General features: G+C 42.3%; 5 protein-coding genes and 1 long non-coding RNA gene across 16 annotated transcripts in view; 2 read left to right on the forward strand and 4 right to left on the reverse strand.

Moving 5' to 3' along the window:
- Positions 1–1,234, reverse strand: part of Lrp10 (LDL receptor related protein 10) — a 6,071-nt gene extending 4,837 nt beyond the window's left edge. The window contains exons 1-2 of the mRNA XM_005338788.5: positions 615–1,234; positions 171–215 (exon numbers count right to left, since the gene is read on the reverse strand). Of these exons, the coding sequence (XP_005338845.1) occupies positions 171–215; positions 615–648 (79 nt within the window). The 5' untranslated portion in view covers positions 649–1,234. The remainder of the gene's footprint in view (positions 1–170; positions 216–614) is intronic.
- Positions 1,235–14,322: 13,088 nt separating this feature from the next.
- LOC120886896 (uncharacterized) lies at positions 14,323–19,782 on the forward strand. The gene is made up of 2 exons (XR_005730046.2): positions 14,323–14,511; positions 17,427–19,782. It is a non-coding gene; the product is annotated as an uncharacterized LOC120886896 (long non-coding RNA).
- Positions 19,783–19,886: 104 nt separating this feature from the next.
- Positions 19,887–30,344, reverse strand: Mmp14 (matrix metallopeptidase 14). 2 transcript variants are annotated; one of them, XM_078050349.1, is made up of 10 exons: positions 29,929–30,344; positions 26,049–26,197; positions 25,627–25,749; positions 24,974–25,281; positions 24,090–24,255; positions 23,630–23,786; positions 23,291–23,429; positions 22,833–22,983; positions 22,247–22,362; positions 19,887–21,914 (listed from the first exon to the last, which is right to left on the reverse strand). In XM_078050349.1, exons 1-10 carry the CDS (start codon positions 30,034–30,036, stop codon positions 21,583–21,585), a joined length of 1,749 nt encoding a protein of 582 aa, XP_077906475.1. In that variant the 5' UTR covers positions 30,037–30,344; the 3' UTR covers positions 19,887–21,582. The 2 variants fall into 2 exon arrangements, with proteins under 2 accessions (XP_077906475.1, XP_005338846.1); XM_005338789.5 differs by having other exon boundaries at positions 23,630–23,790; positions 24,094–24,255; positions 29,929–30,342.
- Positions 30,345–31,972: 1,628 nt separating this feature from the next.
- On the reverse strand, positions 31,973–37,000 carry Mrpl52 (mitochondrial ribosomal protein L52). Of its 6 annotated transcripts, none has more exons than XM_040276324.2 (5): positions 36,843–36,927; positions 36,681–36,741; positions 36,537–36,600; positions 33,535–33,599; positions 31,973–32,506 (listed from the first exon to the last, which is right to left on the reverse strand). In XM_040276324.2, exons 4-5 carry the CDS (start codon positions 33,577–33,579, stop codon positions 32,357–32,359), a joined length of 195 nt encoding a protein of 64 aa, XP_040132258.2. In that variant the 5' UTR covers positions 33,580–33,599; positions 36,537–36,600; positions 36,681–36,741; positions 36,843–36,927; the 3' UTR covers positions 31,973–32,356. The 6 variants fall into 6 exon arrangements, with proteins under 6 accessions (XP_040132258.2, XP_005338848.3, XP_040132259.1 ...); XM_005338791.5 differs by having other exon boundaries at positions 36,537–36,604; XM_040276325.2 differs by having other exon boundaries at positions 36,681–36,738; positions 36,843–36,924.
- An 84-nt stretch (positions 37,001–37,084) lies between these two features.
- On the forward strand, positions 37,085–95,953 carry Slc7a7 (solute carrier family 7 member 7). 4 transcript variants are annotated; one of them, XM_021735595.3, is made up of 10 exons: positions 37,085–37,615; positions 55,183–55,725; positions 87,869–87,994; positions 88,887–89,031; positions 92,700–92,823; positions 93,054–93,157; positions 93,435–93,531; positions 94,332–94,481; positions 95,116–95,299; positions 95,490–95,953. In XM_021735595.3, the coding sequence occupies exons 2-10, from the start codon at positions 55,227–55,229 to the stop codon at positions 95,591–95,593; spliced, it is 1,533 nt and encodes a 510-aa protein (XP_021591270.2). In that variant the 5' UTR covers positions 37,085–37,615; positions 55,183–55,226; the 3' UTR covers positions 95,594–95,953. The 4 variants fall into 4 exon arrangements, with proteins under 4 accessions (XP_021591270.2, XP_077906476.1, XP_040132254.2 ...); XM_078050350.1 differs by lacking the exon at positions 37,085–37,615 and adding an exon at positions 50,858–51,034; XM_040276320.2 differs by lacking the exon at positions 37,085–37,615 and adding an exon at positions 53,954–54,108.
- A 429-nt stretch (positions 95,954–96,382) lies between these two features.
- Oxa1l (OXA1L mitochondrial inner membrane insertase) lies at positions 96,383–100,906 on the reverse strand. Of its 2 annotated transcripts, XM_013364502.4 has the most exons (10): positions 100,747–100,906; positions 100,141–100,302; positions 98,963–99,176; positions 98,230–98,373; positions 97,910–97,995; positions 97,575–97,739; positions 97,304–97,408; positions 97,046–97,208; positions 96,891–96,971; positions 96,383–96,808 (listed from the first exon to the last, which is right to left on the reverse strand). In XM_013364502.4, exons 1-10 carry the CDS (start codon positions 100,807–100,809, stop codon positions 96,642–96,644), a joined length of 1,350 nt encoding a protein of 449 aa, XP_013219956.2. In that variant the 5' UTR covers positions 100,810–100,906; the 3' UTR covers positions 96,383–96,641. The 2 variants fall into 2 exon arrangements, with proteins under 2 accessions (XP_013219956.2, XP_077906477.1); XM_078050351.1 differs by lacking the exon at positions 96,891–96,971.
- Between the last annotated feature and the right edge of the window lie 41,102 nt (positions 100,907–142,008).

Here is a 142,008-nt window from a genome sequence, read left to right on the forward strand (position 1 = left end):
GCTAGGTGAGGGCCCACACTGGGTGTCAGTTTTACCGTATGCAAAATAAAAGATTGATGAACTCCACTGTAAAACTACGGCAGTTCTCATGGAATTCAGAGAAGAGAGTCATTCTCTAGGGTTCCCTTTCATCGCCAAAACCCGCGGAGCCCGGGGCTCCATCTACTCACCAGGACTTGGGAAAATGTTCAGGTCTGGATGCGCCAGAGCGCCTCCTACAGGGAAAGCGAGAAAGGGCAGGGCTGTGAGTCGCTCAAAGTTTTTTTCACCTGAACAACTCAAGGAGGAAACGAAGCTGGTCTGGGACTTCTGGGCTTCCGGGGTTCAAGAGAAGGGGTAGTGGAGCTCAGGGGAGGCTGCCACGCGTGACCTCAAAGGCAGGTCGTCCAGCAGTGCCTGTGGGGTTGATAGGGTGATCTGGGGAAGCTAGAGAGAGGACGAAGGCTGAATGCAGCCTATAGGGACTTTCCAGAGGTTGGGGCCGGCAGCGCTGGCTGCGGTGGGGGCTGGTGGTATGGGCAGGAAGGTCCGGTTGAGTGATTGCATAGGAGGGAGTTACAGCCCAGTCCCAGCTCGGGCGGGGTGTCGCACGCTTAGCTCGTCTCGGTTCTTACCAAGAAGAAGGGGGAAGAGGACAGCCGGCAGCATCCTGGGCCGTCCCGAGGAGCAGGAAGAGTCCTGGAGCTTCTGTCGTCTACCCAGTGGAGAGGCGGCGGTGCTGCGGGCGTCCCGGCTCCCCAGTGCAGCAGCCCCGCGGGGGCTCCATGGCCCTGGCTCGACCTGTGCTCCGGATGCCAGGGCTGGGGGCGGGGAGGCGCCAGCCGCCCTGAAGTAGGGGCGGTGCCTCTCGCCAACTTTGGAGTTGTTTTCTCCGGCCGCCGCCGCGCGTCCTCGCTCGGGGCCGGCAATCGAAGGCTGGGACTCGGCTCTGCCGGTGTTGGCGCGCGCCCTCGCCTAGAGCCGGCCCGCAGGCCGCGAATGCCCCTCTCCAGGCCTGGCCGCCACCTGCCGGGGCTTGAGGCCACTTCCTCTTCGGTCCAAACTTTGGCGACTGTCAGACTCCAGGGCTGGCCGGGCGCGGCTCAACTTCCCCAGCGCGTCCAGCCCGCGGAACGCGACTGGGAAGCAGGGGAGGGGGAGAGGCGGCTGGGCCGGGATCCCTGGCCCTCACCCAGGCAGTACCCTAGGCTGCTGTGGAGTCCTAGCAGCAGGGGCGGAGGGAGGGCGGGTGGCGAGGCTGGTCCCACCCCTGCCAATCAACCCTCGGGCCCCGCCCACCTTCTTGCCTTAACCCCTTTCCGGCCCTGGCTGGTACTTGCCCAGCCGGCCCTTGACAAACAGCTTCAGCTTCCACTTTAACCCTGCTTTGGCTAGACTTTCTTTCTTTCTTTTTAAAATACTTTTGGTTGTAGATGGACACAATACCTTTATTTTGTTATTTAGTTTTTTTATGTGGTGCTGGGAGTCGAACCCAGTGCCTCACTCTCGCGCTAGGCGAGAGCTCTACCACTGAACTACAACCCCAGCCCTTGGCTAGACTTTTGAGTGTAACTTATTTTTTGTTACAGGATGCATTTATAACGTGTTTGTCAAAGATCATGCAATTCCATAGATACAATGGCTTTCCTTTGAATCCTTAAGTTTTCTTGTCCCAGTGCCTGAAATCTAGGAGCACTTTTGGTAGTGAGCCATTAGTGTAGCAATTACCACACGGTATTGGTATTGTAATCATTTGTTGTGGCATTTATCTATGCATCATTCCCGACCCTACCCGGCCCCTTCTCTGGAAACTGAAACTTCCCGTAGGCTGAGGCCTAGACTGTTTACCTTTGTACCCACAGAGATTCTCTCCTGCACACGGTAAGAGCTCAATAAATGATAGGTAAATATGTGAATAAATATGATTTACTACGTGCTGCCTATGTGATTTTAAGAAAATTACTTAACCTCTCTGTGTGTCTCTATTATAAAATGAGGTTTATAACAGTGTAATTCCCTCTTGTGAACATTTAGGAAGATAATGCAAGTTAAAGCACACTAGAGACAGTGCTCTATATCTGATGGCAACTATTATTAGCAATCACAGAACATATTTCTAGTTTATGTAGGGTTGGGGTTACTAATTTCCTATGACAGGAATAGATAATAAACAATAACTAATTGCAAACAAATGTATGTGCATCATATTTTCTTTATCTATTCATCTGGTGATTCATAAGCTGATTCTGTTCTTAGCTATGATGAAAAGTGGCACAATAAAGCACGGGCATGCATGTATCTCTTTTGTATGCTGACTTCACTTCCTTCAGATATTTACCCAGGAGGTGTGTACAGCCCGACCAATTGGTAGTTCTATTTTCAGTTTCTTGAGGAACTTCCATCCTGTTTTCCATAGTAGCCATACTAATTGACCTTCCTACCAGCAGTGTAAAAGTGTTTTTTTTTTTTTTCCATATCCTACCAACATTTGTTGTTGGGTCTTTTTTGTTTTTGTTTGGGGTTTTTCTTTCTTTCTGATAATAGCCATTCTAACTGGCGTTAATTGCAAACTTTTTTTAGCCTCCCTCCCCCAATATTTCAGCCAAAGACCTAAGTAAGCACTTAACTTCATACATAGTAAATATGTATTTGTTCATTTAATCTTATCAACAACCCTGTGAACTAGATACTATGGTGACTCCCATTTTGCATATAAGGAAATGCAAGCATGGATAAGTTAAGTATTTTGCCCAGGGTCTAGTATAGGTTGAGCATCCCTAATCCCTAATTCAAAATCCAAAATGCTTCCCAAATCCTAAATCTTTTGAGCATCAGAGTGACACCATAGTGGAAAATTCTGCGCCATGAAACTTTGGTTCAGGCACAAAATTATCAAAACTAGTGTATAAAATTACTCTCAGGCTGTGTGTATAAGTAGTTTATGAAACATGAATGAATTTCATGTTTAGATTTGGGTTCCATCCCCAATATTTCTCATTAGGTATCTGCAAATTTTTTTATATTTATTTATTTATTTTAGTTGTAACTGAACGCAATACCTTTATGTTATTTATTTATTTTTTATGTGGTGCTGAAGATTGAACCCAGGGCCTCAAACATGCTAGGCAAGCGCTCTATTGTTGAGCAACAACCCCAGCCCCTAGGTATATGCAAATATTTTTTAAAAATTCCAAAATGCTTCTGGTCCCATGAGTTTCAGTTGAGAGGTACTCAGCCTGTAAATGGTGAAGTTAAGGATTGAACCTGATTGATCTTGGCTCTGGATAGACAAATTCTGATCTGAGGATTAATTTTTTTTTAATAAAAAATTGGCATATAGGGCTGGGGTTGTGGCTCAAGCGGTAGTGTGATCACCTGACATGTGCAGGGTGATAGGTTCGATCCTCAGCACCACATAAAAATAAAATAAAGATGTTGTGTCCATCGAAAACTAAAAAATAAATATTAAAAAAAATATTCTCTCTCTCTCTCTCTCTCTAAAAAAAAAAAAAAAAAAAAAAAATTGGCCAGATAGGGTTTGGGCTGTAGCTTAGTGGCAGAGCACTTGCCTAGCATGTGTGAGGCACTGGTTTCAATCCTTAGCACCGCATAAAAATAAACAAAGGCATTCTGTCCATCTGCAACTACAAAAGAAAATTTTTTTTTTTTAAAGAGAGAGTGAGAGAGGAGAGAGAGAGAGAGAGAGAGAGAGAGAGAGAGAACTTTTAATATTTATTTTTCAGTTCTCGGCGGACACAACATCTTTGTTGGTATGTGGTGCTGAGGATCGAACCCGGGTCGCATGCATACCAGGCGAGCACGCTACCGCTTGAGCCACATCCCCAGCCCCAGAAAATTTTTTTTTTAAATTGGCCATATAGGGGCTGGAGTTGTGGCTCAGCGGTAGAGAGCTTGCCTTATACACTTGAGGCACTGCATTTGATTCCCAGCACCACATATAAATAAGCAAATAAAATAAAGGATCATCAACAACTAAAAAAAATTTAAAATAAAAAAATTTTGGCCATATAGGGCTGGGGTTGTGGCTCAGTGGTAGAGTACTTGCCTAGCATGTGTGAGGACCTGGGTTCGATCCTCAGCACCACATAAAAAATAAATAAATAAAGGTATTGTGTCCAACTACAACTAAAAAAAAAAAAAAAAAAAAGGCCATATGGCAAGGTGCAGTGGTGCACACCTGTAATCCCAGCTACTCTGGAGGCTGAGGTAGGAGCATCTAAAGTTTGAGTCCGCCTCAGCAATTTAGCAAGATTCTGACTCAAAATAAGAAAATAAAAGGACTAGGGAGGTAGATCAGTGACAAAGTGTCCCTGGGTTAAATCCACAGTACCAAAAGTTGGCCATGTCTCAAATTTGAAGGGTTAATTATTATTATTTTTTTCAGTGTTGAAAATGAATCCCAGTACCTTACACATGCTTGGCAAGTATTCTATACTGGGCTGCATCACCAACGCTTGAGGGGTTAATATTTAAGAGTAAATTCAAGAATCAGAGAAAGAGGAAGAGAAATAGGGAGAAGAAATAAAGAAAATATTAGGAGAAAATTAAAAAGTCTAGGTCCATATATTTTTGTTTTGTTTTTGTGTTAGTGGGGATTGAACCTAGGGGAACTCTAACTGAGCCACATCCCTTCCCCTTATTTTATTTTGAGTTGCCCAGGCTGGCCTTGAACTTGTGATCTTGCTGACTCAGCCTACCTAGTTGCTGAGCCTGCAGGTGTGCGCCACTGCGCCTGGCTTAGGTTCACATAAATCATATTTAGACCACAAGTATCTTTGGGAATGGGCCTGTAGAAACATTCTTGGAAATCTTTAGGGAATTATTGAAAATAGTGGAAGTAATGGAAAAGGGCAGATATTTAGTTTAGTTTTTTTTTTTTTTTTAATTGGTGATTGACTCAGGGCACTTTACCACTGAGCTACATCCCCAGTCCCCCTCTCCCATTTTTTTTTTTAAAGACAGGTTTTGCTTAAGTTGCTTAGGGCCTTGCTAAATTGCTAAGGCTGGCCTCAAACTTGCAAACTTCCTGCCTCACTCTCTGGAGTCACTGGTATTATAGCCATGTGCCTTTGTGCCCAACAGATATTTCATTTTTTAAAAAATATTTACTTTTTTAGTTGGACACATACACTTATTTTATTTATTTATTTTTATGTGGTGCTGAGGATCAAACCCAGGGACTCGCACATGCTAGGCGAGCGCTCTACCGCTGAGCCACAACCCTAGCCCCAGATATTTAGTTTTTAAAATATCTTTTTTATGCTAGGTACTGTTTAAAACACTTCACGTACATTATCTCATTCAATGCTTACCACATCTCAAGGAAGTAGGTATTATTTTTGTCCTTGTTTTAAAATTGAGGAAACTGAGTCACGGTCAGATAACTTGCTCAGATCTAAATACTAGCATGTACAAGAACCTAAACTTGAATCAAGCTGTCTGGATCAGAGTCCTTGCTATTAAACATGATAGATTCTAGAATATTCACAACAAGGACTTTCAAACCTGGCTAATTTCTAGAATAGATTTTAAAACAGATGGCTTGTGACTATGCAAAGAAGGAAGAGATAATCTGTCAATCATTCACCTGTCTGCTTTCAGATTCATTCTTCTATCTCTTCCTGTAAACTACATTTCCCAGGTTTCTTTGCAGAGTGATTTCGTCTAGGTTCTACTATTAGGAGGCTTGGTGGAAAGCTGGAGGGGAGAGGAAAGGAGGATCCAGGATGTACACTGTCTCACTGCTTCAGCTTTATTTTCAGTAGGAACTATGCATCTTCTATAGTACTAGATCTCTCTAGGAAGCCTGACCTCCTCTCTGTTCTTCCAGCTTCCTGCTGTTGCTAACCTATGGCCTATCTCAACATCTCCTTTTTGGCTTTTTAGCAATTTAATCATATTTATGACTATATTTCTGTTAAATTTCTTCTCTTGACTATCTGGCATGGGCTATTTTCCTGACTAGATCCTGATCCATAAGGATAATTGCCAAGGAAGTTGGCATAGTTTACCAAGAAATAGACACATTATTCTAAAATAATTCTTTTTGGGAGTATTACTTAGGCAGTACCATAAATGCAGACAATCTGGATTTAAGTGTGCTCGCCTGGCATGCGTGCGGCTCGGGTTCGATCCTCAGCACCACACACAAAGAAAGATGTTGTATCTGCTGAAAACTAAAATAAATAAATAAATAAATATTAAAAAATTCTCACTCACTCTCTCTTTAAAAAAAAAAAGGAATAAAAGATTTCAGATGGTTCTAAATGCATGTGAATAAATAACATAGTGCAATCGCATACATACTAGAGAAGCAGCATGGAGTCAGCCTTGCTGGGTTCAAATCCCAATTTTACCATTTATTTAAGTTGAATGACATTAGCAAACATTTTATTTCTGTATGTCTTAGTTTGTCCATGAATAAAATGGGGATGATGATAATGTTAATGTTTAGCTATCTACTTCTGTATAGCAAATTACTCTAAATTCAGTGGCTTAAATCCACTAACATGTATTTTCTCATTGATTTTCTGGATCAGCAATTCGGAAGCAGTGGATAATTCTGGCTTAATTGCAGTCATCTAAAGGTTTGGGGATGGAAAATCCATCTCCAAAATGACTCACCTGCTTGGCAAGTAAGTTATTAGCTGTTGGCAGGAAGATCCAGTCCCTTTCCATGTGCCGATCTCCACAGTATTTGAGTATCCTCATGATAAGGCAGCTGGCTTCCCCCGAAAGATTAATCCAAAATAAAGCAAAATGGAAATTACGATGTTTTTAATACCAAGTGTCAGAAATCATACTCCATCATTTCTGCAGTATCCCTTTAATTACATAGGTCACTCTTCTGCCTTATAGGAAAACACATAAGAAAACAGATATTAAGAGATAAGGATCTTTGGGATCCATCCTGCGGGATCCCGACCATGATCTGCCTTCTAGTCCCCAAAGATGCGTGTCCCTTACATATGCAAATTTGCTTAATTTTCCTGAGGCACCCAAAAGTCTCATCCCTTTATTATATCAGCTTGAAGTCCAGAATCTTCTTGTCTAAAATAGATCCCTGGTCCTTACCTAGTGTGTGTAAAGACCTGGATTCAATCCCAGTACCACAACAAAATAAAAAGAAATAACAGGGCCAGATACAGATGAGGCTCCCCAGGACTAATTTCTTAAGTACAGCTCCTTGAGTACAGTTCCTGTTGATCTGAAAGCCTATGAACTAAAGAGAGAATTTATATTCCCTGCTTTGGCCCATCATAGTGGTGGGATGTGGGATTAGCACAGGATAACTTCTATAGTTGTTCCTACTTGAAAAATGGGAAAATGGATATACAAAAGACTTACTTGTCCATAGAAATTCTAAAATCCAACAGAAGCTGGATGCAGTGGCACATACCTATAATCTCAAGGGCTGGGAAGGTGGAGGCAGGAGGATTGTGAGTTCAAAACCAGCCTCAGCTATGGTGAGGCACTAAACAACTTAGAAAGACCCTGTCTCAAAATAAAAAATAAAATGGGGGGTTGGGGCTGTAGCTCAGTGGTAGCATGCTTGCCTAGCACATGAGAGGCACTGGGTTTGATCCTCAGCACCCTATAAAAATAAATAAAGGGGCTAGGGATGTGGCTCAAGCAGTAGTGCACTCGCCTGGCATGCGTGGGGGGGCTGAATTCGATCCTCAGCACCACATACAAATAAAATAAAGATGTCATGTCCACCGAAAACTAAAAAATAAATATTAAAAATTCTCTCTCTCTCTTAAAAATAAATAAATAAATAAATAAACAAACAAACAAATAAATAAATAAATAAAGGTATCCTGTCCATCTGCAACTAAAAATAATAAATAAATAAAAAAAATAAAATGGGCTAGGGATGTGGCTCAGTGGTAAAGTGCCCCTGGGTTCTATCTCAAATACAACAAATCAAAACAAAAGAACAGCAACAAATCCAACAGAATACAGATTGGTCATTCCTTGATTAGAATTCAAAGCCTGAGCATAATTTTCCATAGCTCTTGGCTCCAAGTGTAGACTCCTTCTAAGAAAGCCTTCTAAGTTTTCCTTTTCCATAAAAGATAGCCCATGCTTGCAACTGTGTGGTTTTCTTAGCCTGATTTTTGCTGTAGAAGACTGAAGGTTAAAAGCCCTCTTCACATTTTTCATTGTCTCTGTCATTTTCTTTTTTTTAATATTTATTTTTTAGTTGTAGATGGACAATACCTTTATTCATTTATCTTTATGTGGGGCTGAGGCTTGAACCCAGCGCCCCACACATGCTAGGTGAGTGCTCTACCACTGAGCCACAGTCCCAGACTCTTATTTATTTATTTTTATGTGGTGCAGAGGATAGAACCCAGGGCCTCACACATGGTAGGTGAGCACTCTACCTCTAAGCCACAACCCCAGCCCTGTTCTTAGATATTTTTTTTAATTTTTTAATTTTTATTTTTTGGCAGTTGTAGATGGACAGCATGCCTTTATTTTATTTATTACTATATTTTTTTTACGTGGTGCTGAGGATCAAACCCAGTACCGCACACATGTGAGGCAAGTGCTCTGACACTGAGCTACAACCCCAGCTCCCCTTAGATTTTTTTTTTTTTTAAAGAGAGAGTGAGAGAGAATTTTTTAATATTTAATTTTTAGTTCTCGGCGGACACAACATCTTTGTTGGTATGTGGTGCTGAGGATCGAACACGGGCCACACGCATGCCAGGCGAGCGCGCTACCGCTTGAGCCACATCCCCAGCCCCCGCCTTAGATCTTAATAAAGGAAGTTATAGTCACTCTTAGCTGCATCTCTATTTTCTGAAAATACCCTAGATTTGATGTTTTCCTAGAAGCCATTTTAAACTTTCAGCATAATATGCTATCTAGAGAGACTGAGAATTTAAAAATCTAGCATGCCCATAATCCCAGTGGCTTGAGAGGGTGAGGCAGGGGGATGGAAAGTTTAAAGCCAGCCTCAGCAATTTATTGAGGCCCTAAGCAACTCAGTGAGACTCTGTTTTGAAATAAAGTACAAGAAAGGGCTGGGTATGTGGCTTAGTCGTTAAGTGGCCACAAGTTCAATTTCCAGCACCTAAATAAAAAAATAAATAAAATATAACAATTTCTCTCTCCTTTTTCTTTGTCTTTTTTCCCCCTTTCCTTTTCTATTAAACAGTATCCCCCCATCCCCAGCTTATCTCTCTCTTCTCATATTTTAAACAGCAAAAAAGAAACCAGGTGTCATCTTCAATACTTTGCCTGAAAGTCTTATTTATATTTCCCATTAAGTAGCTACATATTCTTTTTTCCACATTACTACAGGTTAACTACTGAAACTAAACTTGCTTCATAAAAATCCTCTTTTCTTTTTAGTTTCAAAAACACTTCTTTGTTTTCCTTTAAATCTTCCCTGGCTGTCTCTTTAAAGGCCCTCATGTTTCTACTGGTCACTTTAAGGCATTTGAGACTTTCATTAACATTCTTCTCAAAGTCTTCCAGTTTTTCTCCTTTTCCTGATTGCATAGTCAGTCTTACCTTTTATGTTCATCATAGCAGGCTATGTTCCAGTTCCCAAATCTATATTAGTTATCTATTGCTGGATGACAAATTTCCTCACAATATAAGCAGTTTTAAAATTTATTTTTGTAATACTGGCGATGGAGCCCAGGGATGCTCTAATTCTGAGCTACATCTTCACCTTTTTTATTTTATTTATTTTTTTGGTACTGGGGATTGAATTTAGGGGCACTCACCACTGAGCCGTATCCCCAGCCCTATTTTTTTTTTTTTTTTTTTTGTACCAGGGATTGAACTCAGGGGCATTGAACCACTGAGCCACATCCCCAGCCCAATTTTGTATTTTATATAGACACAGGGTCTCACTGAGTTGCTTAGTGCCTTGCTCTTGCTGAGGCTGACTTTGAACACGTGATCCTCCAGCCTCAGCCTCCTAACCCACTGGGATTACAGGCGTGTATTTTTGATTTTGAGACAGGGTCTTGCTAAGTTGCCAAGGCTGGCCTTAACACTTGCTATCCTCCTGCCTCAGTCTCCCACATCTCTTGGATTACAGTCATGTACCACTGTGCGTGATTGATTGTTTACTCTTGGAAGTCACATAGTGTCACTTTTCCCAGATTCTATAAGAAACAGATCACCAAAGGCCAGACCACATTCCAGGAGATGAATTAGTTTTTTCTTTTGAAGAAAGAAGTATCAAAGAATTAGTGACTTGGCACAAGGTAAGCATTATATAACAATTAGGGATGATTATTCCACTGATCAAATTACATTGAACAATTGTCTTAATAATAATGAGTATTTACAACTCTGCTAAAATGTTTTATCCTTCCTCTGTTCCACTCCAAACGCTTCCTATTTCAGAGTAAGAGCCATTTTCTGCAATAGCTTACAAGGCACTATAGGATCTTGTCTTGTTACGTGTGTCTGATCTCCTCTCTTGCTATTCTCTTCCTCGAGCATTCTGTTCCAGCCACACTAGCATATTCTGAGGTTGTAACCTGGCAGGCATGCTCTCACCTCAGGGTCTATGGTATATGCTATTATTTTTAATATTCTTATTACCAAGAACCATCTGGCTTGTTCCCTGGTAACCTCTGTTAGTGGGTCCTTCCCTGGCAACACTACCTGAGATTACGTCTCCAATTCTTTCTCTTCTTCAACTGACTCTTCTTAGCACTTATCACTCTCTAGTATTCTATATTTTACTCCTTTGTCACATTTACTGCCTGCTCCTCTCACGAGAATGTAAGTTTCATGAGGGCGAAGATCTTTTTGTTTACAGTTATTTCTGCAGTACCAAAAACAAAGTCTGGCACTGGTGGGTACTCAATAAATCCTTTCATATGTGTATGTGTGGTGCGGGGAGGTGCTGGGGATCAAACCAGGGCCTAGCACATGTTAGGCAGATGCTCTACCACTAGGTTACCTCCCAAGCTACTTTTAAAATTTTTAATTTTGAGACAGGGTCTCACCATGTTGCCAAGGATAGCAAGTTTAAAGCCATCAGCCTCCTGAGGAACTGGGATCACAGATGTGTGCCACCATGACCTGCAAGAAATGCTTGTTGAATGAATAGATGAAACAATGATTCATCAGGGACGTCTTTTAATCCACTCAACTGTCCTTCATATTATCATCTGTGCTTTAAAGATGAGGAAACTGAAGCTCAGGGAGGATAATTTATAGGAAGTGACTGAGTAGGAAGTAATAAAGATTGGATTGAGATCCAGATTGTGTAATTCCAGAATACTCACCACTAATCAAAAATATAATACTGCTTCTCCATGCACTGGAAAAAGCCACTCTTTAAAAGATTAATAAAATAAAATACCCCAGTTCAGAGGAAGGTAATAGGGTGTTGAGGGGTCTCTAAGCCATGTCATGTAAGAAGCTATTTATGGGACTAGAAAGGCTTTTCTTTTCTTTTTTTTAATTTATTTTTTAGTTGTAGATGGACACAATATCTTTATTTTTATGTAGTGCCGAGGATCGAACCCAGTGCCTCACATGTGTGAGGCAAGCACTCTATTGCTGAGCTATAGCACAAGCCCCCTAGAAAGGCTTTCAATAAAGAAAAGTTTAGTGAGCAACAGAATTCATGAAAACTATAGATTCAGATATTTGATGGGCTGAATGTAATATGAAATAAGAATTTGCATATTGTATTTAATTTGAAGGATAGAAACTGGAATTAACATAGCATATGAATAAGGCCAGGGCTACCAGTGGTAGGGTGTTCATGCACAAGGCCCTGAGTTCAATGAATATGAAGAAAAAGAGAAAGAGGAGGAAGAAGTTCAGTTGACTCTCAGCTTGAGGTATAGAGGTGAGGTCCTGGGTTGGTATAAAATGACACTTATTTGGCCCTTCAGTTTTCCTTGACAAGGTGACTTGGTTCATGAGAGACAAGGGGAATGGGAGCTTTAAATTGTGTTAGATGCTAAAATGAGGCCAAAGAAAGTACAGGCTGAGGGAAGAAAGGGGTCATGAAGGCCTCATAGGAAGAAGTTTCAGTAAATGCCTTGGTGGCTTTTTTTTTTTTTTTTAACTTCAGTTGCTAGAGATTGAATCCAAGGGTGCTCTACTCCTGAGCTAAAACCCAGTCCTTTAAAGTTTTTTTTTCAAAAATTTTCAAATTTCAGGGGGCTGGGGATGTGGCTCAAGTAGTAGCGCACTCACCTGGCATGCGTGCGGCCCAGGTTCGGTCCTCAGCACCACATACAAACAAGGATGTTGTGTCCGCCAAAAACAAAATAAATAAATAAATATTAAAATTCTCTCTTTCTCTCTCTCTCTCCCCCCGCCCCTTTAAAAATTTTTGTTTTTCAAATTTCAGGGCTGAGGTTGTGGCTTAGTGATAGAGTGCTCGCCTCACATGTGCAAGGCCCTGGGTTTGACCCTCAGCACCACATAAAAATAAATAAGTAAAATAAAGGTATTATGTACAACTACAACTAAAAAATAATTAAATTTTTTTTTCAAATTTCAAAATTAAATTTTGAAAAAAATGGAATATTACTTGTCTTTAAAGAAGAATATAATTATGGCATTTGCTAGTAAATGGATGAAGTTGGAGAATATCATGCTAAGTGAAATAAGCCAATCCCCCAAAACCAAAGACCAAATGTTTTCTCTGATATTCTGGTGCTAATTCACAATGGGGGCGGGGGGGGGGAAGGCCACTAGGGAAGAATAGAGTTATTTTATATTAGGTAGAGGGAAGTGAAGGAGGAGAGGTGATACAGGGACAGGAAACATAGTAGAATGAAACAGTTTTTATTACTTTATGTTTATATATGGCTGCATGACTGATGTAATTCTACAACATATACAATCACAAAAATGAGAAATTATATTCCATTTATGTATGATATATCAAAATGCATAAATGCATTATACTGTCAGGTATAACTAATTTGAACAGATAAAAAATTATAAAGTTTAAGAAAAAAACAGGTGTGGGAATGTCTGCTTCTAATTATCTTTGTCACTTTTTAAGTCTTTGTCAATCTGCTAATCTGACAGGTAAATAAAGATATATAATAGATATTTTAATTTAAAAAAGGTGAAATTGGGCTGGAATTGTGGCTCAGCGGTAGAGCGCTTGTCTAGTATGGGTGGGACCCGGGTTCAATCCTCAGCAACACATAAAAATAAAGGCATTGTGTTGTGTCCATCTACACCTAAAAAATAAATGTTAAATGTTAAATAAAAAATAAATAAAAAAGGTGAAATTGAGACTGGGTCTATATTGCCCATGCTGGCCTTGAACTTGTGATCTTTCTGGGATTACAAGGTGCTCCACTTAGAAAATGCATGGGTTGCAGATGTAGAGGTTGGGTTAAAAACAAATGACAAGTGAAAGAATGTAGACAACTCTAAAAAGCTTTGGCTTGAGAGAACAGGAAAAAATGGGGGAAAATTATGCAGTATCCAAGAGAGAGTTTTTCATGATGAGGAAACCTCTTTGTCTGAAAGGAGAGGTAAAGTTGAAGACACTACCATATGGTTACAAGAGCTAGTTTATGGTCTGGAAAAGAATGAAAAACAGTTTAACAACTCCTTCTCCTCCTCCTCCCCTCCCCCTCCCCCTCCCCTCCTCCTCTCTCTCCCCTCCTCCTTCTTTTCCTTCTCCTCCTTTTCCTTCTCCTTCTTTCTGGTGCCAGGAATTGAACTCAGGGGGCACTTAACAACTGAGCCACATCCCAGTCCTTTTTAATATTTTATTTATTTAGAGATGGGGTCTTCCTGAGTTGCTTAGGGCCTCACTGAAATGCTGAGGCTGGCATTGAACTTGTGATTGTCCTGCCTCAGCCTCCCGAGCCTCTGGGATTACAGGAGTGCCACTTCCCGGGGTTCGGTTTAACTTTTTATGTGGGCTGGGGGCACACCTCCCTGGTTTGGGAGTGACCTCAATCATATCCATTTTTTCAGCCTGTGATATATTATAAAATTAAGAAATATTAAAATGGTTTTTAAATGCTTGGTATATTTAAAATACTTATGAAAAAATTAGTACAAACAATGCAATAATATAATGCTGTTTGTAAGATATCTATAGGAATTTTTTTAAACTACAAAATTAGAAATGTAAGACCTTTAATAAATGTGAGATTGGGACACCAGGGATTCTCCTGGCCCTGGGCTGGGAAGAAGATAAGAGGATGCTGCAGGTTGTAAATCTCCCACAGAGGCATGGGTTTGACTTCCAAATGACTCAGGTAGGTGAAAAACAAAAGAAGTCCCATTTTTAGGTAAAGGGGACACGAGACTTTCTTACTCCACCCCTTAACCCCCTCTTCGGAGTTCCAGGATAGCACTCTGGTCCTGGAGTCAGGTCTCACCTGAATTCTGACCCTGGGATCCAGGAGACAGGCATCCTGGGGTGAGCCGTGTCTGAGGCATCCACTGGAGGGCAGTGTGGCAACTCGGAAGCGCTCTGAGAAGAGGTCGCAGAAGGGCTTCCCATCCTCTCTCCCGTTGGCCCTCTGTCCGGTAGGTACCCGCTCCACTCTTTTTCCAGAGTCGGTCAGGGCTGCCCGCCCACTCCCGCACTGGGACACCAGACGGAAACTCTGACTTTTTCCTCTCTGTAACTGGCAAGGCTAAGAACGTCTGGTCGGCCTCTCTCCCCCAGAGTCCCACCCCTTTAAGTACAGGTGTCCAGGGTGGAATCATAGGAAGTGGAAAGGGGGAAGGGATAGGTTGGTGGTTTCGGTAGTCCTGGGACGGTGGTGGTGTTGGGCGGGGTGGGGGGTTGCCATGCTGCTCTGAATTCTTCAGGTCAGGCATGCAGCTCCAACACTCAACACAAGGGGGCGCTACCATACTGCAAACCTGCCTAGACGGCCTCTGCTGGAGAGCAGGGTGGCCCCAGGCACAATGGAATGGGATCAGTGTTCCTCTAGATCCCTTCCCGGGCTTTCCTCCACTTGGAACTTATGCAAGGGTAGGGATGTAGGGCAGTAGTAGAGGGCTTGTGTAGCAAGGCTGTGAGTTTTATCTCTGAACACACACACACACACACACACTCCTACCTTGTGCAGGGTTAGTCTTGTGCAGGAATAGTTTGGGTGCATCCCTGGAGCACAGGCCAGTAAAGTAGAGGAAACAGTTTAGGAACATCTGGCCATGGGATGTTAGAAGAGTGTAGGTAAGAGACCCCACCCTGCTGGACACTCCAGGTAAGGGTACAGGCTGGGCTGGGGTGCAACCCGAAGGCTTGATATTTCTGGAAGAGTTGGGTCATCACAGCTGGAATTGATCACTCCCAGGTTAAGGACAGGCTGTAGGTGTAAGTGGTAGGCCCTGTAGGGACAAAGTAGGAGGTATGAATCTCTTTACATCAGTATATTCTTCCTTCCTTCCTTTTTTGCAGTGCCAGGGATTGAACCTAGGGCCTCACACATACTAGGTAAGTGCTCTTGCACTGAACATTTTTTATTTAATTTTTTATTCTACTTTAAGTTTTCCAGGCTACTCTTGAACTTTTTTTTTTTTTTTTTTTTGTACTGGTATTGAAACCAGAGGTGCTTAATCACTGAGCCACATCCCCAGTCCTTTTTTATATTTTATTTTGGGACAGGATTTCACTGAGTTGCTTAAGGTCTCACTAAATTGCTGAAAGTGACCTTGAACTCCTGATCCTCAGATCCTCTTGCCCCAGCCTCCCAAGTTGCTGGTATTATAGGTATGCCCTACAACACCTGGCTGTCCTAGAACTTTTGTTGATCTTTCTGCCTCAGCCTCTGGGGAAGCTGTGATTACCGGTGTATGCATCATGCCCAATCTTTTATTCCTTTTACAAATGTTTTAGGGGGCTGGGGTTGTGGCTCAGTGGTAGAGTGCTTGCCTAGCATGCATGAGGCACGGGGTTCAATCCCTAGCACCACATAAAAATAAAGATACTGTGTGTTCATCTACAACTAAATAAAAAAAAATTTTTAAAGATCAAGGTGAGATATACAGTTTACAAAGTCCATGAAGTATAAATATATATCTCTGATTTTTCAGCTTACATATTCAGTACTTGTATATACACAATACTTATGTAGGTATGTTTAAAATACTTACATAATTACAACTACTGCTGACAATTCAATTTAACAAACCTTTATCCAGTGCCTTCAGTGTGCCTAGCACTATCTTACTCTTTTGTAAGAAAAGTGAGGGCAGAACATGTTTATCAGTGGCTGTGATGGGGTCAGTATTATGAACAGTAGAAGTTCCTTGACAGAACTACACTATCAGTGTCTGGTAAAGGAAAGCAACAGCTGAATGATCTGATCCTAGGGGCCATCATTTTGGGATCTAAAGCAGATAGAATTGTCTGCTATGTCTGAATATACTCAACCACAGACCCTCAGATACATTATTGGATTCAGGAAATATTGTCAGGGCAGCCATATTTCTAGCCCAAAGTTAGGCACTGAACAGAGAAAGAGAACATTCTGAGAATTGATCTTGTTCTCTAGCCCAGTGATACATATCTCTGGGAGCTGGCTAAAGAAGGGTGACTCTGACCACAGAACAAATCAAAGTAACTAGAGCCTGTGGCAGATGTGAATCTGCTAGGCCTTCTAAGAGGCTGACTTCCTCTCCCTTTGTGGGCATCCTGGCCTTGCCCGACCCAAATCCCATGCTGCCCCAAGTCAGGGAAGTGCGCCTAAGTGAGAAATCAAGTGAGCAAGCAGGATGTGACCCACAGCGAGGTAGCTCCCAGGCCAGGCTGGCTCCTGAGTCAAGGAGCTACTTTAGGCACTCAAAGGAAGCTCTTCCGCCCATTCACTGCAGTGTCACCTCCTCTTCTGTCTGCTCTACTATCCTTCTCTACACAGGGGTGGTCTTTGGGGGCAGAGGACTGGTCTCTTTTTCCTCTAAACCATGAGGGCTACGTGGCTGAGGAGTGAGGGATTTTGAGGGGAGCTGGCTTCAGCATGGAGGCAGAGGAAGCTGCTTCCTGGGGATATGATGACAGCCCTGATCTGGGGTGTCCAGTGATCCCACTGTGGAACCCTTGGGGCCAGGACTGATGGCAGGGGAGGACACAGGGGGCTGGGCCTGGCTGGGGAAGGCTGGCCTGGAAGGAGCTGAGCCATCGGCGCTGGGCCAGAGTGGAAAGTATGTGTGTGAGCTCATTTGGAAGGTGGCTTCTGGCCAGTCAGCCTTCCAGGCCCTGGCTGCCTAGGCCCCTCACAGGCTGCCTCTAGGTCTCCCCAGTCTCCCAAGCCTGTCTGAGGGAGAAAGGCAGTAACCCCAGGAATGGGCTAATGTTGCAGAAAGTGAATGAACTCAGCCCCTGATGGCCTTGCTTCCCCCAGGCCCTTGAGCATAGTCATCTACCACCCCACCTTTCCCCAGCTGCTATCATGGTCTTCCTCAGAGTCTTGGTGCACCCTTCTTTCCCTCAGAGTGCCTGCTCCTGTTCCTGAGAAGGGAGGTGATGGAGTTCCTGAGGAAGAACCCTTCTACCCTGCATGCCTACCTTATATACGGAAGCTGCTACAGAACATAATAAGCAGAACCGCACATGCTGACAGATTCCCCGGAACGCACTGCCATGAAGACACCTATCTACCTAGGGTCTACACTGGAAGAGACACCAAAGAGACATTGTCAGAATTTGCTTGCACAGGAGAAAGAAGAAGAAAAGTCAGATAAGGTTTTAAAATTTGGATGAGTAAGCTGTGACCTTAGCAAGTGATTAATCTTTCTGAGCCTCAGTTTCTTTCTGCATCACTGCATGTTGTGAAGATCTCAGTGAATGCTAGCTTCCCCTTTGTTGGAAATGGAAGGCAGGGGGGATAGAGAGGACTGGCAGGCCTGTCAGATTGAAGAGGGAGGTCCTGGGAGAGAACAACAGAGGACCAGCAGGCTAACCAGATTGTAAGCGGGTGGGGACATCCCTTTGCCCAGTCCTCTCTTCTCCAGAGGGTGTGGCCCTCATAGATCTTTCCTTCCCAGCCCCGCTGACCCAGCGACTGGCTGGCAGTCTTGGAGGCATGGGCCCAGCTGGTGAGCAGGAGCCTTGGAGAAGGGGAGGTGGTGGCAAGGGAGTTCATGGCACCCTTCAAATGTGTGGGGCACAGCAGTAGGAAGAGTACTATCCTCCTTGACCCTCATCCCCAGTCCAGCATCTCCTTTAGACCTGTTTCCCTGGGTTCTTCCCAAACTCTTTGCAGATTCCCCTTGGCTCCCTCCTGGCTGCTCCAACTCACATGTGCTGCTTTCGAATAAAGGAACTTGGAACCACAGAAACTGGGTCAGGCCCAATGGACAGATCAGCCAGCGAAAGCAGAGTTTGCAGGTCCTTGGGAGCCACAGGGCCTTCTGCCTCCCCTCATTCCTGCCTAACCCAGCGGTTCACTCAATTGGGGCCTCGTGATCACTTAGACACCTCCCTGGGTCACTGGGCAGCCTCACAGGGGTGGGTCAAGCAGGCCCAAGCACGTCAGAGGCACGGGACCCTGCAGCCTCCACCCGTTATCTGCTCGTGAAGCCTTCCTCTTTGTCTGTGGTCCTCCATTCCCATCTTTCCCCCTTGGCTTCAGAGAGCATCTTGTGATTCCAGAATCACAGCCAAACAATTTCCTCGTGATGGGGAAACCACACTCCAGCCGCGGGAGCCCTAGGCTCCCCCTCTTCTTCCCTCTGGCAGTCTCCCTTCCCCCAGCTCCTTCACTGGCTCCAGCTGTTTTGCAGAACTCCCACTGGATAACATCTGTAATTACCTCCAGATGTGGACCACAAAAACAAAAAGGGCCATGAGCTCATCTTTGAGTTCCTTGCCACATGCACGAACCCCACCACCCCTAGATGCCCCTGACTTGCCCATGCTGCGTTCCTGTGGTCCCCATCCCCTCCAGTGAGGATGGTGGGGAGGAGATGTCCAGCACCACTGAGACATAGAGGACTGCCAAACAGCTGTTGGCAGGGGAGGAGCAGGAGGCCAGGCACAGGGTCAGGGTTCCTGACAGGAAGGTGGGGTACCCCTTCTGCCAAAGCAATCACACCAAGGAGCCTTGAATAGCAGCTGGATGAAGGAGTAGAGTAGGTGGGGCCAAGGTTCTTCGAGGCAGGGTGTGGAGGGGGCCTGGGCTGGAGCCCGATGGGCTGGGCTGAGGCAGGAAGGGAAGGCTGGTGAGGGAAGGGGGCTGCTCTCTTCCAGCTGAGCTGACTCAGCAACTGGACTGATTCCTCCCTTCAGGCTGGATTCGGAGGAAGGGCGGGTAGACAGCCTGGGAACCCAGTCTAGGGTAGCAGTTTCTAAGGAAAGAGGAAACAAAGCCTTGTTATTCTGCCCTTCCAACCTGACCATCCGGGCTCTCCCGGGCAATTGAGGGGAGGTCAGTTTTTCCAGAGGCAGGCTGCTCCCAATAGGTCTTGGGGCAACCTCTTTCTCTTTCCGTTCCTTCAGTCCCAGCAGCAGAGGCCCAGGCTCAGAAAAAAACTTTGGCTCCTGAGGGCCTTCACTGAGCCTGGGGCTGAATAGGATCATGGGAATACCCCCACTGCAGGCAGAGGCACGAGGAAACTGAGGTCTGTGGCCAGATCACACGACATGGTAATGCAACTTAGGAAGATTTTCCAAGTGGCCTCAGCTTGATCACTTCCTCTTATCTTTGGCAGCCTTCAGTCTCAAAACTAGTCTTTTAAGGCGGGTTGGGGGAGAGCAACCCTTCCCCAGTGGGGTGTGCCCTGCTCCCCAACTCTGGCCCTTGAATCCCATTAGTTTGCTAAGAATAAACATTCTTTTATGAAAAATTACCAGAACTCTATTTCAGGGAAAGTGCTGCTCAAGACACCTGCTCTCCTTTCCAGCCCGCCATCCACATCCCGCTCACCCCTAGACAGAACTGCAGTCACACAGAGAATGTGAAACACAGTTTATTCTTTGTGGAAAGGTTGAACAAGGTCAAAAATGTCCTTAGAGGGCACTGACCCAGCCCCGCCCTGCAGGTTCCTGGGGTCAGATGCCTCTGCCCCCCTCCCCCACCCTCCCCCCCCTGCCCCTTGTTAACAAAAAGGAACAATTTGAATGAAGTTCATATATAATAATTATAATAAAAATATACATTAAACAAAAAAAACAAACAAACAAGACAGAAATTTAGCCGAACTGCCAGCACCGTTCACCCCATTTCCCCTACCCCCATCCCTCACCTCCCTGACATCCCTCTCCTCTAGCTCCCTCCACAGGGTGTTTCTCTCCCAAGTCCCCAGTACCATGACTACCTTCAGTGGCTGAAGGAGACTTAAAATGGGTGGGCTGGGTGTGAGAAGGAGGACTGGACACCGATAAGATGGGCTGAGGATGCGGGCGTCAGGGAGGTGAGGGGCTAACCCCACTGAGCAGCACCCAGGCACCTGCTCTTCACTGAGGTGAAAGGCAGACTGAGTGTTGCCAGGCCTCGGGGAACCTCCTCTGGTCCCACAAACAGGTGGCCTCTCTCCATAAGTCCTCCAAGTCCCCAGTGCCCTTTTTGTTCCTTTCTCTGGGCTTCTTGCCCAGAGGAAGGGGACAAAGAGGAGCCAGTGTGCCTTCCTCAGGACTTTCCTGAGAGCTCCAATAAAATGTGCCTTTCCCTGGGTACCACCGCCCAACTTGTGGTGCCCCTGTGGCCACCCAGCCCCCAACCTCTACTGCTGCCACTCTTCATTTCCTGTCCCCTCTGACTCTGGCCCTTGGGTCCCAGCCCCAGCTGCCTGTATTTGAACAAGGTTCTTCTGTGGCCTTCAGGATCTTCAGGTCTGGAGCCCTGGGTGTCTCCCCTTGGCCCCATTCCAACTTGGGCTTTACCTCCTGGTTTCAGCTCTTCCAACCTTGAAATCCCCATTCAAGGCTAACATTCAAGAGGGGTTAGGGCTGCCAAGGGTTTCTTCAGCCCCAGTTTAGTCCTTAATGGCTCAGGCTATTTCTTTGGAAATTCTCCGGGGTAAGTGGGGCAGAGGCAGATCTTTGTGGGGAGGAACTCAACTGACCAAGCCACTAAGACCCTCTCTGAGTTCTCCTCCTGAGGTCTTAGGTGGCAGAGCAATCCCCACCCTCTCACACTTTCTCAGGGCCTCTGCCCCACAACACGATTAGATTCCTTTTTAGCCAAAGAGTGGTGGGAGGCTGCCAAATGGGTACACCTGGGGCTTGTGGGGCTGGAGTGCCCAGAGCCTCCTGAGGTCAGAGTTCAGAGGTTTAAGGTATGTCAGGGGATGGAAAAGGAGCAGATGACCTCATCTGACCTTTGCCAGTGAGGACTGAGGGTCCTGCCTTCAAGTGCAGAGCCCCCATGACATTCAAAAGGGGCCGAACACACACCAAGCTACAGGGTTCCCCTGAGGATCAGAGGCTAGAAGGGACACCACCTTCCTGCTCAGGCCTCAGGGGCCCCCATCTGGGGAAGAAGCAATGCCAGGGGTGAGGGTGGGAGAGGCCAGTCAGGGACAGAGAGAAGGTAGGCTGGAGGAAGGGGGCTCAGGACGGGTGGAAGCAGCCCACCCACCACCACCTGCTGCCACTGGCCATCAGAGGCGAAGTTCTTGTGGTAGGAGTGGGTGGGCCGGCAGTGGGGGTCAGACCTTGTCCAGCAGGGAGCGCTGGCAGTAAAGCAGTCTCTTGGGAGTCCCATGGCGTCTGAAGAAGAAGACGGCGAGGCCCACTGCCAGCACCAGGAGCAGCAGCAGCACAGGCAGCACTATGGCAGCTGCGCTCACAGCCCCGCTGCCCTCCTCATCCACCTCGATGATGATCACCTCTGTCTCTTCTTCAGTCCCCTCGTCAGGTCGGCCCCCTGATGGGCAGCCCATCCAGTCCCGTAGGGCCGACTTGGGATAGCCTGGCTCTACCTTCAGCTTCTGGTTGTTGAATTTCCAGTATTTGTTCCCTTTGTAGAAGTAAGTGAAGACTGCAGGGGTCAACAGGAAGGAGGACAAGAGACAGGGCAGGGTGAAAAGGTCCCAAAGGAGAAGAACAGAAGGAAGTTGTTAGTGTGACATCAGCTGAGCTCACCTGCACCTTTCCGAGCATCAGTTTCCTCAGCTATAAAATGGAGGCAATGATAGTACCAGGTTGGGAGAGGGGCAGGGCTCATGGGATACGACCATGAATGCACCTGGTCCAGTCCCTGGCACATGGTAAGGGACTTACCATCCACCTTGTTTTCCCTATGATGCTCTGTTTTCCTTATCTCTCTATTTCCACCCTCCTCTCATGGACACCTTTCTTTGTCCCACTCACCTTCATCACTGCCCATGAATGACCCTCTTGGAGACTCAGGGATTCCTTCCCAGACTTTGATATTTTTGGGATACTCGCTGTCCACTGCCCTGAACTCCTCGTTGAAACGGTAGTACCTGGGGGAGGGGAAGGGAAGTGGTTGGACACGGCATGTCCTTTGAGTGTACCAGGAACCAGGACAGAATGCAACAGTAGACAAAGAGTAGCTGTGGACAGGGTGGGGGGACGGGGGTTTTTGAGTAATGAGAGCCTGCAGCTGAAAGTGGCGGAAGGAGGAGGTAGAAGGGAGGGCCCAGGCTGTAAGAAGCCACCAGCAGCCCTTAATGACAGTGCCTGGCTGCTAGGGCAGAGGCACAGTGCCGGGGGCAGGAGGCGTCAAATGACCAGGTTTGAAATGGTGACCCGGTCACATCCCACTCACGAGGCACCCACAGAGGCTGCTCATTGCTAGGCAACAGTGGAGGCTCATTCAGCAACTTCATTAGGGAAAGAAACATCTTGGCAGAAGGTGGGTCCTTCCAGAATTTGAAGATGGGATTTGGGGGTGGCAGTAGTGACCCCTGGGGTTAAGGGGTAGAGGTCTTACTTGTTTCCCCTGAAGAAGTAGGTCTTTCCATTGGGCATCCAGAATAGAGCAGCATCGATTCTGTCAGTAGGCAGTCCTCGGCCCAACTCCTTAATGTGTTTGGGGTAGCCAGGTTCCAGGGAAGCCTCATCAAATACCCAATGCTTGTCTCCTGGGGAGGACCAAGAAGGGCAAAATCCAGGTTTAACTTGGGCTCTGGGGCATTTGGAGGAGTTAAGTGGAATCAGCTCCTCAAGACAGACTAAGGTAGAATCCTGGTTACTTTTTTTTTTTTTTGATACTAGATATTGAACCAGGGTCACTCTACCACTAAGATATATATATATATATCCCCAGTCCTTTTTATTTTTTTGAGACAAGATCTTACTAAGTTGCCTAGGCTGTCCTTGAACTTGTAATCCTCCTGTCTCAGCCTCCTGAGATTACGAGTGTGCTCCACTGCACCAGCACTTGGTTACCTTTGAAGAAGACAAATTTCCCATCTTTCCTCTCATAGGCAGTGTTAATTGATGCAGGCAGGCCCCTCCAGAATTGGCCAATGGGCATTGGGTATCCATCCATTACTTGGTTATTCCTCACCCGCCAGAACCAGCGCTCCTGGAACCAGACAAGGCACAAAGAACACATTATGTCTTGTAGCTTAATCCTCTTCCCCAGTCCCCAAATTTCTAAGCTCCCCCACTGCTCTCTTTGTCCCTTGATTTTAATTTCCATTTTTCCTGTTGCTGTTTCAACCCAGTCTCCCTGCCATAGAACCCTTTTGTCCCCAGAACCAGCCCATTTCTTCTTCTTCTCACCTTGAAGACAAACATCTCCCCTCGGAGCATGGCCACAGTGTCAAAGTTCCCATCACAGATGTTGGGCCCATAGTTTGGGTTTTTGGGCTTATCAGGGACAGAGGGCCGGGAGGTAGATCTAGGTTGAGGGGGCATCTTGGTGGGTGACCCTGACTCACTCCCTGGGGGAGAGAACAAGAGGGACACTTCAGACTTGGGAGTAGAAGGGATGGAAGAACAGACAAAGGGGTAGATGGATCCTTAGAAAGGTGTGGAGGGGCTCACACCCTCTAGTGGAGGCTGAAGCAATCAGCTGGGAGGCAAGAGAGGGTGTTCTCAAAAGTGAGAACTGACAGAGGCAAGATCAGGCGGGGTATGTGTGTGTGCAGATACCACTGGGCATAGGGAGGGAAATGCACAGAGCAGAAGCTAGGAGGGGACGAGGAGTTGAGAAGAGGGAGCAGTTGTGGGTGTGGATTACTTGCCATAAAGTTGCTGGATGCCCCGGCGATCATCATCAGGCAGCACAAAGTTCTCTGTGTCCATCCATTGGTAAAAGGGTGCCATGATGGCCGAGGGGTCATTGGAATGCTCGAGGCCTAGGGCATGGCCCAGTTCGTGCACAGCCACCAAGAAGACATCGTTCCCTGGAGGGGTGGGCATGGTAGAATGATAGCCTACCTTGCTTCCTCAGGCTCACTGCTTGCCTACCAGAGTTTCTCACACAAGCCTGCCATGCATATTTTCCACCCAAGATGACCAAATCCTGAGGTCCAATTTTCTGTTTGGTATTTAAGGCTCAAAGTTAGTAACCTCATCTGGGTGGAGTGAGAGTGCTCTGGGGCAAGATCCCAATTCTGGGAACACCTGGAAAGCTAAGGCCTTCTGCAGGCCTCAGATTCTCCGAGGAGCTAGACATGATGTTTGCCTGGAAAAAGTGGGTGAGAAGGATGCTTTGAATCCTTTGGAAAGTCAGGAGGTGACGAAGAACCAAATGTAAGTAACTCAAAACGGTATTCTTGCTTTTACTTTTTTTTGCTACAGGAGACTGAACCCACAGGTGCTTAATTACTGAGCCACATTCCCAGCCCTTTTTATTTTTTATTTTGAGACACAGTCTTGTTAAGTTGCCTAGGGCCTTGCTAAATTGTTGAGGCTGGCCTCAAACTCGCAATCCTCCTGTCTCAATCTCCCAGATTGCTGAGATTACAGGCAGTGCCACCATGACTGGCAGATTCCTGCTTTTGTTAGAAGTCAGACCAGATCTTTGTGGTCCCTTTTAGCCCTGAGATTTTGGTAGGAGGACAACTTCCCCTTAAGTGACTGGTGACTTCATGGAGTAGGACCCAAGGCTCCCTCACTCACCATTCAGATCCTCATTCCGCACAGTCCAGGGCTCAGCAGAATCAAAGTGGGTGTCTCCTCCAATGTTGGGGCCTGGGAAGTAGGCATGGGCTAGGAAGCCGCCCTCACCATCAAAGGGTGTGCTGTCACCATGGAAACCCTCCGCAAACAAGATCATGATGTCAGCCTGCTTCTCGTGGCCTTCTCGGATGTAGGCATATGGTACTTCTCGAAAGCGTAGTGGTGTGGCACTCTCCCAAACACGGAATGCCTTGCGAATGGCTTCGAATGTGGCATACTCACCCACCTTAGGGGTGTAATTCTGGATGCTGAGGTCCGTCCATGAAGGGAGAGAATGGGGGAGGTGTTAGGACAACAAGGGGCAAAATTCTCCTTCCCTGAACTGCCCAGCTAGTTTTATTTGCCCAACCTCCTCTTCCTACTGCTTCAGCATGATGCCTCAACCCTGAGAACTGAAGGCTTAGGGACCCCTTAGACTTTGGCTGTCTGGTATATCCCTTGATGGCTGCACCTCTCTCCAGGATCACAGCCATTTTCCTCCCTGCTCCCCAGAAAAAAAAAGGGAGAAGGGGGGGGTGTCTCTGAGTCTGTAGAACACAACTGACAGGGAAGGGTATTAGATGTGATAAAGGTTTCTGGCCAGTTGGACTCACCAGAAAGTGATCTCATTATGCTGCCATTTGAGGCCCTGGATGGCGTAGCGCTTCCTTCGAACATTGGCCTTGATCTCAGCTCCAAACTTGTCTGGAACACCACAGCGGGGGCGCCTCATGGCCCTGGAATGGGAGGATTGGGGTCAGTGCAGTGTATGAAAGACAAAGGTCTCCAGAGGGGAGGAGGGTGGAGTTCTCCAGCAGGTCCTGGATACTTGCCTCTGGCCCTAGCACCAGTGTTGGGTGAGGCTCTATGTCCGTGTGGGGATGTGTGGGGATAGGCCAACGTTATAGAGAGGGTCAGAATCCTTTATGCGGAGATGAAGTATGGGGTCAGGAGCTAGGCATTCAGGTAGCAACATCTCTGGTGCTCAATGTGTCAGTGGGTACGGGACAGAATTCCTGCCAGGGTAAGCACTTACTTCATGGTATCTGCATCAGCCTTGCCTGTCACTTGCAACCCATAGAACTTCTGCATGGCAGCAAAGGCAGCTGAGACTGTCTGGGGTGAGCGCTGTGTGTGGGTACGTAGGTCCCCAGGAGGCAGGTAGCCATACTGCTGCAGCCAGGCCTGTAGGGAGAGGGATGTGGCTTGGAACATTCCCACCTGGCCCAGGGGGCACATCTGCCTCCCAACATTATCTTGCATAGGTACTTGGCTTGGTCAGAAGAGGGGGATGGATTCCCAGCCTGGCTCTGGCAGCACATCTGCAGAAACTCATAGGCTGATCTAAACTCTGGTCTACACCCCAGTATAGCTTGTCCTCTTGGGGCTGTGAGCACAGACATGGCTAGAGAGCCATAGCTCTAGACTATCTGTAGTTCTCTTGAGAATGAGAGCTCTAAGATTTAGCAGAGAGTTCTAGGGTGTCTTCTCAGAGCTGTGATTCCTTATGGCACTATTCTCCTCTGTGTCAGTGTTCTTGCAAATTCAACATGTCACATCTAGGGGTGGGTTGTATCCACGATGGCAGGAGGGGTGGTGTCAGGCTGAGGGGGCTTTACTGTTGTGCTCCACATGATGCTCTCTTGGGACAGAGGTACCATGCCTCCAGGACCCTCACAGCTGAGATCTTTTTAGAAAGAAGGGCAGAAAAGGAGCCAGAGCTAAGGATGGCTGCTGAGAGGGGAAGCTGGGGTCTTTGGAAGTAGTAAAAGTCCAATCCCACCACTATCCCTATCTAAACACCATCTGCCCTAGGGCTTGGAACTAAGGGCCCATTTAAGGTTCTCAGTGGAGGAAGTGGGAGATGGGGGAGGGTAGCATCTAGTATTTTACAGTGGTGACTGTATTTTATTTCAGGTATGTTGTGAATTGTTCATAATATAAAGGCTGGAAAATTGCCTTGAATTAAAGTTAGGTTTTTGGTGTTGGATTGAAAGGTACACACACTATAAAGCCCCACTGAGAAAAAAAGTCAGCCTTTATTGTAAGAACAATGAAGTATTTTCCTAATGCCTGAAAAATAAAACAAGCCAAGTTATGTATAGAATATGAAAATGCCTGGATTCTTTTATGGGAGACAAGACCCAGACAGCTCTGGTCCCTGCTCTAGCTTTGCCTTTTTAAGGAGTCCAGAGAGGGCTGGAGGTTGCCTAGGATGGGGACTTAGAGGGGTGAGGGCTGCTGTTTGTGCTGCATCCCCTATCCATGGTCATCCGATGTATCTCCACATAACCCTTCCCTTCTAGGCCCAGGCCCTAGTGATGGATCAATGCTCTGGCAGGGGGACTGGGGGTGATTCAGGAGCAGCTGACTGGGGACCTAAGCCCACAGGGGCAAATATTGCAACATAGTTCCAGGAAGTGATCCCCAAGGCTGACAGGAGGTAGGGCCTGAGACAGAAACGACCCAGCTTTTCCCCAGCCAACAGGCCTGGCAGAACAACTCTAGTACCATGTGGCTCAGAGAGCCCCTCCTCAGGAGTACAGGAAGGAATGAAGTTTAACCTCTGGTATACCAGAGGGGAGCCAGGCAGGGTGCTACAGTCTGGAGCTGTTCTCTGGGAGCTGTAGGCTTGCCCTGACCTGTGCAGGCTAACCATTGCGCTGGCTGATGCCACAGCCAGTGCCCTCAGGAGGCCTGCTGTGGCCTGTGCCCAAGTATGCAGGAAACTCCCTTTGCCCCTAGCCTCACCTGTAATGGGATGTTCTAATCCTGGAGCTGTAAGTCAGTAGGAATGAGGCAGGTCCCCTCATTTCTCAGACAGCCAAGCTGAGAGGGATGCTCTTATGGGAAAGAGGAAGAGGTGGGGAGAATCCACACCCAAGACTCTAGGATAAATCCCTCTCCACTGTTTTTAAAGAGGTGGGTAGGTCTAACTATTCACACCCCACAGCTTCTACCCCAAGCCCTATGAAGGAAAATGGAGGCTTATTCAAGAAAGGGACTTCCCTTGACTCAAAGAGTCACAAGGCCCTGTCCCTTTCCTCCTCCCAGGCTTGGGCAATTTTCTTCCTTCCATCTCACAGGGGCAGGATCTGAGCAAAGCAAGAACCACAGAGACTATGAGGTCGGAACCACAGAAGAGAGGACTCTTGTGTCTGCGGCTGGATGGGGGGAAGGGCGGAGCGCCAGACAGGCCAAGGGGAGGAGAGGGCTGTCCTGGAGCTAGTGCAGGGCTTTGGAGGCCTGGTGGGAGGAACCCAGCTGCCTGAGGCCTGGGCCACCCCAGCTCTTCCTCCTGACTGGCCTGAAGGAGCAACAATGTTGGTTCACAGAACTCAACTTTGTTCTGATGAATGAGAGGAGCAAGGTATTGCCCTGGGGGGAAGTCAAGGGAACATCTCCTACGTAGGAGTTCTGGAGAGGGTTAGGGACCTCTGGCTCTTTAACAGGCCTGGGATCCCTATCTCTGGGACTGCCCCTCCTTTCCTCAGCCTCCCAGCCTTCCATGGCCCAGAAGCAAATGGTGGTTCTGGCACCGGGACACCTCATGACCCACTTAAAACAGAGCCAGGGCTGCTGCCCCTCCCCTAGGGGGCCTAGCAGGGCAGGGGAGGGAAAAAAAGGCAGGGCTATGAAGTTGGCAGTGGGCAGCCCCCAGATGCCCAGGCTCCTTTTAGCTCTCCCTTTCAGGCTCAGATGAAGGGTCCATGACCATAAGACTTCGCCTCCAATCCCAGGCAGATTTTTACTTTTTTCCGTCTGAAAGCACTATAGTCCCATTCCTAGGGCCGTGCTTTCCCCATTCACCTCACATCACTTCAGGGACAGAGGGACTGTGTTCTTCTTTCTGGAGAGGTTTCCTTCGGGGGTGGAACAAGGTCTGGGACCCGGGTGTAGGAAACCAAATCCAGATCCCATCCCCCTTCTTGGGCCCTTCCAGGCCCCTCCCGACCGCACCCAGGCCCTCGCCGGACTGAGTGGGTTGGGATGACCCAAAATAAGAAGCTGATTAAATCCATCTCCCACCTTCACCCCAAAATAAAAGAGAGAGGAAAAACTTCCTCAGACAACTCCCACGCGGCTTCCTCCAGGGCCCGGTGGGCCACTGGCAGGGTAGGGGTAAGGATGGGGGTGGGGGGCGCTGGAGTCAGTCGAGACGCCTGAGGGCGCCCAGGACCAGACCCTTTACCCCCCTCCCTGTGTGACGCCCCCAGTCTCCTTGCAATTGATGCAGAAACACAATTAACAATAAAAAAGGGCCTGAAGGCGCTGACGGGGATGGGGATGGTGGCTGTGCTGAGCCCCCCACCCCCGCACCCCCCACAAGGGACCTTTGTGTGTACGAAAAGCGGCCAGAGAGCTAGCGCTGCTAACCTCGACGCCAGGACTCGGGCGCGGACACAGAGGGGTCCACTTGGGGAGGCTGATGGGCAGGGGGGACACTCGGACGCCCACTCGCGACCACATCTGGCCGCAGATGTATTGGTGGAGAGCGCTCCTCCCCGCGAGCGCGACAGCGCTGGAAAGTTGAACAACAAATTCGCACATGACAAGGAACCCGGACAGCGCGGGGTTTGAGCGGAGTCCAAGTGTTTATCAGGCTCGCAACTGAGCTGAGCGCAGAGCTCAGAGGAATTGGGGAGGGGGGTTCGCTCCGCTGAAAAGTTCTTCCAAGAAAAAGAAGGAATGGGAAAGAGAGTCGGTGGCGGCGAAGGGGGGTTGGTTGGAGGCAGGCAAAAGTTGGATCGACTTGGAAGTTTGGATATGGGGAAGGAAAAAGCAGGGGGGAGGGATCCTGCAGGCCGGAGCTGCCGAGATCCCTCCTCTCCGAGTGGGGGCTGTCCCCTTGGAGACCCCCGGACTCGACTCCCTGGCGGGCGCGACTCCGGGAAGAACAGAAGGAGCTCACTTACTTCGGGGCTGAAGCTGCTGCTTTGAGCCGAGCCGAGGGAGGCGAGCGCGGTGCCGAGCGTGAGCAAGGGGAGCAGGAGGCTGCAGGAGGGTCGAGGGGCGGGAGACATGGTCCGAGACGTCGGGGCAGCCGGGCCGTGCAGGCTCCGCGGCTGGGCCCACGCCCTGGGGTCGCACCGCCGCTCCCTCCGGGCGCCTTTGTCTTCGGTAGGCACTGAATTTGGATTCCCAGAGCTCTCTCGGCTTGGAGAAGAGGGGATTGTTCTTGAAAGTGCCTGTTTGCTCTTCTCCTCTTCCCCGTTTTTTTGATCTTTCTTCTGCTTAGTAGGCGAACTGGGTCGGGAGCCCTCTCCGCTCTCTCCTTAGGTCCCTCCCTTCTCTCGCAGCCTCTCCTCCGCCCCCGCCCCAATGCCCTCCTTTCCTGGTGGGGACGTGGTTGTTTCAGCCTGAATCCAATTACAGTGAAGAGCTGGAGGAGGGCGGGAGGGGGTGAAACCAACCCAAAGTTGCCTTTCTGTGGTGCAGACTGCCATCTGCAGGGGTTGAGGCCACAGATGACATCCATGGGAGTTGTAGGGTACCCAGGGAACGGGATGTGGGAGACTTTCTCCCCCTAAGCATATTTTCGGTGGCTTGCTTTTTGTGATATTCAGCATTTGTCTCACCTCCGAGTGGGATATACTGGGAGGCTGAGTTGCTAGGGCCAACTAAGAGCTCAGGGAGTGATCTTCCATGTCAGTGAAAAAGGTTAGAAGGAGCATTTAGTAATAGAGGTTTGTTTGCTGTACCTGATAACGGCCTCCTCTGGTCCCCAGTCTCCCCCACCCCACCCCTGCCCCCAATGCAAACAACAACAAACTCCACAACTGCACAGGCTGGGAGAGGGTGTCCATCCTGTAAAAAATTAATGGGTTCCCTATATTATTGTCTTTCACAATCTGCTCCTTAAATTAGAGCTAAGTAGGAAAGGGGTGCAAAACAGGGAATCTGGCGAAAAGCAAGTCAAGTTTGGTGAAACTGTTGGGAAAAAAAAGGTGTTTGGATTTTGGGGTTTAGTTCTCCCTCTACCCTGGAAAAGGAGGGAATTCCTTAAAGAATAATATCTCTTAGGAGTGGGGCACCAGTGGTGCACACCTGTAATTCCAGCAACTCCAGAGTTTGAGGCAGGAGTATTCCAAGTTCAAGTCCAGCCTCAGCAATTTAGGGAGACTGTCTCAAAAAATAAAAGGCACTGGGGATATAGCTCCTCAGTGTTGAATTCCCTAATACCCCCCCCCCCCAAAAAATAACCTATCCTTTAGGGATTGACTGGACTCAACAAAATGTGAAGTGAGCAAGGAAGAGGGAGCACAGGCTAACGCCAAAGGTGAGAAAGGGATGGAAAAGAGGCCGAGAACTAGATCTGAAAAAGCAGCACAATGCAGTACAACAGAAGCAGGAAAAGTGTGGGAGACAGAAACTGGACCATCAGCGAAATCTAAGATCTGAGAATTGCATCTGGTCAGCGTGAGGAAGGAGGTAGTAGGGGGAGGGAGGGAGGGAAAGAAAGCAAAGGAAGAAATAACGGAGTAGGGGGACAGAAATTAGGTCAGGTAGGAAGTTCCAAATATCCAAGGGATGCAGCAACAATTTGGGCAGAAAGATGGGAAGCCCAGTGCACCATACTAGGAGAACAAAGACCCCCTTGGCCCCAGAATCCATAGATGGGTCATGATCAATAAGAAAGGATTCCCAGATCCTGGGCAGCTTGCAGTGTGTGAGAAGTCTGAGAGATACTGGATATCTATCCTATAGTGACTGGAGGTTGAGTCCTTGTATAGGGGTTGAGAGGTACAGGCCCCTCTTCAGCCAGCCTCTAGAATTCAGTCAGAACCATGGAGACCTCAGAACTCAATTCCTTTTGCAGAACACAAAAGACCACTTTTGGTTCTTCCTGTCACCCTTCCCCAGAGGGTGGGGATGGGGAATCCTCCTGTACCATGCATCTGAACCTTAGGAAAACTGACACCAGTTGCTTGCAAAGAAAGGGACCTCAGGTGGAAAGTCTTTCATCAAAACATTTATTAAATGCCAACTGCACTTGGCCAAGCTGTGTATGGGCTATTAAAAGACTGAAATGCCTGGTTAGAACCAGGAAAACTGTTGTCTTCTGTTCACATTCACAGAACAGCTACTGCTAAAAGGTTGGTACAGTCCTCTGGCCTGCAAATTTCCAGAACAAGATTCCGTTGAACTGGAATAAAAAGAGGGATAAGGGCACTGAGCCAAGCCTCCCAGGCAGTGACCTTATAGCATGTTCTTCTGGGTGTCCAAGCTCTTTTGCTCTGAAGACAAATAGGAAACAAAGGCTCTCTTCTGTCTGAGATGAGACATCCAGGTGATGGAAAAGAAAGCCAGAGAGAGGCTGAGGAAAGGGACAGGAATTGCTTTTTATGGACATGGAAGTGAGCTCTGCAATGAAGCCCCTTTGCGTTTAAGAGCATTTTTCTGTTTCCTTTCTTCTTCCTGCAACTTCTGCTGTCTGAGCTGCCATGCCTGTATTCCAGCATCCATTTCCTGTGACAGCAGTACAACTCGTCTCTGAAACAGACAGGAAAACAGTGTGGATAACATCTGGGGCTTGAGCACTACACCTTATATCCTTTTCTCACAAAGTTAGAGGTTTCAACTGGAAACCTGCTGACTAGGGAACAAGTGGCACCAAATGCTGGGTTGGGAAACGGAAGGGAGGTAGTGAATGGGACGCAGAATGCTTACTACTGGTTCCTGACCTAGGAACTCAATTCCTCCCTTCTTACAGTGCTATTAAAATGTTTGGCTTGGGCTGGGGTTGTGGCTCAGTGGTAGAGTGCTTGCCTAGCATGCATAAGGCACTGGGTTTGATCCTCAGTACCACATAAAAGTAAATAAATAAATAAAGATACTGTATCCACCTAAAGCTAAAAACAACAACAAAAAATTGTTTGGCTCAGCTGATCTGATGTGCACATCTATAAATCTTAGCTACCTGGGAGGCTGAGGCAGGAGGATCACAATTTTATGGCCAGCCTTAGCAATTTAGTAAGGCCCTCAGCAACTTAGTGAGACCCTGTTTCAAAATAAATAATAAGAAGGCTGGAATGAACTCAATAATACAGCATCCCTGGGTTCAATGCCCAATCTCCGAAAACAAAAACAAAAAACATAACTGTCAAAACTTTTGTATATGATGTACATGTTAGCTTAGGTGCAACACAACCCAAAACATATTACAATTAAAAACTTCTGAGCTGGGCGCAATGGTGCATACCTGTAATCCCAGCAATTCAGGAGGCTGAGGAATTTAGCAACTCAGCCAGACCCTGCCTCTAAATAAAATATAAAAAAGGGCTGGGGATGTGGCTCAGTGGTTAAGCACCCTGGGTTTGATCGCTGGTACCAAAAATTTCTGGGCTGGGGTTGTAGCTCAGTGGTAGAGTGCTTGCCTAGCATGTGTGAGGCACTGGGTTCAATCCTTAGCACCAAACTAAATAAAATAAAGGTATTGTATCCAAAAAGAACTAAAAAAATAATAATTTCTCCCCCCAATTACAAACAATGTAGCCCCGGTTGAAGCTCTATTCACTTACTGCAAACTCTTCCCTCTGGGTTTTTCTTCGAAGTTGGCCTTTCATTGGGGGAGCAGGGCGGCCATCTACAAATAGAAGAGATAAAAGGCAAGTGCTAGGGGTGGTCTGTAGCATCTTGGCCAAAGACTGTGGTAGGGATGACAAAGAGCCAATCTCTCTCTCTTCTCTTCTGTTTTACACCCAACGTAGCTTAATTCTTCTAAAATAAGTTCTTCGAACAGAGTGAGGTGCTGAGAGCCATTGCCAAGTAGGAATGACACATCGAAATTTCCTTGTCAGCGTACTCTATGTTGCTTAGAGGAAGGACTCGTGGAAATGGACTTGCCTTGGATTTGCAGTGACATTGCAAGTATGCTTGAGTAAGGTGACCTTGCTCAAGGACCAGGGCGGATCCGGGTTTAGGGCGGATCAGGTTTTAGGGAGTATCCCGCTCCTTGGGTTTAGGGCGGTTCCAGGTTTAAGGTGTACCCTGCCAGGAATAGGGCTATCCTGCTGATTAGAGCCTGGTGGAGTAGAGAATTTGGCGGATTTCCCCAGAACGTGTTTGTGGAGGGCCGGTGTGAGTTCGGGAATAAAGAATTGGTGTTTGAATCTACAAAGCTGTGAGTGGCTCGTGATTTTGTGCCCAGCCAGACTGCAGCAGTGAGGTACCACAGACCTACCAAAAATAAATTCTTAAGCTATGTTCCTACTCTTATTTCATGTACCACTAATTATCCTGGAATTCAAGGTAGTCTGCAATGTTTCATCTACTGTTTTATCTTCAGAAACCTTTCATTCAACGTCTTTGTTAAATTCTGTCCCACTCTACAATGAAATGCCCCCTTTCCCTTTCCTTCTAGCTAAGTACTTATCCTTATCCCTCTAAGACTTCTTCCCACCCCAAATCCTCTCTAACCTCCATCAACTTCATCAGCTCTTTCTGTGTAATACAAGGGATGGAACAGTCTCATGACCCTTCTTTCAGGGTTTCTTCTGAAAGAAGTACATGTCATTTAAGTACGTGTCATTCATTTATTTTCCTTGGAATATTTACTCTATTATAGCTTTTAGCATTATTTACCCATTTCAGATCCATTTGGAAAGAGACAAAGTACTAAAGTATTATTTAATTTTTAAAATGTCCATGCTTATTTTCCCAGCCAGACTTTAAGTTGCTTGAAATCAGGGACTATAAAATTATTTTTTGCCCTTCATAGCATAGTACATAAGCACATAAGCACTAATAAAGATTCCATAAAAATATTCAGTCTGAAGTTATAATAGAGATGAGAGGAAAGGATACCTACTTTCTACAAACAAAAAAGTGAAAATTCTGCCCAAAGTTTGAAGCTAAGACAGATAAATTGTAGTACAAAAAGGGAATAAGTAGCTGGGAATATAACTCAGTGGTAGAGTCTTGCTTAGCATGTGCAAGGCTGTGGGTTCAATCCCTAGTAACCCACTCCCTTCCACAAAAAGGAACCAATATTGTGCAATGTGTGTGTCAAGTGAATTACACTGGGTTTCATTTTTATCCTTTACAAGAAACATGAATGCGTGTCTCTGTGTAGCTGTATGTATATGTGTATACATATACTTTTTCTTTTTTTTTTTTAAAGGAGGGAAACTTAGATTGAGAAACAGCTTAAGGGTGTAGCATAGTGGAGCTGGGATTGTGGCTCAGTGGTAGAGCACTCATCTAGCACGTGCGAGGCCCTGGGTTTGATCCTCAGTACCACATAAAAATAAATAAACAAAATAAAGGTATTGTGTCCAACTACTTCTAAAAAATAAATATTAAAAAAAAAAGGGTGTAGCATAGTGACAAAGTGTGCACTTAGCCCTGGGATCAATCCCCTGTGTAAGCATGCTTTCGTGTGTGTACACAGAATTAGATACATATAATTCCAGTCTTTCAAATATTCCATATTACTACAAAGAGCCTAGGCTTCCTACTGTAAATGACTAGTGGAAACAAATTTCATCCTCCTCCTCTGAATAAGTATGTGAATAAGCAGGGTCATATTCCTAGAGAGACTAAAGAATCCAATGGGGTGGGGGTGGGGGGCTAGAGATATAGCTCATTGGGAGTGTTTGTCTTGCATGCAGAAAACCCTGGATTCACTCCCCAGCACCACAAAAACCAAAACAAAGCTCCAGAAGGGTATTAATACTCAGGTCTCCAAGTTGGGAAGAAGGCCTGGATCCTGCTCAGTTGTATTTCTGACTTTGATACTATATAGGCATTTCATTTCTGTAGGCCTCAATTTTCCTACTGTAAAGGTGAAGTACCATAAAAGAGGTAAGGAGTGGCTTTAACTTCTCTGAAGGTCCCATTCTTTTCTTCTGGTACTGGTGAGTGAACCTAGGGGCATTCTACCACTGAGCTACCTCCTTAGTCTTTTTTTTTTTTTTGAGATAGACTTTCTAAGTTGCTGAGTCTGGCCTGAAATTTGCAATCCTTCTGCTTCAGCCTCCCAAGTCAATGGGATTACAGGTTGTGTTTTGGGCCTGGCTAGGCTAAAGTTGCTCTATTTTGGAGCTTTTTAAGTAAAAAGATTCTTCTGAAGGAAGCCCGCCATCCTCAATCATCACCCTTCTACCCCTCTGAGATACTCCTTTCCACAGCTTTTCAAAGTTCTTCTTGCATTTGGTACCAAATTCTCAAAATGCATTCACCACACAGAAGGGTGGTTCTTCCTAACTACTTAAAAATCATGTTCCCTTTGAGAAAGGGGAACGATTTCTCAACCCCTTCAACCCCAGGGCGGTTTAAGTTAGAATTAACTTGTTTATCTTCACTAGCCAAGATCCTGTCTAGCTTTACCTTCCGTAGTAGTAGTAGTTTAACTGACAAAATAAAGGAGAGCTTTTTTACTCCAACTCCATTTTCCAAATAAAAAGTTCGATTAGTTTTCCACTCAGTCACGCCCCCGCCTGGACACCACTCCCCAACCCGCTCCAGGGGCGGTCCCTCTAAGTGAAATATCTCTGAAGAAAACTGTTGGACTGTCACTCACCTGCGTAAGACCAGTCTGGGAGCTCCGTGAGGGGCCCGTAGCCGGAAGGATTGGCAGCCAGGCCCTGTCTGGGCAAAAAGAAACAGTCGCGTGAGGTCTCGGACCAGCTTCTAGCCCCCCAGATTCCCCCATCCCAGCACTTACTGGAGTCTCCACTGGCTGCCAGCCAGAGCCGACACGCTGCAGTGTAGCCTCCGGACACCTACTAGGAAAACAAGACAGAGTCAGAGAGGACGCTGAGCCCGCCGTAGGGGTCCAGCGCACACCTCACCGGGTCCCGAGTCTACATAGCCTACGCCAACTCACCGGAGAGCAGGGTCCCCGAAGCAGCCATGTCTGTGGCGGAGGAGCCGGAAGTGGGCGTGGCCTCGGAGGCAGAGCGCGTTGCTGAGTGGGGGGAGCCGGAAGCCGCCATCTTGAATCTGGTTTTCAATCACGGGCTCCGCCATCTTGGGTCATCGTACGGAACTGAAGAGCAAATAGGGCCTGGGTCTTTGGGGCGAAAAGGAGCTGTCATCTTGAGCATGTGTCTTCAGTGGAAGTGGTGATATCCCCGACTGAACGGTTCTGCATTGTTCCCATGACCTTCCCACAGCGGACTCTAATATTTTGAAATTTACAGTAACTTTTATCTCAGAGTAACCTCCATTTACCTCATTCTACAGTTCTCCCGCCTCACTGCATTTTCTCCAGACTAAATGGCTAAGTCTAGAGTGAATGAGAAAATTTTAAGATCGCATGCATTTATCCAACAAAACTGAAGAAATTCTATGTGACAAGCGCTGTAGTAGGTGCAGAAAATTCTATGGAGAGCAAGAGCAGATATCATCACTATTCTGATAGACCTTTTGGTCCCTCAGAGAGGAGAGAAGACAATCATACATGTGACTAATGTTACAGCTAAGTCCTGGGAAGGGAAGTTTGTGTGTTTTTTTGCCAGCATATATAATGGGAATGTGATCTAGAATGCACTGTCAAAGACTCTTGAGAAAGCTGTGTTGGAGCTAAGAGTTGATGTCATTTTTATAAGAGCTACCACAACACATTCCCTAATATAACTCTTGCAAGAACTTTCTGAGGTAAGTACAGGTTGAGCATCCCTAAACTGAAAACCTTAAATCCAAAATGATCCACAATCAGAACTTTTTGAGCACTGACAGTGCTATAAGTGGAAAATGCAATACTAAACTCATGAGGTATTGCACTCAAAATACAGGCCAACTAAAAATATTGTACAAAATTACCTCCAGGGAAGCTGGAGGTGTAGCTCAGTAGTAGAGGAGGTGCTTAGCGTGCTCAGATCCTAGGTTCATCCACAGCACCAGAAAAAAAATAATTAATTTCAGGCTATGTGTTAAGGTCTAAAAGATTTTCATGTTTAGTTTTGGGTTGCTTTCCCAAGATATTATGTATGTGCAAGTGTTCCAAAATATGAAAAAGATAAAAAAAAAATTAGCTGGGCATGGTGGCACATGCCTGTAATCTCAGCAGCTGGGAAGGCTGAGGTAGGAGGATCACATGTATGATGCCAGTGTTTAGGATTCATAAGAAAGATGATGGACTCATACTGCTGTCTATACTATATAAAGGAATTGAACCAACAATAGTATTTTTTAGTAGTGTACATATGAGGAGGACACCATTAATTTCCAGAATCATTGGAAAGGCCACAAATGTTCAGATGAACAATAATTTGTATGATATGAATGTTACATGCAAAAGTGGACCTGTGCAGTCATGAAGCAATTCAGCAAGATTGTAAGCAACTTGAAAAAAAAAAAAGAGTGCTAGGGATGCTGCTCAGTGGGAAAACACTCCTAGGTTCAATCCCTGTAGAATAAAAATAATATAATAATATAAAATAAAAAATTTGAGACACTTCTGATACCACACATTTCCAATAAAGGAAAGTAAATGTAGATAGTAAAGCCAGATCTGTGACTCTTGCCTTGCTCTTTATTACTTGCTATTTAGTACTGTTGTGGAAAAAGTTGTTTACCCTTAATTTTTTTTTCCTTTCTTTTTCCCTTTTGTAGTACTGAGGATTGAACTTAGGGGTACTTTGTCTCTTCCACTCAGCTACACTCCCAGCCCTTTTTAAAATTTTGAGGCAGGGTCTCACCAAATTGCCAAAGCTGGCCTCGAATTTGGGATCCTCCTAATTAAGTCTCCCCATTAGCTGGAATTACAGTAGTGCATCACCATACCCAGATATTCTTAATTTCTTTTCTTTTTGGTACTGGGGATTGAATTTAAGAATGCTTAACAAGTGAGCCACATCCCCAGCCCTTTTTTATTTTTGAGACAGGGTCTTGTTAAGTTGTTTAGAATATTGCTAAATTGCTGAGATTGGCCTTGAACTTTTTATCCTCCTGCCTCAGCCTCTCAGGTCACTGAGATTATAGGTATGTGCCACCATGCCTGGCTATCCTTGATTTCTTAATTAGAAACATCACACTTTAAAAAAAATTTTTTAATAGTTTTTAGTTGTTGATGGACCTTTATTTTATTTACTTATTTATATGTGGTGCTGAGAATTGAACCCAGTGCTTCACACATGTGAGGAAGTGCTCTACTGCTGAGCTACAACTTCAGCCCCAAAACATATCACATTTTTGAAAACATTTTAAGATGATAACGTAAATGAAATACTTTCTGTTGAAGCTCCTACAAACATGCCCATTACTGTGTGCTGGGCTAGACACTTAAACACATGCTGACTAGGGGAACCTGAGGGAGTGGTATAATGGCCTATCTGGAAGTTTATCATTTCCTTTGCAAGACTGGGAAGTTTTTCCACAGGAGGTGGCTCTGAGTTGTGCTTTGAAAGAGGGGAAGGGTGGATCCTGGTTTAAGAGGTAAAAGCAACTATTTTGATAACAATAAGAATGGTATAGACTAGAGCTAAACAAGAAGAAGGGATGGAACAAAAGAAACTTGGCTAGAAGCCATCAGATGGATTCGCACCCCACCCCCATAAGTAAGAGAAATAAATGTAGAGTACCATAACTATCTTACATTCATATATTACTTTAAAAATTTTTTTCTTTTGCAATTCTGGGAATTAAATCTAGGGCCCTGCACATGCTAGCTAAGATCTACTACTGAACTATGCTGTATACTTTAGCCCCATTTACTTCATTTTTATTTAGCAAAACATTTCTGCACAAAACCAGGCACAGTGATGCATGCCTGTAATCCCAGGGTCTTGGGAGGCTGAGATAGGAGAATTGAGAGTTCAAAGCCAGCCTCAGCAATGGCAAGGTGCTTAGCAACTCAGTGAGACCCTGTCTCTAAATAAAATACAAAATAGGGCTGGGGATGTGGCTCAGTGGTTAAGTGCCCTCAGTTCTGACTTCAATCCCCAGTACCAAAAAAAAAAAAAATTATATATATATATATATATATATATATATATATATATGTATATATATACACACATACATAAATGATTTCAAAATAAAACTGTAAAGTAGTTAAGATAGTCCAGGAAACAGTTATTGTACAGATTTTACAGTTTTTAGGGATCAGTAAATTGAACCAAAATGTGACTATTGGACTGGGGATGTAGCTCAATGGTAGAGTGAGAGCCAGCCCTTCCAAAAAAGAAAGAAAGAAAGAAAAATGCTGTGGATTTATTGTTTGTTTTACAATTAGTGACAGAATAAAGACTGAGTGACACTGTTCCCTTACTTGGCTTTTTGAGCCTTTTACTGGTCCTAAGAGCACTGGAATCTCACAGTTGAGGGAATCAAGTAGAAGCCAAAGGCTTGAAGAATAACCTAAGAGTCAGTGTTTAGGATTCATAAGAAAGATGATGGACTCATACTGCTATCTATACATATAAAGGAATTGAACCAACAATATTATTTTTAGTAGTGCATGTATGAGGAGGACACCATTAATTTGCAAAATCATTGGAAAGGGCACAAATGTTCAGATGAACAATAATGTGTATGATTTGAATGTTACATGCAAAAGTGGACCTGTGCAGTCATTCAATAGCTGTAGAAGTCAAAGAGCAAGAGCTGGAGGGTAGGAATGGGGGTAAGAATGGGAAGTTTGAGCATAACTAGAAAATCTAGGAAGGAGGATATTTAGAAGGAAGACAACTTTAGCCTTTGACGTGGTTAGTATGATGTGGTAGGGGGACAATCCACTGGTTGTAAATGGCAGGAAACATGGGTTAGGATTTTGGGAGAGAGACAGAGGACATGGAACACTGACAGTTAACATCATCAGCATTCTCTGGACCTCATGGAATGCTATTGACGGAGGAGGTCTGGCACCTGGACAGCACTCTTCAGTGACTTCATCAACCTCATAAACCACAGGAAAGCAGCTTTGTCATCCCAAACTGGATATCCTTTATCCTCTGTACTTCATCTGACAAAGACTGGAGTTGAGTGATGTGAAGCACCCGGAGTCTGAGCTTTATGTTTTCCTCTCTTAAATTCCTTTGCTTTTCAAAGACATCATATTTGGCTTTAGCATTTTTGTAATCCACTTGTATTTGTGTCCAATATATTTATTCAGATATCCCTGTAGAGTTGTAAACAGTTACTTGTAGTCCCCCCAACCCCCAAACTAGCTCTTTTTATTTTTGAAATGATTTCTGTAGGTTGTTCAGAGCTTCACTAAGTTGCTGAGGCTGGCCTCAAGCTTGCAATCCTACTTCAGTCTCCTGAGTCGCTGGGATTACAAGTGTGTGCCTCTGCATCTGACAAAATAGGTGCTTTTTTAACAGTTGCGATGAGTTATAATGATACTGAGAAGGAACATAAATAAGTGAGCTGACTTTGGTAACCAATTCCACCTTATTGTGCAACAACTTCCCCATTTTGCATGTGTATGACAGAATTCTAAGATTGAAGAAGTTGTGGAGAGAAGGGGAAACTGGGGATTCTTTCAGTATTTTCCTTTTCAGGACAGCTCAAAGATCAAATCACTGTCATCTTGTGCAAAAAATGTGGGAACTGAAGGCTTTAAACAACACATCCTTACAATACACTGCTTTGCATAGTATTTCCTTATTACTTACAAAATTTATTGTAACATATTTCTCTTCTTTTACAGAGCTGTCAAATCAGTATTGGCTAGCCGGGTGTGGTGATGCACACCTGTAATCCCAATGGCTTGGGAGGCTGAGGCACGAGGATCCTAAGTTCAAAGCCGGCCTCAGCAACTCAACAACTTAGTGAGACCCTAAGCAACTCAGGGTCTCTAAATAAAATACAAAAAAAGAAAAAAAAAAAAGAAAAAAAAAAAAGGATGTGGCTCAGTGGTTAATTGCCCCTGGGTTCAATCCCCAGTACCAATAAATAAATAAATAATTACTGGCTAAATATTGCATGCAGGAGGCCCAGTAAAACACACACACACACAGACAGACACAGTCTGTATTAAAAGACCTAACTTCAAGAGGAGTCATTTATGACCTTCAGCTACATTCTCTTCTTCCTGACAACTGGGAAGTCCCTTTTAGAAAGGCCAAGCCTGGCAGGTATTGTGGCGCATGCCTGTAATCACAGCTATTTGGGAGGCTGAGGCAGGAGGATCACAAATTCCAGGCAGGCCTCAGCAATTTAGTGAGACCCTGTCTTAAAATAAAAAATAAAAGTAAAAAGGTGTAGGGATGCTGGGCATGGTGGTGCAATCTGTAATTCTAGCAACTCCGGAAGGTGAGGCAGGAGGATTCTAAGTTAAAGATCAACCTCATCAATTTAGCAAGGCCCTAAGGACTTAGCCAGCCCCTGTCTCAAAATAAAAATTAAAAAAGGGCTGGGAATGTTGTTCAGTGGTTAAGCACCCCTGGGTTCAATCCCAGGTACCAAAAAAAAAAAAAAAAAGGTAGGGATATGAACTCAGTGGTAGAGTGCCCCTGGTTTTAATTCCCAGTTCTGCAAACAACATAAAAGAAGAAATGTTAAACCACCATTTGACCCAGCTAGCCCTCTCCTTGCTCTATATCCAAAGAACTTAAAATCAGCATACTATAGTGATGCAGCCACGTCAATGTTTATAGCAGCTCAATTCACAATAGCTAAACTATGGAACCAATCTAGGTGCCCTTCAACAGATGCATGGATAAAGAAATGGACTATTACTCAGCAATAAAAGAGAATAAAATTATGGCATTTGCAGGTAAATGGAATCAGAGATTAGCCCGTTAAGTGAAGTAAGCCAATCCCAAAAAAACAAACGCTGAATGTTCTTCTTGATAAGTGGAAGCTGATCCATAATGGGGGTCTGGGGGAGAGAATGGAGGATCTTTGGGCAAAGTGGGGGGAGCGGGGGAGCACATGAGCGTAGGAAAGATGGTAGAATGAGATGGACATCATTACCCTAGGTACATGTATAATTGTATATATGGTGCAACTACATTGTATACTACCAGAGAAATGAAAAGCTGTGCTCCATTTGTACACAATGAACCGAAATTCATTCTGTTGTCATGTATAACTGACATGAGTGGCTCAGGAGGCTGAGACAGGAGGATTGCGAGCCAGCCTCAGCAATGGCGAGGTACTTAGCAACTCATTGAGAACCTTGTCTCGAAATAAAATACAAAATAGAGCTGGGGATGTGGTTCAGTGGTTGCGTGCCCCTGAGTTCAATCTCCAGTACCAATCAATCAATCAATCAATTTTTAAAATTATATAAAAAAATGCTAAAGCTGGATTGTGCAAAAGTACTATTTACAAATCACCTTTTAGCCTTAAACCATGTGAGGCATTTCCAGATTCCTTTTTTTTTTTTGGTACTGGGGATTGAACCCAAGAGCACTTAACCCAAGAGCCACATCCCCAGCCCTTTTGCTCCCCCCCCCTTTTTTTTTTTTTTGGAGACAGGGTCTCACTGATTTGCTGAGGACTTGGAACTTGTGATCTTCCTGACTCAGCTTCCCGAGCCACTGGAATTACAGGTGTGTGCCACCATACCCGAATTCCCATTTCTTGAACTAGCCCAGCAACTCCTGCTTTTATTAGGTACATGCTGCAGCTAAGGTTGTTCACACTAAAGGTGCTTTGGCAACTCTAGCCTCCCAGGCACCCTGGCTATGGAACATTTTTGGTTATATGCTGCCTCCTGGTGGCAGCTACTGCCCAGCACCTTTCCGCCTGGTGGAGACCACTTTCTTCAATTTAGAGTCTTGAAGCTGATGCAACAGCTTCCTTACAAGGGGTGAGGAATTGGGAACCAGAGGTGGAAGAGAACATTTTGGGGAGACCCCTCCCCCAGATCCAAGCAGGCATTGCCTCCTCTCCTCTACCTCCTGCAATGGGGCTTCCCAGTCCAGAGTCCCTTCTGAGTCTCATCTGAGTGTCTCTGGGGTGGAGATGGGGGTTGCCAGGGTTTGGGGCTTTTGTCCAGACCCCAGTTGCCAATTGAAATGCTTGGGTCAGAGTGTTAAGTTTTTTGCCTTTTGTGCTGAAGTTCCCTGAGGCAGAGGCTTTGCCTGAATGATATAGTCCAGAGTGACCACTACAAGACATATTCTGTTGTTTATGAAACTTTTTATCGGGGAAGTATTCCACGTCAGGGTCCTTGAGGGGCTGGTCTGTCTGGTCTACTGGAGAACATTTTTTTACCTTATTGCAGTTATGATCAGGTTGCCCAGTCCCAGTAGACAGCAGACTTACTGGGTTTAGAGTCTGGACAACTTCAATGTGGACATGTAGATATTTATATAACGTGCCCTGGTATCTGACCATCCTCTCATTAGTCAGCCAATATTGTCCTTTATATTCAAATAATGTCAAAACTGAATGAGGAACTTTGACAACAAATTTTGTCCGATAGCCAATTTATTAGTTTCCAACACCAGAAGGGCTGTGGCTGCAAGGGCCTGTAAACAAGGTGGCCAGCCTTGAACCATAGAGTCCAGCTATTTAGAAAGATAGACCACTGAATGGTGTCATGTCCCCAGCATTTGAGTCAGGACTCCTATAGCTCTTCCAGATGGCTCATGGACATATGGAAAGAAAGATTTTGTGGATCAGAGAGTCCTAGTGCACTAGTGAGTGCCTGCTTAGTGGCCTCAGAGGCCTTTTGTTGTGTTGGTCCCCACATCAGAGGATCCTGTTCTCCCCTATTTTTGGCCTCATAGAAGGCCACTAAACTGAAAAGTTAGGGATCCATATTTTGCAGAATTTGACAGCACTCAGGAACTCAGATCTTATGGCTGGTAGAAGGAACTGGAATTGAGCAGACTGTTTTCTATCAGGGCCCAGTTGCCATTGTCTCGAGTTACATAAAAACTGAAGTAGTTGACTTTTTCTTGATAGATGTGGGCTTTCTTCCTTTGAGACTTCCTAGCCAGTTTTACATAGGAGAGTGACAAGCAGTTGTGACCCCTTTATGCAGTCTTCTTAGGTTGTTCAGCCAGCAACAGATCATCTACATATTGGAGCAATGTGTATCTACATCAGAGGCCAATATTCATGTTGTTTTGCAGGAAAGGCTTTCAAATCAGAAGCTAGCGCCATTGTAAAGGTGGATGGTGAGTTTCTGAAGCCCTGTGGCCCTCTGGTCTAGGTCAATTGGTCTTCAGTTGGGGTCATTCTTTCTTCCAGTGACCCTCCAGATAGCAGTAGGTACATAGGCTTAGCTTCAGCCTTGTCTCTGGATAAGGTACTCCTTCCATTCAGACCTCATTGACCCTGCATTTAGCCTCATTTTTTTTTTGTGTGTGTTGGGGATTGAACCCAGGACTTTGTGCATGAGACGTAAGTACTCTACCAACTGAGCTACATCCCCAGCCTTGGCCCTGATTTTGATAACTTTTTTGGCCTTGTCCTGGTAGGATTCCCCCTTTGAGTGAACTCTGGGTTTGCAATGAGGGAAGCTGCAAGGAGAACCATCTCTTTATTCATTTTTTTAAAAAATATTTTTTTACTTGTAGATGGACACAATACTTTTATTTTTATGTGATGCTGAGGGTCAAACCTAGTGCCTCACACATTCAAGGCACGTGTTCTACCACTGAGCCACAAGCCAGCTCTCTTCATCTTTTGGTCTGCTTCTTATTGAGTCTCTGGGTCTTGGTTGATAAAAACTATGGTGGCCACTTTAATCAACTCCCTGACTTTTTTTTTTTTTTTTTTTTTGGTGTTGGGGATTGTACCCAGGGCCTTGTGCATGTGAGGCAAGCACTCTACAAACTGAGCTATATCCCTAGCCCTTACTGGCATTTTTTAAAGCAAAGCCAAGCAAAGTTTTGGTGAATGTCTCTCTGGCCTTGTTTTACCTCCTGGTTGTCTGGTGCCTTGGAATCAAAGGGAGTGAAGAGTTGGAAGGTCTCACATAGTTGTTCATAGATCTGGCTGGGACTTTCATCAGGCTTTTGGAGTACTTCTGATATCTTGTTCATGTTTAGCCTCTTTCCCCCCTTCTTGTAGGGGCTGCCTATGAGGGCCTCTGGATAGCTCTTTATCTTTAGGATAAAGAGCTTTATTGGGGCCCCTCCTAGGTCTGTGTCAGAGAACCAGGCCTGGGCATAGGCTTGGATGTTGCCTTGTGTGTCAGGAGCATGATCCTCTAGCAATTTTAAAGCTCTCAGGTCACCTGTTTGCATTCCTCTGTCAACCAAGGAGGGCTGGTGGGTCTGGATAATGGACTGCATTAGATCATCATGGCCCAGGACTTCTCTGTGTAGGAGGGAGTATGATTTTTCCAATTTAAGAGATCAATGGTGGTGAAAGGCTGGCACTCAAAACTGCATTGTCCCCCTTGGATGTTTCCCTCCTGGTCAATACAGACAACTATGCCCCTTTTAGTGTCTCATAGGGGCATCTGGAGAACTCTTATCTGGGTTGTGGCTCTGGTCTTGGGACAAGTATCCTGCCTTGGTCTCTGTGGGGGTGGGGTGGGGTGGAGGAGTCTTTGGCTCTGGCACTGAGGCATCAAGGAGGAAAGAGTAGCTGGTGCTGAGGGGCCACCATCTGTTGCCTCTGGGGCTGAGGGGGCTGAGGGGACAGCCTGTTGCCTCAGTGATCTTGGCAAAGTCGGGTAGAATGGCATATAAGGTGATGGCCTCTCTTCTGGCTTATGGAGAAAACTGGTTTCCTTTCTGTATTTTATTTGTCAGGTTTTTGTCTGTTTAGTTCCCTTTTGTTAGGTCTTAGAGGCTACTATAGTCTGAACTAATGTCAACTTGAACTGTTCTTCCAGATAGGCTCTCAACCAACGGCTGTTTCTATACTATTTCTTGCCAGCAATCAATATAAGGGAATGATCTGGGTGTCCAGGTTTGGTTTTTTTTTTTTTTTTTTTTTTTTAATAGAAAGGACATCATCAGTGACACTTTTTCTCGTGGTCATCCCACATCAAAGCCTGGCCTCTAATTTGCAGAGAGTATATAACATTTGTGGAGTGAGTTTCAAACCAGAGTAACCATTAAATACCTTTCTTAAAGTTTTCTAATATACATTTCAAAAGATTTAATTTACTCTGCATGCCCCCCATGTTCTACACTGCATAGTGTTGCACACTCTAAGACTTACTTCGTCTATCTCTGGCCGTTCCCCTCTCAGAGACTTAGGGTTATCTTAGCCTTGTGGGTTGGTATCAATCCCTGACTCGGAGCTTCCAGCTAGATGTTGGTTGGTAGAATTCCACCTCAGACTGTATGAGCTACCATGGAACTGCAGATTGGGACTCCACACTTGCTTGGGTCCTTGGATCAGGTCCGAACACTTCTGCTCTCCATCTCATTCACACATTTTTACATACTTTCACATAGATATGATAAGAGTAAAATTTCTATACTGCTCAAATCCCCCAAATTCCAAAACCACAGAAGGAGTCAGGGTTTCCTTTCTGCTCGTTGACCCCAAACAGAGACTACTTGGGTGACTCCTGGGTCCTTTTTGGCTCCAACTCCTTTGGAGGTTACAGAAGTAAATTAAGGCTATTTTCCGTATGCTGAGGCCTCTAAGGGGAAGTCATGTGGGATCCACTAAAGGACATTCTTCCTATCTGTTCAGTCTAGCAGTGTTCCAGGTTCCCTATTCCTGGTTCCTGCATCTCTGTGGGTTCTATTGTGCTTTGGGGGCAGCAGCTCAGGGGTGCTGGGTGAGTCACCTTGCCCACAAGCACAGAGTTGCCTGTGGTGCATCAAGGAGAAGCATTGTCCTCCAACATGCAGGGGAAGCCAGAACCGGATACAAGAGAGGCAGAAAAGATGTCTTTGCCTCTTCCATCCCATCCACATCACCAAATGATATAGGACAGAAGAGACTGGACACCCAAGGAATTTTCAGGAGACAGGTTTATTGGCTGCAGCCAGTCAGGCCAGAGTATGGGGCTGGGCCAGAGTGTGGCCCATGTCTGAAATTCTCTGTACCTTGTCTGGAAATTCTTTAAATTTTATACTCAGAGGGGTTGTTACATGTCAGTGGGTGGGAACTTTTTTTTTTTTAGAGAGAGAATTTTTAAAAAATATTTATTTATTTTTTTAGTTTTCTCGGACATAACATCTTTGTTTGTATGTGGTGCTGAGGATCCAACCTGGCTGCACGCATGCCAGGCGAGTGCGCTACCGCTTGAGCCACATCCCCAGCCTGAGTGGGTGGGAACTTAATAGTCTTTGTCCCATATTCTTAGGCTAGACAGATGTTTCACATGTTTTCTCTGCAAACCCGGCATTTATAAGAAAGAGGAAGCTTCAAACCACGATGAGCTTTCTGCAAAACTCCTGTGAAATCCTGTTGACACTCTTTGTAAAAATCTTTCTTATGAGAAGCTTGATTATAGCAAGGGTCTTTTGGGTGATACCTGGTCTGTTTCACCTTCACTCTCTTTCACCACACCCTGCTTCCTAGATCCAGGGGAAAGGCAGGGGGTGGAATGCTTTACCCGGTGCAGGGAATGGAAGGGACACTTGGTGGGGTCCTGGTCCCCAGGAAAGATCCTGGGTCGTTGCCCCAGGTCAGACCATTTATGAAGGGCAACCCAGCTCTTCCTAGGGGCTTTGAAGGCGGGTGATAGCTGGGTCTGGTTTTGAGAAAGCGAGATCTTAGGACCTCAGACAGGAAACCAGAAAGCAAGGATAGGGAGGGAATGTGGGAGAAAGGGGCAAAGGTGAGCGCCAGCAGGTCTGGCGGGGGCGGAGACGGAGGAGAGCTGGGAAGGGGCGACGGACAGGTTTGCAGGGGGAGGGCAGAGCTGCGGGGGGGCGGGGTGGAGGGTAGCGGAAGAGCTCACGTTTTAGATTAGCGCTTCCTCTCTTCTTGAATCCCTTCGGATTTTGAGTGAACCTGAGTGCTTGTCTGCCTCTATCTTCTCTGCCCTTTGACCCTGTCGTGGCACTTCGCTTTGGCCACCTCTTCCCTGCAGACAGGTCACCTGAGCCTTGGTGTGGGATAGAGAAACTAAGAACTTCCCGAATCAGGAAAGAACATTAGATGAGGGCCTTTATGTTCTATTTTTTCCCATTAGTGAAACAAAGTCAATTTTTAAACCATTCTAAACCTTCCAATAAAACTGAAAACCATACTCTTCTTCCTTTTACCCATTTCTACCAAAAATAAGAAGTACCACTGAAGACTCCTTGCTCTAAGGAGCCAGAGGAGTAGCGTTAAGTCTGAGGGCAGACTCAAGAGCCTGCCCAGCAGCCCAGCCACATGGGAGATCAGAGTAACAGTGGTGTTCATTCATTTCTTCACCCCTGCAACGAATGACTGCAAGCCTTGCACTTGAGGATACAGTGAACAAAGCTCTTGAGATGCTTACCTTCTAGTGGTGGTGGTGATTACAACACCAGGAATGGAAAATATCACAGGGAAGAAAGTTCCAGGCAAGGAGGATAGGTGAAAGAAAAGGCATTGAAAAAACTGAAGTGGGAGCATGCTTATTGTGTGGCTACAGCAGGGTGACCAAAGTGGCTGGAGTGCAATGAGGGAGAGAACTGGGGCCATGCCAACCTGTGCTAACAGGGATGGCTTTTTGCTCCTCTCCCTAGGACTTCCCTCATAGCTTGAACCTGAACCCAGGGTAAGTTTAAGGGGCAGGCCATCTGGGAAGCAGCCCAGGTCTAAAAAGGCAATAAATTATCATTGGAATAATCCAGATATTTGGTGCCTCTGATTTCTGAGTCTCTTTGTGAAATATAAGTTGGCTTCCATCCAGTGGCCCAGACAGAATCCTGGAGGACTCCTTACCTAGACCACCTGTCTGTAGAGTAATTTGCAACAAGCAGGTGCAAGTTGCAGGGTGTAGCCTGGAGATCTGGGAGCTATCAATTACCTAAGGCAACAGTCACAACCGGAATTCTGAAAATGCATGGTGCACTGTGACGTGTCCCTCCCCAGGACAGGTATTAATGCTATTGTCTACCTTTAAAGTGGTTTAATATGCTTACCAAGAAGTAGTCTGCCTCAGAAAATTGCATGTGATGAATTTATATAATAACCTCTAATTTTGAATGTAAAGAAATATACTTATGCAGTTTTTATTTTGAGAAAACTGTATTTCCTCTATCTCAGTAAGCAAAACAGATATTTATGTATTTTTGGTATTGGGGATTGAACTCAAGTGGTGCTCTACAATTGAGTTACATACTCAGTCCTTTTTCTTTCTTTCTTTTTTTTTTTTTTTCAGTTTTGAGATAGAGTCATGCTAATTGCTGAGGGTCTAGCTAAATTGCTGAAGCTGGCCCTGAACTTGTGATCCTTCTGCCTCAGTCTGTGGGATTACAGGTATGGGCCATCATGCCCAGCTTCCACATGTTTAAACAGTAGTTTGCAGCAACTCAGAAATCTGCCCAGGGTGCCACAGCATTGTTGGCTCTTACCTGGCAACTCAGACTCACACTTTAACATTACCTGAACCATTTGGGGAACTGGGCAATGAGTGGGCTTTTTTGATGTCTTGATGTATGCTTGGCTGCACCCATGGGGGCCCTCTTTGGTGTATATTATCTTCTTTGACTTGTTTTAGGTGCTGAAATGGCTTGGAAACTCTTGAGATGGGATGGCAGAATTCCATTGCCCTAACCATAGGATCCTATGCCCCTGTAGGACTAAACACAGACTGTGAGTGGGAGAGGGAGTAAGAAAAGGAATGAGGGGAAGAGGGGAGGTGGGGAATTGTAAGGGTCCTCTGGAGGGCACTGTAAATTGCAAGGAAAACTAAAGTGCTTAGTAAACTTAAGATAACAAGGAAGATCAGGGGTTGGTGTGGAGAGGAGGTGGAGCTGAGACAGTGGAGAAGGTGCCTGGAGGCCGAGCGGGCAAGAATCTCTGGGTTGGTGCAGGCAATCCGAGCTCCAGCCCCTCCCCTAGCCCCTCCCCGCTGCCGGCCAGAGTCGCACATGTGTTTTCCTGTTTTTCCATTTCGGTCCCCGTCACCCTCTGCCTTTTCTGCTCCTCAGAGTCAACAGCTGCTGCAGCACGAGCCATACCCCTGTTACCCCTAACTATCACCTTCCCTGGCCCCCTTCCCAGGGCTTGCTGGTAGCCCCTCCTCCCTGCACTTTCCCAAAGGTCAAGAGACAGGTAAGAAGTGGGAGAGGGACAATGGGCGAGAGGGGAAGAGGAGAGGATGGAGTGCGTCCTGAAAATCAACCGGAGGGAGATTCAAGTCTTAGTTCCTGATCCCAGTCCTGGCCTCACTAGGTAGTCTCTGGCCCAGAGACTTCAGCCCTTGTTAATGGGAACTCTGGTCATAGGACTAAACAATTTGCTTTCTTGTTTCACATCCCCCCCCCCCCCCCCCCCCCGCCGCCACACACACACACACACACACACACACACACACACACACACACATACACACGAAGGAGGACCGCAGTTACAGTGGAGTATAGAAAAACAAATGGAGAACGTAGAACTGGAGAGGGAGGGGCTGAGCATGTAGCTTGGAGTGATGGGGAATCCAGCCATACCAGCATGTGTCTGTTTGGTTTCTGTTGTTAGGGGAGGCAACACAGACTAGTTGGAGCCAGAAAGGCAGGCCATGGGGGTATCTGGGAGAGATAGCATATTCTTACAGTAGCTCCCTGAACTTGGCTGAGGAGCCATGACCCAGAACTGTGTACTGGTTCCCAGAGAAGTGTGTTTTGGTGTTAGTTTTGGAGGGTGGGATCAGGGCACCAGGCTCCACTGGCTGCTCTGCCAGGCGCATGCTAGCTAGGGGCCCTGCTTCCTGCTTTCCTGAACCCTTGAGTCTGACACTTCTTCCACAGCTATAAGAGGAGTGTGTGGTTCTGTAATATTCACAGGGTCCTCAGAGATGACACCCCAAAAAAGAGAAAGGTCATGAGGGGTGCTGTTATCTTATAAGGCTTCTGTAAAGCCAGGGTGGCAGAACCTCTTTGGGAGAGCCTGGAGGTGCTGCTTGGCCCAGGGTGCCTGAGGATAAAATCATTACCCTGAAACTGAGGTCCTCAGGGAGGAGTGAGATGCCAGAGGTGCTGCATTCTTGCCTATGGTGCTAGGCTGTAGATGAGAAAAGAAGGGATATCTCCATGAATGACAGCCTCCCCTGACCAGTTGGTGAGGCTAGGAGATTCCACTCAACATTTCCTGGTGAGACCACTAGGGCATGCTGTTTGCTAGAGTGTAGTTGGATTTGTCTCAAGTTTCTTGAGAGGACTTCACTTTTCTGATATCACCAGTCATCACCAGTCATGAACATTCTTGTACACTTCTCTCCTTGTGCTCCCTTACTGTTTTCCTTTCCTTTGTCTCTCCTTCATTTTTTTTTTCTTGAGGTCACATTGAGACACATGCTCACCCCTTGGTGCCAATGAATGTGGTCTTAAAAAGGCAAGAGTGGTTTGTGTTTCTGTTTGCATTAGAAATGGGTACCCTAATAATTTCAGTGATGCCAACAGGTCTTTTTTTTAAGACATTGATGAACCTTTATTTTATTCATTTATTTATATGTGGTGTTGAGAATTGAACCCAGTGGCTCACACATGATAGACTCTACCACTGAGCCACAACCTCAGCACTAACAGGTCTTATAATTATTTCTTATCCTCTCCCGGGAACAGCCAGGAAGTAGGTGGACAGAGGAGGCCAGAGGCTTTCTTTTTAATCTAATCATATCATCCCCCAGGTAATTCATTAGGGAGCCACCTGAAGTGCTTTGCTGTCTGACAGGAAGCCTTAGAGACTAGGGCAGGTTGAAGGGGTGGGACATTGTGGAGATAGCATAGTTCTGCGATTACAAGTGTTATGTGTGCTCTGGGTTTTAGCTGCCTGCCTCCCTTTTTATTGGCACCCTGCTAGTGAACATACCTGCCCCCGTAGAAGGCATAGTGAACATACCTGCCCATAGGCTGTAGGGAGGGTTCAATGAGATAACTCATTCAAGGGCTTAGCTGTGGCCTGATTAAATCTCAATAAGTTCTGTAATTATTACAGGAGCATATTTGGAGGTGCAAGTTTAAGGAGCTAGAATGGGAGCATGAAGAGTAGAGATCAGTTTCCCAGGGATATTTAGATCTCTGTTCTCTTGTTGTAGAATAACAAAAAGTGGGTTAGGAAGAGTGTAAGAAGGGACCGACACTTGGATTTCAGAAAGGATAGAGTGTATTTCTGTTGATAATAGTCCAGAACATCAGATTTAAAGTAGACTATAGAGATAGACTAAACTGCCTGATTTCTAAAAACTGGCCAACTTCTGCTTGTTCTGGGCCTGTATGGCCAGGATAGCTCACAGAAATCTTATTTCCAATTTATTTATTTATTTTTCTAGGCAAGCACTCTACCATTTAACTACAATCTTAGCCCTCTCCATATTTTTAAGAAATTGGAGTCAAGTTGTATTTGGAGAAGGTATATGCAAAGAATTATGGATACTCTAGAGATCTTGATTTTTTTTTTCCTAAGAATGATGGGATGGAGAGAGAGATGTAGCTAGAGGTTTGATCTCATTTCTTGACTATTTTTCCTTTAAAGTAGTGTGAAGTTCAGACTTTGGATAATGACCCAAGTAGCCACCCGTCTCTGCATAGGGAAGTGTGTAGAGTCCTCCTCTTAGGCCACCCAATCATGGGGTATAGGAATGGCTCTTATACTTCCTCTAATTCTCAGCATGTGAACAAGCCTTTGTGTCACACTCTGCAACCTTCCTGCCTTTCTTAATTGTTTGGGGTGAGGAGAAGTGAGGATAGGGTGGGGCACAGAGGACGGAGAGGGGTCTGTGTCACCGCCCTGTCTTCAGCTAACTTGTTGGGGCATAACTTCCCCATTAGACAGAAAAGGCACGCAGCTGGCTGTCCTTTCTTCTGGGCCCTCAGTTCTGGAGCAGAGCTGACAAAGGAGATTCCTGAGAGAGCGCCTTCTTATCGCAGAAAGTGCTGAGTCCAGAGCTCCTTGCTGCCCCTTTTGCAGATGCAAAGGGCCTGTGAACCTTGGACCCAGACGATTGCTTAACTCTCCTCTTCCTTTTCCTCACCCCTTCCTTTGCTTGCTCCCTTGCCCCACCCCCCTTCCTGACTTCACTTAAATCCTTAGGCATTTGCCTGGCCTTCCCTTTTACTGCTGGTTGAGAGGAGGAACAATTGGATCATCCTTCTGGGAGGGTGCATTTCTTTCAGTGACTGCTGCTGGCTACTGCTGTGAGGACCTGCTTACATCCAGGGCCGGGGAGTGAGTGTGCCTCTCACCCTGTCCTCTTGTCCGCACTTACCTGCTAACTCCTCTCTGCTTCTCTGGCTGCTCTGTAGTATCCTATCCCTGCCTCTCCCCAGTGCCTCTTGCCTTAGTATCTCTTCATTTTCCTGAATAGCTATTTCTAGTTTCTTCTCAGCTGTCTCCTGCTCTGTGTTTCCCTGCATCTGCTGCCTGGTTTTAGCTGTTTTCTTGCCTTGGTTTTGAGTGGTCTCTCTCTCTCCAACAGCAACTCCAGGGGTAGTGGAGAGAGGGGAAGCTTCTTCCTTTCTAGGTTCTGCTGTATATTTGGGTCACCATCTCTCATTCATACATTTTTGAGTGATACAACTATGCCAATATGAGGAGAGGCTTGGAATACTAGAGACTGGGAAAAGGATCTAGGAAAGGAAAAACAAAAAGAAGCCTGTCTTCTTTCAGGATGGGTGGGGTGGCTTGGGCTTGGGCACCAGCTGAGGGTTGTTAATGGATGCTCCTTGAGCAGGGAGATGGCTGTTAGTTTCTAGCAGGAAAGCTCTGAAGCCTTTAGATTTGCTAGAGTGAGTGTCTTTGGGGAAAAGATCAGCATTGTGGGGAGATCCCACAGAGTAGCTGCCTGCAGGGTTGGTTGCATCTCAGCACAGGTGATAGGTGAGACTGAAATTAGAGAGAAGATAGACTTTTTGGATATATCTGAAAACTCAGGGTCAATCCACTATAATTATACTTGGGAGCTGCCAAACTGCCTTCGTACCTACTAGTCTTGTGTTACAGCTGGCTCAGGCAAAACCAGGATTTAGTTTTCTATTTGGAAAATGAGGTGGGCTGCATCATCATAATGAAGAGGCAGATGCTTTCCATTTTAAAAATTCAAGTTGGGGTCATTTTGATGAGCCAGCCAGAAGAAGAGGTTTTTCCAAGGTGGGAAGCAAGAGAGAGGTCTCTGAGTGGTGGGTGGGCTGCCCATACTGGCCCCTGTTGGGTAAGGGGTGGGGAACTACACATTTATCAATTACACCATATTTCTCATCTTTCTTCCTTAGAGGGCAATGCCAGGAAGCTGGTGAAGGCTCTCCTCTCCTCCACCATGGTTGACAGCATCAAATATGAAGTGGCCTCCCAGCAAGAGGCTGATGATTCTCCTTTGGGCCATGGGGCCAGCCCAGGAGCCCAGCAGATAAAGCTGAAGAAGGAGATCTCACTACTTAATGGCGTGTGCCTTATTGTGGGGAACATGATTGGTTCTGGAATCTTTGTCTCCCCCAAAGGTGTGCTCATGTACAGTGCCTCCTTTGGCCTCTCCCTGGTCATCTGGGCTGTTGGGGGCCTCTTCTCTGTCTTTGGGGCCCTTTGTTATGCGGAATTGGGCACCACCATTAAGAAATCTGGGGCCAGCTACGCCTACATTCTGGAAGCCTTCGGGGGACTACTTGCCTTCATCCGCCTCTGGACTTCCCTGCTCATCATTGAGCCCACCAGCCAGGCCATCATTGCCATCACCTTTGCCAACTACATGGTGCAACCTCTCTTCCCCAGCTGCAATGCTCCCTATGCCGCTGGCCGCCTGCTGGCGGCTGCCTGCATCTGTAAGTGGGGTTGGGGAGGAGAGTGGTGTGGAGGACTGGGCTAAGGTGGGGGTGTGTGGATCCAGGCAGGAAGCAAGGAGTTGGAAAGGAATGCCTTTGATAACACCTATTTTGTGATTTTTAAATTAATGTATGCTGTGAGCTGGGGTTGTAGCTCAGTGGTTGGGTGCGTGCTTAGCATGCTGGAGGTCCCAGGTTCATCCCCAGCAAGCAAAAAGAAAAACAACTATGCTTTGTGTTTCAAATGGTACCACAGTGTAAATGAAAGCAAGCAACTCACCTTTCTCCAACTTCTCATGCTAAGCCTATTAGCATTTAGTGTGCTTTTCCTGAATTTTTTTCTTGCTCTTTCAAGAGAAGTAGTTTTGACTGGGTGTGGAGATTGGTGCTTTGTATCCCAGCTGCTAGAGAGGCTGAGGCAGGAGGACTTCAAATTTGAATTAGGCCTGGGCACCTTGAATTCTCTCTATCTCAAAACCAAATAAGAAGGGCTAGCACAACCCTGTAATCCCAGCAACTCAGAAGGCTGAGGTAGGAGGATCACAAATTTAAGGCCAGCCTCAGCAACTTAGTGAGGTCCTGTCTCAAAACATAAAAAGAGCTGGGGATGTGACTCCGTGGTTAAGTGCTCCTGGGTTCAATCACTGGTACCAAAATAATAATAATAATAAATAAAAAAAATAAAGTGCTAGTAGTTTTGTTGACTTTTATTTATTTATTTAATGTTTTTTTAGATGTTGATGGATCTTTATTTTATTTATTTATTTATTTATATTTGGTGCTGAGAATCGAAACCAGGGCAAGTACTCTGCCACTGAGCCACAACTCCAGCCCTTGTCATGTCTTTTAAAAGAACAGATGTTTTGGGGGGTGGGGTGGGGTGGGGTTATTGGGCATTGGACTCAGGACCTCACACAAGGTAGGTAAGTGCTCTATTACTGACTTATGCTCCCATCCCTTTTTATTTTATTTTCAAACAGGGTCTCGCTAATGTTCCCAGCCTGGTGTTGAATTTGTAATCTTCCTGCCTCAACTTCTTGAGTAACTTGGATTATAGGTGTGCACCACCATGCCCAGCTCTATTCTATATATAATTCTGCAGTGTGTGCTCCTGCTGTTCATCCATTGATAGACATCTAGCTTGTCTTGGCTGTTGTGAACAGTGCTGCAATAAACATGGAGTGCAGATAGATGTCTGTTCAACATACTGATTTCATTTTTTTTCTTTGGTATACTCAGTGCCCAGTAGTGGGATTGCTGGATCATATGATAGTTCTATTGCTAGTTTTGAGGAAACTGCTTGCTGTTTTCTATAATGGCTGTACTTATTTACTTTTCTATCAATAGCATATGAGAATTTCCCTCCTTTCTCTGTATTCCTGTTAGCATTTTTTTTCCTTTTCAGTTCCTGAATGAACCCAGGGATGCTCTACAACTGAGCTATATCCCTTTATGTATTTTATTTTGAGACAGGGTCTCTTTAAATTGCCAAGGCTGTTCCCAAACTAGCAATTCTCCTGCCTCAGCCTCCTGAATAGCTGGGATTACATTTGTGTACCATCACATGCAGCTTGTATTTCCTTTTTTTTAGACAGGTCTACTTGGGTCATTTACCTCTTTAAAAATTTTATTTTTGTTAAGTTTTGGGTATTGAACCTGGGGTGCTATTTATTGAACCCAGGGTGCTCAATCACTGAGCTACATACCCTATCCTTTTTAGTTTTATTTTGAGATAGAATATTTGTGCATTTAAATTAAAGGCTGTCCTTAGGCTTGTGATTTTTTTTGCCTCAGTGTCTCTGAGTAGATGAGATTTCAGGTGTTCAGGACTCCATGCCTGGCTTCATCCATTTAAAATCATATTATTATTATTTTTTAATTTTTAAAATTTGTTCTAATCAGTTATACATGACAGCAGAATACTCTTTGATTAATTGTACACAAATAGAGCACAAATTTTCACTTCTCTGGTTGTACACGAAGTAGGGTCATACCATTTGTGCAATCATACACTTAGGGTAATGATATCTGTCTCATTCCAACATCTTTCCTATCCCCATGCCCCTTCCCTCTCTTCTCCCTCCCTTTGTCCAATCCAAAGTTTCTTCACTCATCCCATCCATGCTCTCCCTCATTATAGATTAGCATCCACTTATCAGAGAAAACATTCAGCATTTGTTTTTTTGGGATTGGCTTACCTTGCTTAGCATGATATTCTCCAACTCCATTCCTTTACCTGCAAATGCCATAATTTTATTCTCTTTTACTGCTGAGTAATATTCCATTGTGTGTGTGTGTGTGTGTGTGTGTGTGTGTGTGTGTGTATATATCATAGTTTCTTTATCCATTCATCTATTGAAGGGCATCTAAATTGGTTCCACAGTTTGGCTATTGTGAATTGTGCTGCTATAAACATTGATGTGGCTATATCACTGTAGTATGTTGATTTTAAGTCCTTTGAGTATATACCAAGGAATGGGATAGCTGGGTCAAAAGGTGGTTCCAAGTTTTTTAAGGAATCTCCATACTACTTTCCAGATTGGTTGCTCCAATTTGTGGTCCCACCAGCAATGTATGAGTGTGCCTTTCCCCCCCACATCCTTGCCAACACTTATTGTTTTTTGTATTTTTGATAACTGCCATTCTGACTGGAATGAGATGAAATCTTTGAATAGTTTTGATTTGCATTTGTCTAATACTAGAGATGTTGAACATTTTTCAGTATATTTGTTGATCGATTGAATATCTTCTCTCGAGAAGCATATGTTCAGTTCTTTAACTCATTTATTGATTGGGTTGTTTGTTTTTCTGGTGCTAAGTTTTTTTGAGTTCTATATACCCTGGAGATTAGTGCTCAATCTGATGTGCATGTGGTAAAAATTTGCTCCCGTACTGTAGGTTTTCTCTTCATCTCATTGATTGTTTCTTTTGCTGAGAAGAAGCTTTTTAGTTTGACTCCATCCCATTTATTGCTTCTTAATTTTATTCATATTATTATTATACTTTTGTGTTGTTTGAGTTCCTTATATTTTCTGGAAATACTCTCTTGGTGGATGAATAGTTGGTAAATATTTTTTTCCATTGTGTAGGTTGTCTTTTCAAACTGTTGATTCTTTTGGTGTAATAACCTCTTTAGTTTGATATAGTTCTGTTTGTCAGTTTTTGCTTTTGTTGCCTGTACTTTTTTGGCAAAAAGTTTTGTTTAGATCAGTGTTCTGGAGTATTTCCCCTATGCTTTCTTTCTAGTAATTTGAATGAATCTTACATTTAAGTCTTTGGATTAATTTCTGAGCTAATTTTGTACATAGTGAAAGAAAGAGGTCAAGTAATTTTGTGTTCTCCAATGTATGTTCTTACTACCTTTGTCAAAAATCAGTTGACTGTAAGTAGGTAGATTCATTTCTGGGTTCTTCATTCTGTACCTTTGAACTTTTAGCTGTTTTTAAGCTAGTACCAAGATGATTTTGTTATCATAGCTTTGTTATTGTAATAACAATATTGTTATTGTAATATGTTTTGAATATTGTAATGTGTTTTGAAGTTAAGTATTGTAATGACTTTATCTTTGTTCTTTTTTGATCAGGAGTGCTTTGGCTTTTCAGGACTTTTTGTGGTTCCATGTTAATTTCATGATTGTTTTTTCCTAGTTCTGTGAAGGTCATTTTTATTCCGAATGGAGTTGCTTTGATTGGAGTTGCATTGGAATTGCATACAAATAGCTTTGGGTAGTAAGAACATTTTAAACATATTCTTTAATCCATGAATATGGGATATCTTTCCATTTTTTTGAGTCCCCTTCATTTTCTTTCTTTCTTTCTTTCTTTCTTTCTTTCTTTCTTTCTTTCTTTCTTTCTTTCTTTCTTTCTTTCTTTCTTTTTTTAGAGAGAGAGAGAGAGAGAGAGAGAGAGAGAGAGAGAGAGAGGATTTTTTAATATTTATTTTCTAGTTTTTCGGCGGACACAACATCTTTGTTTGTATGTGGTGCTGAGGATCGAACCCGGGCCGCACACATGCCAGGCGAGTGCGCTACTGCTTGAGCCACATCCCCAGCCCCCCTTCATTTTCTTTCATAATTGTTTTGTAATTTTTATTGTAGAAATCATTCTCTAGTTGTTTTATTATATTTTTTGTAGCTATTATAAGTGAGATTGCTTTCTTGATTTACCTCAGCTATTTTGTTATTGGTGTATTAAAATGTTACTGATTTTTGCATATTGATTTTGTATTTTGCAACCTTACTGAATTTGTTTCAGTTCTAAGTTTTTTGATGGAGTCTTGAGTTTATTCCTTGTATCCTTCTCTATATATCCTTTTAAAAAAACTAATTAATTAATATATTTTACAGAATGCAATTTGACATATTGTACACAAATGGAGCACAACTTTTCATTCTTCTGGTTGTACATGGTTCAGAGTCACTCCAGTAGTGTAATCATACATGTATATAGGGTAATAATGTCTGTCTCATTCTACTGTCCCTTCTGTCCTCATAACCCCACCCCTCCCCTCACTTCCCTCTACACAAACCAAAGTTCCTTCATTCTTTCCTCTTCCCCCTGCCCCATTATGGATCAGCATCCACTTATCAGAGAAAACATTTGGCTTTTGGTCTTTGGGATTGGCTTATTTCATAAGTGAAATAATATGCATGATATTCCCTAGTTCCATCCATTTACTAGCAAATGCCATTGATTTACTTCTTGTGCTTTAGGAGTCTTGTTTAGGAAATTAGTTCCTTAGCCAACATGATGAAGATTTGGGCCTACTTTTTCTTATATTAGGCACAGGGTCTCTCTTCTAGCATCTAAGTCTTTGTTCCACTTTGTATTGATTTTTGTGTAGGGTGAGTGATAGAGGTTCGAATTTATTCTGCTACATATGGATTTCCAGTTTTCCCAGCACTCTTGGTTGAATAGGCTATCTTTTCTAATGTTTGTTTTTGGTACCTTTGTCTAGTATGAGACAACTGTATTTATGGGTTTGTCTCTGTCTTCCATTTTGTATCATTGGTCTACATGTCTATTTTGGTCCTAATACCTTACTGTTTTTGTTACTATTGCTCTGTAGTATAGTTTAAGTTTTAATATTGTGAATGCCTCCAGCTTTATTCTTCTTGCTTAGGACTGCCTTGGCTATTCTGGGTCTCTTATTTTTCCAAATGAATTTCATGATTGCTTTTTCTAGTTCTATGAAGAATGTCATTAGGATTTTTATAGGAATTGCATTAAATCTGTATAACAGTTTTGGTAGTATGGCCATTATATTAATTCTGACTATTCAAGAGCATGGGAGATCTTTCCATCTTCTGAGGTGATCTTTCAATTTCTTTCTTTAGTGTTCTATACTTTTCATTGTAGAGATCTTTCACCTCTTTTGTTAGATTGACTCTCAAGAGAACTATTTATTTATTTATTTATTTGGAGACTATTGTGAATGGGGTTGTTTTCCTAACTTCTCTTGCAGTGAATTCATTGCTTGTGTATAGAAGTGCATTTGATTTATGAGTATTGATTTTATATCCTGCTACTCTGCTGAATTCATTTATTAGTTCTTGAAGTTTTCTGGTAGAATTTTTTGGATCTTCTAAATGTAGAATCATGTCATCAGCAAATAGTGGTAGTTTGAATTATTCTTTTTCTATCTATATCCCTTTAATGTCTTTCATGCATGATTATTCTAGCTAGAATTTCAAGGACTTTGTTGAATAGAAATGGTAAAATGGGATATTCCTGTCTTGTTCCAATTTTTTCAATTTTTCTCCATTTAGAATGATGTTAGCCTTGGGCTTTTACAACATTGAGGTATGTTCTTACTACACCTAATTTTTCTAGTGTTTTGAACACGAAGAGGTGCTGTATTTTGTCAAATGCTGTCTCAGCATCTATTGAGATAATACTATGATTCTTGACTTTAAGTCTTCTGATGTGATGTATTATGTTTATTGATTTTCATGTGTTGAACCAACCTTATATCCGTGTCTTTATATCTTTATATGTATCCTCTATGTAAAATCATGTCATCTGTAAACAAGAATAATTTGACATCCTCTTTCCATATTTTGATGTCTTTTACTTTTTTCTCTTGCCTTATTCCTGTGGCTGAGACTTCCAATACTGTATTAAGAGTGGTGAAAGTGGACATCCTTGTCTTTTTCCTGACTTTAGGGGAAATAATTTTAGTGTTTCCTTATTTAACATGATATAGGCTGTGAATTGTCAATTATGGTCCTTATTATGTTCTATATCTACTTTTCTGAGAATTTTTATCATGAAGGAATGTTGAATTTTATTGAATGATTTTTCTGCATTGAGATGATCATATGGGGTTTATCCTTTATTCTGTTAATGTGATGTATCATGTATACTGATGTATCTATATTAAATCATCTTTTCATCCCTGGAATAAATATTACTTGATTATGGTGCATAATCTTTTTTTATGTACTGTTGGATTTCATATGCTAGAATTTTTGCATCTATGTTTATTAGGGATATTGGTCTATGGTTTTCTTTTTTGGCCTGTTCCTTGTCTGGTTTTGGTATCAGGGTAATATTGACCTTATAGAGTGAATTTGGAAGGGTTTTCCTCTTAATATTTTGGAATAGTTTGAAAATAACTATCATTAGTTCTTTAAAAGTTTGGCACAGGGCTGGGGAAGTAGCTTAGTGGTTGGATGCTTGCCTGGCATGTGTGAGCCTTGAGTTTGATCCCTAGCACTGGGGAAAAAAAGTATTACAAAATATAGTAGCAATGCCACTGAGTCAGCTTTTCTTTAGGAGACTTTTATTGTTGACTCAATCTTTTGTTGTTGTTGTTGTTCAGGTTTTCTATGTCCTCATAGTTCAATTTTGGTAGATTCTATTTGTCTGAAAATTTATCCATTTCTTCTAGGTTGGCCTATAATTGTTCATAATAATCCGTAATGATTTTCTGTATTTCTTTGGTATTAGTTATAATCTCTCTCTCTCTCTTTTTTTTTAAATTTTTTTTATTTTTTAATTTTTTGAACCAAGGATTGAGCCCAGGGGCACTTAACCACTGAACAACATTCCTAGCCCTTTTTTATTTTGAGACAGGGTCTTGCTAATTTGCTTAGGGCCTTAATAAATTTTTGATGCTGGCTGTGAACTTGAGATCTCTCTGCCTCAGCCTTCTGAGCTGCTGAGATTACAGTTATGCAACACTGCACCTGACTCCTTTTTTAGCTCTGATTTTATGTATTTGAGTCTTCCCCCAACCCCTACTCTTGTTGGATAGTCTAGCTAAAGATTTGCACATTTTATCTTTCCAAAAAATCAGTTCTTGTCTGGGGATGTAGCTGAATGGTAGAGCACTTACATAGCATGTGCAAGGCCTTGGGTTCAGTCTCCAGTGTGGCAAAAATTAATTAAAAAACAACAACACTCTTGTTTCATTAACTATTCTATTGTTTATAAGTCTCTATTTACTTTATTTCTGTTCTGATCTTTATTTTTTCATTCAACTAGCTTTAGGTTTGGTTTGTCATTGTTTCTCTAGTTCTTTGAGTTGTGTCATTAGGTTGTTTATTTGAAATCATTCTGGTTTTGTTTGTTTGTTTTTATTGTTATTGGGGAATTTAATCCAGGGGTGCTATACCCCTGAGTTTCATCCCAGCCATTTTTAATTTTATTTTGAGACAGGGTCTTGCTAAATTGCCAAGTCTGGCCTTGAACTTGCAATCTCTCTGCCTCAGCCTCCTGAGTTATTTGGGTTATGGCATGTGCCGCCACACCCAGCTGAAATCATTCTGTTTCTATGATGTAGGCCCTGATAGCTATGAACTTCCCTTTTAGTTATTTTGCTGTATTCCATAGTTTTTTTTAAAAATAGTTATTTATATTTATGTGGTGCTGAGTTTTGAACCCAATGTCTCACACATGCAAGGTAAGTGATCTACCTCTGAACTACAGCTCCAGTCCCAAGCTACAACTTCAGTCCCTCCCATAAGTTTTATTATGTTGTTTTCATTTTCATTTACTTAATAAATTTTAAAAATTATCTTTTTACTTTCTTCATTGACCCATTGGTCCTTCAAGATAATATTATACTTTTCCATGAATTTGTGTAATTCCTAAAGTTCTTCTTGTTGATTTCTAGTTTTATTATATTTTGGTCAGAGAAGATATATGCCATGTGTTAGTGTTGTATTACTGTAATTAAATTCCTGAGACAATCAACTTAAAAAGAGGAAAGTTTTATTTTAGTTTTGTAGGTTTAGTCCATGGTTAGTTGGCCCTGTTGCTTCTGGGCCTACGGTGAGGCAGTACTTGCTCATGGGAGCACATAGTAGAGGAAGCCTATTCACCTCACAGCTAGAATGAAAAAGAGGACAAGGAGGAGCCAGGTTCCCAATATCCCCATCAAGGGCATGCCCCATGTGACCAGAAGATTTCCTAAGACCTCCTCTTAAAGGTTCCACCACCTCCCAATAGTGCTAAGTCTTTAGCACATAGACTTTAGGGGACTCTCATCTAAACCATAGCATCCTATGTTTCCATTTTTTTTTTTAATTTGCTGAAACTTGTTTTTTGGCTTAATATATGGTTTATCTTGGAGCATGTTTTTTATACTGATGAGAAGAATTCTGCAGTTATTGGATGACATGTTATGTACATGTTTGTTAGGTCCATTTTGTCGATAGCATAGTTTAATTTTAATGTTTCTTTGGTGATTTTTTTATTTTGTCTGGATGATCAGCCCTTTGATGAAAGTGTTGAAGTTGTGGCATCAAAGTCCAAACTATTATTAGATTCTCTTTCTCCTTTTAGATCTAATAATGCTTGCTTTATATAACTTGGTGCTTAATACTTACAGTAGTTATTTCCTCCTGTTGAACTGATTGCTTTAGTATGCTTGTCTCTTTATGGTTTTTCTTTTTTTAAGGCAAGATCTTGTCATGTTGCACAGGCTGGCCTTGATCTGGGCTCAAGTGACCCTCCTGCTTCAGTTTCTTGAGTAACTTAGACTATAGGCACGTGCCACTATTCCCAGCTTCTTTACAGTTTTTGAAGTTTATCTGATATCAGTATAGCTACTTCTGCTTGCTTTTGTTTTCCATTTGTATGGTGTATGGTATGTCTTTTTCCATCATTTTATTTTCAGTCTCACTGATGAGGTAAGTTTTTTTTTTTTTTGGTGGTAGTACTAGGGATTGAACTCAGGAGAGCTCTACCCCTGAGCAATTTGTCTAGCCCTCTTTTATTTTTATTATTGAGACAGGGTCTCACTAAATTTCCAAGGCTAGCCTTTAATTTGTGATTCTCCTGCCTCAGCCTCCTGAGTCACTGGGATTATATGCATGTGCCACCTTGCCTGGTTAAAGTGGGTTTCTTGTAGGCAGCTTGCATGAGTATTCCTGTGGGCTAGAGTTTTAAAATGGTCATTTCAATCCACCTCATATGTTAAATATTATTATTATTTTTGTAGTGCTTAGAAAAATATTATTTAGATCTGAATATTTAGCAAAGCCATATTTGAAGTGTTGAGAGGATGATCCTCTATAGCCCCATCGCTCAGGGGTCCCTGTTCTTGAAAGATGTACTTCCAGCCTTAGAGACCCTAGGACCTTGGAGATGCCTCTGATCTCCTTTCTATGAAGAAGCTCAAACATTCTGTCAGTTTAAAGAACAGCAGCAGCAGAAGTGGGGTGTGCAAGAATTTGTCAATAGATGTAGTTGCTCACTGGATCAACTCTTTCCTATCAAACCCACATTCTCTTCTCTTTCAATTTTTTCATTACCCCATTTACTCACTTTCCTCACCAGTCCCCCTATTTTTACTTTTGTTCAGAGAACTGTCTCTCTTTTATGGGTCTTCCTGTGCTTTGTGTGTTCATGTTTATAGCTCAAACTTATCTCTGTGTATGGATGTTTGTCACATGTGGCAATGATTGGGGTGGTGGTGGAAGGCACTGCTTTGTGTAGCAAGAGGGTTTCCCCCTGAGGTCTTAAATGTGATCTGTAATTTTTCTCTAATCACTTGTGGATAATCTTGTGCACTGGTGAAACTAATATGAGGCTCTGTTGGTTTAGGGGCTCCTCAAATGTGGATATATAGTTACATATCTTGTGTAGAGAAGGATCATTTCCATCTAAGTAATATTTTAAAGATGGTTGCATCACCTTTGGCACCAGAGTTCTGTTTTAACTGTTTTTCTGACATCTGTTTAATACCAATGATCTGTTTTCTTAATTTGACTTTTCGTTTTTTTTTTTTGGTACCAGGGATTGAACTCAAGGGCACTTGACCACCAAGCCACGTCCTCAGCCCTATTTTTTATTTTATTTAGAGACAGGGTTTCACTGAGTTGCTTAGCACCTCGTAGTTGTGAGTCTGGCTTTGAATTTGCGATTCTCCTGTCTCAGTCTCCCAAGCCATTGGGATTACCAGTGTGCGCCGCTAATTTGAAATTTCTTTTTGTGAGTAAAGATCATTGTCATACATGTCAATTCTTATATGACTATGAGGGCTTCCCAGGCCATTGGGGTAGGGAAGAATGTTTACTTCCTCTAACCTGATTATAGCTCTTCAGGCTTTATTCTTTTCTGGTTTTTATCTGTGTCTTCTCTAACATCTGTTGTTCCTTGATTCTGGTATTGTTCCTACCTTTACCATTCATCCCCTTTTAATTAGCTTCTTCTAATTTGGGAAGAAATGTATCCAAACCTTTGAATACCCACATATACATACAAACACAGTGTACATCCTTGCAAGAACTCATGCAGAGTAGCCACTGTCATGAGCCTGCCAAGCTCCGTAATGAATAAAAAGCATGGGGTTTTGTGGGTGGACTTGTGGTATATATTTAAGACAATTCTGGTAGAATGAAGAATGTACCAGACTTGTGTTTGAGCCTGGGCTCAATAGTTGTGTGATCTTGGTGCAAGGCACTATGACTATTTACTTCCAGGTTGCTGTCAGAATGAAATAAAATTCGTGAGGTTGGGTATAGTGACACATGCCTACAGTCTCAGCTACTCTGGAGCCTGAGGCAGGAGGATATTTTGAACCCATAAATTTGAGACCAGCCTGGGCAATATAGTGAGACACTATCATCAAAAAAAAAAAAAAAAAAAAAAAAGAATTCAAATAAAGAATAATGTATGGTCTTTTCCATTTAAGAACTCATAGTCCAAGAGGGAGACAAAACCACAAATCATGACTCAAGTGTGAAGTACTAATTATTACTATGTTTAAAATTATTTTCTTTCTTGACTACTTGTAAGCATTTTCCTCTTCTTGCTGCTTGGCTTTCTCCTCAGTGGTCATGGTTAGATAATGAGATATACTGCATATCTGGACTTTGTTCTATCTTTAATAAGTTCAGAGAGACATGGAGATATGGAAGAAGGTTCAGAAGGGCGACCAAGATTATAAGAATTTAGTGGCATATGCATGTTTATGGGTTTATTCCTTTAACCACTGCTTCATAAGTCCCTAGCACAGTACATTCTTCACTCTACCAGAATTGTCTTAAATATATAACACAAGTCCACATTGAGACCTACGAGGACATTCTGGTTAGCAAGACACTGAGACCTATGAGGACATTCTGGTTAGCCTAAGTGGAGACCTAGGCTAAATCTTCAGATTTAGCAAGAGAAGTTCTTTAATATAAAACTTCCTTTCATTTCCTCCCTCAGAAAGCTTATCTTTAGGGCATACTATATAGCAGTTATTTTACTTTGTGCCAGGCAATCAAGAAGAATAATGTATGGTCTTTTCCATTTAAGAACTCATAGTCCAAGAGGGAGACAAATATATTAACAAATAATTGTCATAGCATATAATAAGTGTACTGTTGGAGGCACCATAAGAGTGAGTGGGGCCAGGTGTGGCAAATGCCTGTAATCCCAGCAACTGGGGAAGCTGAGGAGGGAAAATGGAGAGTTCAAAGCCAGCTTCAGCAATTTAGTGAGGCCCTAAGCAGCTCAGTGAGACCCTGTCTCTAATAAAATTTTTATTAAAATATTAAAAAAGGCTGGGGATGTGGCTCAGTGGTTAAGCACCCCTGAGTTCAATCTCCAGCACAAACTATAAACAAACAAACAAACAATAAATAAATAGAATAAAATAAAAAGCAAGTGGGACAACTTTATTTTTATGGGGAGGAGAGCTTCAGAAGACTTCATAAAGAACGTGATATCTGAAGTGAATTTTGAAAAGATTAAAAAGCTGTCTCCTAGAACATTTCTCAGAGGGAACTGCATGTGCAAAGATGTAGAGGTGTAAAAAGCACAGAATGTTCAGAGAATTCTAGGTAGTGGTATGGTTGGAATGTGGGGTGGGAGAGGAGTGAAGAGGTGACCCAAGGTGAAGAGGGTTTTACGTGGTGCCGAACAGGTTGGGCTTGATCTTGAAGGCAGGGAAGCTGTTGACTTTACACAGTGGTGGGGGCATAGAAAGTTAGAGGTGCTGAAATGATCAGAATTGATTAGAAGGAAAACTGTGAAGGAGGAAAACTCTGAAGGGTGGTAAAGACCTGCACTGCAGAGTGGCCTTAAGGAATAGAGATGAGAGAATGGATAAAGAAATAGTTACAGGGTGGAATTTGACCCAGCTATTCCCCTTCTCGGTCTATTCCCTAAAGACCTAATAAGAGCATGCTACAGGGACACTGCTACATCGATGTTCATAGCAGCACAATTCACGTTAGCAAGATTGTGGAACCAACCTAGATGCCCTTCAATAGATGAATGGATAAAAAAAATGTGGCATTTATACACAATGGAGTATTACTCTGCATTAAGAAATGACAAAATCATAGAATTTGGAGGGAAATGGATGGCATTAGAGCAGATTATGCTAAGTGAAGCTAGCCAATCCTTAAAAAACAAATGCCAAATGACTTCTTTGATATAAGGGGAGTAACTAAGGACAGAGTAGGGACGAAGAGCAGGAGAAGATTAACATTAAATAGGGAAGAGAGGGGGGAGGGAAAGGGAGAGAGAAGGGAAATTGCATGGAAAGGGAAGGTGATACTCAGGGTTATACAAAATTACATACAAGAGGAATTGAGGGGTAAGGGAAGAATAATACAAGTGGAAGAAATGTTTTACAGTAGAGGGGGTTGAGAGAGAAGAGGGGAGGGGAGGGGAGGGGAGGGGGGATAGTAGAGGATAGGATAGAGAGCAGAATTCATCAGACACTAGAATGGCAATATGTAAATCAATGGAAATGTAATTGATGTAACTGATGTGATTCAGCAATCTGTATACGGGGTAAAAATGGGAGTTCATAACCCTTTTGAATCAAACCGTGAAATATGATATATCAAGAAAGATGTAATGTTTTGAAGGACCAACAATTAAAAAAAAAAAAAACCAGGAAGCGGGGGGGGGGGGGGGGGAGAAATAGTTACAGGGTGGAATTTGTAAGACTTCTTTGTGTGTGTGTGTGTGTGTGTGTGTGTGTATGTGTGTGTGTGTCATATGAGAGCCTTTCAGAGGTGAAGAGAAGGGTTTGAACTGATATAGTTGGGGGGTGAGGAGGCTACCATCTGAAACAGGGGAGGTGGGCTGAGTGAGGAGGCTGAGGGGGCATCTGGGACTTGAGCTGGCTGTCTATGTGACCCTTCTATTAGCAGTGTCTTCCTTTGTCATCATGACATAGTCAGGTCATTTAGTCTGTAGCTTAGTCACACTTAATCTAAAAAAAGAAGTTTGAATGCTAATATCAGTTTATTTGTACCCAATGGTGAAATTTCTAATGGTGTGTAATTGTATAAATGGTATGTAATTTCTAATGACCAGAATGCATGTGTTCACCATCAAGGCATCCTCTTCCTGGAGCCATAGTCACTGGGAAAGCAATCTTGTAATTGGGAGGTTAGTTGCACGAAGTGAAATTGGAACAAAGGAAGAAAGTTTTGACTACTTGAGAAAACTTTTACTCTTTTTTATAGAGTCTACCACATTTTACTGAATGTGGTAGACTATAAAACCTGGAGCCAAAAGATCATTTGCAGTGTGGTGGAGGACCCAGGCAAACAAAGTGTTAAGCTCAGTACATAAGATGGGTGCCAGGAGAGGTGGAGAGTGGCTTATTCAGGGTGTGCAATGTCTGCGTCAGCAGAAAAATGAAAGGAATCAAGCTGGGGGGAAGGTCTTTTCTTTGTTGTGAGGATTGAATCCAGGGCCTTGTGTATGCGAGACAAGCACTCTACCAACTGAAGTTGTCCATCCATACTGGCCTTTTTGCTTTTCCTGAAATTTGTTTGGCATGTTATAGCCTCAGGGGTTGGTACTTATTTCTTTTGCCAAGAAAGTCACTCTTGGTTTTTCATCCCATCTATCTTTTCTTTTCCCTCCCTCCGTCCCTCCCTTCCTTCCTTCCTTCCTTCCTCTTCTTCTTCCTTTTTTATTTTGCAGTGCTGGGAATTGAACCAGGGGCCTTGCACATGCTAGGCAAGTGCTCTACCACTGAACTTTATCCCCAGCTTCCTGTTTTGTTTTTCTTTATAGCATTCCTTACCACCTGGCTTTGTTTACTTGTTTATAGTATGTCTTTGCTTATAGCATGTAAATATCATGAGAGTAAAAACTTTGTTTTGGCCAGCCTGGTGGTGTACCCCTGTAATCCCAACAAATTCAGAGGCTCAGGCAGGAGGATTTCAAGTTTGAAGCCAGTCTTAGCAACTTAGTGAGACCTTGTCTCAAAAAATAAAATAGTTGGGGATGTAGCTCAGTGTTTAAGTACCCTGGGTTCAATCCCCAATAAAACCCTCATCCCCCCACCTTAAAAAAAGAATTTTTTTTTTCACTGCTGATTTATTGGCACCTGTATTAGTGCCCAGTTTCTGCTAGGTGTATAGTAAATAGCTATTGAATGAAGAAGGAAGCAGGACATTGTGGGCATGGGGAAAGGTAATGTATGGGGCTGGGGATGTGGCTCAAGCAGTAGCGCGCTCGCCTGGCATGCGTGCGGCCCGGGTTCGATCCTCAGCACCACATACCAACAAAGATGTTGTGTCCGCCGAGAACTAAAAAATAAATATTAAAAATTCTCTCTCTCTCTCTCTCTCTCTCTCTCTCTCTCTCTCTCTCTCCCCCCCCCTCACTCTCTCTTTAAAAAAAAAAAAAAAGAAAGGTAATGTATGGGTACAATGTGAGAAAAAATATAGGGCATGGAGTATTCATGGGGGATTATGGGATATAAGGGGGCAAAAGGAGGCAAGGGGCTAGAGCATGAGTCATACTTCCCTTGGAGGATTTAGATTTGTCTTAAAGCATATGAGAACCAATGAGAACTTTAAGAAGGAAAGCAGTATAGCTAGATTGGAGCATAATGGCTGGATTTGAGGCAGACACACCATCAGGAAGCTCTTGTAGCAATCCAGGCAGCAAATGATAAATGTCTCAACTAGAGCCATGGCAGTTGGAGTAGAAAGGGAAGGAGAGATCTAAGAGCAATTTATAATTAGTACAACCAATGAGACATATTAGAATGTCAGTTATAAGGGAGAGGAAGTTGTTCAGGAAAACGTCCACTAGTCTGTTTTTTTCTTTTTTGGTGCTGAGGATCCAACCCAGGCCTCATGCCTGCTAACCATGCACTCAACTGTTGAGCTACATCTGAAGCCCCATGGTCTCTTAAGTTCTGAGCTGGTTAGAGCTGTACCTCTATTATGATCCACCATATCCCCAACAAAGAAAATATAGAGGAGCTTGTTAAAATTTTTTTTTCTTTTTGTTACTGGGGGATTAAGCCCTGAGGCACTTTACTATTTAGCTATGTCCCCAGGCCATTTATTTTTATTTTGAGACAGAGTCTCACTAAATTGCTGAAGCCTTGAATTTGTGATTCTCCTGCCTCAGCCTCTGGAGTTGCTGGGATTATAGTCCTTTGCTACCACACCCAGGATAAATATTCTTCAAATAAACCTGGCATGGATGTATGCACCTGTAGTCCCAAACTACTTGGGAGGTTGAGATGGGAGGATCACTTGAGCTCATGAATTTAGACTAGCCTCAGCAACATAGTGAATGAACCCTGTTTCAAGAATAAGAAGGAGAAGGAGAAGAAGAAAAAAGAAAGAGTTTTGAGGTTTCTGTTTGGGCAACTGGTAGATAATGGTATAATTAATTTACAGGGAAGGAGAAGATGGTCTTATGTCTAATTTGAAATTTGTTGGATAGTAGCCCATTTTTAAGCTTACAAAATACATAGGGTTGGAAATAGAGTATTCAGCAAATGTTCATGAAGCACTTGCTTTGTTCTGTGCACTAGTCATTGTCTTTATGGAGGGGTGTGTGTGTGTGTGAGTGTGTGTGTGTGTGTGTGTGTGTGTGTGTGTGTGTGTGAGAGAGAGAGAGAGAGAGAGAGAAGGGACGGCAAATGGGAGATAGCATGATGTGTACCAGGAGTCAGGATGGGTACCTCAGTACAAGATTACAGTGAGTTGTGGTGAGCATTGTGATTTGCAAGGCTCAGGGAGCTTCTGAAGAACCTTTCCTAGCCCAGAAATTGAGAAACTCCCTTTAGAAGCTTAAACTGACTCTTGAATGGGGAAGAATTGATCAGATACAGAATAGGAAGAGAAATGTTTCAGGTACCAAGCACAGAATATACATGCCTGAAAGAAGGGCATCTTTGAAACAATGAAGAGTTTCAAGATGGGCTGCGGGATTGAGTGTAAGGAAATGCTGAGAGTTGGCGTGCAAAGATAAATGGGGGTTGAGGGATAGGTTACTCATGACTTTATAATCTGTTTATTTATTAATGCTGTGTAACAATTTGCCTAAAATTCAGTGCTGAAAACAGTAATCATTTTATTCTCTCATGGTTTCCTTGGCTCAGAAATTTGTGAAGGGCTTAGTGGGGGGTTCTAGCTCTCACGTGACTGTAATCAAAAGGAGGGCTCTGAGAAAGTTGGGAACTGTTTTTTTTTTTTCCAAATTGTACGAGAGCCTTTCCATGTGGTCTTTATACCTGGACTTATTTAGCTTCCTCATAGCCTGGCAGCCTCAGGGCAATCAGACTGCTTACTTAGCAGCTAAAATCTTCAAGAATGAGGATTTAGGGACTGGAGATATAGCTCACTGATGAAGCACTTGCCAAGTAGGTGCAAGGTCTTGAGTTCAATCCTCAGTATTAAAAAAAATATGTATTTCAGCAACAAAAGTAGAAAGTTGTGTTGTCTTCTATAACTTAGCCTCTGAAGTCACATGGTGTCAATTCTGCCATACTCTATAGGTAGAAACATTTATAGAAGATCACTTAAGAAAACTGTTGGACTGACACTCACCCGCGTTAAGACCAGTCTGGGAGCTCCAAGAGGATACATTATCCTTATAATTACATGTAATAGTGGGCTTTGTTGTTATGTATTTATACATGCACATCATACTTTTGGTGGTGCTAGGGATCAAACCCAGGGTCTCATGCATGTTAATCAAGCACTATCACTGAACTACATCCTCAGCCCTCAGACTCTACATCTTAATAGATGGAGTATTAAATTCATGGAGCTAAATAGATGGAGTGTTAAATTGTAAGAAAAGCATGTGGAATGTGAGACATTGTTGAAACGCAACAATGTCTTTGGAAAATGCAAGTCTATCATACAAATCACATTAAGGAATTTGGTGGAAAAAAATCTTAAGATTTTTCATTGCCTTAGGGGAGTGACATTTGTGATTTAGAGTTTATGATTTTCTTTTTTTTTAAGTTTGTGATTTTTAAAATGATCCCCCCACCCCCCGCCAGTATGTATGTAGGACTGAAAGCAGAGAGACCACTTAGGAAGCTGGTCTTGGTGAGAGATGATGGTGGCTTGGACTAGAGTCATGTTTTGGGGATAAGGGGACTGGTTAGGATTTATACATTGATTAGATATCAGCAGATATCATTGATGATGGTAAGATCCCCATATTTCTAGCTTGGGTAAATGGGTGGATGCTGATGCCGGTTACTTATATGAGGAATACTTAAGAAGCAGTAGCTTTGGGAGAAATTGATGGGATCAGTTTTTAATATGTTGAGTTTGATGTCTAATAAGTGGTTGGGTATTTAGTAGGTGGCTGGATGTTTCTGGAATCATTATAGTTGGCTGGTAATATATTTTTGGGAATTATTGTCATATATTAATTGAAACTGTAGAAGCAGAAGAGATGACCTTGGGACAGGTTGTAGAAAGGGAGGACAAAGGGGCAGAGGATAACATTCTAAGGAATATCAACATTTGAAGGATAGGCATTCTACTGAATGACGGAGAAAGAACATCTATAGAGAGGAAGAGAATTGAAAGATAGTAAGTGGAAGAGAGTGATTTGAGAAGGAATGAATGCACAACAGTATTCAAACTGCCCAGAGGTAAAGCTAGATTGAATATAGTTGATGAAGGAGGTCAGTGGTATTTCATATGGGCTTTCCCCTAAGGCAATAAATTTCTAGATGTTAAGGGTAGAATCAGATTTCAGAAATATCATTTGTTTATCTAGCAAAATATATTCAGTGTCTACTGTGTGCCCAGTTCTGGGAGCACAAGAATGATGGTTACTCAGCTCTGCCCTTACCTAGCTCATTGTGTATGGGAGAGACAGACACATAAACCATTCTAATGCAGTGTGATTAGTGGGTGGAGGAGGGAGCATAGAGGATAGGTGGTGATAGGATGGTGATAGGTATTTAGAACTCCCATCTCTATTCAAATATTCTTTCCTCAGAGCCAAGGTGTTCTGGCTCACTGTTAGCCTGGGTGGACATGCCCAGAGGAGATGAGTTTACACTCAAAAGTAGCCTTTTGGGAAGAACTGTTAAGTAAGATAAGGAATGGAATGTCATTTGGAATTCATAGATTCCAACAAAGAGAACAACAGAAATTTTGGTGGGGTGGAAGAAAGGGGGAAAGGACATCAGACTGCCTTGTAGAGATAAAGGAAGGGAAAAGAATATAGATATGCTTTTTGGAAGACTGACTCTGGGAGGCTGGTGGGTGTATCTCAGTGGTAGAGTGTTTGCTTAGCATGTGGGAGGCCCCTGTCTCAATCTCAGGCACAACAAACAAACAAGGGGAGGGTTGCTGTTAGTTGGCAGGACCAAGGTTGAGGGAAGATTTTATAGTAAAGACTTAAGCCTGCCTTATGTGGTTGGGGAGTATGTTTCTGAAGTTGTATGAAATAAGATCTTCTGCATGGTTGGCATGATTGGGTGCCCTAAGTCAGCATTTCTCTTCCTTGAATAGTCTAGGGGGTACCATCATCCCTCTGGGAGGGAACAGTGCTTAGTTGAGAACATGGATTCAGGCAGGACTGGGTTTAATCCTAGATCAACTGAATTACCTCCAGTTTCCTTTTCATTAGAATAGGGTCTTTACCTCCTAGAAGTATCATCTATATTTGTACCATATTTTCATATTTTTCTGTTCAAACAGTGACAATTTCAAGAGAGCAAACATAGTTTCTGCTTCTTAGTATCCTTTGGCAGGTGTAGTCTCCCTTTACAACTGCTGAACCATAGCCCTAGATAATCTAGTATTGCTTGCTAATAGACCTTGAAATCATTTACTGATTATTGCTTAGATAAGTTTTTTGTACAAGTGGATGACTTCACTCATTGCTGATTTGCATTGTCAGGGTAATCACATGCTGCCCTCTTTTCCCTCTCTTCCCCTCCCCCTCTCTAGCACTGTAGCCTATGTGTACTCAGTCCAGGTAACAGTGGTCCTAGTGCCCACCTGTACTCTCTTCATTCCCTTGACTATGGGTTACCTCTCAGTTACTTTCACAGTGCACGCTTCTTGTAATAGTCCCTATTCATTTTTTTTCATGAAAGCTAGAGTCTAGGTATTAACTTGGAGCTTGCATAGGGTTTGAAACACAGTGGGTACTTAATACATGTTTGTTTAATGAATGAAGGAATGAGTGAGTGAATTATATTCTGAAGGAAACTCATGTCCTGTCTAGTTTAGGGTATCAGGAATGGTTGCTTTTCCCAACCAGGGAAATATGCAGAGGGGCCCTCATAAAGCTGGTTATTCTGGCTACGCAGAGCTCTGTGGATTGTTCCAGTTCTTTGCAGGTAGAAGTGTCTCCATTACCATAATTGGAGATAGTCCTGCTCCTAGTCCTATATTCTTGCATACAATTAGGGTGGTATGTGGTGTGGTGAACTCAATGTAGACTTTGGAACTGGCCACTGACTGAATGGCCTCGGTTTTTTTTGATTTTAAGATGAAGATAATGAAAGCTATTATTTGTCAGAGTACAGAGAATGTATATAAATATGTAAGTGACCTATCACATAATTGTCAAAAATTGTATTTTCCACTTCAAATTATATTCACAATCATATATATCTCAATTTCTAAAAACTTCATTTTCTACATTCTGTCTTTTGATGAATTTAAAAGTAATTTTAATTTTAAAAATCTTAGTAATCAGAAAGTAAAGCTGAGACTTCTTCATGTTTTTCAAGAGAGGTGGAACTTTTCTCTTGGCAGAGTCGGGGAGTAGGTGTCCAGAACTCCCATCTCTATTCAAATGTTCTTTCCTCAGAGCCAAGGTGTTTTGGCTCACTGTTAGCCTGAGTGGACATTTCTGTTCTTGCTTTGCCACTCTTGACCATATTGCACCCTACTTATTTTGGTCAAGTTGTTTTGTCTTTTGTTAACACGGCATTTTACATCTGTGCCTTCAGTCTGCCTTCATACCAGGGTTCCTAAAAAGAGTTCTGGTTTTTTTTTCTTCCTTTCTTTCTTATTCTTTCTTTCTTTTTTTTGGATACCCAGGATTGAACCCAAGTGCACTTAACCACTGAGCTACATCCTCATCCCTTTTAATTTTTTATTTTGAGACAGGGTTTTATTAAGTTATTTAGGGCCTTGCTGAGTTGCTGAGGTTAGACTTGAACTTGTGATCCTCCTGCCTCAGCCTCCTGGATTGCTGGGATTACAAGTATTTGCCACCACTCCCAGCCAGAGTACTGTTTTTTGGGGAGCAGGCAAAGATTCTTTATGTTCCCTGTACTTGACTCTAGTGAACTGCATGTACTAGAAGATTCTTCAGTAAATGTTAGTCAGATGCATTCAGAGGTTATGATTACAGATTCAACATGGCTGAGAAGGGCAGTTCATGCTTTTGGCTTTTATGGTGATGGTGAAGGGCTAAGTGTTGCTGTGGAAACTGGGCAGATGGGAGGACAGATGCCTCATCCTCAGTCTGCTGAGCTGCTTGTGTACTGTAAAGGACTTCGGATCCCCTTGCGTGTGTGTCTGACTGAGAGCTTTGGCCACGTGTCCTTGTGTAGCTTTTCCCGACCAGAAAGACTGACCTCATGTACCTGTGGCTACTGAGCTGAAACAACCAAATGTGGGACCTCCAACTGATTTTCTGACCTTTGAACTTTCTACTTGGATGCTATTTATCTCAGAGGAGTTTTCCCAAGAGACATCTTAGGTTGAAGGCAAAATCATGTCCTACGTTCACTTTAACAAATAGACTGGTATTAGAGCCTTGAATCCTTTCTAGTGGGGTTAGTGTGAACCTAGGAACAAACTCTTCACAGCAGTGAAGGAAGTAGAGATGTGTGCTGGTTTGGTCCTCAGGGCTCTTGGGGGCTCATCCTGGTTCTTATCCTTCTTCATTTTCTACCTCAGAAGAAGCTGAGGGGATAACTAGAGGAGTTTGGGAAAGAAGGTAGGGACAATGGGTCCTCACCCTGACTGTACATTGCATTTATATTGTTATTAAATCTCTATGGAGATTAAAAACAAAAACACAACACTCATCACCCACTTCCTGAATAAATGCATCTGAACCACTTGGAGAAGAATGGGAATTGGCTTGGAGAATGAAAACTGAGGAAGAAGGAAAAATTACTGCTGAGGAGAATTGATGGGGGTTCTTGTGTCCAGGAGGTGGGAGGAGCAGTACTTGTCATTGTGCTTCAGAATCATCTGGGGAGCCTTTACAACATGCTCATGACTGGGTTCCACCCCAGAGTTTTCAACTTCATTGTGTGGGATGGCACCCTAGCACTGGACCAGCTTGTCCCAGTGTGTAGCCAAGATGCAGGATCTCCGAGTTCAGTGATTAGACTTGTTTTGATTAAAATTGCTGTGTATGTGATTATTTCGTTAGGTGGTCATCTCAGGTAACCTGCCCAAGCAGGCAGATCATCAGAGTGCCCTGGAAAACCCTGTCTCAGATCTCCTTAATCAGAACTTCTGGAAGGACCCTGACTCTGCAGGTTAACAGATTCCTCAGGTGATTCTGATGACCACTCAGATTCAGTTTAAGTCCTTAGACTCTGAATCTGTCTGAGCAAACAATATGGATCTGATTCACAGGGACTAGCTGGCCTTGAGAAGGGCACAGAGAGGGTTGTAATATAAGAGCCACTTAGTACATGGTCTGCTTGCTCCTTCAGAGAGGTCAGAACCACTGCAACTAAAGTGCTGACTGATTTCCAGGAAGGACACTGGGAGCGGTCTTATCCAGTGACCCATAGGGCTTGTGCTTGGTGTGCCTTCTTGCCAAAGGCTCTCACCCATGATGTCTGAGTAAGCAAAAAGGTTCTGTTACCTGAAAAGAAAAAAAGAGTTTGAAGGCCATCTATTCTGAAAGAAAGAACTGCACCTCTGGGGCTGGAAGGAGGAGGGGGAGAAATTTGGGGTATAGAGAGTATCATAAATTAGCATTAGAAAAAAACAATGGGGATACAGCTGAGAAAATAAGGAAGAAGAAACCTGAAATCTCTGGGTTTGAGCAACAGATATGAATGTCTTCTAGAGAGCTTAAGTTTGAACGTTTTGAGGAAATAGCAATGGAAAAAGTATTCTGGAGGCCTCAGGGCCTTCACAGCCCGAGTGTACCAGATAAGGGGCTTGGCTGTTGTTCCTGAACAGTGAGCCTCTGACTATATACAGACTCAGCCAAATATAAAGATGTGCTGTTTTTCTGAGCAACATGTAATAAACAAACTTGCTATCCTTCTGTCAATTACTGTAGGATGGAATAATCTCACTACCCAGAAGACTGAGATCTGTCACTGATGACATTGAAGTTCATGATAGTAAAATGAATTTCACATGGAACGTTCATTGCTCTCTGTCAGTTGCAGGCTATGTATATGAAAGAATAAAGAATGAAGATCAGAATATCTGACTGTAAATCCTATGATACCAGAAAGATGACTTGGGGTAGGTTTCATAGTGGTTAGAGGGATGTGTTTAATAAGACTTAAAACTGAAATTTTAGAGGCTAAGAGAAAAATGCAAAGATAAAAGAAAAATCTTGAGTATTTTGGGAGCTGTCAGGTATTACATAGCAAGAATGAAGGAGTCAATTGGTAATATGTTTGGATACAATAGGATAGAAGATCAGGAATGAAGTTTTTAGACTCAGGTACAACATTACAAATAAGACTAATAAATATATTAGATTTTTTAATGCATGGGGAAAACAATTTCATAGCTATTAGTGATATTTGATTAGAATATAATAGTGGAAGAGGATACTTTGTTTAAAAGTAATAGATTTGTTAGAAAAATTGGGATGTAGTATATCAAAGAGAGATGGACTTATATGAGAATCTGTTGTAATGAGGGATGCTTTCTTCCTCTGCCAACATCACCCAGGTTCTTGTGCATATTGGGTAAGAGTTCTGCCACTAAGAGCTACATCTATAGCTCTTAAAATTTTTTTTTTTTTTAAATTTTGAGCCTGGTGCAGTGGTGCATGCCTATAATCCCAGTGGCTGGGGAGACTGAGGCAGGAGAATTGCAAGTTCAAACCCAGAGTCAGCAACTTAGTGAGGGCTTAAGCAATTTAGAGCCTGTCTCTTAAAAAAAAAAAATTGTTTTTTCCAAAGCTGATCTTATTAAATTGCCCAGGCTGGCCTCAAACTTGTGATCTTCCTGCCTTAACCTCTCAAGTAGCTGGGATTACAGGCATGTGTCACCACACCTGACTCAATATCTTGATGTATTGAAATTTCCCTCTCTCTGTAATCCCAGCTACTGAGGAGACTGAGGTAGGAGGATCCCAAGTTTGAGGTCAGTCTGGGCAACTTAGGGAGATCCTGTCTCCAAAAAAAAAAAAAAAGTTGAAATTTAGCTCAGTGGTAGAGCACTTGTCTAGTATGCATGAGGCCCTGTGTTTGGTCCTTAGTACAAAACAAACAGACAAAAAAATACCTAAGATCTTTCTTTTTTCTTCATTTTCTGACAACTATAATGAACACTACCACCTAATACTGCTTCCAGGTCCCTGCCTAAAGGGAAGGTTTCTCTTTATGCCTGAATAGAAGTCTTTTCTTTGTCACTAAAGAGATGTAGCCTTTATCTTATAAGGGGCATTAAGATGCTAGCCTCTGTAAATTCTATATGCTCACCACTGGGAGAATAATTATTAACATAGTGCTGTTGGAGGCCTCTTATGTTCCATTTAGGACATTTTCCTGAAGGTCTCTCATTGTAATAGTACATGACAATAAATCCATATCCTGAGGGATAAAGCTTAGTGAAGAGAAACTAGAAGTGATATAATTGTGGGCATAAGTTGCATACCATCAAATCAGAAGATATAAATATTTTGTTTTCCTGATTATAACATTGGTACAAAAGGTAAAATAGTCATGATCGAAGGTCAATTCTTTGAGTATCTTTTGCTAGAGTTGCTTTCATTTTGTTAGAAGTGGTACCTCTATATATTAAAAAAAGGATTTATTATGGAAAACTAAAAACACATACAGAATAGAGTGAATTATGAGATGAACTTCTAGAGTTCAAATGCCAATAATTGTCGTCATTGTTTTATATATACTTGCATTGATCCCTTACTCACCCCATTGGATTACTTTAAACAAATCTAAGGTATTATTACCATTTAGCCTTTAAAGGCTTCAGTGTGAATTTTAAAGGAAAAGGACTTATTATTTGGTGCTGAGGATTGAACCTAAGGCCTCATGCATAAGGACTTTATTATTATTTTTAATATAATCAGGTAAAATGTGGAATACTTGTGAGGAAGTGACTATGCTTACTGAGTTTGTGTTTTCTAAAAAAAGAAATTATTGATTTCCTCAGAGATGCACTCTAAATTTTAGGCAAAGAGATTACAAAAAAAGCTCAGAGAAAAGAACTATAATCTCATAGCCAAAGACACAAGCAACAAAGCAAAACAGAAGATTTTAAAAAATGAAATTCTGAACAAATAGTTGAAAATAATCTTATTTAAGAAGAAAAGGAGACATCCAGGGGGCTGGGGCTGGGGCTCAGTGGTAGAGTGCTTGCCTCACACATATGAGGCAGTGGGTTGGGTCCTCAGCACCACATAAAAATAAATAAAGATATTGTGTCCACATATAATAAAAATATATAAAAAAGAAAAGGAGATATCCAAAGAAACCAGTGTGGTTGAAGAAGCTGCTTTTTGATGAACTTAGATTTTTAGAAAGAAGATATATGAAAGATGATAAGAGATGTAACCAAGGCTAAATGCAGGTGTGTCCCTTCTAGAACTGCAAGGAGAATGTCTAGAGGTTGATGCCCAGCAGGAACTGAGTTCTAAAGAAGTGACTGAGGACAATAACAGGCTCTGAGAGGCATGCTCAGATGAGACCAGTAAGGCAGGGACGTACATTCTGGGGACAGTTGGTTCTGAAATAATAGATAGAGAGAGAAAGGAAAAGGCCATTGGTCCCACTTTCCCTTTACACTTCTCTGTCAAGCCTGAAGACTGTCAATCTAGAAAGATTTCAGTAAAGTGGTTAGGTCAATAAAAAGAGCAAGACAAAGAGATGAGAAATAGTAATAAAGCATGTCATGACTTAATATTTTTAATTACCTAGTTGCAGACAAGTGGACAGAATTTTTAGGTAGATAAGATCACAGAATCACTACTAGGTATCTTCAGGATTCTGGAGAGCAGGAAGGGTGTATAAAGGAAGCAGCTGAGTGAGTTTCCTCTTGCTGCTATAACAAGTTACCCCTGATTTTCATTATTATTATTATTATTCGTATTCTTTTTAGAATACATTTTGATATACATACATGGAGTATAACATCATTCTTGTGGTTGTATATGATGTGTAGTTATGGTTGTTTATTCATATATAAACATAAGAAAGTTATGTCTCATTCATTCTACTGTTACCTCTAATTTAATGGCTTAAAATAACACATACTTTTTATACTACAGTTATGGAGCTCAGAAGTCTGAAATAGATCTTACTGGTTTAAAGACAAGGTGTCGATAGTGCTGTATTCTATTCTGGAGGCTCTAGGATAGAATCAGTTTTCTTGCTGTTTCTGTCTTTTAAAGGTTCATGGCCCCCTTTCATCTTCAAAATCAGCAATAACTGGTGGAATCTTTATCATATTGCATCACTCAGTCTTTGACCCTTCTGCCTCCGTTTTCCATCTTTCCATTGGGCCTGCCCTATTTTAAGGTCATGTGACTAGCAACCTTAATTCTGTTTGCAATTCTAATTCTCCCTTGCCATGTAATATAATATAGTTCACTATTTCCAGGGTTTTGGATGTGAACCTCTTGGTGTATATGTGTGGGGATTATTCTGGCTATCACAGTGATAACCTAGCCTTTTCAAAGGTAGTCTCTGAACACTTTGGACTGATAATTCAAGGTTGATTCTTGCCCAAATTCTAGGCTTGTTGGTTAAACACAGTTAGCAAAGTGTGAGAAATGGAAAGGAAGATCATTAGTAATCTGTATGAATTCACTAAGAACAAGCCATGCCAACCTAACCTCTTTTGGGGGTTTAATTTTATTTTCTTTTTCTGTATAAGTATAATATATACAAGGTCTAGTGCACATATCACAAATATTTAACTTACCGAATCTTCACAAAGTGAGCATATATCTGTAACCAGCATCCCCATAAAAAAATTGGCCCCTAACCCCTCTTATAGTTCTTCTAATCTCTGCCTTCATAGCCCTGATTTCTAGTAGAATGGATTTGCCTGTGTTTATATAAATGAACATAAACAATGTGTACTCTTTTGTGTCATGCTTGTTCATTTAATATTTTTGAGATTCATCTGTATTTTTATCTGTAGTTGTAGACTATTTATTTTCACTGCTGTTTTATATTGTACCACTATACCATTTAATCTATTCTAATATTGATGGCCATTTTTTTCATTCCATTTTTTTTTTTTTTGGTACCAGGGATTAAACTCAATGGCACTCAACCACTGAGCCACATCCCCAGTCCTATTGAGTTGCTTAGTGCCTCGCTTTTGCTGAGACTGGCTTTGAACTCACAATTTTCCTGCCTCAGCCTCCCGAGCTGCTAGGATTACAGGCATGCACCACCACACCTGGCTTTGTTTCCATTTTTTGGCTATTACAAGAGTGTTGCTATAATGTGCATAATATTATATTAATTGCATTGAATCATTTGATAGCATCATGAGACATGTATATACACATTTCAGAGAGCTTCTTGGAAAACTCATGATATTCTTTATGACAAGACATGAAAAGGTAGACTAGACAAAATTCTTGGTTCAAGGATATAGAATAATGACAATACAGAGGAAGTTCTGTAGTGATAGACTTTAGGGCTCTGGTGATCCCAACCAATATTTTTACAATAATTTCTGTGAATACTAAGAAGATATGATAATTGAACTTACAGATTTCACAGAATTGAAGGGACCTGAAGCTGGTTGCCATAGTGTGCTCCTATAATCCAGCTACTCAGGAGGCTGAGGCAGGAGGATTGTGAATTTGAGGCTTGCCTGGGCTACTTAGAGAGACCCTGTCTCAAAATAAAGTTTAAAAAAGGGATAAAGGGCTAAGACTGCAGTTCAATGGTAGAGCACTCCTGGGTTCAATGCCCAGTACCTCCCCGACCCAAAAAACCGAGGTCTGGGGATGTGGCTCAGTGGGGAGTTCTTGACTAGCATGCACAAGGCCTGGGGTTCATTCCCAATACTGCACAAAAAAGTGGGGGACAGTTTGAACTAATAATAATATAAAGGGGGAAAACCTATTTGCAATTGGTGAGGATGATGCATAAAGACTCACAGAGGAGTTACTTAGTACTAAGTTACTAAGGATAAATATAAAGTTCTATATCTGGGATTTAAAAGATTGCTTTTGGGGCTGGAGTTGTGGTTCAGTGGTATAGCGCTTGCCTAGCATGTGTGAGACACTGGGTTCGATTCTCAGCACCACATATAAGTAAATAAAAGTCCATCAACAACTAATAAAGTATTTAAAAAAATGTTTTTACAATTTCAGAAAGGAAGTCGGAAAATAGCTCATTAATGTGAGGTGAGGATAAACAAGTTGTAGTTAATGAATTCTGACTGTGACTCTGCAGTATGCAACAATGTCTGGAGTTCTCTGTATGGGATCTTGAGTTTCCAGGAAGACCCTGACAGTGAAGTAAATGAAGAGGAGAGTCCTGGGATGTTAGTGGTCTTGAAGTCATATTTGCCCCACAAGGTGTTGAAGATACTGGGTTTTTAGCCTAAAGAAGGGAAGACTCAAGGTGCACAGGATACTAATCTTCAATGCTAAGAAGGGCCATTGTGTACAAGAGGGTTTAGCTTGATCCTATGTAGCCCCAGAGAATTTGGCTTGGTGGGATGAAGAGCTATAGATCTCCTTAAAAATGGAATGAATATCTAATAAAGTATTGACATTTTATAGTTCCTGGGAATTTAAGGCAGAAAATGGGATAAAATAGCAGCCTAAGTTGTGTGTTTCATTGATATGTATTTAAAGTTAATGGTGCTGGGAGTATTGTGGGTTTAATGTCTTTTTCCAGGGAAAATATTTAGTTTGAGTATCTAAACTAAATCTAGGCATGGATCCAGGGTAGGTCTTCAAGTATTGTTCCTTTCTGGATCAACCTGTCAGATGATTTCTGGATTTAAGTCTAGAGCTCACACTGGGCCCTACTGGAAGAACTGGATTTTGTGTAGGCTGGGTTTGATGATCCATTTAGAAGCACCTCTAGATGTTTTAGGAGTGACATCTTTGTGTCTTTTTATTTCCCCTGGGGTTAAAGCAGGAATGGAGCTGTACCTGGGTTAAGGGTTTAAGGTCATTTTAGGCCATTCTTCTGTGGACTTGGCCAAGTGTTGGGTAAGGACCAAATTGTGCCTAGAGGTAGAAGAGTAGGGCATCTGCATTCTAGAGGTTAGAGTGCAGTTGCCTCTGCATTAATCTAAACCCATAGTCCCCTCCCATCTCTGATAGAAGCAGGAGGTTGGGCTCCACTTTAAGACCAGTATACTTAGCTGGGCTCTGGGGCCTCTGGTCAGCTGTATCCTGAGGCAGGGGACAAAGAGCCTAGTCAGCACTACTGTCTGCCATATGCATTTCCTGCTCCCAGGGCCAGGAGGAAGCAGGGCTCTGGGGAGGTGAGGATAGCTCTCTTCAGGCAGTTCCCTCTGTTCCCTGGCTTCTTTTTTATTTGTTTCTGTGATGCTGGGGATTCAACCCAGGGCCTTGAGCATGCTACGCAAGTGCTCTGAGCCTATATCCTCAGCACCCATGGGTTTATTTCCATAGAACTCTTTTCCCCAGTCAAATGGATCCCTTGTGCTCAATGCATAGAGCAGATCAGGACAAGATGGTGGTGCATGGCTGAGAAATAAAGTTCACAAGTGGGGAAGGGGCACTACTGGAGTTAAGAGGATAAATGGATAAATATAAAAGTAAAGAAGCAGTAGAGGCTGGTGTTGTGGCTCAGTGGTAAAGCACTTGCCTAGCATGTTTGAGACCCTGGGTTCGATCCTCAGCACCACATAAGAATAAATAAATAAAATAAAAATGTTGTGTTCAACTACAATTAAAAAAAAAAAGGAAGAAGCAATAGGGACCAAAATATAAGCAATTCATATATTTTCATTGCAGAAGTTTTTGTAGTAAAGGCTGGTGAATTTTTGGATGTCCCTACTTTTTCCTGCTTGTATCCCTGGACAGAGCTGAGAAGGGAACCTTTGTGGTACACAGCTGCAGAGTCAGATTGTGGTCTATAAACTAGTCTCTTACATTTATTCCAGTTGGGAGTTATGACCTTGGGTTATCTGCAGGCTAACCAGGAATTTGTGTTAGAGGATCCTATTCCCCTGAGCTTATGGTAGCATTACTTGTGCTTGGTGTTTCTAATGGGAACCTGGTTTGTGTTGTGTTTATAAACAGAGCCTGAAGGAAAGGGGTAGAGAGGTTACAGGATGAGAAAAAGGGCACAAGGGCTGCTGAATGGATGGCAGTGGAAGTCTGGAAGGTAGTAAGGGGTAGATGACTGACTGAGGAGGATCAACAGATTAGGCAGTTTTGTGCAGGGCAAGATACAGGCACTTTGGTCATTTTGTGGGATGCCAGTGGAGACTGTTCATTTGTGTCTTTAATTATTAACCCAGCACTGGGGTGGCCTGGAGTGATGGGTGCATTTTTGTCCAGCCCTGTGATAAGATTTGGTTCTTTATTATCTTGTTTATTTGGCAGAAAGGCAAGTGTTTGAATTATATAGGAATGCCCCTCTCAAGAAGAGCAGAAAACAGAGCAGTAAGTAAAATGAGGATGAAAGAGAGGGTGAGAGAAAGATGGATAGCTTTTCTGAGAGGTCAGTCTTTCCTGCTTCTCAGAATGAAGGAGCTTCTGGGCCAGAATGTATGAGGCCAGGATATAACAGAACAGAACTGGGGACACTGAGGACCATGAACTGCCAGGAGAACTCAGACAGGAAGTGGTTTCTGACTGTGGTGGCCTGAAGTAGATGAGTTCCATCACTGGGCCTCCCTCTCTACACTGGCAGGGCAAGGCTGGCCTTACCCCTGGAGCCTTTGGGAGAAGGGCTTTAAGATTAAATACTCCTATGGTGTTCCAGTCGCTGAGCTGTGAAGGGATTCATGGTGTCACCAAGAGGAAGGTATGTCTGCTTTCCTAACAGGCTGGCAAGGGATCTAAGGGACATTCTGATAAGCCTTAGAGTTGTTCTGACTTTCTTCCCCACTACATCCTGGGGTTAGTGGCCAACTTCATAGCATATGTGGGCTTTCCTTCTTAACTTTTTTTTTTTTTGGGGGGGGGAGAATGGGGAGGTTAATAGATTTCTCTAAGATTATTGTTATTATTATTATTGGTGCTGTGGATTGAACCCACAGCCAGGTGCATGCTAAGCACATGTGCTGCCACTGAGATACAACCGCTGTATCTTCTCTGAGATTCTGATAAAAGCTATCGGCTCTTTTCCTATAAAAATGTATATACTCATACAAACATGACACTTTGCAAAATAATTTGAGATCTTATGGAGACCAGTTCAGAAACTTGGCTCTTTAAGAATAATGCATAAACTTTACCTAAGCTTATCTGGGTAAAGTAATTACCTCTACCTCAGGATAGATGGATTATGAGGAATGTTATAGCTCTTACTTCTGCATTGTCCATTAGGAAAAATGCTCTGTCCCCATTCTATAGGAACCGCTCTTTGCTGCAAGAATATTTTCAGGCATAAAAACAAGCAGCTGATCTGGCAGGCAGTGGGCAGGAAGTCTGGCCTCCCTCCCAATCCTTGGCCACACATTCTGACCTGCTGGACCAGACAATGAAGTTATAACAGGACTGGGCAAGGTTAACAGTAATACTAATGAGACAAAGTGCTGGGTCCTAAAGCCTATGTGTGTGTGTGGCAGGGTGGGTAGGAGGGAAAGACAGTGACTTCTCAGAGCCAACAGTCAGAACACACTAATCCTGTATAGCTACCAGTTGTCTCCCACTGCATCCAGTTTGGGTGTACTTTTTTTTTTAACTTTATTTTATTTGTTGTTATTTTTATGTGGTGCTGGGGATCGAACCCAGTGCCTCACTCATGCTAGGCAAGCTGAGCCACAACCCAGGCCCCTGGGTGTACTTTTGTATGTAAGCAAATCTGAGATTACTTTGTTTCTGTCTCCTGTATAAGGTGCTGGGGTAGGGATCATGGTGGTGCTGTGTACACAGGTGCTCAGCAGATGTCTTTGAATGATAATAGTATGGACATTCTGGGACCAAAGTTTCTTATGCAAAGCAAGTAAAAGCCTAAACACAAATACTTTCTTTGTGAACCGGGCCTTTTTAGAAACTATTACTAGAAAAATTGCTTAGGAGTCTGGGTGTGAAGGGTTAGTCACCAATCAGTATTATTTTTCTTTCAGGTCTCTTAACCTTCGTTAACTGTGCCTATGTCAAGTGGGGAACCCTGGTACAAGATATTTTCACCTATGCTAAAGTATCAGCACTGATTGCGGTCATCATTGCAGGCATTGTTAAACTTGGCCAGGGTAAGAAATAATAGCAGCTAATATTTGTTAAGTATTTTCTATGAGACATACTCTTCTTAATATATACTTTGTATATTATCTCACTTAAATCTCCAATAACCTTGTTTGGTAGGCACTGTTGTTATTCCCTTTTTATAGATGAAGAAATATGCTATAAAAATTTGCCCAAGTTCATAGTGGTAAGTAGGAGAGCTAAAATATGTACTCAGGCAGCGAACTCCAAAGCCTGTTCTTTTAAGTTCTATGCATGCTAGTTCTAGCACATATGGTACCACCATAGGACCTGCTGACATGTTTATTTTATAGGCATATGCCACCACACCCAGATGAGACTGATCTTGGCAAAAGGACTGACAGCCATACTCTGGGAGTTGGCTTTTGTGGTTTTTGAACCTAGTGCTGTTGATTTGATGGTTCTGCCCTTGAAAGTGGGCAAGGTCAACAATGAACTTCTTATACCCACTTCTCTAGTTTCCAGGTAGAAACCCACCCTACAACTAGTCTGTTGACTTGGGCATATGGAGCCCTGTCCTTCTACCTCATGTCAGCTGTGTCTGGTGTCAGAAAGGGGATAAGAATCAGGCAGACTATAGAGCAGAGAGAAACAGGACACCATTCCTGTTCTCTACCCCTTCTGCTACATGCTGGTTTCTTATCCTTGAAAGCTGAGCTCTTCTGTCAAGATCCCCATCCATGTCATTCTCTGCATTCCATCATCTCTATAGATGTCTGTCTTCTGTTCTCTGTCCTTCACTGATACCGTTGCTGCCAAAGATGTTCTGAGTCACTTACCTGCTCTTACTGCCATATTTTTCAATACTTTATTGGATCATCTTGAGATTAGGGGAGTGGGCCACTAATACTTCTGCTTTCCATTGTTCTTGGATTCCAGGAGTCACGACTAACTTGGAGAATTCCTTTAAGGGTTCATCATTTGTAATGGGTGACATTGCCCTGGCACTGTACTCAGCTCTGTTCTCCTACTCAGGCTGGGATACCCTCAACTATGTCACTGAAGAGCTCAAGAATCCTGAGAGGTAGGTACCTCACCACCAACTTTCCACAACCCTGATACCCATCATTCATTGAGCTCTTACTATGCAAGACTATATGCCATAACTGCCTCTGAGTGAATTCCATCAACCCTAATTTAATAGATGGGAGGTCAGAGGCCCCAGAATATAACTTGTCCATGATCCCACTAACAGAGCTAAGATATGAACTCAAGTATGCTTTTAAATTCTTTTTTTTATTATTCAAAGAAGCTTCGTTTTTAAAATTTAGCTTTCTGACTCTGTGCTTGTGCCTTCAACACTTTCATGATTTCCTGTTCCTTAATAAGGAAAGCACACTTGATCCTGTCACAGACACATTTAGCACTTATGGAACCACCATAGGCCCTGGTAACATGATTTTTTCTCTGCCTTTTTTTTTTTTTTTTTGTGGGGGGAGCACTGGGGATTGTACTCAGAACCACTCAACCACTTGGTCACATCCCTAGCCCTGTTTTCTATTTTATTTAGAGACAGGGTCTCACTGAGTTGCTTAGTGCCTGGCCATTGCTTGGGGCTGTCTTTGGATTCACAATCCTCCTGTCTCAGCCTCCCAAGCTGCTGGAATTACAGGTATATGCCACCACGCTCAGCTTGACACATTATTTTTTTTGTTTTGTTTTACACATCTCATAAGAACTTTAGGTCTTGCTGGGTGCAGTGGCACGACACCTGTTATCCCAGAGGCTCAGGAGACTGATGCAGAAGGATTGCTAGTTCAAAGCTAGCCTCAGCAATTTAGCAAGGCCCGAAGCAACTCAGTGAGATCCTGTCTCTAAATAAAATACAAAAAATGGGCTGCAGATGTAGCTCAGTGGTTAAGCGCCCCTGAATTCAATCCCTGGTACCAAAAAGAAAAAAAAAAAAAAAAGAACTTTAGGTCTCACAGCACAAACCCCTTGAAGTATGCCTGGGAACACAGCACATGCAGATTTTGGTGCTTTCCCAACCATCTCTGTGTAAATGATTCTATTGCCAGGGGTTCAGGATAGCCTAGTTTTATAAGAAGCTGTATTGTAGGAAAGCCTACGATAGAATGTCAAACTCTGGACCATTTTGAGTGCCTCCAAATGCTGTCCCCAGAAGAACTTTAAATTCTTTTTTAAAGGGCTTTTTTACATTTTTCATTTATTCCTCTATTAATTAAAGCAGATTGTACTATGTGCTTGTATATGCTTTTATTTTATTATTAATTTTTAGTGCCAGGGATTGAACTCAAGGGCACTTAACCACTGAGCCAGCACTGCCCCCTGCCTTTTTAAAAAATTTGAGACACGGTCTTCCTAAATTGCTTAGGACCTCACTAAGTTGCTGAGTCTGAATTTGAACCTGCAATTCTCCTGCCTCACCTACCCAAACCACTGGGATTACTTATGTACATTTTTTGGGGTGTGGGGTTAGGGACGGGGATTAAACTCAGGGGCAATTAACCACTGGGCCACATTCCCAGCCCTATTTTGTTTTTTATTTAGAGACAGGGTTTCACTGAGTTGTTTAGTGCCTCACTTTTGCTGAGGCTGTCTTTGAACTTGCAATCCCCCTGCCTCAGTCTCCTGATCTGGTGGGATTATAGGTGCACCACCACACCTGGCTTGTGTACGCTTTTAAAGTAGATTTTTCTTACCAGGTATGGAGTGGTGCATGCCTGTAGTCTTAGCTACTCAAGAGACTGAGGCTGAAGGTTTGCTTGAGCCTAGGAGTTTGTGACCAGCCTGGGAAGCATAGCAAGACCATCTCAAAAAGGATAAAAAAATTTTTTTTCCCTTGATAAATCTTTTATTCATTTTTATCCCTACATAGATAACTTTAGGCCATAGATGTCCAGAAATCTTCCTTTGCTTCCTTTCTGGGTCATTCCTTGTTTCCCTAATTCATGCTAACAGTGAGGTATTGTTTCAGTCATTTAACTATATCACTTGCCAACATTACTCTAAATAGCTTTGTAGTTGAGCAAAGTGGAAAGAGCATTGGACAGGGAGTCAGTGGGTCTGGAGTTTGTCTTATCACTGATTGGTTAGATGACCTTGAGAGAGTTTCTGTGCCTTTTCTTTGAATGCTTCTTTATCTGTAATTAAGAGGGTTAAATTATAGGATCTGTGGGATCTTATAGGATCTTTCTTGGCTCTAAAACATTATGATTCTGAGAAGTAAGATTTGACAGGGAGTGGATTTCTGTAAATTTTCAAAAAGAATAAAAGTTCTCATACCAATAAACTCCTTTTGGCTTTGAGAAACGAAGAGCCATCTTGGTATACATCTGGAGTTGCAACTTTGGGAACAGAGTTATTAGAAGCAGGATTGAGGCCTTGTTGGTGCTTCCACCTACTGGACAGAAGCTGAGTGACTTTAAGAGTTTTTGCCCCTGTCTCTTTTTGGTAGTCTAGCTGTCAAGAATGTTTATAAAGATCATGGCTTCTTTGGCTAGAGGAATCTTGACAGGTCTTTGTGCTTCTCTTGGGGACCAATTAGGATGGTACCTGACGTTCTCAAACTGATGAAGGTGTGTGTCAGCTTTTTGTTGCTATGATCAAAATACCTAATAGAAGCAGTTTAGAGGAGGGAAAAATGTATTTTGGGCTCAGTTTCAGAGGTTCAGTCCATAGTTGGCCAACTCCTTTGCTGTGGGCCTGAGATGAACCAGAATTTTATGGTAGAAGAAAGCTGCTCAATTGGGAAGCAGTGTGTGTGTGTGTGTGTGTAAGAGGAGTCAGGGACAAGATATAGTCCCCAGAGGTACACCCCCAGAGACCTCCTTTCTCCAGCCATGCCTTACTGACCTATAATTACCACCTAGTAGTCCATTCACATAATTAATGCATCAAATGGATTAATCCACTGATGAGGTTATAGCTCTCCTAATCCAGTCTTTTCACCTCTGAACACTAACACATGAGTCCTTGGGGATATTTTTAGATCAAAAATCATTTATTTCCCAGGTTGCTTGCTCAGATATACATTCTGCTTTTCCTACTGAAGACCTATCTTAATCTTTGGAGATGTTAGATTTCACAATTTGCCTCCATTTCTTCTTATATTTTTCTTAATTTAAACTTCTCTGTGGTGATAATTTTAGAGAAGGGATACTGACACCAACACCTTTGGAAGCAAAAATAAAATCACTACCCTCTTCCTGTGTTGCTGTCATGCTGTGACTTAGTTCTTTGTCAATTCCTTTCCCTGATTTTTCCTTTTTTGCACAGCTGTTTCTCCTGGTATGATGTTTCTTTCTCCTAACCCCCTTCCTTCCTTACTCCCTCCCTCTCTCCCTCCCTCCCTTTCTTCCTCCCTCCCTTCCAGTACTGTAGATTGAACCCGAGCCTCATATATGTGAGGCAAGTGCTCTATCATGGAGCTACCTCCTCGCCTCTTTTTAAACATTTTCTTCTTTTGAGATAAGAAGTTGTCCAGGCTGACCTCAAACTTGTGGTCCTCCTGCCTCAGTCTCCTGAGTAGACAGAATTACAGGTGTGTACTACTACACACAGCTTATTTGTTCTTACAAGTTTACAGCTTTAACCAGTACTCTAGGCAACCTCAAATGCTGAGCAGGAGACTCCATCTTTGGAAAGATGAGTATGGCAATAAAGTCTAGGATTAAGAGATAAGGATGAACCTGTGGGACTGATGTATACTTTATTTTTGTTTAACTATAGGAATCTGCCCCTCTCCATTGGCATTTCCATGCCTCTTGTCACCATCATCTACATCTTGACCAATGTGGCCTATTACACCGTGCTAAATATGAGAGACATCTTGGCCAGTGATGCTGTTGCCGTGGTAAAGATTTTTACTAGCAGAAGTTGTTGTGGGTTTTGGGGTATATCCCAGCTCTTCACAGTCCTGGAAAGGAGAGAGCTTTGAAAGGAGTACATTGGGATTCTGGGCTTGTAAGAAGAAACTGTTACCCTTAATGTGGAAGAAGGGTTGGATCCCTGGGAGCATGCCTATTGATGCCTTTCATTCCTTTTACGTCCTACTAATGACAATTTTCCATTCCTTTCCCTTAGACTTTTGCAGACCAGATTTTTGGAATATTTAACTGGACAATCCCACTGGCAGTTGCCTTATCCTGTTTTGGTGGCCTCAATGCCTCCATTGTGGCTGCTTCTCGGTAAGAGTGGCATCTTTTGCTAGGAGGGTTCGTATTATGAAGAGCTAGGTCAGGAGACTGTACAACTTACAGGACTTGGACTTTAACCTCCTGCATTCCTCAACCTTTCTTCTTCCTATCAGCAGCCTTAACTTCTCATTAATCTCAACAGTGAACTCCGTTCTGTATTATTTGAACCTTTTGAAGGGATAGCAGAGAGGAAGGGCAGTGGCAGGTGAACCAGGTTGTTCCCCGACGCCCCACAGTTTTTTCACTTTCTTCTAACTTATCTAAATAGGCTTTTCTTTGTGGGCTCAAGAGAAGGCCATCTCCCTGATGCCATCTGCATGATTCATGTTGAGAGGTTCACGCCAGTGCCTTCTCTGCTTTTCAACGTAAGTGATCCAAGAAGACTGAAAGCCAGATTGTTCAGGAAGTTTTAGTAGTAGTAGATATGAGTGTTGTAGCTTCCTGAAAGTCTTAAAGGGGACTCTGATAGAAAAAGTATTGATGGAATGATGGACTACCATCATGGGCGAGGCTGTGCCAACTGCTGCAGTGATTCCTGAGAATCACTCCTCTTAGCAATGGTAATCACCTCCAGTCTTAGATAAGGCATAAAGTACAAGGAATATATTTAATGATTAACTGCCATGACAGGTAGTGTTTAAGAAATGGTCCTTGGATAGAGGGTGACTGAAAAGACACTTGGAGGAAGTGTATTTGAAATAGATTTTGAAGGTTAGCATTGCAAATAGTAGAGATAGGTTTTGTAAGAGAAATAGCATCAGAAAGTCCTGCAGTAAATCAGTATGGAGTTGAGTAGTAGAAGAGCTGGAAATGAAGGCTGGTCATTATGGAGAGGGCTTTATGAAATGATTGAGGGATTGTTTTGTGTTTTATTTATGTATTTATTTAAAAAAATTTTTTTAGATGTCAGTGGACCTTTATTTAATTAATTTATACACGGTGCTGAGAATTGAACCCAGTGCCTCACACACGCTAGGTGAGCACTCTGCCACTGAGCCACCACCCCAGCCCGTTTAAAGAGGGTTAACTTGGCAGAAGTTTGAACAACCAACTGAAAATCCAGTTGAAGCTATTAACTTCTGACAGAAAAGGAGTGAAGGACAAAACTTGAGAGTCAACAGGGATGAAAAAGCACTTTGGAGCTAATTTGGGCTTGCACTTATAGGGTATCATGGCACTGATCTACTTGTGTGTAGAGGACATCTTCCAGCTCATTAACTACTACAGCTTCAGCTACTGGTTCTTTGTGGGACTTTCTATTGTGGGTCAGCTCTATCTACGCTGGAAGGAGCCTGATCGACCTCGTCCCCTCAAGGTAACTTACCTCCAACCCACCTCTGCTCTATCTGAAGCATTTTTCTTTCCTTCTTTGGGGATTGAACCCAGAGGCACTTTACTATCTCTGCTCCTTTTTGTATTTTGAGACACGATCTTGCTAAATCTCCCAGGCTGGCCTCCAACTTGTGATCCACCTGCTGCAGGCTTCCAAGTTGTGTGCACCACCATGCCCAGATTTTTTTTTTTTTTTAAACTGGATGCTTAACCATTGAGCCATATCCCCAGTCTGTTTAAAAAAATTTTTTTTTTGATTTACTGTCTTGCTAAGTTGCTGAGGCTGGCCTCAAACTCCTTACCTCCTGCTACAGCCTCTCAAGTGGGTGGAATTATAGGATTGTGCCACCACACCCAGCAAAGGGAATTCTTACAGGACAGTTCACTCAGAAACCTTTGCCTGGGACTTGATGGTAGTTTTGTGTTGAGATGATGGAAAGAAGGCTTACTGCTCTGTGTAGTGCTGGAGACTTGAACTCAGGGCCTTGGGCATGCTGGGCAAGTGTTCCACTACTGAGCTTTATCCCTAATCCTTCAGTGCTTTGGTCTTTTGGGAGGTGGGTTATACTGGTTGTCAAGAATCTTGAGCTAACTCCTAGTTTCTTCTGTGCCCCTAGCTCAGCATTTTCTTCCCCATTGTCTTCTGCCTCTGTACCGTCTTCCTGGTGGCTGTTCCACTTTACAGTGATACAATCAACTCCCTCATCGGCATTGGCATTGCCCTCTCGGGCTTGCCCTTTTACTTTCTTATCATCAGAGTGCCGGAAGACAAACGACCTCTTTGCCTCCGAAGAACTTTGGGTAAGCCTTGGGTCCTTGGGTCACTCAGCTACTTGATAGCCAGGTTTCGGCCTCTTTTGCAAATCTAGACTCCCAAGTCATCTTTGCCATAGCCCCCTCCTGTTATTAACCATATGCCTTAAGTGCTACTTGAACTTCACCCAGTTGACCTCTTCCCACTTTTAACTCAAAAAATTCTTTTTCTTTGTAGCATCTGCCACATGGTACCTCCAGGTCCTGTGTATGTCAGTTGCTGCAGAAATGGATTTGGAAGATGCAGAAATACCCAAGCAACAAGATCCTAAATCTAACTAAATACTACTAAATCCTGAGATGTGGAAAGCAGGGGCTAAAGCCAAGGGAGCTGAGAAGTACAGCTCACTTCTTTGGAGGCGACATTCAGGAGTCTGGTCTAGGCAGCTTCAACCTTTGAACTTGCATTTTAGAGATGACAAAGTAATTTATTTGTTTTGCTACGTATTATTCCAGACTTTGTAAATGGATGATAAAGCAGACTGTAGTGTGGCACTGTTGTTCCAGGAGCACCTCTGGGTGTGACTACCTACTTATCTTTTCCTTTAAAAGGGCCAACAATGCTCCAACCTTGTCTCCCTTTAGAGAGATATGAAACTGTCATAGGTGCTGAACAATAATAAAAGGGTTATGTTCCTAAAAGTTTGAATGGCTTCATTTTATACAATGTCTTTGGGACAGCTCCCATTAGCCTAAGTATAGACAGACCCAAAACAATTTCTTTCCTTTCAAGCCAGCTATTGGAAGCTGATAAAAACAACCTCTACACAAATAAGAGAACTGTTGTAGAAAGATGTTAAGTTTTTGCATAAAAACATCACCTTAATTTTCACTAAAAATCTAGTAATCTATTTCTTGATGGAAATGGAAATTGTATAGGTTATCAAGAAATGTGGTCAAAATTCTCAGATACATTCTTATCAGTCATTTCTCTATGACCACAATGCAAATATGGCTGGAACACACACACAGGGTAGAAGTGTAAGGTCTTAATGCCAGGTAAAAACGGTCAGATACATGGGCTATCAAAAGAATCTTGACCCAACCTATTCATTTCTCTGAAGTACACAATCCATTTCTCTGTTTAATAAAATATAAGGAAGCAGCATGTAGTACAGAGGTTTCCTAATCCTGTGGAAAGGAAGATTGCTTGGCTCCCCTGTACTTTTATATGCAGGAATAAGAGTTTGTAGTGGAATCAGTTTTTTAAATGAACATCTCCACATCCTACAGTTCCTAGGCCTGATACAAGGACAAAGCATCAAGTCTGTCTTTAGGATGGTTCTTTGAGGAGACAAGAGTTTCTGACAGAATGAGCAGGGAACACAAGTCAGCCAAGTGTGTCACGCCAGGGCTGCTTTGACTTTGGTTTGCTGCTGTTGCTGCTGCTGTTGCTGCTGCTGCTGCTGCTGCTGCTGCTGCTGCTGGGGGTTTTGGGAGGGTGATTCTTTTCATGCTGTAGTAGAGGGTTGTGGGTAAAGGTCTGCCGTAAGGGACCTGGAGGAAGAGAAAATAAATCTCAATGAGCAAAGAAAAAGAAGAATTGTAAGGCAGAATTTAGCCTGAAAGGATTATTTACCCCTGGCTGCTAGCTCCAAGTGGTTCTGCATGCGTCGTTCACGCTCACGGAGCTGATGTGCAATTTCAGCATTCTTCCAGCCTGGGTAAGGAGGAGCTCAACTGTTAGTCCCATTCCCATTTTTTTAGACCACTTTCCCCTCTTCATGTCCTTACCTTGTTTGAAGCTCTTTATGAAGCCTTCCCGGGGAGGTAATTTGTCAGGGTCATGCACAACACGCTGGGGTATTTTAAGTACAGTGCGTACAGCTGGAATCCGGAGGCAGGCTACTTGGCCCAGGGAAAACATATTGGAGGACAGCCAGTACATGAACACTGCCTAGGTGAGAATAAAGGGAAGGTCTTCAGAGACTGCATTCCTGGTGGCTGGACTAGATGGGAGGACTTGGAGTCATTTCCTAAGCCATTACCTACCGAGGGGAAGTGGATGGTTATGGGCAAGACTGCCAGGGGCATCACTCTGATAACATTTCTCATCCACTGAAGGTCAGAACTTTGCACACCTGTGTCAGCACCTAGCTGCCAAAAACAAAACAAGGGAGCAGAGAAAAGGAGTTTTGAACGTATGTCAGTTTTAGTAATCTGGTCTTACCCACTGACTATTTCTCCAGGGAAATTTCCAGCCACTTTACTCCCTACTCCCAATTTATGTTGCAGGCCTGGTACTTGGCCAACTTGGGCTTACCTCCAGGACACCCCACATTGTAGCAGTGACTACTATCGGTAACATGTAGATGGGATCAGATATAGTGAGATCCTGGAACCACCAGAGGCCACCTGTCTGCATACTGGGCACAGGAAGGTTGGCCATCTCTCTCAAGGCAATGAAGAAGGAGATGAAGACTGGTGCCTATTACACAGGATAAGCAGTGTCAGCAAACTTTAAAAGAGGGGACATTTTCAGTACCCCATCACTGAAAGCCATGTATATCACTACCAACTGCTTTTGTGGAGGTCTGGGGCATGGAAAATACAGAGAAGGCCATTTGATGAAATAAGGAGGGAAATGTTTTTGCTCACCTGAGTCAGAGGCAGAATGAGGGGTTTAAAGAATTTAATATCGTGCTTTTTCTGGTAAAGTGTCATCTCCGAGGAGGCCCTGTAAACTGGGAGGTGAGGCACAATTAATGGTTGGGCTAACAGTTATGTCGGTGAGGGTGAACACCTGGCCCATGAAATTTCTAATTAACCTTGGACAGTCCCTGAAAGTGTTAGGCCTGAGAAACAGTAAATCTTTAGAATTTGCCCAAATGTTGCAATTCCTAGTTTAGGTTGTCTCTTTCCCCTAGGAGAATGTCTGCAAATGTGGTCCTCTCACATTCATACTGTAACTGACTTACACTCAGCATTGTCTCCTGCCAACTTGGCCTCTCTGATTCTAGTGGAAAACTTCTGGATCTCTGGCAAGTGGTTGTGAATCTTGGCTGCCTCTCGCTGGCCCTTCACGATGAGAGGAAAAACGAGGCAGCGGGCAAGGACTGTACCTGAAAAACACAAACTAGAATTAAAACGAAGTTAAAGCACTTCTGTAGTTAGAAGGTTGAAGATTTCTTTAAGTCCTCAATGATAAAAGTCTCTCTTATTTCAGCCTTTTCTATACTGTGACTCATGCCCAAAGGGCCCAGAACTCAGAAGTAAGTTGAAGACACAGGAGAGAGGAGATAATTTAAGGAGCAAGGTGTAGAAAGAAACAGAATTCAAAGCATAATTTAAACCTTAACAAGAGGAACGTGGTTACCTTCCTAATTTGGGAGTTTCAGTGCCTGATCAGACTATTCTCTTAAACCAGGGTAGCTGCATCACTGTTAATAAGGCCCTCTTACTTCAACTCCCTGCTCATGTTCAAATATCTATACTTCTTGAATCTTAGATTATTAAGCCACTTTATAATGCTCTTCAGGAAATAAAAATAGAGTGTACCTAAGCTTCATGAACCTGTACCATTCACTTGAATTATCTGTTTGACTCTTATATTCCTGCACCTATTTCCTTAATCTTCTCACAGAAATGCCATCTTTAAGGTTCTATCCCTAGGTCCCCATTCTACCTGTGTCCAGGATATATTTTTCTTACATGCTGCAATGGCCCCCCACCAAGGAAGGCCCAGGTTAACATGCATAAATTCCAGGAGGTTCTGGATCAATCCCACTGGAGTGTATGACCCTAGTCCCAGTTCAGCGAAGCTCTGTTCTGCAACAGCTTGGATTGTATCTGTAGTTCCTCCAGAAGCCACCTCAGGTACTGCTGTGGGTGAAGGAGTTGCAGGAACAACAGGAGGTACTTGGACCTATGTGAAAGGAAGCCATGGGTGTATTTATTAAATAGGACTCACAGAAAGTGAGGTCCTCTATGATAATAAATACTAGATTCTGTTTTCTCGACTCCTTTTCTTGTTCTCCCAGGTTGGCTTACAATGTCCACAGAATTCATGCTTAAAAAGGACATATTTTTTACTACTAGGGAGGAAGATAAATTATTTAAAGTAAGAATTCATGACTTCTTTTCATCCTGGGAAGTTACTTCTCAAAATCACTGTTTCCTGAACTTCAGTCATCTATCACTATTACAATTTCCCCCATATGTTGAAATAAACTATCACACAATTTATCTTTAAAATCAAATCAGTTTTTTTTTTTTTTTTTTAACTGAACTGTTTTTCTTTTCAGGGCTGGGGACTAAACCCAGGGTCTCTTGCATGCAGGAAAGTGCTCTACCACTAAACTACACCCTCAGCCTTCAATTCACTTTTTATGACCCAAAACCCCACTTGGTCGCCTCGGGGCTGAGGATGTGGCTCAAGTGGTAGTGCGCTTGCCTGGCATGCATGCGGCCTGGGTTCGATCCTCAGCAAAACATACAAATAAAGATATTGTGTCCGCCGAAAACTAAAAAAATAAACATTAAAAAAATTCTCTCTCTTTTAAAAAAAAAAGAAAAAAGAAACAGCATCCATGAAATCATGTATTTATTAGCAAATTATAGTTTTCCTAATACACAAACCTGGAGTCATTTTTCATATTACCATCATTAGCTTAGCATTACTCTGGCAAAGAGTACCTTGAATATAACATAAATCTCTTATTGATGTACTTCAATCATTTCCCCACCGAGTTAAAAATCCATTCCAAGCAGATGCTAATATTTTGGGAAGCTGGGTGAAACGTGGGAAAGAACCCTGCTACATATTCCTCTTGCCCCTCGAACAAAACAAAACAAAACTATCCATGAAGTAGGAACCAAAGGCTCGTTACCTGGGCTTCTGCAAATGAAATGGCAGAGGTACTGAGGCAGCGGTGGCTGGAGGTTGTGAGGAGGACATAATGCGGCTGCCTGCAGCCCGGGTGGCTTGGGACCTGGAGCCCCTCTCTCAGCGGTTTCCGCGGCCACTGCGAGGACTCTACGATACTGTGGAACTAATCAGATGAAAGGATAATGGAATGTCTATGCTGGAAGCAGAGGCCCAGCGTGAGGCCACAGGGTATTCACTAGGATCACCCGTCAAGAAGCAGACAGCTTGCCATCCAGGCGAGCACGTTGCTGCTCTACTCTTGCAGACTGCCGGCCTGAAGGCATGCAACTGGGGCATATAGGGTGGAGCTCAAGCAGGAGTTTCCTGACCTCAGTTCCCGCAGACCCACTCCGGGGTCCAGGCCCGAGGCTGCGGAGAACTTGACCCGGGGTAAGGTAATCCCTGGAAACCGACAACATAACGGGGCCACCGAGCCCTCCGAGACCAAGACGTAACCCGAGGTCATGACACTCAGATCCTGGTAACCAGGTCAGCGGCTGCTCCTGTCCCCGGCGTAGGGTGCGGGGGCAGGGCAGCATCCTGGCTCTCAGTTTGGGTACAACTTTACCTGACGCTGGGGCCGTAGCAGGCGCACAAGCTCCCGGCGTCCGCACATCAAGCCCATCGCCATTTTGCCCGGAAGAGGACTTGCTTTCGCGCGTGCGCACTCAGAACGCAAGCCCGCAGGAGGAGGCCCTTTCGGAACTGGGCGTGGGAACAGAGTTGTCGCCTCAGATCAGGTAGTAAAAAAGAGTGGAGCTTGGTGGCCATATTTAATGTGGGCAAAAGCCTCAAAGGATCATGTTTAGTAAGGTCTCGCGGAAGGTGTCCTCCAGAGGCTTGAAGGGGGTTGAAGTTAAGACCCATCGTTAGTGGCCATTGTTAATGACCGTTTAAACCTGGGAGTTTTTAAAGCCGTAATTGTCTTCTGATTTGTTGGGTTAAAAATAGCCTTTGGTCTGGGCGTGATGGTGCACACCCGGAAGTCCAGTAATTGAGACTGAGGCTAGAGTATCTCAAGTTCAAGGCCAGCCTGAGCAACTTACAAGAACCTGAGTAACTTTTGCCTAGTAACTTTTATTTTAAGGTTTCAAAATAAAAACTAAAAATGGCTGGGGATGTAGCTCAGTGGTATAGCACCCTTGGGTTTGATCTCCAGTATCAAATAAATAAGTAAACAAGTAGTTTTTGGATATCTTGGCTGTACTTGGCATTGGTTTTTCCCACCTAATGATGTTCAATTTTTATATACTAGATAATATTGAATCGCAGATTCAGTGACATTTGAGGGTAGTGTAGAGTTTGACAGAAATGGAGGGAAGGCAGCTTCTAGGAAATATTTTACTCCCACTTAAAAAAAGCAAAGCTCTGGACTGGAGTGTGGCTCAGTGGTAGGGTGCTTACCTGGCACGTCGGAGTCCCTGGGTTCAATCCTCAACACCACATATAAGTAAGTAAAAGATCAATTGACAACTAAAAGATATTAAAAAAATAAAAAAGAAGACAAAGCTCCACCGTTTCTTTTTCCCTCAAGTGGGATTATGTGAAGATTGCGACTATAATGGTACAAATCAAAAGGTGAAAAGCTGACACACTGCACATAGTTGAATAGAAAAAATAGGAAAAAACCACCTGCATACTTGGTGTTCTTGAGCTGCTAAACCACACTTGTAACCACTTATTTCCGTATTTCTAGACTTTGTTCTGTAAGATAAAAATCTTTATTGTCTAAACTCTTAGTCTGTTGTGAAGGTATTCTATTGTGTGTGTGTGTGTGTGTGTGTGTGTGTGTGTTTTACTGGGAGGATTTAGCCCAGGGTCACTCTACCACATTCTGTTACCACCCACACTTTTTTTTTTTTTTTTTTTTTTTTTTAAATTTTGAGACAGGGTCATGCTAAATTGCTCAGGCTGGCCTTGAATTTGTGATCTTCTGCCTCAGCCTCTCAAGTCACTGGGATTACAGACTCTGTCACCTTGTCCGGCTGGTAATCTATTTCTTGAAGCTGAAAACATTCCTAAAGATATGTAAAGTGAAGTTATCCTCCTTGGAGGAAAAAAATTACAGCACAGAAAGGTGTGAGTTGATTGATTTCAGTCACTACTAGTTTGGGGTGGTTATGAATGCATCTGATAGAAATAGTAAAAGTAGGAGGCAAAGAAGTAGAATATGATTAGTAATAATTAGGTATAACATGTTGAATGGGATTAAACAGGTTTTCAAATATTAATTTAAAACTCAGTGTGGTTTGAAGTGATGACGAATATTCAGTTTTGCATTGGGGAAAACTATCATGTTTTACTTACTTTGGTGACCCCAAACTAACCCTTCTCCCAGTATTTTCTCTGTTGGTATTTCCCTCATCTTGAATCTTGTTGATGTGACTAGGATGCATTGGAAATGTTGCTATGCCAGTTCAGGGCATCTGCCTTAAGAAAATCTGGTAGTTTCTGCTTTTGCTTTCATGGGGAAACCAGCACTTATGTTAGAAGTTTTATTTCCCACTCTAACATGTTCTGAAAAGCCCAATCTAATCACATGGAAGAGCATGGAGGTCTGGACTAAAAGCCTCAGTTGAACACCCAGCCTATAGTGCCAATGCCAGATATGTGAAGATGGTTAATTTGAAATTGGATTCTCCAGCTCTTTGGAGCCACTGTAGGTTTCTATGTAGAATAAGGAAAGGCTGCCTCCATCCAGTTCTACCCATTTCAAAATTACAAACAAGTAAAATAATTGTGGTTTTTAAGTCACTAAATTTCAAATTACTTTACTTTGCAAGAATAGGTAATGGAAATGTGTTCTAATAGTAAGTGAATGGATATTTATTCTTGTAAAAGAACATGAGCTAATTGAAGTATATCTTACATTACTTTGCACTTATTTCTGTGTTTTATTGATTTTCCATGGAATGGGTCCTGTTTCCTTTTTTAGATTTTAGAGGTAGGGAACATGTCTCCTATTTTTTGCAAATCTTTTTTATTCACGTTAGAAACATTAGTTTTTAAAAGTGATTGACTGAGGGCTGGGGATGTGGCTCAAGCGGTAGCGTGCTCGCCTGGCATGCGTGCGGCCCGGGTTCGATCCTCAGCACCACATACCAACAAAGATGTTGTGTCCGCCGAGAACTAAAATAAATAAATAAATAAATAAATAAATAAATAAATAAATAAAAAGTGATTGACTGACTTTCATTGGCAAAGGGCAGAGAATTACCAATTAAGAAAGCCTTGACTTTGGTGGGTCACTCTAGCTTAAAAACATCAATTGGATTGGGTGTGGTGGCACATGCTTGTAATCCCAGTGACTCAGGAGGCCAAGGCAGAAGAATTGAAAATTAAAAGCTAGCCTCAGTAACTGTTTTTGTTTTTTTGGTTTGGTACTGGGGATTGAATCTAGGGGTACTTAACCACTGGGCTACATCCCCATTTAGCTGACTTGCTAAATGCCTCACTAAGTTGCTGCAGCCAGCTTTGAACTCCCAATCCTCCTGCCTCAGCCTCCCAAACTTCTGGAATTATAGGCATGTGCCACCATGCCCAGCTCAGCTTAAGTAATTTAGTGAGGTCCTAAGCATTTAGCAAGACCTTGTCTCAAAATAAAAAATAAAAATGTTAGTGATGTGGTTCAGGGGTTAAGGGCCCCTGGGTTCAATCTCTGGTTACCACTACCTCTTCACTTGGTATGACTACTGTGTTTGCAGAGAATCTGAGTATGAATGTGTGTGTGTGTGTGTGTTGTATTTGTAGGTAGGATTAGGGCGTGGAGAGGTTTATTAAAACTGATATTCCATATAGCTTTGCCCACCTCCATTTTGTTATAATATTACTCTTATGATACCATAAATTCATATTCTTATTGAAGCTCCTTTGTACGTGATAAGTTGCTTCTGTCTTGATTCATTTAAAAAATTTCTTTCAGTGTGAGTTTCTTTGGATTTATTCTACTTGGAGTTCATTGAACTCTTTAAGTAGTATCTTTTCCCCTTTCTAGATCTCTTATTTGAGAGTCCCTCGATGTATATGTTAATCCACTTGACGGTGTCCCATATATCTCTTAGGGTCTGTCCACCTCATTCTTTTTTCTCTCTGCTTTTCAGATTTGACAAATGAAAGTAGTCCTGCCTTCAAATTCTTTGATTCTTTCTTCTGAATAAATCTGTTTTTGAACTCCTTGTAGTAAATTTTTATTTCAATTATTGCATCTTATAACTCCAGAATTTGAGTTCTTTTTATAATTTTACCTTTGTTCATATTCACATTTTATTAATATATCAAATATACCATTTTCCTGATTTTCTTTAGTTCTTTTCTTTCTTTCTTTCTTTTTTTTTTAAATACTGAGGATCCAATCCAGGTCTTGCACGATAGGCAAGTACTCTGCCACCAAGTAGCCAGAATCCCTAGTCCCTCCTTTAATTCTTTGTCCATATTTTTCTTTAGTTCTTTGAACATATTTAAGACAGCTATTTAAAAATCTTTGATATCTGGACTTCTCAGGAATGGTATCAGTCAATTAATTTTGCTCTTTATTTTTCTTTGTGTGTCTTTTTTTTTATTGTTGGTCGTTCAAAACATTACACAGTTCTTAATACATCATATTTCACAGTTTGATTCAAGCGGGTTATGAACTCCCAACTTTACCCCGTATACAGATTGCTGTATCACATCAGTTACCCTTCCATTGATTGACATATTGCTTTTCTAGTGTCTGATGTATTCTGCTGTCAGTCCTATTCTCTACTATCCCCCCTCCCCTCCCCTCCCCTCCCCTTTTCTCTCTCTACCCCTTCTACTGTAAATCATTTCTTCCATTTGTATTATCTTGTCTTACCCCTCCTTTCCTCTTATATATCATTTTGTATAACCCTGAGGATCGCCTTCCATTTCCATGCGATTTCCCTTCTCACTCCCTTTCCCTCCCACCTCTCATCCCTGTTTAATGTAAATCTTCTTCTCAAGCTCTTCGTCCCTACCCTGTCCTTGTTTACTCCTCTTATATCAAAGGGGTCATTTGGCATTTGTTTTTTAACGATTGACTAGCTTCACTTAGCATAATCTGCTCTAATGCCATCCATTTCTCTCCAAATTCTATGATTTTGTCGTTTCTTAATGCAGAGTAATACTCCATTGTGTATAAATGCCACATTTTTTTTATCCATTCATCTATTGAAGGGCATCTAGGTTGGTTCCACAATCTTGCTATCGTGAATTGTGCTGCTATGAACATCGATGCAGCAGTATCCCTGTAACATGCTCTTTTTAAGTCTTTAGGGAATAGACCGAGAAGGGGAATAGCTGGGTCAAATGGTGGTTCCATTCCCAGCTTTCCAAGAAATCTCCATACTGCTTTCCAAATTGGCTGCACCAATTTGCAGTCCCACCAGCAATGAACAAGAGTGCCCTTTTCCCCGCATCCTCTCCAGCACTTATTTTTGTTTGACTTCCTAATGGCTGCCAATCTTACTGGAGTGAGATGGTATCTTAGGGTAGTTTTGATTTGCATTTCTCTGACTGCTAGCGATGGTGAGCATTTCTTCATGTACTTATTGATTGATTGTATGTCCTCCTCTGAGAAGTGTCTGTTCAGGTCCTTGGCCCATTTATTGATTGGGTTATTTGTTATCTTATTGTCTAATTTTTTGAGTTCTTTGTATATTCTGGTTATTAGGGCTCTATCTGAAGTGTGTGGATTAAAGATTTGTTCCCAGGATGTAGGCTCCCTGTTTATCTCTCTTATTGTTTCTTTTGCTGAGAAAAAACTTTTTAGTTTGAGTAAGTCCCATTTGTTGATTCTAGTTGTTAACTCTTGCGCTATGGGTGTCCTATTGAGGAATTTGGGGCCCGATCCCACAGTATGTAGATCGTAGCCAACTTTTTCTTCTATCAGATGCCGTGTCTCTGATTTAATATCAAGCTCCTTGATCCATTTTGAGTTAACTTTTGTGCATGGCGAGAGATAGGGATTCAGATTCATTTTGATGCAAATGGATTTCCAGTTTTCCCAGCACCATTTGTTGAAGATGCTATCCTTCCTCCATTGCATGCTTTTAGCCCCTTTATCAAATATAAGGTAGTTGTAGTTTTGTGGATTGGTTACTGTGTCCTCTATTCTGTACCATTGGTCCACCCGCCTGTTTTGGTACCAGTACCATGCTGTTTTTGTTACTATTGCTCTGTAGTATAGTTTGACGTCTGGTATCGCTGTACCGCCTGATTCACACTTCCTGCTTAGCATTGTTTTTGCTATTCTGGGTCTTTTATTATTCCATATGAATTTCATGATTGCTTTATCTATTTCTACAAGAAATGCTGTTGGGATTTTGATTGGTATTGCATTGAACTTATAGAGAACTTTTGGTAATATCGCCATTTTGATGATGTTAGTTCTGCCTATCGTGTGTCTTGTTTTTTGTTTGTTTGTTTTGTCGTTGTTGGAAATTGGGCATTTGAAAAAAAAATAGATATTTCCCCTTGTATTTTTTAGGATGATTCTGAACTAAAGCAGTCTTTCAATACAGAGCAAGGATTGCTTTGAGCCTAGGGACCAGCCTGAGGTGAAAGCTTTGGGTCTTGCCTCCTTGGGATTTTATGGAGTAAATGTCTTACCTTGGCCTGTGTGTGGCTCTCAATTTTCCTCTATACATGACTGCTTAAATCTTAATTTCCCCGAAGACTTTCCCTCTGGCTTCTCCTTGGGGCTTAAGTAGTCTACTGTATGTTGTGGGATGCCGTGAATTACGTGAGTTTATTTAAGCTTCTTCACTTGGCCTTGAGCTAGGAAAATGTAGGTTTGGCATTATTGCAAACTACTTTGTGGCTCCTCCCACTCAATGGATTGCCGTATGAAGGTGACCTCTGTATTCCTTCTGCTAGGCAAACGCTCTTATATCTCTGCAGTGGGACCTAACCCATTGCAAACTGCTCCTACCTTAACTTGCAAGGTAGGATGTTTTCTCCCATGTAAATAAAGCAACGCAGGCTCTCATGCTCTCTTTCCAGTGTGGAAGGTAACAGATAAGATCCAAGAGCCGTCTCACCCCCGCTTTCTAAAATTACTTCCTGAGTCCTGTGTTTTCTTCACTGTTTTCTCCTTCTTAGCTTTATTTCGTAGCCAGCCTATTCCACCAAAGAGGAACCTTCACTTCCACTGCAGTGGGGATGTGGGCATGCATTCTCACCAATAGTCAGTCTCAATCTCAGTCTCTCTCTCTCTCTCTCTCTCTCTCTTTGTTTTTGGTACTGGGGATCTAACCCAGGAGGGGCACTTTACTACTGAACTATAATCCTAAACCCTTTTTATTTTTTGTTTTGAGACAGGGCCTTTGTAAGTTGTTTAGGACTTTAGTAAATTGCTGGGGCTAGACTTGAACTTTTGATCTTTCTATCTCAGCCTCCTGAGTTACTGGAATTTGAGTGCCACTGTGGCTGACTTTTTACCTATAATCTCTTGCTCCACTTGTTTGAGTCTAGTCTCTTTGCAGCTTTCATGAGTAGGGTCTGCTCCTTTTCATGATTGAGATCTGAGACCTCAGATGTATATAATTATTTTCAAATATAGTTTATTTTTCTTCTTGTAGTTTCATGGAGAGAACTTGGAATTCGTTGGCTGTCTCTTCCAGACTAAGAACACTGCCATACCAGGGAGTAGGTGAAACAGGACAAGTGAAAACACGAAGACTCTTTCTTTCTTACTTTTTGAAGGGAGTGTTTTTTTTTTTTTTTAATTGGTCACTCATTTAGTTGCTGTAAACCTTTGCTTTCTGGGGTTTCTATAGGTTAGTTAAGCCAGTGGGTTTTTTTTTTTTTTTTTTTTTTTTTTTAAGAATGTGGGGGTAGGTGGGAAATGAGAGTTTGGTGCTTCCTAATCTGTCATTTGTTGATACCACATAAGCTTCCATCTTAAAAAGGGAAAAAGATCAAATTAAACCCAAGTAAGTATAAGAAAATAAATGGAAAGTTAAGGGAAAAAAAAACAACAACAATGAAGTATGAAAAAGAAGAACAGAGGGGATTGGAGCTGGGGATGTAGCTCAGTGGTAGAGCACTTGCCTAACATGCATGAGGCTCTGGGTTTGATCCCAAGCAGAGAGAGAGGGAAAGGGAGAGAATATGAATGTCAATGAAACAAAAACCAAAAAGCTGGTTCTTTGTGAAGATCAAAAAACTGTAGATAGCCAGTGTAATCCCGAGTGCACCTGTAATCACAGAGAGCACCTGTAAGCCCAGTGCTTTTGGGGACTGAGGTAGGAGGATCACAAATTCAAGGCCAGCCTCTCAGCAACTTAGTGAACCCCTAAGCAATTCAGCAAACTTTGTCTCAGAATAAAGAATAAAAAGGACTGGGGATGTGGCTCAGTGGTAAAGCACCCTTTTGTTCAATCCCTAGTACCCAAACATCAAACCAAACCAGCCAACTAGTCAACCAAGCAAAAATAACCCAAAACCCTAAATAAACCTATAATTTATTGATAGATTGATCAGGGAAGTGTGTGTGTGTATAACACAATACTAATGTCAGGAATTAAAAATTGAACCTCATTATGTACCACAGAGTAATAATGGAATATTATGAACAACTTTATACCAATAAACCAATGAACTACATGAAATGTACAAATTATCAAGATCACATTAAAAATAGAAAATCTAAATATTCACACCATTAAATAAGTTCATTTTATTTTATTTTTTATACTTTATTTATTAATTTATTATTTGAATGTGGTGCTGAGGATCGAACCCAGGGCCTTGCGCGTGCAAGGCGAGTGCTCTACCGCTGAACCACAATCCCAGCCCCAAATAAGTTTAATTTATAATTAAATATCTTTTTTGCCTAAAACAAAGCTAAAACCCCTTGAACCCAGCTGGCTTTATTGGTGAATTTTGCCAAACATTTAATGAAGAAATAATGACAATCTGTACAAATCCTTTGTCAAAATGAGGAGAGGAGACTACTTCTCAATTCATTTTACTTGGCCAGTAATAGTCCCAATACTAAGACCAAATAAAACAGTAGAAGCAAAGAAAACTACAGACTCATATTTATCATGAGCACAGAAATAAAAATCTTTAATAAAATACTAACAAATTGAATCCAGTAATATGTAAAATGATAGTGCATCATATTCCAGGAATGCAAGCCTAGTTTACATTTGAAAATCAGTCAATGTAATCCATCTAGTAACAGAATAATTTCAAAACTCAAGCATTCAACAAACTAGGAATAGAAGGATAATTTTTATTTTGAAAAGAAGCATATACAAAAGATCCACAGCAAGCATTGAGCTTTGTTGTAGAAAATTGAACTGTTTACCCTTAAGATCAAGAGAAAGGGAAGGATGAGCAGCCTTCCACTTTAATTCAAATTGTTCTGAAGGTCTGAGCTACAGCAATAAGGCAAAAAAGAATCAAATGGCATATAAACTTTACAGGAAAGAAATAAAACTTTTATTATTCACAGACAAAATATTTGTGTATGTCTGAAGTTCTCAGGAATATACAAAAATTCTATTAGAACTAATGTGCATATTTAGCCAGGTTGTAGGATATGAGTTCAATACATAAAAATCAACTGAATTTTTTACGATAACTATGAACAATTGGAAAATTAAACAAAAACACCTTTTTACAACAGCATCAAACCCAAGAAACAGGAGTAAATTTAATAAAATATGTGTGAGATGTGTACACTGAAACAATATATTACTGAGAGAAAATTTAAAAGGCTTAATTAAATGGAGAGAGATACTTTGTTCATGGATTATAAGACTTAATTATGTTTAGATGTTAGTTCTTTCCAAACTGATTGAGAGCAATCTCAATCTAATTCTAGTGCTTTGTAGAAATAGACAAGTAATTAATCATTAACAGCAATTGACAAGCAACTTGAAAATGTAAAAGAGCAAGAATAGTCAACGTGCTTTTTGAAAGAGATGAGCAAAACTGGAGGATTTGTAGTTCCTGATTTTAAGACTTACTTTCAAGCAACAGTGATAAAGACAGTGTGATATTGACACAGAATAGACATTTAGATCAAAGGAGCAAAATAGAGTAACAAGAAATAAATACATACATATATGATCAATTTATTTAAATAAGAGTGCTAAAAGACAAGGAAAGCCTTTTCAAAAAAATAATGCTAGAGCTGGGCATGGTGGTACACATCTATAATCCTAGGAGTTTGGGAGGTTGAGGCAGGAAGATCGTGAGTTCAAAGCCAGCCTGAGCGAGGCCCTAAGCAACTTAGTGAGACCCTGTCTCTAAATAAAACATAAGAAGGGCTGGGGATGTTGCTCAGTGGTTAAGTGCCCCTAGGTTCAATCCCTGGTACAAAAACAAAAAACAAAAAATGCTAAAGTAATATCTATAGCTATGTCTATGGAAGAAATGTGAGCCCTAACCTTTAGTATGGCTATATATGGAAATTAACTTGAAATGAATCATAGTCCTAAACTTAAATATAAAGGTATGAATTTTTTAAAACAAAACAAAACAAAACCATTGGTAGTTAACAAAGATTTCCTAGACATGATACAAAAAACACTTATAAAAGTAAGATTTGACAATAGTATTTCCTGAGAGCTAAAAATATTTTGCTCTTTGAAAGACACCATTAGGAAAATTGAAAGGTGAACTGAACTTTTACACTCTATATGAAAAATAATCACAACACATATTTGATAAAATAGTTGTATCTAGAATATATTAAAAACTCTTCTTACAACTCCATTATTGGGAACAAAACAACCCAATGAAAATGGGAAGTGTTGCAAACAGTAACTCCTCAAAGGAAGAGATCAGAAGAAATCACCAAAAATTACAAAATCATTACTCATCAGCAAGGTGTGTAACAGGGATTCAATTGATGCTTTGACTATATCCCTGTAGCTTTGAAACTTATATATTTTTTTCTTTTCCCCAAACTTCTTCTCCCTGACCCTCTCCTTCTTGATCTCCCTGATATTCTTTTCCCTAACCTTCTCCTCCCTGATCTTCTCCTTCCCAATCTCTCCTCCCTAATCTTATTTTCCCTGAGTCACCTCTTTAAAAGCTCCCTGTTCCTGCTGATGGGCAGAATCACAGCCTTTGGGACAGGAGTCCTCTGTGCTTCTCCTTTGCTCACAAAGCAATAAACCATTTTTTTTTCTTTTTCCCAAAACTGTGTCCTCATTATTGTATTGGCATCCAGGACAAGGACTGAGCTTTTGGCAACAGTTGCAAAATAAAACCGCAATGATATATAACTACACATCTACTAGAATTGCTGAAAATAATTGACTGACAATACTAAGTATTGGCAAGTATGTGAACCAACTAGAACTTGCATAAATTGTTGGGGGGAATTCAAAATGATACAATCTCTTATAAAGTTAAATATATACTCACCAAATAACCAAGCAATTCTGTTCCTAGTGTTACTGAAAGCTTAGTCCTTCACCCCCCACCCTAATGCCAATCTGATAATTGATGACATGGTTTGAGGAAAGGAAAAAGAAGCTTTATTGCTTTGCTAGCAGAAGCTGTGATTCTGCCCATCATAGGAAGCAAAGGGCTTTGAAAGAGATGGTTCAAAGGCTACATTCCAGTGTTCTCTGAAGAATTGTAATTCACTTACTAATTTGGGAGATAGTCAGCTCTGAGATCTTCTGGTGCCATCCCCAAAGTCTGAACCACTTTGTTCTTTTGGTGGATATGTGCTCAAGTACAGATAAGTCTGCATAGGATAGGGAAGAAAGGTAATTCTTTTCTCCCTGAGATTAAGGAGGGGGAGAGAATAGGAGCAGGGAGAGAGAAAGAGAAAGAAACATGTCCATTTTTCAAAAATAAGTCACAGTGGCAGAGCAGCATGGTCTATATTCAAAGTATAAAGTGTACCACTGTCAACGCTGGATGATTATTCAACAGAAATGCGAACATTTGTTCACATCAATGTTTATAGCAGCTTTATTTGTAAAGTGAGTTCCTTGCTTAGCATCTGGGTAGCCATCTTAAGTGACAGCCACCATTTTAAGGAAAAAGTTTCGCTTTCCCCGCCTAAGTGCCTTTCTGAGAAAGGCTCACCAATCCCTGATACCAACTCAATCCTTAATTGCCCCACATTAGGATCGGCCCAGGTCTGATTCCTGAACCTCTCCCATAAAAGTCCCAGAGCTCAAGCCTGTTTTGCCTCTCTCTCCTATAGAGAGATGGCCTTTATTTATCAGCTCCGACAAATAAACTCTCGTATGTATCTCTACCTGGTCTCTATCTTTAATTTCTCGCTTACCTGTCTTGTTTCTCACTTTCCCTTCATTACCAAAATGGAAACAATTCAAATGTTCATCAGTATGTAGATGGATAAATTCTGGTATATTCATGCAATAGAATACTACTTAGAAAAAGAAAGGAGGGCTGGGGATGTGGCTCAAGCGGTAGCGCGCTCGCCTGGCGTGCGTGCGGCCCAGGTTCGATCCTCTGCACCACATACAAAGATGTTGTGTCCGCCGAAAACTAAAATAAATAAATAAATATTAAAAAAAAAAAAAAAAAAGAAAAAGAAAGGAATAGACTACTGATACATACAACAAAATGGTTGATTCTCAGAAATATTATCCTGACTGAAAGAAACCAGACACAAAAGAATACATAGTCTAATTTCATTCACATGAAGTTCTAGAACTAAGAAATTATAGCAATAGAAAGCAGTTTAATGATTGCCTGGATTTTCAGGTGGATGGGAGAGGGTAGAATTGACTGTACAGGGACAAGAGGGAACATTTTGTGGATGATAAAAAATAATTTATGGGCTAGCATTGTGGCTCAGTGTTAAAGTGCTTGCCTAGCATGTGTGAGGCACTGGGCTCAATCCTCAGCACCACGTAAAAAATAAATAAATAAAATAAAGGCATTGTGTCCATCTACAACTAAACTAACTATATATATAAAATTTTAAATTATTCCTTATATATATATATATATATATATATATATATATATATATATATATATAAGGAATAATTTAAAATTTGATAATGGTGATGGTTACAATGTGAATATCAAAACTCAGCAAACTATTCACTTAAATGGGCACCTTTTACATAAATTATAAATCAAAAACAATTTTTGTATGTGTGATAAAAACTCAGGAATGAACCAAGAGTCTTGTTCATACTAGGCCAGTCCTCTATCACTGAATGACATTCCCAGCACTTTTAATTTTTATTTTGAGACAGGGTCTTGCTAAGTTTCCCAGGGTGGACTTGAACTTGTGATCCTCCTGTCTCAGCCTCCTGAGTAGCTGGGATTATAAGTGTGCATCACCATGCCTGGTTTGATTAAAGTATTTAAAAGAGAGTATTTAATGAGGTCTGAGGTAACAAGATACAGACTAAATTGTGAGGATATAGAAACAATCTATATTTTAAATAACAAAGGAATAATATCAACTTAGGCTGTATTCCTTCAATTGAATAATATATATAATCATCAATATTTTTGATGATAACAAGGTGGCAAAATGATCATGATTTAGTACAAATGTTCATAATTAGTAGAAGAAGCAGACTACAAAATTATATTATAATGTTAATTTTGTGAAAATGAAAAAAAATGTATTTTAGAAAAAAGCCCAGAAAAAATACAGCTAACATTTTACAATGGGTATCTCTAATTAATGAAATTACAGGTGATTTTATGTCCATCTTTATATTTTTCTATAATTTTAATATTTTTCATAGTGATTATATTATTGTTTATACTGCTAGGTACTATTTGTGTTTTTTTGTTTGGTTGTTTTTTTTTTTGGTGCTGGGGATCGAACCTAGGGCCTTGTACATGCAAGGCAAGCACTCTAACATCTGAGCTATAGCCCCAGCCCTGCTAGGTACTATTTGTATTAGTTTGCTAGGCCTGCCATAACAAAATATCACACACTGGTGATTTAAATAAGAGAAATTAACTTTCTCACAGTATTGGAGGCTGGAAGTCCATAATCAAGATATCAGTGGGCTTTGTTTCTTCTGAGTTTTTCTTTTTGGATTGCAGATGGCAACTGTTATGACTTACATATGAGATGTTCTCCAAAAGCTCAGTGTGAGACACAATGCAAGAAAGTTTATGGGTGAAATGGGTTATAAGAGTCTTAACCTAATCAGTACATTAATCCACTGATAGGGATTAACTGGGTGGTAATTATAGGCAGGTAGGGTGGGGCTGGAGGAGGTGGATTCCTGGGGGCATGATTTTGGGGTATATGTCTTGTCCCTGTGTGCCTAGCTTCCTTTCTCTGCTTTCTGATTGTCAAATCTTGAGCTCCTTTTCTCTGCCACACCCTTCTGCCATGATGTCCTGCCTCACGTTGGGCCCAGAGCAATGGAGTTGGTGGTCTATAGACTGAGACTTCTGAAACTGTGAATGCCAAATAAACTTTTCTTCCTCTAAAGTTGTTCTTGTCAGGAATTTTTGTCATAGTAGCAGAAAAGCTGACTAAAACAGGAACACTCTTACTATCTTCACATGGTTGTCTCTTCATCTGTGCATTTCTGTGTGTCCAAATTTCCTTTTCTTATAAAAACACCAGTCATATTGGATTAGTGCCCATTCTGAAAAAAGAAACAAGTCTCATGTTAACTTAATCGCCTCTTTAAAGACCTTATCTCTAAATACAGTTACATTCTGTGGCGTTGGCAGTTAGGGTTCACCATATGAATTTTTGGAGAGCCACAATTCAGCCTGTTTTTTAAAAAGTGATTAGTACATTATTGGTAATACTGAAACAAAAAATGGAGCAAGTCTGGGGGCTGGGGTTGTGGCTCAGTGGTAGAGCACTTGCCTAGCATGTGTGAGGCCCTGGATTAAATTCTCAGCACCACATATGAATAAATAAAATAAACATCGATTGACAACAAAAACAACAACAAAACTAAAAAAAAAAAAAGGAGCAATAGCATAGAAAATACTATTGGAGGGGCTGGGATTATGGCTCAGCGATAGAGTGCTTGCCTCGCACATGCAAGGCCCTGGGTTTGATCCTCAGCACTGCATAAAAATAAATAAATAGATAAAATAAAGTTATTGTGTACGACTACAAAAAATTAATTATATATATATATATATATATGTGAAAATATATGGTGGGTAGCAGTAGAAGAGTAGGTGAAATAACATTTCCTAATTAATGAATCCTTGGTTATTATTATTCCTTAATTTCTTAATTATTCATTATTTACTATATGCTAGCCATTGTGATGTTTTATGTTCATTATCTTACATAATGTTTTTTTAAAATCATCACTTTTTAAAAATATTTATATTTAGGTGGACACAATATCTTTATTTTATTTTTATGTGGTGTTGAGGATCGAACCAGCACCCCGCACATGCCAAGCAAGCGTGCTACTGCTTGAGCCACATCCCCAGCCCTTTACATAATGATTTAAACATTACTTTAATATGGCACAAGGTTGGGAAAATGTAAATTATGACAAATTTTGGATTTTGGGTTTTTTTTTTTGTAGACATGAGAAATGATTTGAAGTCAGGAAAATGACACAAGGTAAGATATTTTAGGAAGAATAGTCTAGTAGCAGAATGGAGTAGAGTCTATACCATTCCTGGGGTCAGTAAACATTATCTATAAAGGGTCAGAAACATTATCTATAAATATTTTGGGCCATATTGTCTTCATTTCCACTACTGAACTCTGTCATATGAAAAGTGACATATGCCAAAGTCTCAGCTTGGCACAGAATCACGAGCCACCACACACTTGTAGATTCAAACAGCAATTCTTTATTCCCAAACTCACACCGCCTCCACACAGGTTCAGGGGCAATCTCCAATCTCCCGCACAATTCACATCCTAAATACTTTCTCTCCACGAGAACTCAGTGGGAACTCAGGCAGCAGGCATGCCCTACTCCCAGCAGGAATAATCTTCAACCTCTAACTTCCCTAAAACTCCTATTGTCTTAAACTGGAACCCTAAACCCAAGGACCGGGATACTTCCTCAAACCTGCAGGATACACCCTAATCCTGGATCCACCCTGGTCATTGAGCAGGGTCACCTTTCTCAAACACACATGCAAGGTCACAGCAAATTTCCAAGGCAAGTCCATTTAACATAGGGTACGCTGGCAAGGATTTCGATGCATCATTCCTACTTGGCAATGGCCCTCAGCATCTCCCCCCTTCTGATTAATTAAACAACAAGCAATGTGGTTTAGGACCATGCCTGGTAGGTAGTCCATTTCAACATATGGTTCTTACCCGTCATGGGAGAACTGACCTTTAGGCGTCAGTTTCCTGTCTTAGGTTGAATCCACTGCAACCAGATCAACCCGTCACTGACTATCGGTCCAGCATTCAGCCATGCTTGTGGAAAGGCCTATGCACCAGTGGGGGGGTGAGGTTCTTTGCCTCACCTCTGTTGGCTCCCAAATTTTAGACCATCACTAGTAGAAGGGAGGAAGATACAGAAATGCCACGACACCAAGCCAATTGACGGCTCCTTTGGAAAAATTGTGTCACTGGTGACACCATCAGCAAAGATGCCAGCATTACCACAATTAACATGGGGTGCGCTGGCAAGGAAATTGCATCACTGGTGACACCATCAGCAAGGATATGCCAGCAGTACCACAATTCGCTGCACCAGACGATAGTTCACAATGCATGCAACTGATATATAGTCCAGGCAAGTTCTGCAAGCAGTTCAAATCGGAGGAGTTTATCAATACGTCCATTTCCTCCCAAAGTAAATCAATTCCTTGATTGAGCATTACTTGTTGAGTTATATTCATTGATGCATCAGTTTATACAGTTTACTGTGATAGCTATCATAGAAGCTGTAGTTTGGTTTTCTTAGTCTTCACTGGCACTGGGATGGAGATGGGAATTCTGGCAATGATGCTAAAGAGACATTATCCTGAACAGAATTATTAAATATAATGAAAAGGAAAGGTGAAAGTAAACAAACAGATCTGTTAACCACCTTTAAAAACAATCCTTAACAGCTGTTTACCTAATTTAAATTAGTAAGCAAACAGATCTGTTAACCACCTTTGAAAACAATCATTAACAGCTATTTACCTAATTTAAATTAAACCACTTAAATCACGTGAATAAAAAAAAATTCGGATCCATTTTTTCATGAGCGCTCCTCATATATGAAATATGGACATACACAAATACAGACATACAACACAAAACAGTGCACACATAACATACAACACATAAGACAATAATAACGGCCTTGTAGCTTTACCTAGGTAAAATCTCCATTGCAATGTTAAAAACTCTACAGTCAAAAAATAAAACACAGTCAAAAAATAAAACTAATCAGAAAAACATTAACCTAGGTTTGTATGAGCTCAAAAAAATAAAATAGAACTTTATGATGTGGGAAAAATGCAATAATAAAATAGATATTGAAAAAAAGCACCGTGGTTAATCACTGTCGCAGATGTAAGAATAGCCAAGCTGGAGCTCTGGATATCAGCTGTTATGGATTTCAGTCAAATCATCTTCTTTTTCTGTAGAAATTGTTTTGGTTAACCTCTCTGGAATCCAAATCGGCTGCTGTTCTCCCTGTGGAAAAACACAAATGGAACCCTGACTCCAGACAATAACTGGATCAGGACCTTTCCATTGTCCTGTTAGAATATCTTTCCAAAGTACCTTAGGCTTATGTACATTTTTCGGATACATATGTCTTTCCGCAGCACTAAGTCCTGATGAATCCAAATTTAGAAAGTTTAGAGTAAAAAGGGTTATTTTAAGTTTATCTTTGGGGGATATATATACCCCTTTCCAATTCCCTCTTTTTGCTTTAATAAGTACATTTTAATAGTTTGATGAGCTCTTTCAACTATGCCTTGTCCCTGTGGATTGTATGGGATTCCTGTTATATGAGTAATACCAAATGATGAGCAAAATTGTTTAAAAGAGGTAGAAGTGTAACCAGGACTGTTATCAGTTTTTAACTGTTTAGGAACACCCACAGTGGCAAAATTTTGTAAGCAATGAGCTATAACATCTTTAGTTTTTTCTCCGGCATGAAGGGAGCCCATCAAAAATCCGGAAGAAGTATCAACTGTAACATGTAAATATTTTAATTTTCCAAATTCTGGCAAGTTGTAACGTCCATCTGCCAAATATGGTTAGGTATCAGTCCTCTAGGATTGACTCCAAGATTAACTTGTGGTAGAAAGGTCACACAATTTTGACATTGTTTTATTATATGCCTGGCTTGTTCCTTAGTTATTTTAAAATGCTTTTGTGAAGTATTAGCATTAACATGAAACCTTTTATGAAAATTTGTAGCTTCTTCTAGTGTAGAGAAAATATGTACGTCATGTGTAGTTTTATCTGCTAAATCATTGCCCAAACTAAGGGCTCCAGGCAATCCTGTATGTGCCCTAATATGTCCTATAAAGAATGGATCTTTTCTGTCCCAGATTAGACTTTGTATAGAGGAAAACAAAGAGAAAACAGTAGAGGAAGGGGAAATCCTACCAGCATCTTCAAGGGATATTATAGCATTAACTATATATTGACTATCAGAAAATAAATTAAATACAGAATCTTTGAACATCACAAAAGCTTGTAAAACTGCATTAAGTTCTACCTTTTGAGCTGATTGTTTCAGAACTAAAAATGTAAAAGTTTGATCAGGGGTAACTACTGCAGCTGTACCATTATTAGACCATCAGTGAATATATTTGGAGCATTCACAATAGGTGTTTTTCTTGTCATTTTAGGAAAAACTACTGGATGCTTAGACCAAAAAGACAACAAAGGATTAGATGGTAAATGATGATCAAATGAGACATTTGATTTACACATGATTATTGCCCATGCATTTAACTCATTAGCTAACTCATCAATTTGCTCCATAGTATATGGAGTAATAATTTTATTGGGAGAAATTCCAAACACTCCCTTTGCTGCTCTTATTCCTTTGAGTATTTATTGTCCTACAGCCTCAGGATACCTAGTAAGAATAGTGTTAGGAGAATAAGATAAATGTATCCACAATAATGGACCTTCTTGCCAAAATACTCCTGTAGGAATATTTTTTGTTGGTAGTACAATAAATAATAAAGGCAAACTTATATCAATTCTATCTAGATGCATATTTTCCATATATGTTTCAATAATTTTAATGCCTTTCTAGCTTTAGGAGTTAACATTTGGGGTGAATTTGGATCTGATGGACCTTTTAGAATATCAAATAAAGGTCCTAACTTTCCTGTTGGTATGCCTAGATAAGGCCTTATCCAATTTATATCTCCCAACAACTTTTGAAAGTCATTAAGTGATTTGAGTTGATCTACTCATATTTGAATTTTAAGTGGACGGACCATGGTTGAGGATAATAGAACTCCTAAATAATTAATTGGAAAATTTAATTGTACTTTGTCTATTCCTATCTCTAGATTATAATTTTTTAACAAGTTTTTAAGTGTGGCATAACATTCCAGCAATGTGTTTTTATCTTTATGTGCCAATAATACATCATCCATATAGTGAAATATTTTTAGTTCAGGATTTTGATTTCTAAGTGGCTGGATTGCTTTATTAACATATATTTGACACATAGTTGGACTGTTAGCCATTCCTTGAGGAAGTACTTTCCATTCATATCTCTCATCAGGACCTTCATGATTTAATGCAGGGATAGTAAATGCAAAACGTGGACTATCCTCGGGATGAATTGGAATTGAAAAAAAGCAATCTTTAATGTCTATATCTAAAACATGCCACATTTTTGGTAAGGCAGACAATTGAGGAATCCCTGATTGAGCAGGTCCCATAATAACCATCTCATTATTAATGGCTCTTAAATCTTGCAATAATCTCCATTTAGCCGATTTCTTTTTGATGACAAAAATGGGAGTATTATGGGGAGATATGGAAGGTTGTAAATGTCCTTCCGCTAATTGTTGTTTGACCAGATCATGGGCTACTTTTATCTTTTCTTTAGTCAGGGGCCACTGAGGAACCCACACTGGTCTTTCTGATTTCCAAGTAATTTTGATTATCTCAGTGGCCCTTTCTGAAAATCCAACCCATGTCTGTCTGTTCCTTGATCTATTTGAATTGGTGCTGCTATACCTTGTTCTTGTTTTCCTAATCTTTTTTCTTTCCTGATACCTTGTCTAGCCCTAGTAGTGGGCGCATTAGGATTGATGTTATTTGTTAACATCAAACCTAGTTGATCTAGGACATCTTGTCCCCATAAATTAATAGGAAGGTGATCCAAAACTCAGTGGGAACTCAGGCAGCAGGCATGCCCTACTCCCAGCAGGAATAATCTTCAACCTCTAACTTCCCTAAAACTCCTGTTGTCTTAAACTGGAACCCTAAACCCAAGGACCGGGATACTTCCTCAAACCTGCAGGATACACCCTAATCCTGGATCCACCTTGGTCATTGAGCAGGGTCACCTTTCTCAAACACACATGCAAGGTCACAGCAAATTTCCAAGGCAAGTCCATTTAACATAGGGTATGCTGGCAAGGATTTCGATGCGTCATTCCTACTTGGCAATGGCCCTCAACAGACATATGTTGTGTAAATGAGTGTAATGGTATTCTAATAAAACTTCAGGTATAAGAATAAGTGGTGAGTTAGATTGGACCCATTAGTCATAGTTTGCTCACCCTTGGAATAAACCATACAAAAGGAAGAATAGCAGCCAGAAACTGGAGGTTCAAGACCAGTTAGAAGAGAATATGGCAATAATTCATACTTGCAAGGAGGAGGGCTTAAATAAATCTGGATAGGAAAGGAGAGGTATTGGAGACATTTTAGAAGAAAACACTGCAGATCAGGTAACAGATTGGATGCAAGACTTAAAGTTGAGAACTAAAGACATTATGAGCAGGAATTATAAGCAGCAAAGTGTCACTGTCCTAAATGGATAAATTAGTGAACTGGTTATTTATCTGGTTGGATTCAGATTCTTCTGTATCTTGTGTCCTGTGGAACTACATTTCCCAGATTTTCTTGCCCTCTGTCTTCTGAATAGGTTCTGGCAATGGAAGTTACTGGCAGAAGATTGTAGTGAGGAAGGAGAGAGAATCTGGAATAATTACTAATTACCCCAGGCTTTCTCTGCTAACTGTATTATTCCTAGTAGCTTCAACTCCTTCTCTTTTGCCAGACAGGCTCTTCTTGATCTTAGCTCCCTCCATGCAGTCCTTTCCATAAGACTAGTCTCCTTTGGATCCCTTAGATCCTATGCATTAGCACTACTAATTCCTGTTGTCTCTGTAGCCTAGGAGTGGTAGCAGCTGCCTGTCATTGCCAATTTTCAAACAGTATAACCTGTTTGGCTTTTCAGCTTTCCTATTACCATGTACCAATTAATTGCAGGAAAACTCCAAGGAAATTCTGAGAGTGTTTCTGATTCTTGAGTGAACCCTAGGTAATGCAGTTAAGAATAACAGTGTCAGTTATTAAGTTATTGTCTTTTAGCTTCAAACCTTACTGCTTTGTGATGCTGATGCTGATATTCCACAAACTGCTTGCCTGCTTCAACAGTTGACTCCCTGCTCAACTCTGCTAATAAGGGCTATTAGAGAGAGACTGGGAAGCCTGGAGAAGCGAATTGCTCTCTCTCTTGTTTATTCCATGTGGACTTCCTATTTAATTGTATTTTCTGTAAGCAGCATCCAAGCAGTGCTTCTTCACCCTAGCAGTAATTCTCATAGTACTGCTTGCATCCAGTTTGTAATTTCTTCAACACTTGCAGAACCAGTCTTGGCCCACCCTCTCAGAGATGTCACTACAGGTCAACTGGTGCTCCCTCTTCTGATATCTAAATTTCAGTTCTGTGGGCCTGCCCTTGAGCTTCAAAATTCTAATACCCTAGATTCTTTCCTCTGTTTCCTCAGCCTCAGGGTTGACAACTGCTTTCTGCAATTCCTGTCTCTGTTGTATTTTAGTGTTCTTTTAAAATCCCCTAGTTACTTGGTTACAACTTCCTTCTTAACTATTTATTTATTTTGGTGGTACTGGTACTAGGGATTGAACAAAGAGCCTCACACATGCTAGGTGAGTGTCCTGTCACTGAGCAACATCCCCTATCCCGAGGCTGCCAGTGTCTTGTCAGGGGTCTTTTCCTGCCCAGGAGGGTATATGCCATGTCCGGCTAACTGGAACCAAGTCCGGCGAGGGACGATGAGGTTAAGAAATACACAGGACACCAAGATTCTTCATCCAGGAGTCTCTCTTTATTACTAACATCCTCCCCTTTTATCCCCCAAGCAGCAGGATTGGAAAATTACTCAGAAAAGGGAGGGAGAGGGGAGAAATTCGGCTACAACATCTGCCATTGTTAGACACCAAAACTTCTCTTATCAGGGAGTCCACCAGAGCAGAAAAAGGTCAAGATGTTCCTGACATTCCTGTGGAGCACATATGTCTCAGGCAGACAAGCAGGAAAACCGCAAGCCTGCTTTCATGGCCTAATGAGCTGGCCACTTTGACATGCATGACAAAGAACTGGAGGCTGGGCCTCAGGGGCCTGGGAAAGGCCTGCTACCAGCAACCTGGGAAAGGCCTGCTACCAGCAACCTGGGAAAGGCCTGCTACCAGCAACCTGGGAAAGGCCTGCTACCAGCAACCTGGGAAAGGCCTGCTACCAGCAACCTGGGAAAGGCCTGCTACCAGCAAGTCCCCCTCTTTTGTTTTTTGCATGTCAAAGGGAATCAAGTAGCCCCTGTCTTAGGTCATCCACTGCCCCTGCACTGCTTACCCGTCTCTGGGGAGGCCCCATTCCCCTGGCTTAGGTTGCAATGCAAGCGTGGAAGTTGCCCGTCACTGGATACCACAAGATCAGCTCAGGGTGTTATGGCCAGCAAGACATTGTTATGGTGAACGTTCAACCGCCTCCATGTACAGGACTCATGACCATCACTGTCAAATGGCAGGTGTAGTTGGACCATAAGATTAGGCAGCAAAGATTCTAGCACAGAAGGGCAGGGAGGAGAGGTATGCACAGAGGAAAGATATGGCAGAAATTCTTCTTTTAAGGAGGGTATTTATCTTCGGATTGGCCTGAAATATATTTCAGAAGGGCCATCATCCGTCTCCAAGCGCTGATAGTGAACCTGTATTGGCTTAGAAACTAAGATATTAATTTGATCTTTAATGAATTGTACTATCCTATTTACAATACAGGGTCCTATGGGTATCAATAGAAGGAGGCCCAGTAATGGTCCCAATAAGGGAAGGAGATAAGGCAAAAATCCATTAAGTCCAGTCCAGAGAGGGTTTTCGAATAATTCCCTCCTTCTCTTTTCTAGGTCTTCTTGGAGCTGTTTAATTTTTGTGCGAAGTATACCAGATTTGTTAATATAAAAACAGCACCTCTCCCCAAAGGCTAAACAAATGCCCCCTTGGTTAGCAGTCAGCAAATCTAAGCCCCGCCTGTTTTGGAGAACTACCTCTGCTAGGGAATCTATCTGGTCCTGTAAGTCCTTAATGGTTCCCGATAGGGTTTGTACATCATCTATAAGTTGCTGAGATAGGCGGCAGTAGGAATGTATAGCCGTGCCCAATCCTGCCGTGCCTGTGCCCACAGCAGCGGTTATCCCAAGGCCAACAAGGAGCGGTAGGGCCTGGATAGCTCTCTTATGTCTTATAACTAAGGTGTCTAGGCTAGGAATGGGTAAGGGTTCATCTCCTGAAATAATTGTTATATCAGGAAGCAGTAAAGCTAGAACGCAACCACCAGTCCAATTTGCTGGAAGCCTGGGAAAAGCTAAGTTTCCTCCGCACATAAAAACTGTGCCATTAGGGGGACAGATGGGTGGAGTAGGTGAAGAATAATTCTTTACCAATGAGCAGTTTCCAAAGGAAGAGACTCCAACATCAACATCATAAGTATTATTTTGCATCATGCCCAGGAGGCATGACGTAAAACTACCCAGAGGCTGTACCTTAAAAGGTAGTCCAGACTGACATGTGTTATCATCATTTATGGTATAATTAATGGAGACCGCCACTGGCATAACTGCCCCCGTCGTCATGCAGAGCCAGCAATCACCAGCAAGGGTAGGATTAGAACTGTTAAGCAAAGAAAAGGTAGTTTCTAGGATATCTAATGTATTGGCATCCAAATCAGGAAGCTGGGATTTTGGCAATACCAAGGGATGATATGTAAGCTTAGGGATCTCCGGTTTTAAAAGCTTAATCACCTGAAGATGTTTAATAGCATCAGTGAGTCCTCCTCCGTCAGAGACTCCGACAGGGGCCTGCATGGGCCAACAGGAGGGTTTGCCCACGGCGCCCTCACATCCCGCCTCCCGTAATTTAGTTTCAATGCCTTCTCCTCCCCAGTCTCTGAGAAAAGGAGTAAAATGAAAAGTGACCCCCCCCCTTCTCCTTGGGTTTTAGTCAGGGTGGGCTCAAAATACTGTTTTCCTTGATTATTAACACAAATTGAGGCTGATTCATAACAGGCGATGTGCACCGCCGAGGTATAATGACAAGTGGTGGAACAGTTACCAAGAGTCTTAATCGAACTAGGGAAACAAGTTTTGGCTTATTAACACATACTCATTTTGGCTGATTAAATCCTCCGATGTTTTGATTGAGTTCAGCCGCCATATAGGCCACTTTAGTCCCACAGTCAACGCTTTGGGTAAAAACAAGAGGGGGCCAAGTGCGGTGGCCCTCCCTTGCACTCACAAGGGGCTCCAAAAAGATACTCATGAATATTCCCAGGTGGGGGGTCAAGTCCTCCTTCAACAAACCTGTCCAGAAGGAATGTCACAAGCGGGGTCCAGCTCATGAAGTGTGTCTTGGCGTTCACTTGAAGGGGTGGGAGCATCAGTGGCAGGATCAGCCATCTTGGGAGCTTCATTTTGTCTTGAATTTTCATCCACCGGTCTGGTGCAGCGCTCGGGGACCCAAATGGGCTTCTCAGTCCCTGGGGGAAAAACACATAGAACTCCCCTCACTCTAGCTAAGAGTGGAGCAGGAAGTTGCCACTTCCCTGTAGCCAGATCCTTCCATCTTATCTGTGCCTTTTGTATGGTGGGAGAGGAAAAGTGACGCTGCGCCGCTGTACGGCCTTCAGCGTCAGTGAGCAAAAAATTTAAAGTGAATAGGGTTATATTTAATAGTGCATGTGGTCCCTGGCAACTCTGGTATATTTCCCCCTCTTTTGTTTTTTGCAAATAGGTTTTAAGATGTTGATGGGCCCGTTCAACAATGGCCTGTCCTTGGGGATTATATGGGATTCCTGTTTTGTGTATAATATCCCACTGTGAGCAAAATTTTTGGAATGTTTGACTGACGTAAGCTGGGCCATTATCTGTTTTTATGCATCAAGGAGTTCCCGTAAAGGAAAAGGTTTTTACATAGTGTTGTAGCACATCTTTAGCCTTTTCTCCTGAATGTAGAGTAGCAGATAAAACCAGAAAATGTGTCTATACTGACATGTACAAAGGACAACTTTCCAAAACTAGGAATATGAGTTACATCAGTTTGCCAGATGTCATTTGGCTGAAGGCCCCTTGGGTTAACTCCCAGAGAAGGGGAATGGATAAAAGGTGCACAAGTAGGACATAGGGAGACAATTTTTAAAGCTTGATCCCTGGAACATCCTGAGTAGAAACGTAAAGTTTGTGCGTTTAGGTGGAATTTATTATGAAGTTGTAGGGCCTTATCATACTCAGTTATTGTATATACAAGGTTAGTGGCATGTGTGGCAGAGTCTGCCATGGCATTGCCTTCCGCCAGAGGACCTGGAAGCCCAGAATGACTTCTAATGTGACCTATGAAAAGGGGGTCTGTCCTAGCCCATATAAGAAGCTGCATTGCCTGTAGTGTTCCATGATGGTAGATTGTTTTCCAATATAAGGTGCCGTCTCAATCGCAGAGGCAAGCCTAGCGATATAGAGACTGTCTGTGAAAATATTAAGGGGCACCGAACTATAGGTCTGTAAGGCCAATATTAAGGCCGCAACCTCCACCTTTTGGGCCGAGCGATCGGTCACTCTCTTGCGGATGACCCGGTTTCCATCTGAAACGACAGCAAACCCATCTTTAGCTCTGTCGGTGAAGACAGTTTGTGCCCCTGGGAGAGGATCCTTTTTTAGGATCTTGGGGAAAATTATTGGACATGTCTTTAGACTTTCAAGGAGTCTGCTTTTAGGGTAATGATTGTCAACCTGTCCCATGAAACTACAGAAGAAGAGACACCAGAGATCATGTTCCTGTCTTAATTTAGAAAGAATGTTTTGATTATATGGTAATATGAGAACATCAAAGGTTTTTCCAAACAAGGCATCCCCCAGATATTTTGCTTTCCAAACCAGTTGTATTACCAGATCATGGAAGGGTACCAGGACTCGAGAGGGGGATGCATGTAAGTGAACCCAATAAATAGGACCAGTCTGCCAAAAGACCCCCGTCGGAGTGAGTTTTGACGGAAGAACGATGAATAACAAAGACTGGGAATAGTCCACCTGCATCACCTGCATCTCTTGTATGGCTGTCTCTATCAATTTAAGCACTTTTAGGGCTTCTGGAGTAGGCTTTTGCGGGGAGGTGGGTGAGGGGTCTCCGCTTAAAAGATCATACAGGGGTTTAAGTTCCCCAGTAGGGACATAGAGGGAAGGCCGTAGCCACTGAATTCCCCCCAGAAATGTCTGCCACTGGTGCAGGGTTTTAAGCTGATTTACCTGGAATTGAGGCCTCTGGGGAGTGATCCCTATCTTGTTAATAGTGTACCCTAGGCAGTTATAAGGGAATTGAATTTGTACCTTCTCTGGGGCTATAATCAGCCCGGGTCCCTTTAATAGGGACTGGAGGACTTCATAAGACCGGAAAAGTTCTTTCCTATCAGGGCCTGCCAACAGTATATCATCCATATAATGGACAAGGTAAAAGTTTGAGAATTGTTGCCTAAAGGGTCGCAAAATTTTTGCTATAAAATATTGGCACATAGTAGGACTATTAGCCATTCCCTGAGGTAAGATGGTCCATTCAAACCATTGGTAGGGTTCCCTAAAGTTTGTTGATGGTAAAGAAAAAGCAAAACGTTTCCGATCCTGGGGGGCCAGGGGAATAGAAAAGAAGCAATCTTTTAGGTCCAAAATAATGAGATGCCAATCTTTAGGGATAGCCGTGGGGAAGGGTAGTCCTGGCTGCAAAGGTCCCATGGGCTGCATTGTGTTGTTAATGGTCCGCAGATCCTGGAGGAGTCTCCATTTCCCAGATCCCTTTTTTATGACAAAAATGGGAGTGTTCCAGGGAGAAGTGGAAGGCACCACATGTCCCATCCTAAGCTGTTCTTGAACTAGAAGGGTTGCAGCCTGTAACTTGTCCTTGGTTAGGGGCCACTGTTCTATCCACACAGGGTCATCTGATAGCCAAGTGATAGATAGAGGACATGGCCGCACTTCAGTGGCCCCTAGGAAAAATTTCCTAGCCCCTTTCAGTCCCCACCCCTTCGGGTGACTTCCTCCGTAGGATCCACAGGCGTGACCCTTCCCTCATGATTTTTCCCCAGTCCTTTTCCGGGAAGCCATCCCATATCTAACATCATGTCATTCACAAACTTATTACTCCCTTTTAGGGTCTGAGTGGTAAGAATAGCTCCCATTTGTTGAAGCAAGTCCCTTCCCCAAAGGTTTGTGGGGAGTCCGGCCACCACGTAAGGCTGAAAGTAACCACTGCGTCCTTCCTCATCTCTCCATTTTAGAAAAGAGGCGCTTTTTTCTGGTCTAGTTTGCCCAGTCCCCTGTAATACAGCTGAGGGATCTTGGAGAGGCCAAGCAGATGGCCATTGTCTTTTAGAGACAACAGAGACATCAGCTCCTGTATCTAATATTCCTTTAAAGATTTTATCTTGTATCCTAATGGTTAATTGTGGCCGGGAGTCTAAATGCACTATCCAAAAGGCCTGAGGGCTGCCGGTCCAGCTGAAACTGCCATCACCCCGAGTTATCTGTAGGGCTCAATTGGGGCAATGGTGCTACTGGCAACAATAATTGTTGTGCTATTCTCTGGGGGGGCGGATGATAACAATCCCCTGGGTTGCCTCAGCAACAATCTTTAACTCCCCATGATAATCACTATCAACTACACCTGTGAGTATCCTAAGTCCTTTATGTAAAGCACTGCCTCTTCCAAGGATCAATCCTACAGTTCCTTCTGGCAAGGGGCCAAAAGTCCCGGTTGGCAGGGTCTGGGGGCCCATCTGTGGAGTTAGTAGTACCGCTCGGGAGGTGGAACTGAGGTCCAATCCTGCACTTCCGGGTGTCCCTCGGGGGAGCTCCCGGACAGAAAGGGGTTGGTCTGAGGAAGGTGACGAAGTCGCCCACTCCCCGGAGCCCCATTCCGTCCCTGGATTGCCCCGTACACTCTGGCTTCCGGGGCCCGGGGCGGGCCCCTGTTCCCGTTTCCCGGCTGTAAGGGGTGTCCCTGAGCATCAAACTTAGAACGACACTCGCTGCTCCAATGATTTCCCTTACCGCACCAGGGACAGGGGCCAGGGGTGCCTTCTCGGCCCTGTCTATTCCCTTCGGGACAACTCTGCTTAATATGTCCCTCCTTTTCACATTGGAAGCAACCTTTGGGTCGGGCCCTTTTACCATCAAACCCTGACAATCCTGTTTTAAGGGCAGCGGCCAGGACCTGTCCAGTAATATGAGCTCCATCGATATCTTTGCAAGCTCGGATCATGTCATCAACACTCCTTGCCCTAGAAGACTTAATAGCAGTTTGGCAATAGGAATTTGCATTTTTGTAAGCCAATTGTTTAATAACTGGCATGGCCTGTTCCAAGTTAGGGAATATTTTTCCTGCCACCTGCATTAATCGGGCAATGAAGTCAGAGTAAGATTCAGAGGGTCCTTGAGTAATTTTTGAAATTTTTGTCTCAGAATTAGAAAGGGGCAATGCCTTCCAGGCTTGGATCGCCGCTGTTGCAATCTGGGCGTATACCCCGGGGTCATAGTTAATTTGTTGATTCAGAGAGGCATACTGTCCGGACCCAGTCAACGTCTCCAGATTACGCTGTGGGAACCCAGCATCTTGATTGACATGGGCCAATTCTCAGCACCTTTCCTGATTTTCACTTTTTCAAAGCAAGAAATCTCCCCCCAATAACACCGCCCTGCAAAGCTGTTGCCAGTCACCAGGAGTTAACTGGTTGGCAGAAAAGGCCTCAAAAAGTGTCAAAGTGAAAGGGGCATGAGGTCCGTAGTTAGTGACAGCCTCCTTCAATTGCTTAATATCTTTAAAAGCTAAGGGAACATGCGTCCTGGCCGGCTGCCCATCCGCATTATGGGTTTCTGCCACCGGAAAAGCCAGGGCATGTTTATCGCTCCACTGGACCCCTCCCTGTCTTCGGGGATTGTCTGGATCCCAATTAGGATTATAAGGAGGGGGAGGGGTGGCAGCCGGAGAGGCAGCTCCTGGGGTAATGGAATCTTTCCAATTTGATCTACTTAAGCGACCCTCCAATTCCTCTATCTCCCTCTCTAGTTCTCCTTCCTCTTCGGAAAGAGAACTAGAGTCTCCCTCCTCCCCCTCTGGGGCAGACACTCGGAGGCACTTTTTAGTCCTTTTCTTCGAGCCCTGGTCAGAATTCTCGTCCTTTAAGGACACAGCCACTTGTTCTTCCTGTACCTCATTAAGGGCTTGTTCACTCAGCAAGTTGTTCTTTGATCTTGACTTTATCTGTCAATAGAGCATCTTTTACCAATCTCCATAGGGAGAAGGTAGCAATGGGTATACTGTCTGAACCACTGTCTCTCAAAATTTTTTGGAGGTCCTGTTTCACCAGGTCCTAATCAGTGTTATTAAGAAATCCCCCTGTCAGAAAACAAGGACAAGCCTGGACTATAGTTTCAACAAATTCAGTTGCAGTTTTGGTTTTTATTCCTGTTCCTTGCTTGCTTAACAGCTCTTTAACTTCGTTGGCCAGACGAAGCTTCGCTGTTGAATTACCCATGGTGCACACCCCCCTTTTTCTTATATACTTATTAACCAATCCTCCCCCTTCTCCTAGAAGGTGAGCCTCATTCGCTTACCCCTACTTTCCGAATCTCGGTAGAACCTCCACTTGCCACGTCCGGCTAACTGGAACCAAGTCCGGCGAGGGACGATGAGGTTAAGAAATACACAGGACACCAAGGTTCTTCATCCAGGAGTCTCTCTTTATTACTAACATCCTCCTCTTATATCCCCCAAGCAGCAGGAGTGGAAAATTACTCAGAAAAGGGAGGGAGAGGGGAGAAATTTGGCTACAACATCTGCCATTGTTAGACACCGAAACTTCTCTTATCAGGGAGTCCACCAGAGCAGAAAAAGGTCAAGATGTTCCTGATGTTCCTGTGGAGCACATATGTCTCAGGCAGACAAGCAGGAAAACCGCAAGCCTGCTTTCATGGCCTAGTGAGCTGGCCACTTTGACCTTCATGACAAAGAACTGGAGGCTGGGCCTCAGGGGCCTGGGAAAGGCTTGTTACCAGCAACCTGGGAAAGGCCTGCTACCAGCAGGTATAAGCCACTGAAGAAAATTAAAATCTGAAATAATTAATGAAGAAATAAGACACATTGTCAGAAAAGTAGTTTTAAGAAGTTGGGAGATCTACCTGATGGATCTAATCCACACAGGAGCTGGAGCTGGACAATTAGAAAATGGCTCCCATGGTTTATTTAAGTGGGTACATTAAAGGCAGAGATACAGTTTCTGGGGTGGAGTCTTGCTTCATGATGTCTTGTAGTCAACGGGTTGATTGGCATCTTGGCAGGTTACTCTCATGTCTGAGAGGCTGTGTGGCTTTAGTAGGTCACACCATCCCTGGTGCTCTGTGGGACCTGGCCAAGCTGAATAGGTCTCACATGTGTCTGGGCAATCTTACCAAGTGGGATTGCCAGTGGAATCCACCCCCCACATCCCGCCCCACACAAATAGGAAAATCCTAGATTTTCCTATTCAATGGTTGCAGTGCTGGTGTGGTCCACACATGGCCCACGGATGGCTCCTGACATCTCCCCAGCCCTTTTAGTTTTTATTCTGAGACAGGGTCTTGCTAAGTTGCCAAGGCTGGCCTTGAATTTGGGATCCTCCTGCCTCAGCTTCTTGAGTTGTTGGGATTACAGGTGTTTACCACTGTGCTCAGCAACAGTCTTTTATAATCAATTATGTCTGTCCCAATAAATGGCATGGTTCTATTTCCTGACTGGACCTGGACTGTTAGAGAAGGGGAAATGGCTTCTATCTAGAAAGGTGTCAGATTTGATTTTGGATATATTGATGTAATGGTTTGGATGTGAGTTGTCCCGCCAAAGTGAGACAGTAAGAGAGGGCTCAGAAGGGAAATGATTGGGTTGTGAATTAATCCCTCATGTGATTAAATGAGTGGTAACTGGAGACAGATGGGGTATGGCTGGAGGAGGCGGGTGATTGGGAGCATATCTTTGGGGTATATATTTGTGGGCAAGTGGAGATGCTCTCTTTGCTTCCTGCTCATAATTTGAGCCACTTTCCTCTGCCACACTCTCCTGCTATGATGTTCTGCCTCATCTAGAGCCCCAGGGAATGGAGCTGGCCTTCTATGACTAAGACCTCTGAAACTCTGAGCCATCAAATAAATTTTTCCTCCTCTACAATTGTTCTGGTTGAGTCTCTTAGTTGCAGCAGCGGAAAAGCTGACTAAAATAATTGAACTTGAAAAACAGGAGGCTATCCAAGTAGGGAGATCTTGTACATGGATGTGAATGTGTCACTGGGAGTTGGGGTGAGAAGTGGGATCTGAAAATGTTTTGTCCTTGTCAGCACTGATGATGATGGAATCTCTAAGACTGCTTGAATTCTCTGGGTGATGAGTTTGGGGAGTTCAGAGCAGATGTTTAAGCGTGGTCTCCCGAGGAAATAACAAATGTTAAATCACAAATGTTAAGATACATGATGAATTTATGATAAAGCATTGATAATGAGGTTCATTTAAAGATTAAAGTTTTTTTTTTTCTGGCTATATCTAAATTCTTGTCCAGTTCATATTTCAAAGACTATTTTAAAAAATCCGGTGTTTTATAGGCTATTGGCTATCTTTGCAAAAAAAGGCTAGAAATCCTAGAGCTCTTCCCCTTCCTCTATGACCATTGGAGAAAGCCCTTGGGTCATGTTGAAGGCAGGAATTTACACCTCCTTCTGCTAATATACTGTCAACACTATAGTGGTGCTGCAGAAAGTTACAAAAAGTATGAGATATTTTCATTGTCTGATAAACTGGGTTCTTCCTGTTTATTTTTTCATTTCTCATCAATTTATTCAAATGCCCATCAAGTGCCTACTGTGTCATGTGCCTAAGTGTGGAGTTTCCTGACCATGTTGTTCTTTGTCTTTTCTCTCCTATGGTCCTCTCTGGTTGCCCCAGTGCCTCCTTGATTGCACCTCCTTCTCCTTTGACAGGGGCTCTGATCTCCTTTCTTGACAAAATAAAGACCATGTGAGATGAGCCTTTCATTCCATTTCAAAATAACTCTGTACTGTTTCTCTGTCTTCCCCGGTCTCAAGATGATGGACTGAATTTTCTTTCCTTTTTTTTTTTTCCAGTTTAAACTATTCTGTGCTCTCCATCCTGTTTTCTCCCTCTTCCCCTTTGTGGGTGCTATAACATAGGATCAAAGATGTTCTCCCTATTGCCTCTTTTTTGTCTTGCTTGATCCTCTGTAATTTCTTCTTCTCTCTTCTGCCTGAAGACAAAAAACCTTTCTTCCCTCTTTCTGGAAAACAAACAAAAACAAAAACATAAAACAACCCTGGACTCTTCCTTTGACCTTGTTGTGACTTTTATTCTATTTTCTCATCCTTTTATTATTACATGTTTAAGGACAGAGCTCTACTTTCTCAGTGTGGAGTCACTTTTGGTTCTGCTCTCTTGACTTCTGTTCCCTCAGCCCTGTCACTCAAACTGATCACTGATGGCAGTCCTGGCCTCCTAATCACAAGGCACAGTGGATTTTTCTCAGTCTTCATTCTCTTAAATTTCTCTATGGTATTTGACACTGTTGATTTCCTTCCTTTCTAAAACTCTCCTCTTTTGGTTTTCATAGTACAACATATGGTTTTCTTTCCATCCTTTTAACCTTTTCAAAACAGTCTCGATGATGACATATACTGAACTTAATTTCCAACATATCTATGCAGTGTGATGGAGTATGAAGAAATAGTGGTGTCACCTTAATCTGGTTGTTCTCAGAGAGGCTTTGTATGATTTTGTCCAATGATATTTAAATTAACCAAGGATGTGTCCTGAACTTGAGAGGTCCGAACATTTAATTTTGCTGGAGCCTGGTTAAAGTTACCAGTCTTATCAGAGACACATTTCTTGTATATCTCTCCTGATGAATCTTGACTTTTCAGCCCCCTTCACTTTCTTTCCACTTTTTATCTCTTAGATACATTAATTCCATTGTTTGGGCCATGGTCAAGATCTTTCTTCTCACTTTTAACTTTGTATTTCCTAATGGCATGTGTTGATTTTATGTGTCAAACTTTCAGAGCTCTGGGGTACTTTGTGTCACCCCTGAGTGACCCACAGTGCTCAACACAAGAACACTTCTCCTGTTTGACTCTCTTCTTAAATTCAGGAGTTTGTAACAGATCTAGATTTATAAAGTAGATTGGATCTTGGAGATTTCATGTTTGATACTTAAAATGCAGAAAATAAGCTGGATGTGGTGACATGTGTCTGTTAGTCCTAGCTCCTTGGGAGGCTGAGGTGGGAGAATCATATGAGCCCTGGAATTTGAGGTCAACCTGGACAACAGTGCAGAAAACAAAGTTTATTATTATAGGAGAAGAACTCTTTGTATAAATAATAAATGCTTATTTTTAAAATGTCATTATCCTGTGAGACTGGGTAAGAGTAAGAAAAGATAATCTCTTAAAAAATTTAATTAATTAAATTTTTTTTACACAAATGGAGTACAGCTTTTCATTTCTCTGGTTGAACATGATGCAGTCACACCATTCATGCAAAAAGATAATCTTATAAGCAGTTTTCTTGTAGTATGCAAAGTGATACATGAACTTCTAGTTCTTATTATTAATTGAAACTTATCAAAGAGTTTTAGGCCAAATAGAAAGAAAACTGGGTTGAAGATGTAGCTCAGTGGTAAAGCACTTACCCAGCATACATAAGGCCCTGGGTTCAATCCCCAAGCACTGCAAAAACAAAACAACCTGCTGCCCCTGAACTTTGTGAGTTGATGAAAAAGAGGCTTCTACTACAATAAATAAAAAGAAGACTTAAGTTGTTTTTCTGTATACTTTAACTATTATTCATTTCTGATTTTAAACAGCAGATATTCATAGAGCCTTAAAATCCAACCCTGTGCTGTCATTTATCTTGAATTACCTATGCTGCTGAAACTTATAAAGACAAAAACTAGGGATATTTCTCTTCTTGCAGTATGGAGCATTTTCCTGCTTTCCCCTCTTTATTCTCTTATGTTGTATTATCTTTTTCCTTATGCATGTGGTGTAGTTGGATACAGTCTATTTCAATTGAATAATCAAGGGCTGGGGTGTGGCTCAGTGGTAGAGTACTTACCTAGCATGCACTAGGTCCTGAGTTCAATCTCTAGAGCTGAAAAAGAAATGGCTAATATATTTTTTACTATTGTCTGAGGAAATTTCAGAGTACAGGGTCTTGGATAGTAATAAGCCAGGGCAAGAAGACATTTTGAATCTTCCACTAGCCAATTCTGGGACAATATGAGCCTCAAAATTAACAATGAGGCTAGGTGTGGTGGTGCATGCCTATAATCCCAGCAGCTTGGGAGGCTAAGGCAGGAGGATCACTGGTTCCAAGCCAGCCGTGGCAAAGGTGAGTTGCTTTGCAATTCAGTGAGGCTCTGTCTCTAAATAAAGCACAAAATAGAGCTGGGGTTGTGGCTCAGTGGTCGAGTGCCCATGAGTTCAATCCCTGATAACAAACAAACAAACAAACAAACAAACAAAAACCCCCCCCAAACCAATGAGGAATGGGGTATAGATCAGTGGTTGAGCACTTGCCTAGCATGGGTGATATTTTGGGTTCAAACCCTGGTACTGAAAAAAAATCGCTAACAATTTATATATACTTACCCACTGACTGAAATGAGGACCCATGAATCCATATCATTGTAAATGAATTAAAAAATAAAAATATAAAAGGCAGGGATGCCGCAGTCTGGCTGGGCACAAATAACCAGGTGGCCACGAGCCACTTGTAGATTCAAGCAGGAACGAACTTTTTTTTTTTTATTAGTTGTTCAAAACATTACAAAGCTCTTGACATACCATATTTCATACATTTGATTCAAGTGGGTTATGAACTCCCATTTTTACCCTGTGTATAGACTGCAGAATCACATCGGTTACACATGCACGTTTTTACATATTGCCATACTAGTGACTGTTGTATTCTGCTACCTTTCCTATCCTCTACTATCCCCCCTCCCCTCCCCTCCCATCTTCTCTCTCTACCTCATCTACTGTAATTCATTTCTCTCCCTTGTTTTTTTTCCCTTTCCCCTCACATCCTCTTATATGTAATTTTGTATAACAAAGAGGGTCTCCTTCCATTTCTATGCAATTTCCCTTCTCTCTTCCTTTCCCTCCCACCTCTGGTCCCTGTTTAATGTTAATCTTTTTCTCAAGCTCTTTCTCCCTGCTCTGTTCTTAGTTGCTCTCCTTATATCAAAGAAGACATTTGGCATTTATTTTTTAGGGATTGACTAGCTTCACTTAGCATAATCTGCTCTAATGCCATCCATTTCCCTGCAAATGCCATGATTTTGTCATTTTTTAGTGCTGAGTAATACTCCTTTGTGTATAAATGCCACATTTTTTAATCCATTCATCTATTGAAGGGCATCCAGGTTGGTTCCACAGTCTAGCTATTGTGAATTGTGCTGCTATGAACATCGATGTAGCAGTATCCCTATAGTATGCTCTTTTAAGGTCTTCAGGGAATAGTCCAAGAAGGGAAATAGCTGGGTCAAATGGTGGTTCCATTCCCAGCTTTCCCAGCAATCTCCATACTGCTTTCCAAATTGGCCACACCAATTTGCAGTCCCACCAGCAATGTACAAGTGTACCCCTTTCCCCACATCCTTGCCAGCACTTGTTGTTGTTTGACTTCATAATGGCTGCCAATCTTACTGGAGTGAGATGGTATCTTAGGGTGGTTTTGATTTGCATTTCTCTGACTGCTAGAGATGGTGAGCATTTTTTCATGTACTTGTTGATTGATTGTATGTCCTCCTCTGAGAAGTGTCTGTTCAGGTCCTTGGCCCATTTGTTGATTGGGTTATTTGTTTTCTTATTGTTTAATTTTTTGAGTTCTTTGTATACTCTGGATATTAGGGCTCTATCTGAAGTGTGAGGAGTAGAGATTTGTTCCCAGGATGTAGGCTCCCTATTTACCTCTCTTATTGTTTCTCTTGCTGAGAAAAACTTTTTAGTTTGAGTAAGTCCCATTTGTTGATTCTTGTTTTTAACTCTTGCGCTATGGGTATCCTATTAAGGAATTTGGAGCCCAACCCCACAATATGTAGATCGGAGCCAACTTTTTCTTCTATCAGATGCAAGGTCTCTGATTTGATATCAACCTCTTTGATCCATTTGGAGTTAACTTTTGTGCATGGCGAGAGAAAGGGATTCAGTTTCATTTTGTTGCATATGGATTTCCAGTTTTCCCAGCACCATTTGTTGAAGATGCTATCCTTCCTCCATTGCATGCTTTTAGCCCCTTTATCGAATATAAGATAGTTGTAATTTTGTGGGTTGGTTTCTGTGTCCTCTATTCTGTACCATTGGTCCACCTGCCTGTTTTGGTACCAGTACCATGCTGTTTTTGTTACTATTGCTCTGTAGTACAGTTTGAAATCTGGTATTACTATACCTCTTGATTCACACTTCCTGCTTAGAATTGCTTTTGCTATTCTGGGTCTTTTATTTTTCCATATGAATTTCATAATTGCTTTATCTATTTCTACAAGAAATGCCATTGGGATTTTGATTGGCATTGCATTGAATCTATAGAGAACTTTTGGTAATATTGCCATTTTGATGATATTAGTTATGCCTATCCATGAACAGGGTAAATTTTTCCGTCTTCTAAGATCTTCTTCTATTTCTCTCTTTAGGGTTCTGTAGTTTTCATTGTATAAATCTTTCACCTCTTTTGTTAGGTTGATTCCCAAGTATTTTATTTTTTTTTGAGGATATTGTGAATGGGGTGGTTTTTCCTCATTTCCATTTCAGAAGATTTGTCGATGATATACAGGAATGCCTTTGATTTATGCGTGTTGATTTTATACCCTGCCACTTTGCTGAATTCATTTATTAGCTCTAGTAGTTTCTTTGTAGACCCTTTTGGGTCTTCTAGGTATAGGATCATATCATCCTCAAATAGTGATAATTTAAGTTCTTCTTTTCCTATCTTAATGCCTTTAATTTCTTTTGTCTGTCTAATTGCTCTGGCCAGTGTTTCGAGAACTATATTGAATAGAAGTGGTGAGAGAGGGCATCCCTGTCTTGTTCCAGATTTTAAAGGGAATGCCTTCAGTTTTTCTCCATTTAGAATGATGCTAGCCTGAGGCTTAGCATAGATAGCTTTTACAATGTTGGAGTAAGTTCCTGTTATCCCTAGTTTTTCTAGTGTTTTGAACATAAAGGGATGCTGTACTTTGTTGAATGCTTTTTCTGCGTCTATTGAGATGATCATATGGTTCTTATCTTTAAGTCTATTGATGTGGTGAATAATGTTTATTGATTTCCATATATTGAACCAGCCGTGCATCGCAGGGATGAATCCTACTTGATCATGGTGCATGATCTTTTTGATATGTTTTTGTATCCGATTTGCCAGAATTTTATTGAGGATTTTTTGCATCTAAATTCATTAGGGATATTGGTCTGTAGTTTTCTTTCTTTGAGGTGTCTTTATCTGGTTTGGGAATCAGGGTGATATTGGCCTCATATAATGAATTTGGAAGTTCTCCCTCTTTTTCTATCTCCTGAAATAGATTGCAGAGTATTGGTATTAGTTCTTCTTTAAAGTTCTTGTAAAACTCTGCTGTATATCCGTCCGGTCCTGGGCTTTTCTTTGTTGGTAGTCTTTTGATTGCTTCTTCTATTTCCTCACTTGATATTGGTTCAAGCATGAACGAACTTTATTTCCAAACCCACGCGAAGGCCACCCATGTGACTCTTCAGGAACTCTGCGAGAGCTCAACTGGAACCCAACATGAACTCTGCAAGAACTCAACGGAACTCAACCATCCTAATGGCTCACTGGCACCACCTCTCAACCACTCCCCCTGGCAAAATGCCAGGCACCATCCCCACTCAGCTTCGGCTCTCAACACAGGGAAAGAAAAAGCTTCTCCTTATAGCCAAATGCCAACAAATAAATGTGCTAAATGTGGAAAGAATGATGAAATTAGAAAAATCACCATTTGGCAACTACTATCTTAATGATAATATCTTCTTCAGTGAAAACTAAAATTAGTGGGGGAGTTTGATGAAGAACATGATATTTACATAGCTTCGAATTGTCTCTCCTAAGATTATCTAGTGATAAGAGAAAATAGTAACCATAAGGTGGTACAATCTGGTAGACCCTGCTTTATCTGAGTAATCAAATTACATTAAGAAATGGGACAAAATGATGTCATGTGCTTATAATATATTGTATTGACACAGACACAACATCATTTTTTGGCATTTCTATAAAAAATGCATATGCTAGCTGGACTCAGTGGCCCATTAGCATAATCCTGGTGACTTGGGAGGCTGAGGCAGGAGGATTGCAAGTTCAAAACCAGCCTCAACAACTTAGCAAGACTTTGTCTCAAAATAAAAAATAAAAAAGGGTTGGGGATGTGGCTCAGTGGTTAAATGCCCCTGGTTTCAATCCCTAATACCTCACAAATATGTAAGTCTACTCATGAGAAATGGTTAGACAAGCCCAAATTGAGGGATAGTTTACAAACAAATGGCCTATAGTCTCCAGAAAAGTCAAGGTCATGAAAGGCTGATGAACTACTCCAGATTAAAGGATGCTAAGGAGATATTATAACTAAATGTAATATGTAGTCCTGGAATTTGAGTCTGAATTACAAGAACAAAAGGACATTGTTGGAACAATTGATGAAGTTTGACTATGGACTGTAGATTAGAAAATGGCATTATACCAATATAAAATTTTCTATTATGGTTTGGATGTGAGGTGTCCACCAAACAATACAAAAAGGTTTAGAGAAGAAATAATTGGGTTACGAGAGTCTTAACCCAATCAGTAGATTAATCCCTCAGATGGGATTAATTGAGTGGTAACTGGATGTGGATAGGGTATGGCTGGAGGAGGTGGGTCCCTGGGAGCATGCCTTTGGTATTTATTTTGTATTTGGTGCATAATGTCTCTTTCTCTCTGCTTTCTGTTCATCATGTGATCTGTTTCCCTCTGCCACTATTTCATCATGATATTGTGCCTCACCTGAGCCCAGAGGAATGGAGCTTGCTGTCTATGGCTCGAAACCCCTGAAATTGTAAGCCCCTAGTAAATTTTTCCTCCCCTAAAATTGTTCTTGTCAGGTCTTTTAGTCATGAAGCAAAAAAGCTGAATAAAATAAACCATTTTGATCATTGTATTATGGTTATGTAATAACCTGCAATTTGAAACTTTCAGAGGAAAAAGTAGGATTATGAAATTTAAAGGATTATTTTTACAACAAAGAATGACATATCATTTAAGTTTGTAAATTATTTTCTCCTCAGTAAACAGTCTCATAAACTAACATTTATTGGGTTTTAGATCATTCAGAAAACATAAAATATTAAACTGACTTTTAAGGAAATATTTAAAATTATGCTGAATAGTACCAGCCTCCATTAATGTAAAGTATTCACCCTTTAGAGATTTATTTTTACTTTTTAAATTAGTGCATATTAACTATACAAAATAATGGGCTTCATCGTGGCATTTCCTTACATGCATATAACATTACTTCTATCATACCCACTCCCCATCACTCTTTTTACCCTTCTCTCCCTTTTCCCCTGACTCCCTTCCTCTTAATTAAGAGAATGTGCTTGTTCATAGAAAATGCAAAGTGAAGTATTTAGGAGCAGATAGGCATGATGTTTGCAACTAAATCTCAAACAATTCAGGAAAAATGTACACACATACGCAACAGAATAAAGTGAATGAGACTAATGTAAGTATTACATTAGTAATACTAATGAAAGAGACATCATGGGGAAAGAATATGCAGGAGTGCTTTGTATGAGTCTTACAACTTTCCTGTAAGTTTGAAATTATGTAAGAATAAAACTTAGCAAATAAGCCCAATCTTGACATTTTTTTGAGAGGGTGGTTTCAAAATAAAATCTTTTTAGAAGGTATATATTTATACAGAGGAGTGCACACGCTGAAAATGTATAATTTGATACTGTTGAGAGCCACAGCCGAAGGGGCCCCAGCAAACTTCCAGCTGCCAGCAAGCTTCAGACTGCCCCAGCAACATCTAGCTGATTGGCTCCTCTGCGGTGATGTCCAGAGAGATTAAACTTAAAATAACCCTTTTTACTCTAAACTCTTTAAATTTGGATTCATCAGGACTTAGTGCTGCAGAAAGGCATATGTGTCCAAAAAATGTACATAAGCCCAAGGTACTTTGGAAAGATATTCTAACAGGTCAATGGAAAGGTCCTGACCCAGTAATTGTCTGGAATCGGGGGTCTGTTTGTGTGTTTCCACAGGAAGAACAGCAGCCGATTTGGATTCCAGAGAGATTAACCAAGGTTCTGACCCAGAACAGCAGCCGATTTGGATTTCAGAGAGATTAACCAAGGTTCTGACCCAGTGATTGTCTGGAGTCGGGGGCCTGTTTGTGTGTTTCCACAGGGAGAACAGCAGCTGATTTGGATTCCGGAGAGATTAACTAAAATCCTGACCCAGTGATTGTCTGGAGTCGGGGGTCTGTTTTTGTGTTTCCACAGGGAGAACAGCAGCCGATTTGGATTCCAGAGAGATTAACTAAAGCGATTTCTACAGACCAAAAAGAAGATGATTTAGCTCAAATCCATAATAGCTGATATCCAAAACTCCAATTTGGCTATCCTTACATCTGCGACAGAACCAGGATGCTTTTTTCAATATCTATTTTATTATTGCCCTTTCCCATATCATGAAGTTCTATTTTATTTTTTTGAGCTCATACAGACCTAGGTTAATGTTTTGCTGATCAGTTCTATTTTTTTTTGACTATAGAGTTTTTAAACATTGCAATAGAGATTTTACCTGTAAAAAGTTATAAGGCCTTTACTATTATGTTATGTGTTGTATGTATTATATTATGTGTGCACACTTGTGTTTTGTGTTATATGTTTGAATGTACGTATGTCCAATGTACGTATTTCCATATATCATATATGATGAGCGCTCATGAAAAGATGGATCCAAATATTTTTTTTTATTCACGTGATTTAAATGGTTTAATTTAAATTGGGTAAATAACTGTTAAGAATTGTTTTAATATGTAAACAAAAAAGGAGGTTAACAGATCTGTTTATTTACTCTCACCTTTCGTTTTCATTATATTTAATAATTCTCTTCACTATAATGTAAATTGTTAAGAAAATTGTTTTCTTTTAGTGCCTTCTGAAATGTTACCTAATTTTTTCTTTAGCCATTATTGCCAGAATTTCTATCTTCAGATGAAGATAATATAAATTGTTAAGAAAATTGTTTTCTTTTAGTGTCTTCTGGAATGTTACCTAATTTTTTCTTTAGTCATTATTGCCAGAATTCCTATCTT

This window comes from Ictidomys tridecemlineatus, chromosome 5 (genome assembly GCF_052094955.1).
Source record: "Ictidomys tridecemlineatus isolate mIctTri1 chromosome 5, mIctTri1.hap1, whole genome shotgun sequence".
Classification (NCBI taxonomy): Eukaryota; Metazoa; Chordata; class Mammalia; order Rodentia; family Sciuridae; genus Ictidomys; species Ictidomys tridecemlineatus.

What these genes read in the sequence shown, in the direction of transcription:
- Mmp14 (XM_078050349.1), bottom strand. Translation starts at nt 30,036, where the DNA reads ATGTCTCCCGCCCCTCGACCCTCCTGCAGCCTCCTGCTCCCCTTGCTC. An exon ending in GCAGCAGCTTCAGCCCCGAA is followed by an intron (nt 26,198 to 29,928) that starts GTAAGTGAGCTC and finishes CTCTCCCTACAG; the next exon opens with GCCTGGCTGCAGCAGTATGG. An exon ending in ATCCAGCAACTTTATGGCAA is followed by an intron (nt 23,787 to 24,089) that starts GTAATCCACACC and finishes TCCCCCAGGGAG; the next exon opens with TGAGTCAGGGTCACCCACCA.
- Mrpl52 (XM_078050352.1), bottom strand. Translation starts at nt 36,985, where the DNA reads ATGGCGGAGCCCGTGATTGAAAACCAGATTCAAGATGGCGGCTTCCGG. An exon ending in TTCGGGGACCCTGCTCTCCG is followed by an intron (nt 36,742 to 36,842) that starts GTGAGTTGGCGT and finishes TTGTTTTCCTAG; the next exon opens with TAGGTGTCCGGAGGCTACAC. An exon ending in GGCAGCCAGTGGAGACTCCA is followed by an intron (nt 36,601 to 36,680) that starts GTAAGTGCTGGG and finishes TTGCCCAGACAG; the next exon opens with GGCCTGGCTGCCAATCCTTC.
- Slc7a7 (XM_021735595.3), top strand. Translation starts at nt 55,227, where the DNA reads ATGGTTGACAGCATCAAATATGAAGTGGCCTCCCAGCAAGAGGCTGAT. An exon ending in TCCATTGTGGCTGCTTCTCG is followed by an intron (nt 93,158 to 93,434) that starts GTAAGAGTGGCA and finishes TTATCTAAATAG; the next exon opens with GCTTTTCTTTGTGGGCTCAA. An exon ending in TGCCTTCTCTGCTTTTCAAC is followed by an intron (nt 93,532 to 94,331) that starts GTAAGTGATCCA and finishes TTGCACTTATAG; the next exon opens with GGTATCATGGCACTGATCTA.
- Oxa1l (XM_013364502.4), bottom strand. Translation starts at nt 100,809, where the DNA reads ATGGCGATGGGCTTGATGTGCGGACGCCGGGAGCTTGTGCGCCTGCTA. An exon ending in CATAAAGAGCTTCAAACAAG is followed by an intron (nt 96,972 to 97,045) that starts GTAAGGACATGA and finishes CTCCTTACCCAG; the next exon opens with GCTGGAAGAATGCTGAAATT. An exon ending in CTTGGAGCTAGCAGCCAGGG is followed by an intron (nt 96,809 to 96,890) that starts GTAAATAATCCT and finishes CTCTTCCTCCAG; the next exon opens with GTCCCTTACGGCAGACCTTT.